This window comes from Triticum aestivum, chromosome 6D (assembly GCF_018294505.1).
Source record: "Triticum aestivum cultivar Chinese Spring chromosome 6D, IWGSC CS RefSeq v2.1, whole genome shotgun sequence".
Taxonomy (NCBI): domain Eukaryota; kingdom Viridiplantae; phylum Streptophyta; class Magnoliopsida; order Poales; family Poaceae; genus Triticum; species Triticum aestivum.
Genome location: NC_057811.1, coordinates 160,830,683 through 160,974,861, shown reverse-complemented (window position 1 = coordinate 160,974,861; position 144,179 = coordinate 160,830,683).

The window sequence follows — 144,179 nt, the reverse complement described above, 5'->3', positions numbered from 1 at the left end:
ATAACCTCTTGGAACTATTTCCAGACATAGCTCGCGAAGATCCTCTGCTAACTCCTTGGGTAACTCTGCGGTCATGAGTGCATTGACATGACTTTTGCGGCTCAAGGCATCGGCTACTACGTTAGCCTTTCCGGCATGATAATTTAATCTCATATCATAATCCTTAATGAGCTCCAACCATCTCCTCTGCCTGAGATTCAACTCCTTCTGCGTGAAGATATACTTCAAACTCTTGTGATCTGTGTATACCTCACAATGGTTTCCGATGAGAAAATGTCTCCATGTCTTCAACGCATGCACTACAGCTGCTAACTCCAAATCATGCGTAGCATAGTTTAACTCATGGGGTTTAAGCTGTCGTGAGGCATATGAAACAACTCTTCCCTCCTGCATAAGTACGGCTCCAAGTCCTCGACGTGAAGCATCGTAGTATACTTCATAATCTTTGAGTTGATCTGGCGGAATCAACACTGGTGATGTAACCAAGCGTCTCTTCAACTCCTGAAAACTGGCCTCACATTCCTCAGTCCATTTGAATATGGTGTCCTTCTTCAACAACTCCGTCATCGGCTTTGCAATCTTTGAGAAATTCTCAATGAACCTCCGGTAGTATCCTGCGAGTCAAAGAAAACTCCGGATCTCTCCAACTGACGTGGGTGACTCCCAGTTTGTCACAGTGACAACCTTGGTGGGGTCTACTGCTATTCCTTCTCCGGATATAACATGTCCAAGAAATCCAACTTCCTTCAGCCAAAATTCACATTTGCTGAACTTGGCGTATAGCTGATGTTCTCTGAGCTTCCCAAGTACCAATCGCAAATGCTCCTTATGTTCTTCTTCATTCTTTGAGTAGACCGGTATATCATCAATGAACACCACAATGAACTTATCCAAAAACTCCGTAAACACTTTGTTCATCATATTCATAAAATAGGCAGGTGCGTTAGTTAGACCAAATGACATCTCCAATATTATCAGATCTGTGGGAAAAACATGCCTACCTATGCTCAATGGCATTTGAAAACATACATGGCTTGCCATATACTCTGCTCTGGGTGAGGTTACTAGCATGGGTGTCTTAAGAACTCTAGTGGGCAACTTATACTTATCCACAAATCCCCTTGATATGTATGAATGCGATGCACCAGTATCAAAAAGAACGACTGCAGTAAATGACTTAACCAAAAACTTACGTATTACTGCATCTGGCTGAGCTTCAACCTCCTCCACGTTAACGTGGTTCACTTGTCCCCTGTTGAAAGGGTTGGGATTCTTCCCAGAGCTTCCATTTCCATTTCCATTTCCATTCTTGGCTTCAGGACATTCATTGGCGTAATGTCCGGTCTTCTGGCATTTGTAGCAAGTCACGTGGCTTAGATCCTTCTTGGCGGGTGTTGCCGGGTTGGAACGGTTCTGTCCGCTACTTCCTCCATTACCATTACCATTCTTGGGGCCACTATGATTGTGCGAACTTCCTCCATTATGAGTGTGGCCTCCATGGTTATGAACAAGTCCTCCCGAGTTCGGGATGAAACGGGGTCTCTGCTGGGCTCCAGAATTATACTTCCCTTGTCCATACTTCCTCTTGCGACTGTCAATCTGCTGCTGCTTCCCTTCAAGCATGAGAGCTCCATCCACCAGCTCCTGGTAGTTATTGAAATTTTCCACCATCAACTGCATGCTCAGCTCATCATTCAGTCCTTCCAGAAACTTCTCCTTCTTAGCTGCATCTGTAGCAACGTCATCTGGGGCATAACATGCTAGCTTACTAAATTCATCCACATACTGGCCAACAGTGCGTCCTCCTTGGCGTAAGTTGCGAAACTCACGCTTTTTCATGGCCATAGCTCCTCCTGATACATGGGCAGTATGGAAAGCCTGCTGGAACTGGTCCCATGTCACAGTGTCAATGGGGTAAGTGACTATGAAATTCTCCCACCATGATGCTGCGGGTCCATCAAGCTGGTGTGCGGCAAAACACACTCTCTCCGCATCTGTGCATCGTGCAGTAGTCAACTCCCTTTCAATCTTGCGGAGCCAATCATCTGCAACAATCGGCTCGGTGCTACTGGAGAACACCGGCGGATTCAGCCTAAGAAAACGGGCTAAGTGATCAACTGGTGGTGGTGGTGGGTTGTTGTTGTTGTTGTTCCCCTGGTTCTGATTCTGGACTAGTATCTGCATCAGGGCATTCTGTTGTTGGATCAACTGAGTGAGCTCCAGTGGGAAAGCAAATCCATTGTCGCGTCTCGGAGGCATCTGCTGGGTTTAGAAAAGATGAGAAAACAAAATAGAATGAGGTCTAGGGGAAAAACACTACCCATATGCACATGAGACAAAACACAAACATATCACTCAATCAATCAATAAAGGGCATACAATTGGTCTAGAACTATCGTTACAAAAGTGCTTGGACTATACTATATACATGGTGGAATACTACTACTGATTTGGTGGTCTACTAGAAAAATTGCTCGGTTCGAAGACTCCATGATATCTACTCCAGCTTCATGAACATAGTCATCATCGCTATCGTCGGGGTCCGAGTCAGTGTCGTCGATGATGATGTAGTTCTCCGGGCAAGTGGAATCATCATCTTCTCCTCCTGGCGCGGGATCTCCCATGAAAACTCCTAGCTTCCTTGTCAGGTCGTCATTCTTCTCCACTAGTACGACGATTTCCTCCATATAATCTTCGCGTGTGGCCTTGAGTTCTTCCTCCAGCTCCGTGATCCTTGTCATCGCTTTCTTCAAATCTGTCATGCCTGCGCACATCTGGTTCTCCTGGCATCGAATGTGCTGGTTTAACTCCTGGATGAAAGAGGCAATCGATCTATCCTTCCTGGTGCTGATCATTTCCCATTGCTCATCTCGGCGCCCACAAATCTGGTAGATAGTGTCCTTGAGATCATTGTGGTAAACTTCTCCAATGCGTCCCATGGTAATGTGAGCTGCCATACTCTTTCCTAGACTCCAGGTTGGTGCATTAAAGGAAAACTCTATGGGATCAGTGACTGGCGCGAACGTCCTTCCTGGAACTTGAACTTGAATTGTCAAGCGCTCCTCTTCTGGTAAAGTGGCATTGTAAGTCCCGGTGAAGCTTGGTATTCCAATGTTCAGGTACCTAGTAACTTCCTTCAAGTGGCGTCCAAAAGGGGTGTCTTCATCCGGTTGCGTGAACTTGATCCTTGCATCCGCCATCCTAAAGAGTAGAAAATGGAGAGGAGTCAAAAACGAGAAGAGAGTAGTGATCTAGGGCTTTAGCTTAGTAGTCGTGTCCTACAGTCAGCGTGTGCTCTGATACCATCTTTGTAGCGACCAGACCTCAAACAGTCTGATCTCTATGCATAAGTGTCATCCCTGGATCGGTAATGCTGACACACACAGTACTTGAAGGATTTATAACAGAGTAGCAATCACACACTTATTACATCGAATGTCAAAGAGAACTTATTACAATAAATATGGCTTAAGGCCATCTAATACGATAACAGCGGAAGGCTTGGAAGATAAAGTGAGTCCATCAACTCCAACGGCATCACTGAGTGAAAGATCACGACCTAAGGCTCCTTACTCGTTGTCTGAAAAGTCTGCAACATGATACGTTGCAGCCCGAAAACGGGTCAGCACATGGAATATGCTGGCAAGGTAACACAAAGGGTAATGAACGGAAAAGTGCTATCACTACATGCATATATGGCTGGTGGTGGCTGTAAGGTTAATATGTTTTGCGAAAAGCCAATTTTTCCCTACTGCAAAGGAATATATTTTATTTAACTATCATGGTGGTTGTTAAACATTGAGAATGGTAAACCCCATCTCAATCCCAATTAAAAGTAATTAATAACCCAATCAAGTTTATAATTAAGAGTGATGAGATCCACATGATAATCCAAGAACCAGATACTCAATACGTCCATGACCGGGGACACAGCTAACCATGATTAGATTGTACACTCTGCAGAGGTTTGTGCACTTTTCCTCACAAGACTCGATCTCCTCCGTTGGATTTCTCGCACTACAAAATGTTTGAGAAACGGATGACCGAGACACAGTCTTTCCGAAGAGGTCCCCTTAACCGATAGATAGGCCGATACACCTACAATCCCCTACATCTGCTAGCCCATCATGGAAAGATTTCCCACAACTTACTCAACTATCCAGAGCCCATAATGGCATGTGGCTGCACACGGAAGTTTCTAGCATGAAAAATCTTCTGATCCCTTTGAGCCTGGGTGGCAGTCCATAGGAGAATCACACGGTACCCCGGGATTTCCAAAAATACAGGCAATCACTGGAATTCCCCAGGTGCCTCAATCCACCCAGATATGTATTAAAGTTGCCACCTTAAGTTAACCATTATTTAACAATCTCACAACTGTCATGAAAACTCTCAAACCGAAACCACAATTATGAGCATAGCATAGCAATATAAGCAACGTAGAAGTAACTCCCAGGGCTTGATAATTAACAGGTGAATAGGTACTACCTCATCTACTTCCCAAACCCACAATTTAATTCAGATCCTAACCATGCAATTGTTTGAGGGTTGATCCAATGCAATAAAACTGGGTAGTAAAGAGGTATGATTAAAGTGATACTTGCCTTACTGATGATCCGCGAAACCTAGAGACTCGTAGTAGCACGCTTCGCACTCCGGGTACTCTATCGCAAACAAACAAGCATACAATAAGCAATCAAGCAAGGGCACGGGTAAAACTCAAATAAGAAATCTAACCAGAAAGTTCAACTTAGGAACACCGGCTTGCAAAAAGAATCAAATCAAACGAAGCAACAAAACTCAAACGGCGAAAGAAACAAGCTTCGTTTACTAATCTGGACTAAAGTCAAATTTTAGAGTAGCAAAATCTTGTTTAAGTTGGTTAAACAGAAAGAGGGTTTCGAGACAAAACTCTATGCGCTTGAATCGCCTGATTCCGATAAACGAGCGAAAAGTTATACTAAAACGAAAATCGGATCAGAAATCGCGATCGAAAATAATCGCAGTATGATCCGAGAAAAAGAAAAACTGACGAATAGGCTAACGAACGAACGTTCGCTGTCTGCGGCTAACGAGTGAACACCTTTCGTTAAACGAACGTACGGACGAACGTCCGCTAAATAAATAAACCGTGAAAGAAAAAAAACCGATCTATTCTAAAAAAACGAAAACTAGGGTTTTCTAAAAAAACGAATCGGTTTTAAAATAACACCGAACGACGGCGACGGCGGCGTATACCTCCGGCGAGGCTCCGGTGAGGTGGGGCGGCTCCGGCGGGGTTCGGCTGCGGTGGCGGGGCTCCGGGGCGGCGGCGAGACGGCGAGGTGCTGCGGCGACTTGGGGTCCCTAGGGGGCCCCGAGCTCGGCTTATAAGGGGGGGGGGGGGCGGAGGCGGCTTGGGCGAGGGGGCATGGCGGCGGCGAGGCATGTCCGGCTCGGACTCGCCCGGCGATGTCAGCGGCGGCACGGGGTTGGGCCGGCCGACTCGGCTGGGCTTCGGCCCAGTCGGGCGCTGACTTTTTAAAAAAAAAATAATGTTCCGCCGGAAATAAATCCTAGAAAAATAAATAAAAATCTAGAAATGCCAAAACAAATTTTCACCGTCTAAATAAAATATTTAGAACAAGATGAACATTTTCTTGGCCCTAAAATGCAATTTTGAAAACGTGCAATTTTTCTAATTCAAATAAAATTGCAATAAAATCCAAATAAAATATTTATTTGGTTTTTAATATTTTTCCTCTAATATTTCATCTATTTTGGAGAAGTCATTTTATCTCCTCTCATATATTTTTATTTTTGAAATATTAGGAAGGGAAAATAATCAAATCCAAATGATCCTCCTTTCAAAATTTGAGAAAACTCAAATATGAAAATAACAAAATCCCCAACTCTCTCTGTGGGTCCTTGAGTTGCGTAGAATTTCTAGGATCAAGCCAAAATGCAATAAATTATGATATGCAATGATGATCTAATGTATAACATTCCAAATTGAAAATTTGGGATGTTACATTGATGTAGAGCCCCTCCGTGATCAATGCCCCCTCTGTCAGAGTACCGGAGAAGGCCTCCAGATGGGATATCGTGGTTCTGGAACTTGCGGCGGCGGAAAAACTATTTCAGGTGGCTCTCTGATGTTAGGGGAATATTTGAGAATTTATAGAGGTGGAATTAGGGTTGGAGGTGCCACGCGGGGCCCACAAGCCTGGGGACGCCCCTCCTGAGGTAGTCGCTCCCTCATGGCTCGTCTGGCCTTCTCCCGAACCTTCTAGGGTCTCTTCTGGTCTAGAAAAAATTAATCCGAAGTTTTTTCTCCGTTTGGACGTCGTTTGATACTGATTTCCTGAAAAGCCAAAAACAGCAACTGGCACTGGCCACTAAGTTAATAGGTTAGTCCGAAAAATGATATATAATTGCATATAATGACATATAAAAAATTTAAGATTGATACTATAATATCATGGAACAATAAAAAATTATAGATACGATGGAGACGTATCACCCAAAAACAAGCGGTAGTGCCCGCGGCAATGGAACCGCGGATGTACCACGGAAGCGGTACTACCGCTTCCTAGAGAGGTACTACCGCTAGTGAGCTTCAAAATAGCCGAAGCAAAACTAATGGATATAAGAAAACCAGATCTGCCATAACTTCTACAAATCAGCTCTGAATACAGCAAACACAAGCTCCGAAAACAAGCTTGTTGGCTATAGTAAGAAGTGACAGGGGAGATATGCCTATGATAGAAGATGCATATGAACTCCTTTTTTGATGAAGACGAGCTTGTCATGAAGATGATCACAAGCTCCAAGACTCACATAGAGAAACACCAACCAATAACCAAGAAAGATGATGTAAGGATGCAATGGTTGATGAAAGGATGCAATGGTTTGAGATCTCTACGAACGATACGATCAAGCTATTCACTTGACAACCCTCCTTGATATTACGACAATCGATGTTGTAACCCGGTGTCAGTGGTAAAACCGGAAGACCTCGGGGTAGGGGTTCCCAAGCTGTGGATCTCGGATTGGTGATAACAAGGACAAAGGAGACAGTGCTTACCCAAGTTCGGGCCCTCTCGAGGAGGTAATACTCTATGTCCTGCTTTGATTGTATTAATGATGATGATGATGTATCGAGTACAAGATTGATCTACATCGAGATCGTAAGGAGAGACCTAACTCTAGGGCTAGATGAATGTAATTGTGATTCGGGTCCCTCTATGGCCTAAACCTTTTGGCTTATATACATGCCAGGTAGGGCATCTAGGGTTACATGGTCGGTATCCAGGGGTACGCATGGCGGCGACAGGAGATGTCTTGGAGTATACGTCGAGTCTTTGGTAGAAGCAGTCTTGATCACGTCCATGCGTGTAGCTTCCGGAGTCCACTTGATGGAGAATGAGGGCCTACAGACCCAACCCGAGGACTATGGGCCGACTAGGTTAGCACCCCCTAGTCCTGGACATCGTCAGTAGCCCCTGAACTGGTCTTCTATGTCGAGGACGGCCTCTTCAATTGTAACAACTTTGGATCCGAAGTCCTTGGCTCGACAGACGAGTTCCCCCTTTATGATAATTCGAGATTCTTTCCTTTTAAAGGTCACCATGGACCACTCCTCGAAGGAATGACGTCCCCCAAACAGGACGTAACCGAACCTGCTCAGCGTCTGAAGACGCGAGGTTACTTAGCCGTGAAGGCCTGCCGTGTAGGTGTGAACAATGTTTCTAGCCTGACAACTTTATCAAAGCAGCACCACCTATGACTGGACGGGTAGTTACTACTCACGTGAATCGTGGCCCAAGGCAATCCTCTCATTGGCACCTCCCGTCAAAACGGAGATGGTGCCCGTTTTCTAAGGGATATCATTAAGATTTTGTTTCTCCCTATACGCATGACGACATCTTTTACGGGTAGTGGCGATTTCAACGGCGCGGTAGGAGGGACTCTTGGCCTTTTTATTAGCGTATATAAGAGCAAAGGGATAGCGACGGCAAAAGTACGCCCCCATTCCTCCCTGCCTGCTACCTCTCGAGCTCCAGCGCCCAGATCCCATCCCGAATTCATTTTGCTTCCGCAGTGCTCCTCCGCCTCGACCCCTAGCCATGGCGGACGGCAAACTCAAGGGTCACTGGGACGGCTCCTCCATCACGAAGGGCACCATCCTAGAGCTACGTAGCGCAGGGTACATCCCCACTAAGGTCAACACCCGCGTGCCGGATAACTAGCAAATACCCGCTCCCAACCCTGGGGAGAGGGTATTTTTCGTCCCCCACCTCATCAGAGGTCTGGGGTTCCCGTTGCACCCTTTCGTGCACGGGATCATGTTTTATTATGGGCTAGATTTCCACCACCTAGCCCCAAATACCATTCTCCACCCGCCTCCTTCATCACGGTCTGCGAGGCCTTCCTCCACATCGAGCCGCATTTCGGATTGTGGCTGATGATCTTTGACATCAAGCCAAAGTCCAGTGGCTCTAACCTCGCGGAGTACAGGGGAGCAATGATAAGCAAGAACCAGAAGGTGGGCTAGTTCAAAGGCACCTTCGTGGATACCATCAAGGAATGGCAACACGAGTGGTTTTACATCCCCGAGCCACTCGCGGCTGGCCAGGGCGAGGTTCCGGCGTTCTCGGCTGGACCTCCGAAGAAGTTCGTGTCCTAGAAGAAGAATGGCATAGACTGGGGGAACCCCGAGGAGGCAAAGGCGCTGTTCCAGAAGATTCAGTTCTAGATAGAAAAGAAGAACCTCCAACTGGTGGACGTGGTGAACGTCATGCTCCACCGCCGTGTCCTGCCGCTCCAATCTCAGGCCACCCTGACGTGGGCGTACAAGCCCGAGGACGCGGTGCCCACCCACCACTTCTTTCGCTCCACCTTGGCCAGGATGTGGACACTGCTGCTCAAGCCGTCCCAGAATGAGTTTCTGCCGAAGGGAGGGACCTCAGCTTCGAGGCGGGCCATGATGCCCCCGAGGTAAATTTGCAATACACAACTCACACGCCATGTTTGTTTAATCCCCATAGACTTCGGCTGATCAATGAATCTCATATTTGCAGAAGTGGATCTCCAAGGCGTAGCGAATGTTGTGCTCAGCGCCGCTGCCCGGGGGGAGAGGCCCCCCTGCTCATGGCCGTCTTAATCAAGGAGCCACATGTGGTGCTTCCCAAGGAGTCAAAAACTTTGAGGGGTCGGGCAGGCCTTCGAGCACGGGAAACTTCGGTCACCCGATCCTAGGGGACCCACACCTCCTCGATGATGCAGAGGAGGACATGGGGGAAGGAAACCCTTCCCTGAGGGGAAGAGGGTGGCTTCCATGGATGTCGAGGCAGAAGCATGGCCAAAGGGCCAGAAGAGGCCGCGTAAGGCTTCCGCTGAGCCGGCCGACAAGCCCACTCTGTCGGAGAAGGCTAACTTCTCTAATGAGTCAGACGATGACCACCTCGAGTTGGGGAGGACGAAGCCAGCACCTCGGAGGTACGTCTGTTGTAACCAGATTTGGTCTTCAAAAAGCATGTTCATCAATATAAAACTTACAAAGGTTATTTCTCTAGTCCGCCGAAGGTACTCCTCAGTGGCGACACCTCAAGAAGGCTACCGACAACCAGTAGGACGCCCGAGCCCGCCACTTCCCCTCTAGCTCTCGAGGGGCTGGGGGAAGCATCATCCAGTCCGACCCTCCTAGTTAACACCATGGGGGCCGAGGTACCGGTTGTCATGGCCGAGGTCGACTCCTCGGCCAAACAAGGCCATGGGGACGCAGTCCTCAAGGTTGCCAAGGAAGGGCTAGGCCAGACATCGGCCCAGCCAAGACCATCTCCTGCTCCAACACCACAACCAGAGGCCTTTGTTCCTAGCACCTTGGTGTTGGGTTCAGAGTTTGTACCGCCTGGACCTCCCGCCCCAGGGCGGGTTACCGCGGGATAGGGCAATGAGATGAACGGAGCCTTAGCGGGCTCCTCCATAGCGGGAGAGCATTGGACGCTGATCGGCGCGGCGCTACATGGCTTCCGTGAAGGAAATATGCCCTAGAGGCAATAATAAAGTTATTATTTATTTCCTTATTTTCATGATAAATGTTTATTATTCATGCTAGAATTGTATTAACCGGAAACTTGATACATCTGTGAATACATAGACAAACAGAGTGTCACTAGTATGCCTCTACTTGACTAGCTCGTTAATCAAAGATGGTCATGTTTCCTAGCCATAGACAAAGAGTTGTCATTTGATTAACGGGATCACATCCTTAGGATAATGATGTGATTGACTTGACCCATTCCGTTAGCTTAGCACTTGATCGTTTAGTATGTTACTATTGCTTTCTTCATGACTTATACATGTTCCTATGACTATGAGATTATGCAACTCCCGTTTACCAGAGGAACACTTTGTGTGCTACCAAACATCACAACATAACTGGGTGATTATAAAGGTGCTCTACAGGTGTCTCCGAAGGTACTTGTTGGGTTGGCGTATTTCGAGATTAGGATTTGTCACTCCGATTGTCGAAGAGGTATCTCTGGGCCCACTCGGTAATGCACATCACTTAAGCCTTGCAAGCATTGCAACTAATGAGTTAGTTGCGGGATGATGTATTACGGAATGAGTAAAGAGACTTGCCGGTAACGAGATTGAACTAGGTATTGAGATATCGACGATCGAATCTCGGGCAAGTAACATACCGATGACAAAGGGAACAACGTATGTTGTTATGCGGTCTGACCAATAAAGATCTTCGTAGAATATGTGGGAGCCAATATGAGCATCCAGGTTCCGCTATTTGTTATTGACCGGAGACGTGTCTCGGTCATGTCTACATAGTTCTCGAACCCGTAGGGTCCGCACGCTTAACGTTTCGATGACAGTTATATTATGAGTTTATATGTTTTGATGTACCGAAGGTTGTTCGGAGTCCCGGATGTGATCACGGACATGATGAGGAGTCTCGAAATGGTCGAGACATGAAGATTGATATATTGGAAGCCTATATTTGGATATCGGAAGTGTTCCGGGTGAAATCGGGATTTTACCGGAGTACCGGAGGGGTTACCGGAACCCCCCGGGGGTTAATGGGCCATAGTGGGCCTTAGTGGAGAAGAGGAGAGGCGGCCAGGGCAAGGGCCGCGCGCCCCTCCCCCCTAGTCCGAATAGTATAAGGAGAGGGGGGCGGCGCCCCTTTCCTTCTTCTCCTCCACCTCTTTACCCCTCTTCTCCTAATCCAACAAGGAAAAGGGAGGGAGTCCTACTCCCGGTGGGAGTAGGACTCCTCCTGGCGCGCCCCCTCCTGGCCGTCCGCACCTCCCCCCTTGCTCCTTTATATACGGGGGCAGGGGGGCACCCTAGAGACACAACAATTGATCGTTTGATCTTTTAGCCGTGTGCGGTGCCCCCTCCACCATAGTCCACCCCGATAATACTATAGCGGTGCTTAGGCGAAGCCCTGCGTCGGTAGAACATCATCATCATCATCACCACGCCGTCGTGCTGACGAAACTCTCCCTCAACACTCGGCTGGATCGGAGTTCGAGGGACGTCATCAGTCTGAACGTGTGCTGAACTCGAAGGTGCCGTGCGTTCGGTACTTGATCGGTCGGATCGTGAAGATGTACGACTACATCAACCGCGTTGTGCTAACGCTTCCGCTTTCGGTCTACGAGGGTACGTGGACAACACTCTCCCCTCTCGTTGCTATGCATCACCATGATCTTGCGTGTGCGTAGGAATTTTTTTGAAATTACTACGTTCCCCAACAGTGGCATCCGAGCCAGGTTTTATGCGTAGATGTCATATGCACGAGTAGAACACAAGTGAGTTGTGGGCGATATAAGTCATACTTCTTACTAGCATGTCATACTTTGGTTCAGCGGTATTGTCGGATGAAGCGGCCCGGACCGACATTACGCGTACGCTTATGCGAGACTGGTTCTACAGATGTGCTTTGCACACAGGTGGCTGGCGGGTGTCAGTTTCTCCAACTTTAGTTGAACCGAGTGTGGCTACGCCCGGTCCTTGCGAAGGTTAAAACAACACCAACTTGACAAACTATCGTTGTGGTTTTGATGCGGAGGTAAGAACGGTTCTTGCTAAGCCCGTAGCAGCCACATAAAATTTGCAACAACAAAGTAGAGGACGTCTAACTTGTTTTTGCAGGGCATGTTGTGATGTGATATGGTCAAGACATGATACTACATTTTATTGTATGAGATGATCATGTTTTGTAACCGAGTTATCGGCAACTGGCAGGAGCCATATGGTTGTCGCTTTATTGTATGCAATGCAATCGCCCTGTAATGCTTTACTTTATCACTAAGAAGTAGCGATAGTCGTAGAAGCATAAGATTGGGGAGACGACAACGATGATACAATGGAGATCAAGGTGTCACGCCGGTGACAATGGTGATCATGACGGTGCTTCGGAGATGGAGATCACAAGCACAAGATGATGATGGCCATATCATATCACTTATATTGATTGCATGTGATGTTTATCTTTTATGCATCCTATCTTGCTTTGATTGACGGTAGCATTATAAGATGATCTCTCACTGAATTTCAAGATAAAAGTGTTCTCCCTGAGTATGCACCGTTGCCAAAGTTCGTCGTGCCCAGACACCACGTGATGATCGGGTGTGATAAGCTCTACGTCCATCTACAACGGGTGCAAGCCAGTTTTGCACACGCAGAATACTCAGGTTAAACTTGACGAGCCTAGCATATGCAGATATGGACTCGGAACACTAAGACCGAAAGGTCGAGCGTGAATCATATAGTAGATATGATCAACATAGTGATGTTCACCATTGAAAGCTACTCCATTTCACGTGATGATCGGTTATGGTTTAGTTGATTTGGATCACGTGATCACTTAGATGATTAGAGGGATGCCTATCTAAGTGGGAGTTCTTAAGTAATATGATTAATTGAACTTTAATTTGTCATGAACATAGTCCTGATAGTATTTTGCAAATAATGTTGTAGATCAATAGCTCGCGTTGTTGCTTCCCTATGTTTTATATATGTTCCTAGAGAAAACTGAGTTGAAAGATGATAGTAGCAATGATGCGGATTGGGTCCGTGATCTGAGGTTTATCCTCATTGCTGCATAGAAGAATTATGTCCTTGATGCACCGCTAGGTGACAGACCTACTGCAGGAGCAGATGCAGACGTTATGAACGTTTGGCTAGCTCAATATGATGACTACTTGATAGTTTAGTGCACCATGCTTAACGGCTTAGAATCGGGACTTCAAAGACGTTTTGAACGTCATGGACCATATGAGATGTTCCAGGAGTTGAAGTTAATATTTCAAGAAAATACCCGAGTTGAGAGATATAAAGTCTCCAACAAGTTCTATAGCTAAAAGATGGAGGAGAATAGCTCAAGCAGTGAGCATGTGCTCAGATTGTCTGGGCACTACAATCGCTTGAATCAAGTGGGAGTTAATCTTCCAGATAAAATAGTGATTGACAGAATTCTCTAGTCACCATCACCAAGTTAGTAGAACTTCGTGATGAACTATAATATACAAGGGATGACGGAAACGATTCCCAAGCTCTTCGTGATGCTGAAATCGACGAAGGTAGAAATCAAGAAAAGCATCAAGTGTTGATGGTTAACAAGACCACTAGTTTCAAGTAAAGGGACAAAGGTTAGAGAGGGGAACTTCAAGAAGAACGGCAAGCAAGTTGCTGCTCAAGTGAAGAAGCCCAAGTCTGGTCCTAAGCCTGAGACTAAGTGCTTCTACTACAAAGGGACTGGTCACTAGGAGCGGAACTGCCCCAAGTATTTGGTGGATAAGAAGGATGGCAAAGTGAATAAAGCTATATTTGATATACATGTTATTGATGTGTACTTTACTAGTGTTTATAGCAACCCCTCGGTATTTGATACTGGTTCAGTTGCTAAGAGTAGTAACTCGAAACGGGAGTGGCAGAATGAACAGAGACTAGTTAAGGGTGAAGTGATGATGTGTATTGGAAGTGGTTCCAAGATTGATATGATCATCATCGCACACTCCCTATACTTTTGGGATTAGTGTTGAACCTAAAATAAATGTTATTTAGTGTTTGCGTTGAGCATGAATATGATTGGATAATGTTTATTGCAATACGGTTATTCATGTAAGATTAGAGAATAATTGTTGTTCTATTTACATGAATAAAACCTTCTATGGCCATACACCCAATGAAAATGGTTTGTTGGATCTCGATCGTGGTGATACACATTTTCATAATATTGAAGCCAAAAGATGCAAAGTTAATAATGATAGTGCAACTTATATGTGGCACTGCCGTTTAGGTCATATTGGTGTAAAGCGCATGAAGAAACTCCACGCTGATGGACTTTTGGAATCACTTGATTATGAATCACTTGATGCTTTCGAACCATGCCTCATGGGCAAGATGACTAAGACTCCGTTCTCCGGAACAATGGAGCGAGCAACTGACTTATTGGAAATAATACATACTGATGTATGCGGTCCGATGAGTGTTAAGGCTCGCGGCAAGTATCGTTATTTTCTGACCTTCACAGATGATTTGAGCAGATATGGGTATATCTACTTGATGAAACACAAGTCTGAAACATTTGAAAAGTTCGAAGAATTTCAGAGTGAAGTGGAAAATCATCGTGACAAGAAAATAAAGTTTCTACGATCTGATCGCGGAGACAAATATTTGAGTTACGAGTTTGGTATTCAATTAAAACAATGTGAAATAGTTTCACAAATTCGTGCTACCAGGAACACCACAGCATAATGGTGTGTCCGAACGTCATAACCGTACTTTATTGGATATAGTGCAATCTATGATATTTCTTACCGATTTACCACTATAGTTTTGGGGTTATGCATTAGAGACAGCTGCATTCACGTTAAAAAGGGCACCATCTAAATCCGTTGAGACGACACCGTATGAATTATGGTTCAGCAAGAAAACAAAGTTGTTGTTTCTTAAAGTTTGGGTTGCGATGCTTATGTGAAAAGTTTCAACATGATAAGCTTGAACCCAAATCGGAGAAGTGCGTCTTCATAGGATACCCAAAATGTTGGGTACACCTTCTATCACAGATCCGAAGGCAAGACATTCGTTGCAAAGAATGGATCCTTTCCAAAGAAGGAGTTTCTCTCGAAAGAAGTGAGTGGGAGGAAAGTAGAACTTGATGAGGTAACTGTACCTGTGTAACGCCCACGATGCGGCTATATCTCCCACGTGTCGAGGCACGACTTAGAGGCATAACCGCATTGTGGTTTTGTCGCAAGAAGGGTCATCTTCACACAATCCCATGTAATGAACAAGAATGGGATAAAGAGTTGGCTTACAATCGCCACTTCACACAATACATAAATATAATTCATACATCATCCAAAATACACACATAGACCGACTACGGTCAAGATCCAAATGAAAATAAGATAACCCCAAATGCTAGATCCCCGATCGTCCCAACTGGGCTCCACTACTGATCATCAGGAAAAGACGCATAGTAACGACCACGTTCCTCATCGAACACCCACTTGAGATCGATCCCATCATCTGCACTAGCATCGTCGGCACCTGCAACTGTTTTGGTAGAATCTGTGAGTCACGAGGACTCAGCAATCTCACACCCGCGAGATCAAGACTATTTAAGCTTATAGGAACGGAAGGTGAAATGAGGTGGAGCTGCAGCGGAAATAAGCATATATGGTGGGTAACATACGCAAAAGAGAGCGAGAAGAGAAGCAACGGAGCGGCCGTCATCTAGCAATGACCAAGAAGTGATCCTGAACTCCTACGTACGTTAATCATAACTCAAACCGTGTTCACTTCCCGGACTCCGCCGAGAAGAGACCATCACGGCTACACACACGATTGATGTATTTTAATTGGGTCAAGTGACAAGTTCTCTACAACCGGACATTAACAAATTCCCATCTGCCTCATAACCGCGGGCACGGCTTTCGAAAGATATTACCCTGCAGGGGTGTCCCAACTTAGCCCATCATAAGCTCTCACGGTCAACGAAGGATAAACCTTCTCCCGAAAAGACCCGATCAGTCTCGGAATCCCGGTTTACAAGACATTTCGACAATGGTAAAACAAGACCAGCAAAGCCGCCCGATGCGCCGACAAATCCCGATAGGAGCTGCACATATCTCGTTCTCAGGGCACACCGGATAAGTCAAGCTACGAGTAAAACCAGTCGTCGAGTTTCCCCGTGGTGGCCCCGCAGGCTGCTCGGTTCGGACCAACACTCGAAGGAGCACTGGCCCCGGGGGGTTAAAATAAAGATGACCCTCGGGCTCGCGAAAACCCGGGGGAAAAGGCCTAGGTGCCAAATGGTAGAAACAAGGTTGGGCCTTGCTGGAGGAGTTTTATTCAAGGCGAACTGTCAATGGGGTCCCATAAATCACCCAACCGCGTAAGGAACGCAAACTCAAGGAACATAATCCCGGTATGACGGAAACTAGGGCGGCAAGAGTGGAACAAAACACCAGGCATAAGGCCGAGCCTTGCACCCTTTACCAAATATATATATAGATGCATTAATTAAATAAGAGATATTGTGATATCCCAACATATCCATGTTCCAACATGGAGCCAGCTTCAACTTCACCTGCAACTAGCAACGCTATAAGAAGGGCTGAGCAAAAGCGGTAACATAGCCAAACAACGGTTTGCTAGGAAAGGATGGTTAGGAGCTGACATGGCAATATGGGAGACATGATATAGCAAGTGATAGGTAGCGCAGCATAGCAATAGAGCGAACAACTAGCAAAGCGAAGATAGAAGTGATTTCGAGGGGTGGTCATCTTGCCTGCAAGGTTCTCAGAGTTGTCGAAAGCTTGATCCTCGTAAGCGTACTCAACAGGTTCCTCGTTCACGAACTCGTCTCCCGGCTCTACCCAAGACAAGAACACAAGCAACGGAACCACAATCAATCACGAGAAATGCACAAGCAACATGATGCAAAACATGTATGATATGCGAGATATGATATGCGATGCATATGCGTGCTCCGGAAGGAAAATGATGAACTAGGAAGTAACTTGGCAAACCAAGCATGCCACTGGAAATATGAGATGATTTCGGTCGAAATCGATATAAAGATCACCGGAAACGGATGCACGGTTTGCAAATGGCAAGCAAAACAAGAATGACACGAATCTGCGATTAACAGCATGATAGCACTTAGAATGCAACAAGTAACAATGCTACAGCACTCCAACATAGCAACAAAGCATATGACAGTAATATACAGGAGAAGCTTGACAAAAGATGAACACTGAGCTACGGTTAGTTCATAACATAACAAGCTCAAACAAGCATGGCAAAAGTGCAAAAGATAACAGGTTCACCGACTTGGTGAAATTACTGGACATGGCAGAAAACAGCATCAGGTAGCAATGTTCAGAGCACGTAATCAACATGCTACAGGAACTTAACATAGCAAAACAAGGCATGCCAGTGTTCTACTAAATGCGTATGACAAAAGTCCCTTACTGACCATAAGCCAAAAAGGACCAGAAGATATGATGGCAACCATGTAAACATAGCAAGTTTCGTTAACAGGTTCAGACTTGGCAGAAAAACAGAGAATGGCAGAAACAATAATATGAGGGCATCTTGGTGAGCTTGATGCACTCACCATAAAGTAATGCATGCAAAACAAGCATACCTACAGCAATATGGTATGTTTATGAAGCTATCCATGGCAAGAGAAAATACATAGCATGCATGGATCAACTACAATAAGCTTGGCAAAATTGAATAACACATAAACAATCTGCCAGAAATATTTATAGCAAACGTAGAGCAAGATTGAGTCATGCTACGGCACTCCATAATTGCAAACAAAGGCAGTAATGGATCAATTACAACAATATCTACAAAACATCCTTAATGAATATGTGCAAAATACGGCTTGGATCTCTCTGTAGCATCAAGTTTACATGGCAATAAAATAACAGCAGACAAAGACTTAGAGAAATAACAAGTCCCTGAAATCAGAAACATTACGGAGCCTAGTTTGCATGCTTGTGCTAGTCACTACAGAGATCACAAAAATACATGGCATACACCACTGAAAAGATGGCATGGCATACAACAAAACACATATAGAGCTCATGCCCATAAGATGCACAGATTAAATGATACAAAAATGACAAATCTCCAAGTTCTGCTAAGAACCAGCAGATAACAGCAACTAGCACTCTTGCACCAGAGATTTGGGCATCAAGATGGCCTCTAATGAAAATGGTGCAATGGAACAAAATGAAGAGCATCACGAGGCGAACAATTCGATATATTACACGCGTGAAACGGAGCTATATGCAGAGAGTTATGCCATAATGAATAAGGGTACTTATTGTAAAAATCAAAGACTTGGCAAAAATTTCGGGGGACACGGGGTCAACCTCGTTGACTGGATCGATTGGATCTGGCCGGAGGATCGGGCTCGGCCCTGCTCGCCGGCGACGGGAGAGGAGGAGGAGACGGCGGTGGAAGGCGGCGTCGGAGAGAGGAGGAGCAGGGCGCCGTGGGGACGACGAGGCGGCGGCGCACGGCGGCGCGGGGCGGCGGCGATGGCCGCCGGCGGCGGAGGCAAACAGGGCGGCGGCGAGGCGAGGCGGCGGGGCAGGCGCCGGCGGCTCGGGCGGCGATGCGGGCCGGGGGGCCCACCCGGGCGGCGGCGGGCCGGCGGCGGGCGCGGTGGAGATGGCCACGTGGCGGGCTGCCACTGGTCCGGGGGGGGGGGCGCGAAGTGTCCGGCCGACGTACGGACGTGTCAGGCGGCGGCGGGGGAAAAGCTAGGGTTTCATCTGCGAACGTTTTCGGGAGGGGATGCACATATATAGCTAGAGGGAGCTAGGAGAGTCCAAATGAGGTGCGGTTTTCGCCCACACGATCGTGCTCGAACGACCTACAGCATGGAAAAGAGTTTGGTGGGTTTTGGGCTGTTTAGAGAGGGGGTTTTTGCTGGAACACACAGAAGGCATCTGCGGTTACCCGGTTAACCGTTGAGTACCAAACGACCTCCAAATGGAACGAAACTTGACCGGTGGTCTCCGGGTGGTATACCAAGGCCACTTGACAAGCCTCGGTCCATTCCGAGAACGTTTGACGCCCGCTCACGAAAGAAAACAAGAGGGGTGCACCGGAGGAGATAGGAGCGCCGGATTGCAAAACGGACAACGGGGAAAATGCTCGGATGCATGAGACGAACACGTATGCAAATGCAATGCACATGATGACATGATATGATATGCATGACATGAACAAAATGCAAAACAACAAACAAAACCCGACCACGGAGGGAATATCATAACACATAGCCGGAAATGGCAAGAGTTGGATTTACAAATATGGAAAGTTACATGCGGGGTGTTACAACCTGCTCCCTTATTGGAAAGTAGCTCATCGCAGAAATCTGTTCCTGTGACACCTACACCAATTAGTGAGGAAGTTAATGATGATGATCATGGAACTTCAGATCAAGTTGTTACCGAACCTCGTAGGTGAACCAGAGTGAGATCCGCACCAGAGTGGTACGGTAATCCTGTTCTGGAGGTCATGTTACTTAACCATGACGAACCTACGAACTATGAGGAAGCGATGATGAGCCCGGATTCCGCGAAATGGCTTGAGGCCATGAAATATGAGATGGGATCCATGTATGAGAACAAATTATGGACTTTGATTGACTTGCCCGATGATCGGCGAGCCATTGAGATTAAATGGATCTTCAAGAGGAAGACGAACGCTGATAGTAGTGTTACTATCTACAAAGCTAGAATTGTCGCAAAAGGTTTTCGACAAGTTCAAGGTGTTGACTAAGATGAGAGTTTCTCACTTGTATCTATGCTTAAGTCTGTCCGAATCATGTTAGTAATTGCCGCATTTTATGAAATCTGGCAAATGGATAAACAAAACTGCATTCCTTAATGGATTTATTAAAGAAGAGTTGTATATGATGCAACCAGAAGGTTTTATCAATCCTAAAGGTGCTAACAAAATATGCAAGCTCCAGCGATCCATCTATGGACTGGTGCAAGCATCTCGGAGTTGGAATACACGCTTTGATAAGTTTATCAAAGCATCTAGTTTTATACAGACTTGCGGTGAAGCCTGTATTTACAAGAAAGTGAGTGGGAGCACTACAACATTTCTGATAAGTATATGTGAATGACATATTGTTGATCGGAAATAATGTAGAATTATTCTGCAAAGCATAAAGGAGTGTTTGAAAGGAGTTTTTTCAAAGAAAGACCTCGGTGAAGCTGCTTACATATTGAGCATCAAGATCTATAGAGATAGATCAAGACACTTGATAAGTTTTTTCAATGAGTACATACCTTGACAAGATTTTGAAGTAGTTCAAAATGGAACAGTCAAAGAAGGAGTTCTTGCCTGTGTTGCAAAGGTGTGAAGTTGAGTAAAGACTCACAACCCGACCACAACAGAAAATAGAAAGAGAATGAAAAGTCATTCCCTATGCCTCAGTCATAGGTTCTATAAAGTATGCTATGCTGTGTACCAGACCTATTGTGTACCTCACCAAGAGTTTGGCAAGAGGGTACAATAGTGATCTAGGAGTAGATCACTAGACAACGGTCAAAATTATCCTTAGTGGAATAAGGATATGTTTCTCGATTATGGAGGTGACAAAAGGTTCGTCATAAAGGGTTACGTCGATGCAAGTTTTGACACTGATCCAGATGACTCTAAGTATCAATCTGGATACATATTGAAAGTGGGAGCAATTAGCTAGAGTAGCTCCGTGCAGAGCATTGTTGACATAGAAATTTGCAAAATACATACGGATCTAAATGTGGCAGACACGTTGACTAAACCTCTCTCACAAGCAAAACATGATCACACCTTAGTACTCTTTGGGTGTTAATCACATAGCGATGTGAACTAGATTATTGACTCTAGTAAACCCTTTGGGTGTTGGTCACATGACGATGTGAACTATGGGTGTTAATCACATGGTGATGTGAACTATTGGTGTTAAATCACATGGCGATGTGAACTAGATTATTGACTCTAGTGCAAGTGGGAGACTGAAGGAAATATGCCCTAGAGGCAATAATAAAGTTATTATTTATTTCCTTATTTTCATGATAAATGTTTATTATTCATGCTAGAATTGTATTAACCGGAAACTTGATACATGTGTGAATACATAGACAAACAAAGTGTCACTAGTATGCCTCTACTTGACTAGCTCGTTAATCAAAGATGGTTATGTTTCCTAGCCATAGACAAAGAGTTGTCATTTGATTAACGGGATCACATCATTAGGAGAATGATGTGATTGACTTGACCCATTCCGTTAGCTTAGCACTTGATCGTTTAGTATGTTGATATTGCTTTCTTCATGACTTATACATGTTCCTATGCCTATGAGATTATGCAACTCCCGTTTACCAGAGGAACACTTTGTGTGCTACCAAACGTCACAACGTAACTGGGGGATTATAAAGGTGCTCTACAGGTGTCTCCGAAGGTACTTGTTGGGTTGGCGTATTTCGAGATTAGGATTTGTCACTCCGATTGTCGGAGAGGTATCTCTGGGCCCACTCGGTAATGCACATCACTTAAGCCTTGCAAGCATTGCAACTAATGAGTTAGTTGCGGGATGATGTATTATGGAACGAGTAAAGAGACTTGCCGGTAACAAGATTGAACTAGGTATTGAGATATCGACGATCGAATCTCGGGCAAGTAACATACCGATGACAGAGGGAACAACGTATGTTGTTATGTGGTCTGACCGATAAAGATCTTCATAGAATATGTGGGAGCCAATATGAGCATCCAGGTTCCGCTATTGGTTATTGACCGAAGGCGTGTCTCGGTCATGTCTACATAGTTCTCAAACCCATAGGGTCCGCACGCTTAACATTTTGATGACAGTTATATTATGAGTTTATATGTTTTGATGTACCGAAGGTTGTTCGGAGTCCCGGATGTGATCACGGACATGACGAGGAGTCTCGAAATGGGAGACATGAAGATTGATATATTGGAAGCCTATATTTGGATATCGGAAGTGTTCCGGGTGAAATCGGGATTTTACCGGAGTACCGGAGGGGTTACCGAAACCCCCCGGGGGTTAATGGGCCATAGTGGGCCTTAGTGGAGAAGAGGAGAGGCGGCCAGGGCAAGGGCCGTGCGCCCCTCCCCCTAGTCCGAATAGGACAAGGAGAGGGGGGTGGCGCCCCCTTTCCTTCTTCTCCTCCACCTCTTTCCCCCTCTTCTCCTAATCCAACAAGGAAAAGGGAGGGAGTCCTACTCCCGGTGGGAGTAGGACTCCTCCTGGCGCGTCCCCTCCTGGCCGGCTGCACCTCCCCCCTTGCTCCTTTATATACGGGGGCAGGGGGCACCCTAGAGACACAACAATTGATCGTTTGATCTTTTAGCCGTGTGCGGTGCCCCCTCCACCATAGTCCACCTCGATAATACTGTAGCGGTGCTTAGGCGAAGCCCTGCGTCGGTAGAACATCATCATCGTCACCACATCGTCGTGCTGACGAAACTCTCCCTCAACACTCGGCTGGATTGGAGTTCGAGGGACGTCATCGGGCTGAACGTGTGCTGAACTCGGAGGTGCCATGCGTTCGGTACTTGATCGGTCGGATCATGAAGACGTACGACTACATCAACCGCGTTGTGCTAACGCTTTTGCTTTCGGTCTACGAGGGTACGTGGACAACACTCTCCCCTCTCATTGCTATGCATCACCATGATCTTGCGTGTGCGTAGGATTTTTTTTGAAATTACTACGTTCCCCAACATTCCGGACCATAGAGGCTAGAATGCATGAGGTCTTCAAGGGCCTCGTTAAGAGCTTTGAGGTATACTTCTTTATATTTGTATTAAGGATAACCTCCATGCTTAGAATTGTTCGTAAACACGTGCTTTTGTCCGAAGAAATTTTTGCTTATATCATTGAGTAGCACTTGTAGAGCATGGCCAACTAGTTGCCCCAAGCCCAAAGCTAGTTTTAAGAAACTGGCCTTGGGGTCGAAGCAGATCATCATAAGGCAATGAGTAAGTAACCCCCAAGACTCTTGCTGGCCTTCAAAAAGGACCGACCAGGGGATTGATGTCAGAAACGGGGACTAAGGAATGGGTGTATTTTTGCAGGTATCGACCTCGGCTCTGAACTCTGCTTCCGAGGAGCTAGCGAAGATGAACTGGAAGCTCAAGAGGTCCGAGGAGGACCTCGATCTGATGCAAAAGCGGATCGAGCTATCCCAAGGTAAGATCTAGAAGTGGCAAGGTTTTCAAATTTACTTTGAGGATGCCCTTAAATTTTAGTGCAGACGCCGAACTGTTTTTCATGACAACTGCTACGACAGAGCTTGAGGCGCTCAAGGCCGAGCTGGCGAAAGCTCGGCACGAGGCCGAGCAACAAAGGGCTGCAGCCACCAAGGCCAATAGGATTTGGCCACCGAAAGGGCGGCTAGGGGCAAGGACCATGCGCGGGTCCTGGAAGTGGAGGACACCCTAAAGGGCGTGTACCAGGAGCGCAGTGCCCTTCAAGACAAGGAGAAGGAGGCGGGTGCAGAGCTCGACAAGCTGCGCCTGGTACACGCCGAGGTCCAGTCCCAGGCCCACGCCGACCGCGCAGTACTCCAGCAAGTGAGGTAGATCGCTGCTGGTAAGCCATTTTTACTTTAGTGTGTTTTTAGTCGCAAGGGGTTCATCAAACTCACCCAGCTGTGGCGATGCGCAGAGGCCTTTGCGAATCTCCCAAGGAGCACATCGGACGCGCCGCTACTTCAGCGAGCGGGAGGGCTATGCCACAGAGAGGGTGTTCTGGCAACAATTCCAGGCGCCCTCGCATTCGGAGCTACTGAATCATCAGATGAAGCGGCTGATGGAGCTCCTCCGCATGGCGAAGCCGACGCTTCAGGACCTCTACGTCAACCTTTGTCCTGTGGAGGCACCGCCGACCAACTTCTTTGGGCTACTTGCTCGGCTGCAAGAGGCCGGCTTCCAAATGACGTGCTAGAAGCATTCCACGTGCCTGGAGGGTGCTCAGCAGGCGTATGCATGCGCGAAGACGCACTATCGGTGTGTCGAAGCAGCAGTCATCGCTGTAGGGCCCCCGAAGGGAAGGACCGGACCATGGAGCAGTTCCTCAGCAAGGTGGTAGAAGGAGCCCAGATCACCAAGGCCAAGTGTCCTAAGCACACTGTATTTTTAGATAGTACTTCAGACTGCCGAAGTGTAGTTGGATGTAAAAGAGTTCCTTTTGTTTAAAATGAATGCGGCTTTATATTCTAGCATATGATTGTGTGGTTTATTTTTTGACTCCTGTGTGCCCGTGTTAAACTGAAAGTGATCAGTCGTTGGATTCAACCCCTTTGCACATAGAAACGAGGCAATCATACTATAATGGTTTTATAACTTTCACTTAGTCATAGGAGCTTGACTGTGATGGCTGATGACGAGCCCCCTGTGTATGAAGTGGTTGGCTTTGTAGCCGGGGTTTATGCTAGAAAACACTTTGGTTGATTTGATGAAAAGCCCCTCATTTAACACGGATGATCTCTAATGATACATTGCTTGACGCTGTCGTCGGATGGCCGACCATTTTACGCTTACCAAGACAGTCAGTTTTCGGCGTTCTCGGCTAAGGCGCTTTGCCATTTGAGCTGGCAGCGCAATCGCAGTGGTTCTCCCTTTACACCCTTAGCCAAATTGATCAGAAATGTAAGGGGTAAGCGCAGCAACTGGGCAACCCAACTATTGACCAAATCGAGGTTCGGAACTGATTCACATAACGCCACATCTGAGACACCGAATAGGTACTTCGGACTTGTGATTAGGGCGTGAGATTAAAAGCTAAGCCCTTGGTAATGCAAATTACGATTGTATCGTGAAAGTATACTTTTGGCTCAAAGGTAGTAGATATATGGAAATGCTTGATGACCTCAAGGGTGCACTTGCTTTATTTCATGTGGTTAAGCCTTACATGCCGAGGTTTAACAAAAGTGACCTGTAAAAGATACAATGGAAAAGAAAAAGGTAAAGGAGTAAAAACAGGGGGGATATGTTGCAGGGCTTGATTAGCCCGAGTCCCTCTCTGCCGCACATCTGCGTCTCCGTGCTGTTGACCAGCTCATCTTCGTTGATAGCAAAGTTGATATGGGCTATCTGCAACTTCGGCCATTCTTTTGCTTGATGCTTTCGCCGGTCGAGTCCTTTAAAAAGGTGTGCAGTTGTCGTGTGGATGGTTTAAGCCATGTGGACATGACACTTCTGCTTGGGCCTTTTACAGTGCCCTGCCAATGTGCAAGTCCAAAGTTTGTCATTGTTTGGTTGAGCCGATGATGACATGTCATTTGTTTTGGCTTGTCGGCCGCCCATGGAATTTTTAGTGCAAAGTTATGCACCCTAGGGATGTAACGCCCTTCCTAGGGGAGGCGAACGAGGAGCCCGTGCCCCTATTTGGGGTGAGCGGATGCCTGACCGAGGTCGGCCTATGCAACCCGTGTGCGCTTTGATGAGCTGGGCATATGTTTAGTCGCACGAGCTGCCTCCTTGGAGCCCGGTCTGCTCCTCCATTTGGAGGGGGCATTTGGTGTTGCTGATGAGTGTAATAACACCATTGAAAGCACAAGTGCTCCCTGGGTGATTTTGGTAATTAATGTCAACATATTTCTTGTTGGACTAATATCTTTATCTAGTATATTTCAGAAAGTTCAACAATGGCGTGGCATGGACAAGATGCTAAGGATAAAGATTGCCAAAAGCTCAAGACTCTTCATTTCTATTTTAGTGATCCAAGATCACATTGAGTCCATAGGAAAAGCCAATACTATTAAAAGGGGATGAGGTGTTGCTTAATGGTCTACTTGCTCAAAGTGCTTAGTGATATGCTCCAAAGCCCTCAACCACTTCTCATATCCAAATATGTCCAAAACCTAAAGTCAAACTCAGCCCTACCGATTTGATATATCCAGCGCCACCGAGTTCCTTTGACATAGCCATAGCCAGGAACCCTAATCAGTTCGGTCTCACTGATAGGGATTTCGGTCTCACCGAGATGGGATTGCAAACTCTCTATTTCCCTTCTTAACGTATCGGTCTTACCGAAATGCGCGATCGGTCCCACCGAGTTCGCAATGCAAACTCTCTGTGTCGTGGGATATCCGCGGCCACCTATGGGACCGGGTGGTCCCTTGTTGGTTCGGCGGGGGGACGTCGCGTTGCACAAAGAGCAGAACAGCGCACGACAGCACGGCAGGAAGCACACAAGCAATTTACCTAGGTTCGGGCCGCCGTGAGGCGTAAAACCCTACTCCTGCTTTGGTGGATTGATAGTGGAATGAGTGTGGTGATGCTTAGTACACTTGCTCGGCAAGGTTTGCCTCAGGGCCGCAACGTCTACTCGCGTATCGTGGCTTGGGGTTGTCAACTATCTAACCTTCTAACCCCTCCTACGAGTGCTATGGGCCTCCTTTTATAGATTAAGAGTTCACCACAGTGGCAAAGTGGTCATTATCCACTGATATGATAGAAAACAGTGCTATCATACCTAACTCTGCAGGCTGACAGGGTGCATTAAATGCACCTCTTAGTGTCACATCACCGGTTACCCGGCAAGGCCTGCCGGGCTATCTTGCCAGCTCCGCGCCTGTTCCCTTGACACATCGCAGGACGGGTGTCATATGTGGGTTTCTTCTGTAGGAAATGGCTGCCACTTAATCATCTGACAGCTTGAAACTGCACTGATTGACAACGTGAGTCGTGTTTGAGTGGTTGGCGGGGTGGTTCTGCCCCCGTGAGCCCCGGCAGGCTCTGCCGGGGAGTCTTGGTTGCTTGCTTCTGGTGGTGGCCTCGCCCCTTGCCAGGCTCGCCTGCCTGGCAAGGGAGGCCCTTCTCTTGCTGCTATCTTGCTCCTCTGGTTCGATCATGGTCCTTCTGAGCTGCATGTTGGTTCTTCAATCCCTGACTTAAGCTGGTGCTTCAACCTTGATCTTGTGCCTGTGCACAGTTGGGCAACAGACCCAGGGTTTGTTGCCCCGACAGAAGCCCCGGGCCTGCCCCGAACGCATTGCTAAGCGTCGTTGGGGTAGGGCCTAATAAGTGCACATGCAGGATCGCTGAAGGGGTTGGCCCCTTGAGCTTTCCTTTGCTGCTGCATCAGCCCTGATTTCGGTCCAGTTTCCGGTTTCCCCGCGCGTTGCATAAAGACAATAATGGTGGGGCCGCTCCAGTGATGGCCCGTGAATGACTTTAACGCACGGGGTAGAAACTGCCAATTTACTCTTCCCACAGCGCGCCCTTATCCTTAGCCACGTATGTTGCATGCATCACGCGGGGTAGGTAGCGGAGGCGCGTGGCGCGGGAGAGCATCTCGGAGAGGGCCCACCCGCCTTGAATTGGTGGAGGAGGGCGGTGGTCACCCGTTGATAGAGCAGCTGCCCCTCCCTGTCCGGTCTATAAAAGGAGGGGCGGAGGAGGGCGAAGTCATCCATCTCTGCATTCCTCTCTCTTCTTCCTTTGTTCTGTGCTTCTGCCGGCGATGCCGAAGAGAGGAGCCTGGGGCCAGCCCCCGGGCCCCTGCTTGGGGCCATTGCTGCCCCATGCTAGTGTTGGCGCTCGGGGAGTGAGCCTGGTCCTTGGCGTGGTGAATTTCTTGGTCTGTTCGAGGCTCGGCCGGGTGGCAGGGCTGGAGATCATTGGAAATCCCAGCATTGCCCCTCCCGGAGGTCTTGGGGTCGTTGTCGACGAGAGTCGTGCCTTCCTGCCCACCAAGGAGGGGTGCGGCATGCCTCGAGCCCTCCGGCAACCCTGACTGCTTGCTATTTCTTTGCTGGAGGCGTCGGACCGGAGTCTTGGTGCTTCCCGGAAGCAGTGGTGGTGAGGAGAAAGCGAGGGAAGATGGAGAAGGCGGGTGGCAGGGGGTCAGGTCGGAGTATGATGGCGTGGATGCCTTCGCCTCTGAGCGTCGACCTGCCGTCTCGTCTTTCCGCTCTTCCCCTCCCTCCCCGGCACCGTCATCACCAGCCTCTTCGGGTGGTAGCCGGGGAGGGATGTTCTCTTGGCGCCTTCTCCTCGCCTCCAGCAGCCTTCCGGCTGAGCTTTGGTGGATGACAGCTACCTCTTGAGCACTGCGTTGGTTTTCCCTTGAAGAGGAAAGGGTGATGCAGCAAAGTAGCGTAAGTATTTCCCTCAGGTTTTGAGAACCAAGGTATCAATCCAGTAGGAGGCTACGCGCGAGTCCCTCGTACCAACACAAAACAAATAAATCCTCGCAACCAACGCGATAAGGGGTTGTCAATCCCTACACGGTCACTTACGAGAGTGAGATCTGATAGATATGATAGGATAATATTTTTGGTATTCTTATGATAAAGATGCAAAGTAAAATAAAAGCAAAGTAAAAAGCAACGGAAATAACTAAGTGTTGGAAGATTAATATGATGAAGATAGACCCGGGGGCCATAGGTTTCACTAGTGGCTTCTCTCAAGAGCATAAGTATTTTATGGTGGGTGAACAAATTACTGTTGAGCAATTGACATAATTGAGCATAGTTATGAGAATATCTAGGTATGATCATGTATATAGGCATCATGTCCGAGACAAGTAGACCGACTCCTGCCTGCATCTACTACTATTACTCCACACAAGACCGCTATCCAGCATGCATCTAGAGTATTAAGTTCATAAGAACAGAGTAACGCCTTAAGCAAGATGACATGATGTAGAGGGATAAATTCATGCAATATGATAAAAACCCCATCTTGTTATCCTCGATGGCAACAATACTATACGTGCCTTGCTGCCCCTACTGTCACTGGGAAAGGACACCGCAAGATTGAACCCAAAGCTAAGCACTTCTCCCATTGCAAGAAAGATCAATCTAGTAGGCCAAACCAAACTGATAATTCGAAGAGACTTGCAAAGATAACCAATCATACATAAAAGAATTCAGAAGATTCAAATATTGTTCATAGGTAAACTTGATCATAAACCCACAATTCATCGGTCTCAACAAACACACCGCAAAAGAAGATTACATCGAATAGATCTCCACGAGAGAGGGGGAGAACATTGAATTGAGATCCAAAAAGAGAGAGAAAGCCATCTAGCTACTAACTATGGACCCGAAGGTCTGAGGTAAACTACTCACACTTCATCGGAGGGGCTATGGTGTTGATGTAGAAGCCCTCCGTGATTGATGCCCCCTCTGGCGGAGCTCCGGAACAGGCCCCAAGATGGGATCTCATGGGTACAGAAGGTTGCGGCGGTGGAATTAGGTTTTTGGCTCCGTATCTGATCGTTTGGGGGTACGTAGGTATATATAGGAGGAAGGAGTACGTCGTGGAGCAACGTGGGGCCCACGAGGGTGGAGGGCATGCCCTAGGGGGTAGGCGCGCCCCCTACCTCGTGGCTTCCTGCTTTGTTTCTTGACGTAGGGTCCAAGTCTCCTGGATCATGTTCATTCCGAAAATCACGTTCCCGAAGGTTTCATTCCGTTTGGACTCCGTTTGATATTCTTTTTCTGCGAAACTCTGAAATAGGCAAAAAAACAGCAATTCTGGGCTGGGCCTCCGGTTAATAGGTTAGTCCCAAAAATAATATAAAAGTGAATAATAAAGCCCAATAATGTCCAAAACAGAAGATAATATAGCATGGAGCAATCAAAAATTATAGATACGTTGGAGATGTATCAATGACTCCATTGGTGCTCAAGCCGGGGCTTCTTGCTGGCTCTAGAGGTGGCGACCAGAAGGCGTTGCCCCGTCCCCCGCACTCCTCCTTCGCAGCCTTGCCACTCCCGGTTTTGTCGGGCCGTGCCTGACGGGCCCTGACGAAACCGGGGTGGGCTCCTGCTTGGGTGCTCCTTTTCTTGTCTTTTCCTCCTTCTGCTGCAGTGTCTGAAGGAGGGAAAACAAATGAGGGGATCACGGGGCACTTATCTTTTTTCAATCTTAAACTTTTAGGCAATCGCCACATTTTAATTCAAATAACGTAATCTCTCGAGTCCATCCTTATGTCCTGTAATGCTTCTACTTGTGTTAGCATATGAATGAAAAAGATGAACCTTGCTGGGAGCCCGTGCATGTATATGTCCATGCAGAGGTGGAGTACCTCTTTAATGTAAATAAATGAGTTTTTCCCGGCAGGATATCCTGCCGGCACCCTCTTTGTCTACCGGAGAGCTACGTCTGCTGGGGAACAGACAGAGGGGCCAGCCCCCAACTAACTCCTTTTCATCAAAGGCTACTGCGACCATCCTGACCGAAGCAACGTTCGAGTCATAGATGGGAGCACCTAAGTTTCAAAAGAGAGGCAAGGTTTTCTCATGCAAAGTTATAGCCTTACAGAACAATAATGGACAAGAGGTAAACTTATCTGTTTTGGCTTTGCCAGGGATCGCTGTGCCGTGCAACCTTCTCATCCTTTGTCGAAGTTAAGTTCACAGCAGGGACCTGAAACTCCATGTAGATGAGAATGAATGCAGGATGCAATCCTATCTATATGCATATGCAAATGCTCATGAAATGCTTATGCAGTGATCTGGGTGTGCTCGTGCATGCATGCAGTCTTAGTTGGGGCCCCCCTACATCGCTTCTTTATTTTCCCTTGCACGGGGTCATCGCCCCGGCTTTGTACAAGGGGTTACATGCAGCTGAGGGAAGGCCTGCACAAAAGGGTGGCTGCCAGGCGGTGCCCGGCAGCCTCGCGCCTTACAGGTAGTACTTACGGAGATGCTCAATATTCCATAAGTTTTGCAACTGAGTGCCATCCCCGGTCTCCATACGGATTGCGCCAGGTCTGGTGACTCGTACCACCCGGTAAGGGCCTTCCCACTTCGGTGATAGCTTGTTTGTACCCTTGGCGGACTGAACGCACCTAAGGACAAGGTCACCTTCCTCAAAACACCGGGCATGAACCCTGTGGCTATGATAGCGATGCAAGGCTTGCTGGTAGCGTGCAGCACGCGGAGCAGCCCGGAGACGGTTCTCCTCGAGTAGCACAGCGTCGTCACTGCAGTGCTGATCTTGCGCTACTTCATTGTAGGCAAGCACTCGAGGGGACCCATAAATGAGTTCCGTGGGGATAACTGCTTCTGCCCCATAGACTAGGGAGAAGGGAGTTTGCCCGGTAGCTCGGTTAGGTGTCGTTCTGAGGGACCAGAGAACTACCGGCAGCTCCTCGATCCACTGCCTGCCGTGCTTCTGCAGCGTATCGAAAGTTCTTGTCTTGAGTCCACGAAGCACTTCAGCGTTCGCCCTCTCAGCTTGTCCATTGCTCTGGGGGTGTGCCACAGAAGCGAATGAGATCTTGCATCCGAGGGCATGAACGTATTGCATGAAGGCGTGGCTCATGAACTGGGTGCCGTTGTCAGTGATGACCCTTGCCGGAACTCCGAAACGACACACCAATTCTTTCAACAACTTGATAGCTGACTGAGCAGTCACCTTTCTCACGCCAGTCACTTCCGGCCACTTTGTAAACTTGTCGATGGCAACAAACAAGAATTCAAAGCCCCCGATTTCTCGGGGGAAGGGGCCGAGGATATCGAGCCCCCAGACCGAAAATGGCCATGATAGAGGGATTGTCTGAAGGGCTTGGGCAGGCAGGTGTGTTCTCTTGGAATGGAACTGGCAGGCTTCACATGTCGTGATGAGCTCAACTGCATCTTGGAGGGTTGTGGGCCAATAGAATCCTTGCCGGAATGCTTTCCCAACTAATGCCCTTGATCCAATGTGTGAGCCGCACATTCCTCTGTGAATCTCAGCCATCAGTTCCTTTCCATCCTCCCGGCAGACACACTTCAATTTCACACCGTTGGGCCTTCTTCTGTACAGAGTGTCATCGACAAACTGATACATACTGGCCCTCCGGGCTACTTTCTCAGCTTCATCTTGGTCGCCGGGAAGTTCTCCGGTTTGGAGGAAGCGGACGATGTGCCTTGCCCAAGTTGGAGCCCGTGGCTCAGTAACGAGGATTAGTGGCACCTCCTCTGCCACGGGAGCACTAGCCTCGTTTGCAGGGTCCATAGGCCCGGCTGGAGGGGGCGGTCCGACAGGCTGTGTGGAGTTGTTTTCGGCAGAGTCTCTGCCGGGGGCGGATGGCTCGACCGGGAGAGGCTTACCGTAGTCCAACTTTCTCCTTTTCCGGGCCATTGTGGCTGGTGATACGGAGGGCTGAGAGAGATGGAGAACAAAAGTTCCTGGTTCCACAGGAAGCTTCTGCGCAGCAAACTTTGACAGGTGATCAGCTATGCTGTTTTCCGCACGGGGCACGTGCTCTATTTGCAACCCATCAAAGTGCTCCTCCAATATCCTCACTTCCTCGACGTATGCTTCCATCAATGGACTTTGATAATCCTTGTTGACTTGTCTCACCACAAGCTGTGAATCTCCTCGAATGATCAACTTCTTAATTCCCAATTCTGCTGCAATCCTGAGCCCGGCAAGGAGCCCTTCATACTCACCTGTATTGTTGGTGGCTTCTTCCTTGGCAAAGTGCATCTGGACGACGTACTTTAAGTGCTCCCTGGAGGGGGCAATAAGAAGCACGCCAGCCCCTGCACCTTGTAGGGAAAAAGCACCATCAAAATACATAATCCATTCTTGGGGTGATTCCTTGCCAGGGAGAGATGTCTCTGTTACTTCCTCATCAGGGGTTGGCGTCCATTCTGCAATAAACTCTGCCAGTGCCCTGCTCTGAATAGTTGACGTGCTCTCAAACTTCAAACCAAAGCTGGATAACTCCAAAGCCCACTCCACTATTCTGCCGATGGCCTCAGGGTTTCAAAGTATCCCTTGCAACGGAAAACGAGTGACAACCATAATCTCATGGGCTCGGAAGTAGTGGCGCAGTTTCCTTGAGGCCATGACGAGGCCAAAGATCAACTTTTGCACGCCAGAATACCTCGATCTAGCCCCTTGTAACAAGGAGCTGACGAAGTATACTGGGCGCTGCACCACTTTCTTCTTTACCGCGTCCTTGGGGTTGCTCTCGTTGCTGTGCTCGCTGCTGCTCTGATCCTTTTCTGACTCTGTCGTGATCTGGCCACTTTCTGCCTCCTCCACCTCTCGCTGTGCTACCAAGGCTGCACTGACCACTTGGTTGGTTGCCGCCAAGTAAAGCAATAACGGCTCTTGGGGTTTGGGTGCCACCAAGGTAGGCACAGATGATAGGTAGGCCTTCAATTCTTGCAGAGCTGCATCTGCTTCCGGGGTCCACTTCATGGGCCCTGCCTTTCAAAATTTTGAAGAATGGCAGGGCACGCTCGGCAGGCATGGAAATGAATCTACTTAGCGCGGCAATGCATCCCGTCAGGCGCCTTACATCCTTAACTTTCCTTGGTGCTTGGATCTGCTCAATGGACTTGATCTTGTCGGGGTTGGCTTCAATCCCCCAATGGGACACGAAGAATCCAAGTAGCTTGCCGGAGGGAACACCGAATACACACTGCTCGGGATTAAGCTTCAAGTTGATCTTGCGCAGATTAGCAAATGTCTCCTCCAAATTCTGGATCAGGGTGGATTTATCCTTGGTTTTGACCACGATGTCATCCATATAGGCTTCTATGTTTCTGTGCAACTATGGCTCAAAACCAATCTGGACTGCTCTTGCAAAAGTGGACTCGGCACTCTTTAATCCGAAAGGCATACGGACAAAGGATTACGTACCACATGGAGTGATGAACGATGTCTTCTCCTCATCTTCTTTGGACATGAAGATCTGGTGATACCTGGAGTATGCATCCAGAAAAGAGAGCAAATCACAACCTAAAATGGAATCCACGATCTGGTCGAAGCGCGGCAATGGAAATGGGTCCTTCGGGCAAGCCTTGTTGAGATATGTGAAATCAATGCAAAGCCTCCATTTCCCATTCGCCTTCTGGACCACCACAGGGTTTGCCAACCACGTAGGGTGCAGTACTCCTCTGACCAAACCAGCTGCCTCCAGTTTCTTGATTTCCTCTGCAATGAACTGCTGTCACTCCAAGGCCTGCTTCTGGACTTTTTACTTGACGGCTCGGGCGTGTGGGAAGACAACAAGGTGGTGCTCGATTACCTCCCTGGGAACACCGGGGATATTAGATGGTTGCCAGGCAAAAACATTGATATTCGCCCGTGCAGGAAGTCAATGAGCGCGCTTTCCTATTTGTCATCAAGGGTGGCGATGATAGTGAAAGTACCATCAACGCCAGCCAGCCCTGCCGGGACCTTCTTCACTTGGGGTGCAACAACCTTGGATCTCTTGCCGTTGGAACACTCCGGCACGTCATCAACGGGTGCCGTGCACTCGGAGGGGGCACGCTTCCCGGACTCCTTGCCGGAGGCCCTACAATCCTTCTTATTTCCTTTGCTTTCCTTGGCGGGAGCTGTTGCTGCCGCAGCCTCTGCCGTGACTGCATCCCGGTACATCTTATCCACGCAGATAATTGCATCCTTCTCATCTGATGGGATAGTGTTGACTCCCAGTGGCCCAGGCATCTTCAAAGTGTTATAAGCATAGTGAGATGCTGCCATGAACTTAGCCAGGGCCGGTCGTCCCATAATCCCATTGTACGGCAGGGGGAGATCAACCACATCAAACACAATCTTCTTAGTCTGATAGTTCAGTTCTCCCCCTAACGTCACCGGCAACGTAATCTTACCCTTAGGATGGCTCCTGCCGGGATTGACTCCTTGAAACGTGCCGGTAACCTCTAGCTCTTCTTCTCCTATCTGAAGCTTGTTGATGACTGCTGGGGAAATCAGATTCAACCCAGCCCCGCCATCAACTAACATCTTTCTGACCTTGAGGTCGCGAATTGTTGGGGAGACAAACAAGGGCAAACACCCTACCGCTGTGGTACGGCCAGGGTGGTCCTCCTCATCAAAGATGATGGGCATGTGGGACCACTTGAGCGGCTTCCGGGCCTCTGGCGCTGGCTCCACAACATTGACCTCTCGCGCCCATCGCTTGAGTTGGCGATGAGAGGTGTGCAAAGATGCACCTCCATCAATGCATAGGGCGTCAGTGGCCTTCTGAAATTCCTGCTCACTGGTTTCCTCTTGATTCCCCTCATCACTCACATCATCACAGATTTCCTTCTCTTGGCCCTTGGTGGGTTTTCCTTGGTTCTGAAAGGGTTTGCCGGGGTGATTTGCTTTACCGCCTCGTCCCTTACCGCCAGCAGCATTTTGACGTTTTTCCTTATCACGCTTATCATACTCTGCCCTCTGTTTCTTAACAAGTTGCTCAACCTGATAACACTCCTGAAGGTCGTGGCCCTTGGTCTGGTGGATCTTGCAGTACGGCCCATCACCTTTCCCAACTTTTTCCGTGGCAGCGCGGCAGGCAGCGCACGCGGCAACTTCCTTGCCGGGGCCTCAACCTTGGCTTTCTTGCCGGTACTAGGTGTGCCCGATCCTTCCACAATCAGCATTGCCTTATCCCTTGGCTTCTTATTGTGCTTCTTGCCCTTTCTCTGACTGGTTGATTCATCTTCATCCTCTGAATCAACATTGATGCAATCCTCCTCTCCGGGCGACTTCCTTCCTTCCTCCATCCGAGCACACTTATCCACCAGTGTGTATAGCTCCTTCACAGTCTAGGGCAACCGCACATTCATCTTAGAACGAATGCGACTGTTGCACACATTGGACTGGAAGGCTGCTATAACAGCTGCCGGATGGATATTTGGAATATTTCTATGAACTATACTGAATCTCTGTAAATACTTACGGAGGGTTTCTCCTTCCTTCTGCTAGAGAAGCTGCAGGTCGTTGGGCCTGTCGGGCTCTTGATGGCCAGCGGTGAAGGCACCGATGAACTCGTGGCACAGGTTCGTCCATGACGAAATGGAGTTCTCCGGCAGGTGCATTAGCCAAGACCTCACATTGGACTTGAGGGCCAACAGGAAGTAGTTGGCAAACACCTTCTCGTCTCTTCCCCCGGCAGCCTGAACAATGATGGTGAAGATGCTCAAGAACTCTGCCGGGTTCAGCCTCCCGTCGTACTTTTCAGGTATCTCTGGCTTGAACGTGCGAACGGACGGCCAACGGACTTGCTGCAGCTCTCATGTAAAGGCAGGGCAGCCAACCTCGAAAGGTAGGCACCCGCAAACGCTGAGCGCAGGCTCGTCGACGTTGAGGCCGCCGCACCCATCGGTCTGGCGGAGGTCGTCGTGGCGCCGATCCATGAAGACGCACGCGTCTCCCCGCCGCCTATCCTCCGGGACTCGACGTTGGCCTGGACATGCTTGAGGGTCGGAAGAGGCCATCTAGACGTCGTCAGGGTCTTGATTCTGCTGCGCTCGCATCGGCTGCCGTGGTGGGGACTGCACCATGGGGACTGCCCCCTCCGTTCGGCCAGCAGTACGAGCGGTTGCTGTCGCTTGGGGAGGTTATGGCGGGCCAGCTCGCCGTGAGCCCCCAACCATGGCGAAAACGAGCAGGGTCTGGATAGTGGCACACCATTCATCCATCTGCTCGGCCGCTGGCGGAAACCTCAGCAGCAACTGAACTCGAGCCATGGCCTCCGTGGCAGTGCTAAGCGTAGATGTTGATGACGTTGACCGGACCGTCGCCCGGCTCCTGATGGTGCCAGCGGCGGCGACGATGAGGGTGCTGCGTCCACGTAGCTTTGGGACGACCACCTAGGCAGCGGGGTCGTGCGGCGGTGGTGCTCGAGGGTCAGCGGCTCTGTCGAGCGCAGCGGCCTGGTCGACTCGTCCGGGAGGAGGCATGGCCGCTGTCGCTCCCGCGGTGGGGACGGCCGGAGGGCGATGGTTCACCCCGGACCGAGTGCCATTGTTGTGGTTGTGCTCGTTGGTGGGGGGAGAGGGTACAGACGGAGTGACCCCCTCGCCCGCAGCTTGTGGAGCCTGACAGCCAAGGCGCTGCTGATGCTGTCCTGCTCCGGTGCTTTTAGCCCTCGCGTCGGCCCCAGGGGGAATGGTGATGGTGCCACCTGCTCCAAGCACACCCCTAGCAGCGTTCATGTCCTCGCTCGCCCCCGCATCCTCCGAGGCACCAAAGGCTGCGGGCAGTGGAGCCTTCGAGGTGGACGGATGGGCCGAAGGGCCGGACTTCTTCTTCTTAGGCGTCATGGTCGATGGCGTCGTCGAAGATGGAGATGGCGATGAAGATGACGCGCTACGCACGCTTTTAGGTTCGCGCAAGCGCTCCCCGTACCTGGCGCGCCAAAGATGTCGCGGGATATCCACGGCCACGTATGGGACCGGGTGGTCCCTTGCTGGTTCGGCAGGGGGACGTCGCGTTGCACAAAGAGCAGAACAATGCACGGCAGCACGACAGGAAGCACACAAGCAATTTACCTAGGTTCGGGCCGCCGCGAGGCGTAAAACCCTACTCCTGCTTTGGTGGATTGATGGTGGAATGAGTGTGGTGATGCGTAGTACACTTTCCCGACAAGGTTTGCCTCAGGGCCGCAGCGTCTACGGCGTATCATGGCTTGGGGTTGTCAACTTTCTAACCTTCTAACCCCTGTACGAGTGCCATGGGCCTCCTTTTATAGATTAAGGGGTCACCGCAGTGGCAAAGTGGTCATTATCCACTGAAATGATAGCAAACAGTGCGATCATACCTAACTCTGCGGGCTGACAGGGTGCATTAAATGCACCGCTTAGTGTCACATCACCGGTTGCCCAGCAAGGCCTGTTGGGCTATCTTGCCAGCTCCGCGCATGTTCCCTTGACACGTCGCAGGACCGGTGTCATCTGTGGGTTTCTTCTGTAGGAAATGGCTGCCATGTGGCGAATGGTTGCCACTTAATCACCTGGCGGCTTGACACCGCACTGATTGACGATGTGAGTCATGTTTGAGTGGTTGCGGGGTGGTTCTGCCCCAGTGAGCCCCGGCAGGCTCTGCTGGGGAGTCTTGGTTGCTTGCTTCTGGTGGTGGTCTCTCCCCTTGCCGGGCTCGCCTGCCAGGCAAGGGAGGCCCTTCTCTTGCTGCTATCTTGCTCCTGTGGTTCGATCTTGGTCCTTCTGAGTTGCATGTTGGTTCTTCAAATCTCTTGGTTCTTCAATCCCAGACTTAAGCTGGTGCTTCAACCTTGAACTTGTGCCTGTGCACAGTTGGGCAACAGACCCAGTGTTTGTTGCACCGACACTCTGTTTCCTTTTCGTAACGTTTCGGTTTTACCGAAATGAGCGGTCGGTCCCACCGAGTTTGCCTGCCCAACTCTCTGGTTTGCCTACTGCTGAAATCAGTCCCACCAAGTTCATGCAATCGGTCACACCGAGATGAGGTTTTGCCCTAACCCTAGCACATCGGTCCAACCGAGTTGATCATGTCAGTCCCACCGAGATTCCTAACACTCACATTTTGAACTAAATCGGTCTCACCGAGTTCACCTATTCGGTCTGACTGAGTTGTGTCAAATGTGTGTAACGGTTAGATTTTGTGTGGAGGCTATATATACCCCTCCACCCCCTTCTCTATTCAAGAGAGAGCCATCAGAACGTGCCTACACTTCCACTACTCATTTTCTGAGAGAGAACCACCTACTCATGTGTTGAGACCAAGACATTCCAATCCAACCACACGAATCTTGATCTTTAGCCTTCCCCAAGTTGGTTTCCACTCAAATCATCTTTCCACCATAGCCAAATCTGTGTGAGAGAGTTCAGTGTTGGGGAGACTATCATTTGTGTCGGCGTCCTGGGAAAGGGGGCACCCAGACTTGCCTGCATGCGGCCCATGGCATGGCTCCATCAATGGCCTGGTATGGCCCATCTTCAGCAGTAACCACTCAAGACCCTCGCGAGGGGCCAAGCCTCGCGAGGTGGACGACACCGAGACCTCCTGGGGGGCAGCCTCGCTAGGCTGGCTCCCGAGGAGCGGAGATATCTATGCAAAGGGCACCTCGCGAGGTTCACATGACGTGAGCCATGATGACCAAGGCCAGGCGGGCGCCAGCGGGCGCAGTGTACCAGTTTCCTCTTTTGTGCTAAAGGGGCAAGCATAGACGAGGAGTCCCGAGGCATCAGGCAAAGGTTTCCATATTAGTGCAACGAGACCAAGACCAACATGACGGCATGACGGGGGTCACCGCGGAGCCCACAGCAGCATCACCACCAGAGCCTTTGGCAGGCAAAGACCGCCTTTTGTCAGGATAGCTTGTACTAGTTGTCCCCCTTCAAACTTGGCCGTTGTGGGATCCCTTCCCGCCTAATGTTTGGGAAGAGGACCCGGGCCTCTATAAATAGGACTAGCCATCACCATAGATGGGGGGATCATTCGGACTACCGGCACACTCACCAGCTCACTGAGCTCAAGAACACCTCTCCCCAGGAAGTTGTTCATCCCTTGTACCTGTTCATCCTTAGCCTATGAGGCTATCCACCACACCACACTGGAGTAGGGTATTACACCACAATGGTGGCCCGAACCAGTATAAACCATCGTGTCTCGTGTTCTTTGGGTTCGTCGAGCTAGGCCTTGAGATCGTCGTGCGAGCGAGCTAGGAAGATAGTGTTCTTCATGCGCACCCCAGAGTTCGAACCTCAAGGTTTGCTGGAACCTAGAATCCACCATTTGGCGCGCCAGGTAGGGGTGCGCCAAAGCTTCGCCTCTCTGCCTGCTTCGTCCTGCTCGCATGTCAGGTGCCACTCCTCTGACTGGGTCGACGAGCGCGTGCGGAGGCACCGTGGGCATCCGGGCCTTCACCCGCGCCTTGCGGTAAGTGCGGTGGCCGCACTAGTTCAAGCCAGAGATGCCGCCTCGCTACGATGGCACGGCGGATCCAGCGTCCTTCCTGATGGCGTACGGGGAGGCCGTTCTCAAAGCCGGAGGCGACAACTGTCGGTGTCAAAACCGGCGGATCTCGGGTAGGGGGTCCCGAACTTTGCGTCTAAGGCGGATGGTAACAGGAGGCGGGGGACACAATGTTTACCCAGGTTCGGGCCCTCTCGATGGAGGTAATACCCTACTTCCTGCTTGATTGATCTTGATGATATGAGTATTACAAGAGTTGATCTAGCACGAGATCGTAGAGGCTAAACCCTAGAAGCTAGCCTATGGTATGATTGTTGTTGTCCTATGGACTAAACCCTCCAGTTTATATAGACACCGGAGGGGGCTAGGGTTACACAGAGTCGGTTACAAGGGAGGAGATCTACATATCCGTATTGCCAAGCTTGCCTTCCACGCCAAGGAGAGTCCCATCCGGACACGGGACGAAGTCTTCAATCTTGTATCTTCATTGTCCAACAGTCCGGCCAAAGGATATAGTCCGGCTGTCCGAGGACCCCCTAATCGAGGACTCCCTCAGTAGCCCCTGAACTAGGCTTCAATGACGATGAGTCCGGCGCGCAGATTGTCTTCGGCATTGCAAGGAGGGTTCCTCCTCCGAATACTCCATAAAAGACTTTGAACACAAGGATAGTGTCCGGCTCTGCAAAACAAATTCCACATACCACCGTAGAGAGAATAATATTCCCACAAATCTTATCTGCTGATGCATTTTGCAGCATGACATCACACCACGGCCCGGTCATTATTCGAACCGTTTTTCACAACCAGCCACTGCACATATCGCGAGGCGGTTTCCTTGGCACGTCTTGTCGAAGCAGACGTCGTGACCCCTTATCACGGGATTCTCATCAATACGGGTGTGGGTAACCCAACCACGCCATCAATTACGGCGCTTGGGGAATAAGCGATTTTACCAGGTGAGCGGGGAGGCGCATCGCCTCTCCCCCCCTTATAAAGGGACAAGGATTCACTCTTTTCACCCACGCCTTCTTCCTCCTTGCTCATCCATTCTTGCGCACTCGAGCTCCAGCGCCCAAGTTCGCGTTTTTCTCCTCAAACCACTCTAAGAATGTCCGGAGCGGGAGGCAAGTGGATGGTCTCCTCCGTCACGGAGGAGAACATCACAAAGCTACGGGGAGCCGGATATCTAGCTGCGGATATCGCACACCGGCTCCCAGATGCGGGGCAGATCATCCCTACGCCAGAGCACCATGACAGGGTGGTTTTCCTTACCCACTTCGTCCGTGGACTGGGATTTCCGCTCCACCCGTTTGTCCACGGACTCATGTTCTACTACGGGCTGGATTTCCACGATCTGGCCCCCAATTTCATCCTCAACATCTCGGCGTTTATCGTCGTGTGCGAGGCCTTCCTCCACATCAGGCCCCACTTCGGCCTATGGCTGAAGACCTTCAATGTTAAACCGAAGGTGGTGGTCGGTCAGCAAGCGGAGTGCGGAGGCGCCATGGTGGGCAAAATGCCTAACGTCACCTGGCTCGAAGGCTCCTATGTGGAGACCATAAAGGGGTGGCAATCGGGGTGGTTCTACATCACCGAGCGGCGCGACACCAACTGGGTGGCGGCCCCCGAAGTCCGATCCGGAATCCCCACGCAGCTCACCTCCTCGAAAGAGAAGGGCCTGTCCTGGGGTTCATCGGTGGAGCTGACCGGACTCCAGAAATGCATCAGAAACATGATGAGCAAGAAAATCAAGCTTGTCAACGTGGTCCAGGTCATGCTCTTCCGCCGGATCCTCCCGTGTCAACGACGGGCATTCAATTTGTGGGAGTTTGACCCGGCCGAGCACCAGACGCTGCGAGAGCTCTTCGACACGACGCACAAGGATGTCTGGAAGGTGCTGTTCAAGGGCGCCGAGGTACCTCCTCCCCTTACCGAGGACCGCGGACTCAGCGCAAAACGTCCTGCCAATCTGGTGAGTTTTTCATATCTCATAGGATGTTTATTTTCCCCAGTTTAATCATGTGCGGGATCTAAGCCTCCATGCTATTTAACATGACTGGGTAGAGACAGCGGAGCCGATCGATTGCCCAGCCCCCCTGCCTGAAGTTCCTACAGATGCTCTCCTAACGGAGATGCTGGTTCCGGCGCCTTACGAGGTGCCGGTGAAGAAGGCCAAGGGGACCCAAAAGGGTCTCCGGCACAAGGTTATATCGGACTCATCGTCCGAAAACTCCGAGGCGCACTTCTCCCACGAAAATGAGGAGGAGGAATAGGAAAGTTCTCCCCCCAGCCGGGGGGACAAGAAAAGGAAGGCCGCCCCTACCGGGGAGGCTGAAGGGTCCAAGAAGGGAAGGACCCTCCTCCCTGACTGCTCCACGACGGCCGCCTACAGCGACGACGAGTGGTTGCCCAGGGACAAGCCCCTGGCGAAGTCGTAAGTATCCGGATTCCTTAGTAATTCATGGTATGTTTTATTGCACTGCTTCTCATCACGCCGAACATGATTATGCAGTCCATCCCGAGCCCATATCAACGTATCTTCGTCGGATGGTTCTTTGGACCCGTCGGATATGAATAGCGATTCACTTCCGACCGCCTCCACCCCTCGCCCTACAGACAACGTCGAGGTGTTGTCTCAAAGGGCACCGAGCCGAGGGGAGGTAGTCCTGGAGGCGCCTCAAGGCGACGTTTCGGACCCTGGGCGCAAGGGGAGCAAGACTCCCATGGGCTTCGAATTCGGCCCCCAGCCGAACACTGCGCCGGAACCTCCAGTGGTTCCGGACTCTGTCAGGCGACCCCCTGTTAAGAGGGGCAAGCCGCCTGTGCCGGTGGCCTCTGTCCATCCAGAGGCATCGGACAACTTGCTGGAAGCGCTTCACGGCGCTTCCATTGACGAAGAACACCGCACTATCATGAGTGCAGTGGTCAAGAAGGTTCAGTCCGCCAAGAGCGGACTGACTGAAGCCTATGCCAGCCTCCTAACAGGCTTTGAGGTAAGTAAACAGATTATAAGTGAATGTTACCGCATAGAAACTAGCCCCTGATGCTCTGTTTGGCGTTTGCGAAGAAAGGCCGAATAGAGGATCAAATAATAACCGCGGGAGTCTAATTTAAATATGTCTATGTGCATATGCAGGCTTCACTGCTAGCCGCCGCCGCACGTAGTGCGGAGGTCGCCGCACTGAAGCAGGACCTTGAGCGGTCCAAGGAAGAGCTCGGCCTTGCAAAAAGGCAGCTCGAAGAGAACAAAGGTAAGTTATACCCCGTCTGTATGTTGATAAGAAAAAACAAGGGTGGTTGCTTAGATCATAGGATCGTCATGAATTTTTCCAGGGGTCCAAGCATGTCGGTTAAATCGTCGACAGTGGCTACTAAGTGGGTGGTGGGTGGGGCGTGGATTTCTTCATCGTCCGCATCCCATTCTAGCCGGACATAGTTCGGCCAAGGGTCTCCTGACAGGGAGAGAGACTTCAACGAGTTTAGCACGTCGCCAAAAGGCGACTGCTGAAAGATATCCGTGGAGGTAAACTCCACGATCGGTGCCCAATCGGATTTGATGGGTACAAACACAAGCGACTCGGAGTCTGTTGCCGGGGACGAATCCAACGGTTCCGCAACACGGGTCTCGTAGGAGGTGAGGTCAGTATTCGGCGCTATCGCCACTGAGTGTGCGGCCTCCGTGGCGGGGTCCATCCACCCGTCCACATATGGCGCAATTTGTTCCGGATTGAGGGCCGGAGTAGTTGCAGGTGTGATCTCCCAAACACAGTCCGACGGCAGAGCTAAATCATGCTCGTCGTGATTGTGCGGCGCACCTGACATGGGCTCGAATCCGTCGAAGATCAAGTCTCCACGGATGTCGGCAGTATAGTTCAAGTTTCCAAACCTGACCTGATGGCCAGGGGCGTAGCTATCGATCTGCTCTAGATGGCCAAGCGAGTTAGCCCACAGTACGAAGCCGCCGAATACGAAGATCTGCCCGGGGAGGAAAACCTCACCCTGGATCGCATCGTTGCCATCAAGTTGTCCGATGATCGAAGGAGCCATCAAGCCTTACGGTGACGGCGCAGTGGAACTCTTAGTGAAAGCACCAATGTCGGTGTCAAAACCGGCGGATCTCGGGTAGGGGTCCCGAACTGTGCGTCTAAGGTGGATGGTAACAGGAGGCGGGGGACACAATGTTTACCCAGGTTCGGGCCCTCTCGATGGAGGTAATACCCTACTTCCTGCTTGATTGATCTTGATGATATGAGTATTACAAGAGTTGATCTACCACGAGATCGTAGAGGCTAAACCCTAGAAGCTAGCCTATGGTATGATTGTTGTTGTCCTACGGACTAAACCTTCCGGTTTATATAGACACCGGAGGGGGCTAGGGTTACACAGAGTCGGTTACAATGGAGGAGATCTACATATCCATATTGCCAAGCTTGCCTTCCACGCCAAGGAGAGTCCCATCCGGACACGGGACGAAGTATTCAATCTTGTATCTTCATAGTCCAACAGTCCGGCCAAAGGATATAGTCCGGCTGTCCGAGGACCCCCTAATCCAGGACTCCCTCAACGACCAAGTCATGGCCAACTGGTTCCCCATGGCACTCGCTGGCGTGCCGCATGCTTGGCTGCTCAACCTGCCGGGGTCCTCTGTAGCCTCTTGGGAGGAACTGCGCAGCCTCTTCATCGCACGCTTCGCGACGCAGGTGCCTCCTGCCGTAGCAGCCCTCCTTGGTGGTTCACGGGCGCCACCCTCGGATCGCCACGTCAAGCAGTTCGTCCGCCAGATGGGCGCCGCCCGCGTGCAGCAGGGGGCTCCCCCGGGATGGGCGGCGCCCCAGGCCGACCTCACCTTCAGCACGGAGGACCACCCAGCGATCACTGCGGGCTCAGGTGCGTTCCCGATGCTCTGCACGCCCACCATCTGCAAAGTGGCAGTCACCAAGACCCTCATCGACGGAGGGGCCGGCCTCAACATGCTCTCCGTAGAAACCTTCAGCTTGCTCCACGTGCCGCTCGGCCGGCTCCGCCACACCAAGCCCTTCTCCGGGGTCGACAGTGGTTCCACCAGCCCGCTAGGGCAAATCCGCCTCCCCGTCACCTTCGGCACCCGAGACAACTACCACACCAAGCTCATCGACTTCGACATCGCTCGCATCAGCCTCCCATACAACACCATCCTCGGGTACCCTGACTTGGCCCAGTTCATGGCGGCAACCCATCCCGCCTACAACCTCATGAAGATGCCAGGGAGCAATGGTGTTCTCACAGTGGCCGGGGACACCAAGGAGGCCCTGGCAGCCCTCAGGCTCGCCTTTAGGGCCGCAGCAACAGCTCGCCCCGTAGACGAGGCAGTGTCCGGGGCCCAGGGGGCTGCACCAGTGAAGAAGAAGCAGCTATTTTCGCAAGATCGTGCTAAGACGAAGCAAGTACTAGTCGATCATGACGGAGCCTCAGGAGCTACCTTCACCATAGGCCAACCTCGACCCCGACCAAGAAGAGGCACTGGTGAAGTTCTTGCGAGCGAACAAAGAGGTATTCGCCTGGGAGCCCAAGCAGTTGGTGGGGGTCCCGAGGGGAGTAATCGAGCACCACTTAAGGGTGTGCCCCAATGTGTGCCCGGTGAAGCAGAAGGCCCGACGGCAGTCCACGAGGAAGCAGTCCTTCAACATCCAAGAAACCCGTAAGCTGCAGGCGGCAGGTGTCATCCGCTAAGTCCGATACCCGGAGTGGTTGGCGAACCCTGTTGTCGTGCCCAAGAAGGGCGGGAAGGAACGCATGTGTGTCGACTTCACCAACCTCAACAAGGCTTGCCCTCAGGACCCATTTCTGCTTCCGCGCATCGATCAGATCGTCAACTCCACCGCCGAGTGCGACCTGTTATGTTTCCTGGATGCCTTCTCGGGTTACCACCAGATCAAGATGGCAGTGGAAGACGTAGAAAAGACGACCTTCTTGACCCCATGCGGGGTGTACTGCTACACCTGCATGCCGTTCGGGCTGCGCAACGCTGGGGCGACCTTCCAGCGACTAATGCACATCGCCCTGGGTCAGCAGCCCAGGAGGAACGCGGAGGCCTCCGTCGATGACATTGTGGTGAAGTCTCAGGAGGCGAAGACCCTCATTCAGGACCTGGAGGATACGTTCGCCAGCCTGCGCCAGGTAGATCTGCGACTCAATCCAGAGAAGTGCATGTTCGGTGTCCCATCCGGCAAGCTGCTGGGTTTCCTTGTATCGCACAGGGGGATCCAGGCGAATCCGAAGAAGGTCAAGGCAATAGAAGACATGAGCCCGCCTCAGACCTACAAAGAAATGTAGAAGCTCGTAGGCTGTGTGACCTCGCTGGGGCGCTTTATCTCCAAGCTGGGGGAGCATGCCCTACCGTTCTTCAAGCTGATGAAGAAGAAAGGCCCGTTTGAGTGGTCCCTAGAGGTCGACCTAGCATTCCAAGACCTCAAGAGATACCTGACCAACCCACCTGTGATGGTAGCGCCTCGTCCCCTCGAGCCCCTGGTGCTTTACCTAGCCGCCACGCCTCATTCCGCCAGCGCAGCACTGGTGGCCGTCCGTGAGGAACATCAGGCCAAGAGCCAGTCGCACAACACCTCACCTTTAGTCGGGAAGGTGCGGCACGACGACGGCGCCCCTGAAGCCACGACAACGTCAGCAGATGACCAGGCTCCACAAGACGGCGCCCTCGAGACCGTGGTGGCGCCAATGGGCAGCCAAGCCCCTGAGGTCCCCCGGCCTCCGGAGGCGCCCCTAGCTCCAGAGACCTCGGACCCCATCGAGGCTCCAACCCTCGTCGAGCACCCAGTGTATTTCGTCAGCACGATGCTACGGGACTCAAGGGCACGCTATCCAATGCCACAGAAGCTTCTACTCGCGCTCCTCGTGGCCTCGCGCAAACTGCGCCGCTACTTTCAAGGCCACCCCATCAAGGTCGTCTCGGCATACCTGCTGGAGAGGATACTCTGGAGCCCCAATGCTGCAGGAAGGGTCGCGGAATGGAACATCGAGCTGCAGGCGTTTCAACTGGAGTTCAGCACCACCAGGTTCATCAAGGGAGCCGCACTCGCTAACTTCGTGGCAGAATGGACCGACACCCCAAGGCCCAGAGCGGGCAAGGACCGACCTCTCTCGCCGGGAAGTGAAGCACCAAACGACTGGGTCATGTACTTCGACGACGCTTTTGCACACCAAGGCGCGGGGGCTAGAGGTGAGCTCATCTCGCCCACCCAAGACAAGCTCTACTACGCCGTGCAGCTCTGCTTCCAGCAGGGCGAGAAGGTCTCCAACAACATCGCGGAGTACGAGGGGCTGATCGCCGGCCTCAAGGCCGCGACAGCCTTGGGGGTGAAACGCCTCACCATCCAGGGCGACTCCCAGCTCCTCGTCAACTTTTCCAACAAGGTGTACGAGCCAAAGGACGAGCAAATGGAGGCATACCTCGCGGAGGTACGCAAGATGGAAAAGCAATTTTTGGGCCTGGAGCTGCAGCATGTGCCTCACGGCACAAACAAGGAAACCGACGACATCGCCAAGAGGGTGTCCAAGCGTCAGCCACAGGAACCCGGCGTCTTCGTGGAGCGGCTCTTCAAGCCTTCTGCGGCCCCTCCGGCTGCGGAGCCGACAACGCCTCGAGAGGAGCTTCCCTCGCCACCAGCCTCAGGAGCCCCTGCCTGCGGCCCAACCTCAGGAGCGCGCCTGCTCCTCGCGCTCGAGCCTCAGGAGGGGTGCCGGACCGAAGAGTTCAGGGCATACATGGGGCAAGGAACACTGCCGGAGAAGGAGGAAGACGCGGAACGCATGGCTCGGCAGGCTACCGCATACTGCATCCGGGATGGTGAGCTATACAGAAAACGACCGAGTGATGTTTCCTTACGATGCATCTCCAGGAAGCAGGGGTGCGCGCTGCTAGCTGACATACACGGTGGAGATTTCGGGCATCACTCGTCGTCACGCACCCTGGTAGGCAAGGCGTTCCGCAGTGGGTTCTATTGGCCCACGGCACTCGACGACGCAACTGAGCTGGTGAGATCCTGCGAAGCCTGCCAGTTCCATGCCAAGCAAATCCACCAGCCGGCTCAGGGCCTCCAGACTATCCCACTCTCGTGGTCGTTCGTGGTCTGGGGGCTGGATATCCTGGGTCCATTCCCCCGAGCGCCCGGGGGCTACCGCTACCTTTACGTCGCCATTGACAAGTTCACCAAGTGGGCGGAGGTGGAGGCCGTCCGCACCATCCCAGCCGGCTCCACAGTCAAGTTCATCAAGGGCCTCATGAGCCGGTTTGGGGTCCCTAACCGCATCATCACCGACAATGGCTCGCAGTTCACTAGCAACCTCTTCAAGACATATTGTGCTAACCTTGGAACGCAGATATGCTACGCCTCAGTGGTGCACCCCAGGAGCAATGGCCAAGCTGAGCGCGCCAATGCGGAGTTCTTGAGGGGCCTCAAGACTAGGAACTTCAAGAAGAAGCTCGAGGCCTGCGGTAGGGGCTGGCACGACGAGCTCCAGTCCGCGCTATGGTCCATCCGCACCACCGCCACCAAGCCAATTGGTGAGACCCCGTTCTTCCTCGTCTACGAAGCCGAAGCGGTTCTCCCTCACGAGGTCAGGCATCGCTCCACGCGGGTCCTGGCGTTAGACGAGGTGCGTCAGGACGCCATGCAGGGGATGGACCTCGTGCCGGGGAAGGAACACCGCCGCCAAGCCTCGCTTCGGGCGGCAAGATACCAGCAGGCGCTACGACGGTATCACTGCTGCAGCATTTGCTCCAGGACGCTCAAGGTGGGCGATCTTGTCCTGAGGCGGGTGCTCTCCAGGGAAGGACTGCATAAGCTCTCACCCATGTGGGAGAGGGCCCGTTTAGGATTGCCCGCGTCTCCAGGCCTGGCGGCGCGCGCCTGGAGACGCAGGACGGGATCCCCATCCAGAACGCCTGGAACATCCAACACCTCCGGAAAATCTACCCATGAAGCAAGGCCAAGTGCCTGTGAAGGTCTCCACTCATGACACTATCAAGTAATAATGAGTGGGGCTGTACACGCCCCGGAGTCTCCGGAGAGCCGCCCTCGGGCCTCGGGGGCTCCCTCCCACGTCCTAGTGGCAACACTTAGCTCCGCGCTGGTGAGAAGACTAGATTAGGTGCCAGGTGCGGCTGTTCATTTGCTTTCTGTAGTTGGCTTGCAACCTTTTTAGTGGAATTTGAAGTTCTGGCGTTTCTCGATTGCTTGGTGGAATCCCTTCTTCTCTCTGCTTTTTTGCTCGGTTCTTTGTTTTGCGCTAGGGAGGATGGCAGTTGCCCGACGCCCTCCCTCGCACGCCTTGTGCAGGGGCTGGGTAGGTGTGTGCGTGCGCTGGGCTAACCCGGTCGCGGGCACACCTCGCCAAAGCCCTGTCGCTCCAGAGCTTCGGCTCCCCTATTTTTCGCGAGGTGCCCTCGGTTGAGCTCGTGATTGGCGCACCCTTCTAAGTCTGTGCCCCCACGGGTACCGCGACGTGGTGCGCTAGGCCATGATCAGCCCATGCCCGAGGCCTCGCGCAGGAAGGATAAGGATTTCCTAACAAATTTTTGCAGCTTTGCGATGTCTCCCGAGGTCAGCGGCTCCCGAGTCGGCAGTGGGGAAGCCTCACCAGGTGCTAGGAAGCGCGCCCTCACGAGGTGGAAACTACCTTGGATGTCTCAAGATAAGTTATCCCTCTATGCCTATATGCCGCACCACAACGCATAAATGATGAACATGACATGAGCGGCATAAAAATTACGGTTCATTACACTCCCTCGCAGGGCACCATACTTGTTTTTTTGGAATACAGGAAGAAAGGAAAGGATAAGCAAAAGCGGCGCCCGCGCCCGCAGCAGCTCATGAGGGTTGGCTCTCAACGCCCCCCAGGACTCAACCGGAGTCCTCCTCGCGCTTCACCGGGGCACGGCGGTGGGACAACCCGCCATCGTCCTCGTAGTGAGCCCGGCGATGTGGCGGTTGGTCGTAGCCACCACTGCTGGAGCTTTCGCCGGAGGAGGAGCTGCCCCGCTGGACAAGTCGCGGCCGTCGTCAAGGGCAAGCCCGCCCTCGGCGTCGTCACGGCCACCGTCAAGGCCCAGCTCGTCGTCACCGCCACTGTCCTCGGGGCAGCACCCTGCACGGCGGCCATCTTCCCCAAAAACCCTCACGTAGAGGGTCGCGACGCCGTCATACTTGAAGTGGAGGGTGCACCTCCTGCCTAGGCCGCGCGTGCGGGCAAACGTCTGCCCGCCGCGGGCCAGGACCGCATTGCCCGCGGTGGAAACCTCCACCGTGACCCACAAGGCCTTGCTACAGCAGCGTCGGCTTGCAGTCAGAAGCCGTCAAGACCTACGGTCGGTAGCTCGCCGGCGAAGGAGCGCGGGAGCTGGAGCCAAGTTCCGGCCGGCTGCTCCGACCACACGACGAACTCCGGGAGCACCTCCGCCGAATGGAAACGCGGCCGAGGAGGCCGGGCGACCACGGCGTGCCTCCCCTCGGCATAAGGGCAGCTCCACCCAGAACGGCCCCCACCATGGGAGGAGATACCGCTGCGGCCGCCAAGGGTGACGCCGGCCCCTGAAGGGGTGCGTCCGGCCCCTGAAGCGGGGGTCGTGGCGTACTTGCGGGGGCAACCACGCCCCCTCTTAGGCGGTGGCGAGCCGGGCCCCTCCTGGCGAGCCTTCCCTTTCTCCGTGGCCGAGAACCTCTTCATCAGCGCCATGGGTGATGCGGCAAGACAGTGGAGAAAGGAAGAAGAAGCAGACCGAGAGGAGAAAGAGATGAGAAACGGGGGCTCCGCCCCTTTCCTCATTTATAGCCAGAAGGAGGCCAACCGCCGGCCTCCACGATCACAAGTAATGATGGTTTTCTTCTGCATGCAGCAGGGTCTTGTCAAGTCGAATGGTTGCCGAGGCAGCGTGGGGAAGCGGAGACGCCCACGTCCCGTCCATCGCCACGCGTCATTCAAGGCCGCAGGTAGTTGCGGCCCGCGGTGCTCCACACTTGCTCTTTGGTTCGCCTCGAAGCCAAGTCCGAGCGCGCCTTGGGCCCGGGGGCTACTGTCGGCGTCCTAGGAATGGGGGTACCCAGACTTGCGTGCCTGCGGCCCATGGCGTGGCTCCATCAATGCCTGGTACGGCCCATCTTCAGCAGCAACCACTCAAGACCCTCATGAGGGGCCAAGCCTCGCGAGGTAGACGGCACCAAGACCTCCTGGAGGGCAGCCTCGCTAGGCTGGCTCCCAAGGAGCGGAGATATCTATGCAAAGGGCACCTCGCGAGGTTCATGTGACGTGAGCCATGACGACCAAGGTCAGGCAGGCGCCAGCGGGTGCAGTGTAACAGTTTCCTCTTTCGTGCTAAAGGGGCAAGCACAGACGAGGAGTACCGAGGCATCGGGCAAAGGTTTCCATATCAGTACAACGAGACCAAGACCAGCAGGACGGGGGTCATCGCGGAGACCACAACAGCATCACCACCAGAGCCTTTGGTAGGCGAAGACGACCTTTTTTCAGGATAGCTTGCACTAGTTGTCCCCCTTCAAACATGGCCGTTGTGGGATCCCTTCCCGCCTAATATTTGGGAAGAGGGCCCGGGCCTCTATAAATAGGACTAGCCATCACCATAGATGGGGGGATCATTCGGACCACCGGCACACTCACCAGCTCACTGAGCTCAAGAACACCTCCCCCAGGAGGCTGATCATCCCTTGTACCTGTTCATCCTCAGCCTATGAGGCAATCCACCACACCACACTGGAGTAGGGTATTACACCACAACGGTGGCCGAACCAGTATAAACCCTCGGGTCTCGTGTTCTTTGGGTTTGTCGAGCTAGGCCTTGAGATCTTCGTGCGAGCGATCTAGGAAGAGAGTGTTCTTTGTGCGCACCCCAGAGTTCGAACCTCAAGGTTTGCCAGAACCTAGAATCCAACAATTTGAAGCACAAGAGCAAGGAGTTCATCATCATCACACCATCTATTAACTTTTGGAGAGTGGTGTCTCCTAGATTGGTTAGGTGTCACTTGGGAGCCTCCATCAAGATTGTGGAGTTGAACCAAGGTGTTTGTAAGGGCAAGGAGATCGCCTACTTCGTGAAGATCTACCCAAGTGAGGCAAGTCCTTCGTGGATGATGGCCATGGTGGGATAGACAAGGTTGCTTCTTCGTGGACCCTTCGTGGGTGGAGCCCTCCATGGACTAGCGCAACCATTACCCTTCGTGGGTTGAAGTCTCCACCAACGTGGAGGTATGATAGCACCACCTATTAGAACCACGCCAAAAATCTCCGTGTCTTCATTGCGTTTGCACACTCCAATCCCATCCCTTTACTTTCTTGCAAATTGCATGCTTTACTCTTTCCGCTGCTCATACTCTTGTCATGCTTGCTTGAAACGTATTGTGAATGCTCAAACATGTGCTAAAACTCCACCTCAACTTAAAGAAATTTAAAAAACCGCTACTGTTGCTTGTTGAGGGTCTAATAACCCCCCCTCTAGACACCTCTTCTCGATCCTTTCAATTGGTATCAAAGCATTAGTCTCCATTGCTTTGGTTTAATCACCATTGGAGGAAGATGTATGAGTCTACCATCGGGAGTATTAGACGTAGAGTGCCTATGCTTGATGGAGAGTTCTATAGTGCTTGGAAAAATGAGATGCTTGAGATTTTCAATGAATATCACTTGAACAAGTATATTACTAGCCCTTGTGCGCCTCCTATTGATCCTTTGCATCCTACCCCCGACGAATCTCTTGACATGATCCGCAATCTTAGAACTATTAATCTTATCATTAGAGAATTGCCTAGAAATTTGATTGTATGTTTGCCTAATTTTGAATGTGCTTATACCATATGGAGATATCTTGAGGAATGTTTCCAAACTATTCCTTGAAAACCTTAAATGAGATTCTTCAAAAGTCCATTGCTTTTCATAAAATGAAACCTAGTGATCCTAAATTTGATGATTGTCTATTTGAGCTTCATGACCTTATGCGTGCCAAAGGAGATGTTGGAGTCATTAGTAGCATCATTTCTCAAGTCATTAGAATTCATAAAGATGCACATTGTCATGATCATAAATCTAATGAATCACTCTCTCTAGGTGATGATCAATCACAAGACGATGTTGAACATGTATATTATGATGAGGATGATGATAGTGACTTTGATCTTGATGAGTCAATGAGACACTTTGGTCTTATGGCTAACCTTCGTGGTTACATGGCCAGAGGAAAGGAATGGATTCTTGATAGTGGATGTACTGATCATATGACCGGAGATAAGGACATGTTCCGTGAGCTTGCTGAAAACAACGGCCCTCAAAAGTATGTCAATTTTGGTGATAACTCAAAGGGTAAGGTGGTTGGCCTTAGTAAGGTGGCCATCTCACATGACAGCTCCATCCAAAACGTTATGCTCGTTGAATCTCTTGGCTAGAATTTACTTTCCGTATCTAGACTAGCTGATTTCGGTTTTAACGTCTTATTTACTGAAGTAGATTGCCAAGTGTTTCGAAGAGATAATCATAATACGGTCTTTACCGGTATACGTAGATGTGATCTATACATTGTTGATTTCACTAAAAAGGCTCAACCTAGAACTTGCTTAATTGCTAAATCTTCTAAAGGTTGGTTGTGGCATAGAAGATTAGGTCACGTGGGCATGCGAAATCTTGATAAGCTTATTAAAGGTGATCACATCCTTGGTGTTAAAGATGTTATATTTGACAAGGAAAGACTTTGTAGTGCTTGTCAAGCATGAAAACAAGTTGGAGGAAGTCATCCCATGGAAAACACTATGACCACGAGAAGACCGCTCGAGCTACTTCATATGGATCTTTTTGGTCCCAATGCCTACAAGAGTCTCGGTTGTAACTCGTTCGGATTGGTCATTGTTGATGATTTTTCAAGATTTACGTGGGTGTTGTTTATTGATGATAAATCGCAGGTCCAAAAGATCGTCAAGAACTTCTCTAGGAAGGCCCAAAATCAATTTGAAGTGAAGATCAAGAAGGTTCGCAGCGACAATGGAACGGAGTTCAAGAATGCCAATGTGGATTCTTTTCTTGACGAAGAAGGGATTTCACATGAGTTCTCGGCTACGTACACACCTCAACAAAATGGAGTTGTTGAGAGGAAGAACTGGACACTCATCGAGATGGCGAGAACGATGCTTGATGAATACAAGACGCCAAAACACTTTTGGGCCGATGGGGTTGAGACAGCTTGTCATGCAACTAATCGACTATATCTTCATAAGCTTCTCGGCAAGACGACATACGAGCTTCTCACCGGTAACAAACCCCAAGTTGGATACTTTCGAGTATTTGGCTCAAAGTGTTACATTCTTGATAAGCATCGTCGTTCAAAATTTGCCCCTAAATCTCATGAAGGTTTCCTACTCGGTTATGTCTCAAACTCTCACTTATCGTGTCTACAACAATTTCACCCGAAAGGTTGAAGAGACGGTGGATGTGAAGTTTGATGAATCTAACGGCTCGCAAATAGAGCAATTGCCAATTGATGTAGGAGATAAAATCCCTTCAGAAGCAATTCAAGACTTGTCTATTGACAAGACTCGCCCAACGGGGGTGAAGGAGAGTACCTCGTCCGTTCAAGTGGAAGCCTCAACTTCACACCAAGGTGAACCACAAGTTGACTTGGAGGCATCCACAAGTGGAACACGTCAAGATGAAGGAAACGAGGAAATACAACAAGATGAACCTCATCGACCTCCCTCTCCACCTCCATAAGAGAACAACAATGCCAACAACAACGAACAAAGACAAGAGGAAGATCAAGAAAATGAAGAGGATGTTCCACCCCGACCCAAACAAAAGCTCTCACGAGTTAGAGCAAGAGTTTCAAGTGATCATCCGTCGAACAAATCTTTGATGATATTCAAACCGGGAGAATTACTCGCTCTAAAACTCATTTGGCTAACTTTTGTGAACATTACTCTTTCATTTCTAGCATTGAACCTATGAAGGTTGAAGATGCTCTTGATGATCCGGATTGGGTGAACACCATGCATGAAGAGCTAACAATTTTGAGAGGAACCAAGTGTGGACATTGGTAGAAAAGCCGGACACACCCAAAATGTCATTTGAACCAAATGGGTGTTTTGGAATAAGCAAGATGAAGATGGACAAGTTGTACGCTACAAGGGCCATCTCGTCGCCCAAGGCTACACTCAAGTCGAAGGTATGGACTATGGTGAGACATATGCCCCCATTGCTAGACTTGAATCCATACGCATCTTACTTGCTTATGCCAATCACCATGATATTACTTTATACCAAATGGACATCAAAAGTGCTTTTCTAAATGGTGAAATTGAGGAGGAAGTCTATGTTAAACAACCTCCCAACTTTGTTAATCCCAAGAAACCTAATCATGTGTACAAACTTCACAAAGCTCTTTATGGTCTTAAACAAGCTCCTAGAGCTTGGTATAAATGCTTGCCTAAGTTCCTTATTGAAAAAGGCTTTGAGATTGGAAAATTGATTCTACACTTTTTAGTAAATGGGATAATGGTGAATTATTTATTTGCCAAATTTATGTGGATGATATCATATTTGGTTCAACTAACCCTCATTTTAGTGAAAAGTTTGGAAGGCTAATGTCAGAGAAGTTTGAGATGTCTATGATGAGTGAACTGAAGTTCTTTCTTGGTTTGCAAATCAAGCAAACTAAAGAGGGTACCTTTCTTTCCCAAACAAAGTATACCAAGGACTTATTCAAGAAGTTCAACATGCAAGAGAGAAAAGGTATGAAAACACCCATGCCTACTAGTGGACATCTTGACTTGACTAAGGATGGCAAACTGGTTGACCAAAAGGTTTACCGCTCTATGATTGGTTCATTGTTATATCTATGTGCCTCCCATTATGCTAAGCGTGTGCATGTGTGCACGATATAAAGTGGCCCCTAAAGAGTGCCATCTTAAGGCTGTGAAAAGGATAGTGAGATACTTAATTCATACACCAAACTTTGGCATTTGGTATCCTAAGAGGTCTTCTTTTGATCTTGTTGGCTACTCCGATTCGGACTATGCCAGTGACAAAGTTGATAGAAATTCCACTTCGGTTACTTATCAATTTCTAGTTAGATCTCTTGTATCTTGATCCTCCAAGAAACAAAACTCGGCATCCTTATCTACGGCTGAAGTGGAATACATTGCCCCCGGTTCATGTTGTGCTCAATTACTTTGGATGACCCAAACTCTTAAGGATTACGGGATACATGTGAAACTTGTTCCATTGATTTGTGATAATGAAAGTGCTATTAATATTGCTTATAATCCTGTGCAACATTCTCGAACTAAGCATATTGAAGTTCGTCATCATTTCATTCGAGATCATGTTGCTAAAGGAGACATCAATCTTAAGCATGTTTGTACCGATAAGCAATTGGCGGATATATTTACCAAACCGCTTGATGAGAAAGTATTTTTCCGTGTGAGAGGTGAATTGAACATCATTGATGCCTCAAACTTGGAGTAGTAACTCCATTTGGATACATGCAAGGCATGAGCTTGTCTTTTTGATTAATCCTTGATATTTCTCTTATGATGATGATTATATGTATTGGATCTATACTTGTACCCTTGCATGTTATCTAACCCTTGTAGGTACTTGGATGAGCCCAAATCTATGAGATTGCAAATCTCTCACATCTTGAGCAATCTCTACATCACCAAGTCTCTACAATAAGGTGGTTGACGACAAGGAAGCATGAATCAACTCAACATATCCTTTGACAATCTATATATATATATCAAATTTCATTTGGTATCAAGTTTCATGATTGTCATTTTGGACACACAAGTGCTCTTACTTGCAAGACTAACCCATATAGGAAGATGAACTCAAACAACAAGTGATGCTCTCAACTCTTGATGGACTACAACAGCCTTGAGCATCCCACACAAGTTCAACTACATGATCAAGATCAACACAACCCAAGGTATGTTATTCCATCTTAGATAAGCTTTACCCCAAGACATGGGTCAAAGCAGCTCAACAAGATGTGAATACATCAAAATGCTTAAACGAAAAATGGTAACCCCATTTTGAGCTTAAACGATGAGTACGACCTACGATCAAGTGTTATCACTTGACTCCTCAGTCAATATACTCTAACATAGGTGACTTTGTCGCCAACCTCTTCTAGATGAAGTTCTCGAGTGTTTCTTTGCTTTATTTGTTGCTTGTGTTTCTTGCCTATTTGTGCCCCCTTCATCTAGATGTCATTTCTTTTTATCCGTCTTCTCTGCTTTTTCTGCATCTAATTCTTTGCAAATTCTTCAGTTAATTCCTTGCAAATCTTTGTGAGATCCTAATTGCCAAGTGAGCTGAGGTGACAATTTTTTTCCTCTGTATTGAAGTCGGCCTCACCAATTTATGCCTATCGGCTAGACCAAACTACAATGATACCTTGTAGACTGTTCATCGGTACAACCGACAAGGACTAACCCGGTCTGACCAATATGCATCATCTATGACACTACCAACTCGGTGTCACCGATGAATATGCATCGGCGCTACCGATTTCACTACTGAGAAAACTTTTTGCCATTCAAATGTCATTTCTTCTCCAGTTCCACTCAATGATTCTTATCCTCTACTCGCATCTTAAATTACATGTTGCTTTGTAATGTTACTCAAGGACCAAACCTATTTGACTCATGCTCCAGAAGATCCCTTCTTGGAAATTGATGTCAAAGGGGGAGAGATAGAGAACATCAAAGCTTATCACATGGGAGAGAAAGCACATCTTATCTTCTCCAGATGCTTTTTAACAAAATAGGAGAGAAGTCACATGTCTTTAAGAGGGGAAAGCCATGTTAATGTATGTTTTTACCATTTCTTGCTCTGATTATGTTTTTGCTCTGATTTTCTCTTACCCTATCTTCTCCCATTATCCTATATCAGATTCAGGGGGAGAAAGAGCTCATTTCTAAGGGAAGAAAATCTTTGGAATTCATTGCATATATTTATTCTTTGGGGACATGTCCATATCCAAATAGAGTACTAAGTACTCACTCATTACATGTCATCCCAGTCTTGGTACTTTTGTGGTTTTCTGAACTTGCTTTGATTAGTAGTGTCCTTGTGTTATTCAACCCTGTTTTCTCAAGTTCATCTCGACCAAAGCCAACTCAAGACCACAAGGTAAGTATATGCATCACACTCATGTGCATGATGACCTCTTGCTGCTGCACATATTGTTTGCAAGAAGTAATCATGGACATGAAGGTACACTTCTTGTATCTACATCATTTGCTCTGATGCATATAGCCAAGATACATGTAACTCATTGCTTGCTCTGACATGCTTATGCATTCACATGCTCTTACATACTATCTTTACATGATTGCATACATGTAGGGGGAGCCTATGCATGTTACATGTCTTTCCGAAGCTTTACTTGTTACTCTTCATATCTTTACCTAAAGCTTTGATGTATGTTGTCATCAATTACCAAAAAGGGGGAGACTGAAAGGACAAGTGCTCCCTAGGTGTTTTTGGTAATTAATGTCAACATATTTCTTGTTGGACTAATATCTTTATCTAGTATATTTCAGAAAGTTCAACAATGGCGTGGCATGGACAAGAGAATTTGGAACCCCTTCAAGATGCTAAGGATAAAGATTGGCAAAAGCTAAAGACTCTTCATTTCTATTTTAGTGATCCAAGATCACATTGAGTCCATAGGAAAAGCCAATACTATTAAAAGGGGTGAGGTGTTGCTTAATGGTCTACTTGCTCCAAAGTGCTTGGTGATATGCTCCAAAGCCCTCAACCACTTCTCATATCCAAATATGTCCAAAACCTAAAGTCAAACTTGGCCCTACCGATTTGATCTATCCGGCGCCACCGAGTTCCTTTGACATAGCCATAGCTAGAAACCCCAATCAGTTCGGTCTCACCGATAGGGATTTCGGTCTCACCGAGATGGGATTGCAAACTCTCTGTTTCCCTTATTAACGTTTCGGTCTTACCGAAATGAGCGATCGGTCCCATCGAGTTTGCAATGCAAACTCTCTGTTTCCTTTTCGTAACGTTTCAGTCTTACCGAAATGAGCGATCAGTCCCACCGAGTTTGCCTGACCAACTCTCTAGTTTGCTTATTGCTGAAATCGATCCCACCGAGTTCATGCAATCGGTCACACCGAGATGAGGTTTTGCCCTAACCCTAGCACATCGGTCCCACCGAGTTGATCATGTCGGTCCCACCGAGATTTCTAACGTTCACATTTTGAACTAAATCGGTCTCACCGAGTTCACCTCTCTAGTCTGACACTACTAGGAAAAAGCCTAGGAGTAGCGCGGGTATTTGCTGTATCAGTAGTGCGGGTACCCGCGCTACTGATAAGGCGCTACTGCTAACGTTTAGCAGTAGCGCGTTCTGACACGCGCTACTCCTATACCTACTTAGCAGTAGCGCTTACCATACCAGCGCTACTGCTAAGTGCTTTAGCAGTAGCATTTTCCTGTCCAGCGCTAAAGAGCGCTACTACTATGTTTTCTCATATCATTTTTTGCTACGTATTTGCGATGTTTCTGTACATGTTTCATACAGTATTCTAATCATATCATAAACATGCAATATGCTCATCATATCATACACATAATAGTCTCATCATATCATCCAACACAAATCATGTCGTCACATCATAATCACGCGATATAGCTATACAAGTTACATGACACATGTCTCATCATACATAATGTAGTACTTCTTGAGGCATCGGTTCGTATCCCTCTCTCGCACTGGCGTGAACCTAAACTAACTACTGGCTATTGCTCGGAAACCGACAATCGGTACACCTGGGCCTGACACTCCAGCCAGGCGTCGGTTCGTATCCCTCTCTTCGCCATCGATGATCTATGCACCTGCATCGTCACATGAGTCGATGATATGCAACATATATAGTTGAGCAATAGAAAGAGACATACTTGGCAAAAATAGAAGCAACATATCATAAGCATAAATAACAAAGTTCATCATACCCAAAATTCCCTAACTAGAGTGATCTTCGCTAGTCGAGGAGGACGGTTTAATTACATCACAAATAAAGTTTCGTCGTGCATAACAAAAAGTTTCGTCATACAGAAAGTATGGACTAAACGGACACATTTTCATATATCATCAATCACTCCAACATGTCGTGCCATCCACCCAAGTCAGGGAGATAGTCCCCGAGCTTAGTGAAATGCTTTAGGTCGAGACGCTGAGCGGCTACGCGTGTTCGGACGTCTTCCCGCAACATTTGCCCTTCTTCGTAGAACATCCCTGTTTTTTTGAGGACCTCCTTCATGACGATTTGGGCAAGTTCACGCTGGATGTGATAGAACTCAGCTCGAAGTCGATGATCCAGGATATCTCCTAGGTTCTTTGCCCATTGCAGAATATGGGCATCGCCGGATGTAGGTGACATGCGAAGGTTCTGCTGATCCCGTCTGTACTCCATCATTTGGTGTAGGACAAAGAATCCATCACTAAGAGTACCACTCAGTTGCTGGATGCAGCAGAAGTCGGTCTTATGGCCGAAGGCGGGCCTGCGGTTCCTTGTCTTCCTGGTCTTGATCTCTCCACCGCGTGCACTGTAGATAAAGATAGCACTGTCGAGAACATACTTAATGTGGGTGTAATCCTTTTTGTTCATGTTCTTCAACGAGTCCAAGTAAAGAGCGTGGGAGAATCGGGGGTAAAGGATGATGAGGACGGCGCGCCCGCCGCTACGCAAAATAAGTACACCTCAAATTAGCCTCCACCGTGCAAATGAATGATTGAAATTGAAGGAAGGATATCCGCGTGGATGACTTACATGGGATGATAAGGCACGAGAATCGTCTCCTTGTCCTTATTGGTGACCATGAAATCGGTGATGTAGTCCCTCGCATATTCACGGTGCTCTGGGTAGACTGCCAAGAAGCTCTCGTGCATGAAGTATGGGCCAGCGACACAGATATAATGTATCTGCTCAATCCCGATGATGTAGTTCATGTACAAGGCAAAAAGGCGGACAAACGTAAAATCTAGCCTTTTCAAGTGAAACATGTCGAAGATGTAATCGAACTGAAGGAAGAACTTCTCCGCGGGGAATGTGTCGACATACAACATTTGCCGTGGCACGTTAACCAAGTAGAGTGGGTATCCTGGATTTTCCGAGGCGATTAGGCTTTTCTCTCTCCACAGCACATCATCATGAAGTCTCCTTAGATTGCCGTATATGGCCTCAACCGCTGACCTAGGTAGGATTGGTTCACCGGGGATATGTTATTTCGCCGCACCCATGATAGGTATACGGTCTTGAACCTGAGGCTGTGGAGGCGGCTGGATCATAGAAGCAGCTTTGTTTCCTTTCCTCGCTCTCTTCCTATGCTTCTTTGCCACTCGAAGGTCGTCTATAATACGTTCAGCCTCCGGAGGCGGCAATTCAGGCACCGACTCATGACGCTCAAACCCTGAGTACTCATACTGCTGAGCCATCAATCCTCTGTCGTCATAGGCGCTAGTATTGAGATACTGTAGAGTGTCATCATCATCCTCATCCTCATTGATGCCATCGATATCATGCATTGCTTCTTCGATGGCGACGACATCATCAGCGACTAATGGAGCCTTTTCCTCACCCTGTCCGATATCACCCAACACGACAGGTGACGCTAATTGGGTAGGTGGGGTGTTGATGTTCATATCTTGCTGTGGCTACCTGGTCGTGGGTGTGCTCCCGGCCTCTTCCAGACTAAGAAGACTCTTTGTCCACAACAAGACCCACCTCTTGCAATCGCCAAGCCACCACGGGGTCTCGTCATCATCTCCCCCTAGTACTAGAGGAGCCAAATTCTCATGGCCCGGTTTAACACTGGCCACGGAAACCTTGAAGACGTCAGGGGGGATCGGCCGGCTGTGGAACAATTGTTCCTTCGGCGTCACTATTGTCACCTTCCCCATGTCCACCTTTTGGCCGCTGATGGTGTACAATATGGTGCACTGGGTTATGTCGGCCTACAAAGACATGTCTGTGATGTGAGACATCCAAAAGGCAACGGAAACGGGAGATCATACATTTATTGAAGAGGGTCGGTGTGACAGGTACCATGAGGGCGTCGAGCTCAGCCAAAGACGAAGCATCACCGAGCACGTCCGAGATGGAGGATGGGCTACTATGAGCACGTGCAGGAGCCGATGCAGGAGCAGGTGCTGGTGCAATACTAGTCGAGCTGCTCCCAAAGAAGTCGGAAAGGGGAAAGTCCGCTGCCTCTTTATTTGGATTTTGCCTGTTCCAACTGACGATAGCCGGAACCAAGACACCATACGAAGCTGTAATCTCCTGTTTTGCGGCAACTACCGTTGCTGCGACTATCTCAACTGATTTCTTCTCAACCGCAATCTCAACCTTCTTGTCGATGTTTTCTTCATTTAACATCCGTGTTTCCTTTCTTTCCTCCGTGGTCTCACGGTAGTACTTCTTCCACGTGGCGCCGTCTCCGACGCCGTGCACGCGTCCATACGACGGTCGAGTGTCCACCGAGAGTCCTTTCAATATGTTCAAGGCCCGGTTGAATGGGGTGTCCCACTTGGGCCTTGCCAATGCCTCAGACGGCGAGTCGCTTTCGGCCGCGATCCTGTGCTGCTCTCTCTGCAAAAGGAACAAGAATCGTTTACAAATATGACTAAACATGCAGTCAAATTGATCAGAAGCTAAAATTACCAGCAGTCTCATGAACTCCGTCGTGACCTCGTCCGTCTCGAAAACCTTCTTCACTGGGTCTCAATGGTACGGGGCCCTGAGGATGTCACGCTCCTGTGGGACGGTGAACTCCGCCAAGGGGTCTGGGATGCCCAGACTTTCGCGTTCCGCGTCCTCCTAGGCCCATATGGACCTCTTCCTCGCATAACCATGGTGTAAGGTCATTTCCCTACTTTGTGTTTTGGATGATGATGACAACCCTTTGTTGGTCTAATCTTGTGCTAAGTGCTTCAGGTTCTCGGTGTTTAGGCTGGAAGGAAAAGATCGAAGACGGTGTTTGTCTACGTGTTTATCTCTTTGGTCGTAGGAAACCCGTACTATTAAGAGGGAATCCACATCTCATTGCACGTACACTTCTTCCTCACCCACCTTTGCCTTCCTTGTTTTGTGTGTGAGAGAGAGAGAGCTCCCCTTCTTTTTCAACTGTTGTTGTGTACTCCCAGCGGTTTTACCGCTCGATCGAGCGGTTGTACCGCTGGCTATTGGCACCAACCCAACCACCACCCCAGGGGTGACACCCTGGGGTTGAACAGCCCAGTTATGACCAAGCGGTTGTACCGCTACCCCCGGGCGGTGGTACCGCCACCGTGCTTAAACGTGACTGCGGTGTGTCATTGGCAGTTGTACCGGTCAGGTACCGCTCAACAACCGATCCGGTTTCTGTTTTGATGCGGTACTTGGGCGGTGGTGGCCCGGTTGTTCTGGTTGTGCTCCGCACACCGGTACCACCGGTGCCCTAAGTGGTTCTACCACTTAGGACTTAGCCATCCAAGGTACCAAGGCCAGGCGGTTGCACTGGTGCAGTACCGCTCGATCACCGCCCACAGGGGTGACTCCCTATTATTTCAAAGCGGTGGTTGAGCGGTGGCTGAGCGGTTGTTCCGGTTGTTCTCCACAACCGGTACTACCGCTTGTCTGCCCGGTTGTACCGCTTGATTGGGTTTCTGGAGGTTACCCGTGAGTCCCGGTTGTACCGGGACGAGGAGCGGTTGTACCGCTGCAGTGCTGTTTTCGCAGTAACGGTTGGTTTTTAGGGTTTGCTATGTAAGGGTGATTCTTCCACCTACCACATTCACCTCTTGCCTCTCTCTCTCCACCATGAATGCCCTTCAAGATTTCTTGCCCGATCAATCTCTCTAGCCACTCAAACTTGTTGATTTGCTTGGGATTGAAGGAGGAGACCTAGATCTACACTTCCACCAAAGAATATTCGATTCCCCCATACTTTCTTGTGTTGATTTTGTTACTCTTGGGTGTTTGAGCACCCTAGACGGTTGAGGTCACCTCGGAGCCACATTCCATTGTGGTGAAGCTCCGTGGTTTCGTTCGGAGCCTCCAATTAAGTTGTGGAGATTGCCCCAACCTTGTTTGTAAAGGTTCAGTCGCTGCCTCCAAGGCCACCAATAGTGGAATCACGGCATCTCGGATTGTGTGAGGGCGTGAGGAGAATACGGCGGCCCTAGTGGCTTCTTGGGGAGCATTGTGCCTCCACACCGCTCCAATGGAGAAGTACTTCCTCTCAAAGGGAAGGAACTTCGGTAACACATCCTCGTCTCCACCGGTTCCACTCTTGGTTATCTCTTACCTTTACTTGTGCAAGCTTATTGTGTTGTATCCCTTGATTGCTTGTGTGCTTGTTGTTGTTGCATCATATAGGTTGTTCACCTAGTTGCATATCTAGACAACCTACTTTGATGCAAAGTTTAAATTGGTAAAGAAAAGCTAAAAATTGTTAGTTGCCTATACACCCCCCTCTAGTCAACTATATCGATCCTTTCAATTGGTATCAGAGCCTCGTCTCTTTATTAAGGACTTTACCGTCCGAAGAGTATTGTTGATACCGTAGACGATGGGGAGGAGCACTACGATGTGAATCTGTTCTCGTCTACAGCCGATGGGGGAACCGTGGTCTCTCGTGAGGAGTTCAATGTGGCTTTGGACACGTTGAAAACCTCCATGACGACCGAGGTTGAAATCATGTTCAACAAGTTCTTAGAAGGCCTTAAATTATCCACCGCACCAATGAAAGTGGGTGATCCCGCTAACAAGGTGACGGATGCTAACTCCGACAAGGGGGAAGCTACCAGTGACAAAGTTCCCTTATCTAGTGGTAGAAATGGAAGTGGCATCTTTGCCCATGTTGAACCTCCTCTTACTTATGGAGGACCGGTTCCCTCCACTCATTTGAATCATGTTGGTCCTCCTCCTAAGATTGTGAAAAATGAGGATTTTGACTCTTGGGTCTGTCGCGTTAAACTTCATTTAAATCATGTTAATACTAATCTTTGGAGAAACATTGAGCAAGGCTTTTATCCGCATGACCCAAGCAACTTCACCCCTAGAGAAGCCGCGGATCATCAATTCAATGAGAATGCTCTCTTCATCATCCAAGATGCAATTCCATCCGAAGACATTGCGCATCTCCGACCTTCCACAGTGGCCAAGGAAGCATGGCACCATGTTGTTTCCATTTACAAGGGAAGCGCAAGCATTCAACGCTCCAACTATGAAGTGGTGCAAGATGAAGCCGATGAGTTTGCAATGAATGAAGATGAAGAACGTCGTGAGCTTTACCAGAGATTAACCGCTCTCGCGGTCTCACTCCGAGATCATGGGAGCAAGAATACAGATGAAAATTGGATCAAGCGCAAGTTTCTCAAGGCCATGATGCCTTACCATAAGGCCATGTCCTCCATCATCCGTCAAAGGCCGGACTTCCACACCTTGTCCTCAAGTGAAGTGTTGGATGAGTTTGTGGCAATGAGGATCTTGGACAAGACCGCCGACAATGCGGTGTTGCGTTCTCAAAGAGCAAAGAAGCCCAACCTTGCCTTGAAGGCCAAGGCTAGTGTGGAAGAAGAGGATGAAGAGGAGGAAGAGGAGAGTAACCCCGAAGATACAAAATATGCTTATCATGAGCACATGGCTCTCGCTTCAAGGCAATTTTGGAGCAAGAAGAACTCAAGGCCCAACTTCAACAAGAGCAACTCAAGTGGCGCCAAGGGCAAGCAACGTGTGAGGACTTTCTATAATTGTGGCAATGTGAGCCACTTTGTTGCGGAGTGCCCATATGAGAAGAGGGAAGACAATGGTGGCAAGCTCATCCGAAAGGACAAGGCCAAGTCCTTCCCCAACAAGAACAACTTCACCAAGAAGACTCCTCCCAAGGGGTTGGTGGCACAAGAAGAGTACAATGAGGATGATGATGATGAATACGGTGAGTCGGTTGCCATGGTCTCTGTTGCCATTGCGACAACTCCACGGGTGTCCCTCTTCGACTCACCCAATGAGAACATCACCGCCACGTGCCTCATGGCTAAAGCCACCAACAAGGTAACCTCCAACATCAAAACTACCATCACTACTAATCCTTCTTTGACGGATTGGATTGATGAAAGTGAGGGGTCAAATGAGGAAGAAAATGAATTTGAGTCTTTTATGAGTAATCTCAAAGGTAAATCCAAGAAGCACTTTGTTGCTCTCTTGGAACAACTTGGTGAAGCCAATGACATGATAGAGGCTCACGAAGACACCATCTCTAAGATGGAGGGGCATAGTCGTGACTATGCCGATGAGATATCAGATCTCTCTAATGCTCTTGAGGAAGAGCGTGGTCATCGTTTGGCTCTTGAGGAGTCACACAACGATGATCATGCTAAATTAAAGAAAGATCTTGATCATGCTCTTGTTGTATCTCGTGTGCTCAATTCCGAGAAGGCAAACTTGGGGTTGATCTTGCTAGACTCAAGGAGGAGTTTGATATACTTGACAAGGCTCACAAGGCCTTGAAGGGTGCTCATGCTAGCCTCAAAGAGTCTCATGATCAACTCCAAGTGAAGCTAACCAAGGAGAAAGCCACTTTTCCTCATATGGTTTAATTGATAATGCAAATGCTACTAACCCGTGTTGTGAGCATGTGCATCTTGTGGAGGAGAATGCAAAGTTGAAGGAGCAACTTGAGAAAGGCCTTGTGTCTTGCATACAAGGTGAGAAGAACCTCAACGACCTTTTGAGCAATCAAAAGGAAGTTGTGGGCAAGGAGGGAATTGGGTTTGCACCCAAGTCCAAGAACAAGAAGAAGAATGACAAGGCCAAACGACCTCCTCCTCTCAAGCAAACTTTTGTGAAGGAGGGAGAGGGTGCTCCTAAGGAGAAGAAGAACAATGTGAAGGGTGGTGGTGTCAAGAAGGGCAATGCCACTCCTTCCAACAAAGCCGGCGACTTTAACCCTTCTTATGTGTTATGTCGTGCTAGTGATGGGCATGTTTATGCTAAATTTGTTGGTTCTCCTTATGAGTACATTGAATGGTCTATTTGGGTTCCTAAGACCCTTGTTACTAACATCAAAGGACCCATTACAAAATGGGTACCTAAAACCAAGCATTGATCTCTTGTAGGTGTTTGCTTCCGGTGGGGGATCATGGTTGCTCGATAGTGGAGCCACAAATCATATGACCGGAAGCAAGGACTTGGTGGTGGACGTGCACAAGATTCCATCTATGCCCACCAATGTCGAGTGGGGTGATGCCTCGTCTTCTAAGGTATTGGGTCTTGGCAAGGTTGTCATTTCTCATGATCTCACGATCGAGAAAGTCATGCTTGTTGAGTCCCTTGCATACAATTTACTTTCCGTTCGTCAACTTGCACTCATGGGCTTTGCCACTTTCTTTGATATTGATACCGTGGCCCTCTTGTGGAGCAAGACTCTTAAAGTAGCCTTTGTTGGGCATGTCGAGAATGGTCTTTATGTGATTAACTTTTCGGAGCGACCCACTAAGACCGCGACATGCCTAATGGCTAAAGTTGACGTGGGATGGCTTTGGCATCGCCGTTTAGCCCATGTCAATATGAGATCTTTGCAAAGTCTTCTCAAGGGGGACCATGTCCGTGGACTAACAAATGTTAGTTTTGCCAAAGATCGTGCTTGCAGTGCTTGTATTGAAGGAAAGCTACATGAGAAGGCTCACCCTCCCACGACTATCATCTACTCGAAGAGGCCCTTGGAGCTCCTTCACTTGGATCTCTTTGGGCCTCCATCCTTTGATAGTCTTGGGGGTAGAAAGTATTGCTTGGTGATTGTGGATGATTATTCAAGATACACTGGGGTATACTTCTTCAAGAGGAAGAGTGAGACCCAACAAACCGTCATTGACTTTGCAAATGAAGCTCAACGCCAACACAATGCAAAGATCTTGACGATAAGAAGTGACAACGGCACCGAGTTCAAGAACTACACCTTGGATGAGTTTCTTAGTGATGAGGGGATCAAGCATCAATATTCCGCACCTTACACCCCTCAACAAAATGGTGTAGCGGAGAGGAAGAACCGACGTTGATGGATGCGGCAAGGACCATGATGGCGGAGTTCAAGTCTCCATACAACTTTTGGGCCGAAGCCATCAACACCACTTGTCATGCATCCAATCGGCTCTATCTCCGCAAGGGCTTGAACAACACTCCATATGAGATACTCACCGGTAACAAGCCCAACCTCAAGTACTTCCGGGTGTTCGGGTGTAAGTGTTTCATTCTCAAGAAAGGTGTTCGTTTGTCTAAATTTGAGGCTAGAGCTCATGAGGGCATATTTGTTGGTTATGCTACAAACTCTCATGCTTACCGTGTCCTCAATAAGTCCACGGGACTCATTGAGGAGACGTGTAACGTGGAGTTTGATGAGAATAACGGCTCCCAAGTGGAGCAAAGTGGTACTTGTGATGTAGGTGATGAAATTCCTCCCCAAGCCATAAGAAGAATGGGTGTTGGTCATATCCTACCCATTGAGGAACCCCTTGTGGCCAAAGGAGAAGGACAATGTTCCACTCAAGTGGAACCATCACCAACCCAAGACCCACACGCTTCCGAAGAACAAAGTGAAGGCCCTCAACCAAATGAACAAGATCAAGGGCAAGATCAACCACAAGATGGTGGTGAACCACCAAGTGATGCCCAAGGTCAAGTTCTCACCACCGAGCAAGTTCAAGATCAAGAGCAAGCTCAAGATCAAGAACAAGCTCAAGACGACGCTCAAGATGATCAAGTTTCCTCTCCTCAACTCACTCCTGAGGAGGAATTGGAGCATCGTGCCGCTAAGTTTGCATCCAAGCTCACTACCAAAGACCATCTCATGAAGAATGTGCTTGGAAGCTTAAGAAAGGGGGTAAGCCCTCGTAGACAATTAGCAAACTATTGTGAACATCACACATTTGTTTCTTGTGTTGAACCCCAAAAGGTCTATGAGGCGCTCGAGGATCTGGATTGGCTTAATGCCATGCATGAAGAACTCAATAACTTTGAGCACAACAAGGTGTGGAGATTGGTGCCAAGGCCAACGGGGAACCATAATGTCTTTGGAACTAAGTGGATATCAAGAACAAGCAAGATGCTCATGGAATTATCGTGCGCAACAAGGCTCGTTTGGTAGCACAAGGCTACTCCCAAGTCGAGGGTATCGACTACGGTAAAACCTTTGCTCTCGTTGCTCGCCTTGAATCTATTTGTTTGTTGATTACTTATGATTCTCATCATAACTTCAACTTGCAACAGATGGATGTGAAGAGTGCTTTTCTTAATGGTCCTATTAATGAGTTGGTGTATGTCAAACAACCCCGGGGGTTCGAGGATCCCTATTTCCCCGATCATGTGTACCAACTCGATAAGGCACTCTATGGCCTTAAAAAAACCACGTGCGTGGTATGACCACCTTACCGAGTTGTTGCAAGATCGTGGGTTTGAAATTGGGAAAATCGACCCCACTCTTTTTACTAAGAAGGTCAAAGGGGAGTTGTTTGTGTGCCAACTATATGTTGATGATATTATCTTTGGTTCCCCTAACAAAGCTTTCAATGAGGAATTTGCCGCTCTCATGACCTCAAAGTTCAAGATGTCCATGATGGGACAGTTGAAGTTCTTTCTCGGGTTCGAAGTCAAGCAAAGAAGAGAAGGAACCTTCATCAACCAAGCCAAATGCACTCAAGACATGCTCAAGAGATTCAAGCTAAGTGATGTCAAGCCGGCTTCCACTCCAATGCTCGTCAAATTCCAACTTGACATAGATCCTGATGGTAAAGCGGTGGATCAAAAGCTATATCGCTCCATGATTGGCTCCTTGCTTTACCTTTGTGCATCTAGACCGGATATCATGTTGAGTGTGGGAATTTGTGCACGGTTTCAAGCCGCACCTAAGAAAAGCCACTTTGTGGCGGTCAAGCAAATCTTTCGATATTTGGCTCATACCCCAAACTTTGGCTTATGGTACCCAAGAGGAGCTAACTTCAACCTTGTGGGCTTTTTGGACTCGGATTAGGCGAGAGACAAGTGGATAGGAAGTCAACTTCCGGAGGGTGCCAATTCCTTGGTTGCTCTGTTGGTCTTCTAAGAAGCAAAGTTGTGTCTCTCTCTCGTCCACCGAAGCGGAGTATATGGCTGCCAATAGTTGTTGTGCACAACTTCTATGGGTGAGGCAAACTTTAAAGGATTACGGTGTCATTTGTGACAAAGTGCCTCTTTGGGGTGAGAATGGAAGTGCCATAAAGATTTCTCTCAACCCGTGTGCAACACTTCAAGATGAAGCATATTGAGATTCGATATCACTTCATCCGGGATCACATTAGGTGAGGGGAGATCGAGCTCAACTATGTCAACACTCATGATAACCTTGCATATATCTTCACGCAGCCCTTGGATGAAGCAAGATTTCGCGAGTTAAGGCATGAGCTAAATATCATTGATTCGAGCAATGTGGCTTGAACCCTTGCACACCCCACCACACTCATCTTGATGTCTTGTTTAGGTGTAGGCATGGACATGGGTGGAGTATTGTTCTCTCAATGAACTCTTCCTCCCCCCATTATGCATAAATTGATCAAGTCTTTCACATTAGCCATTTTTTATGGTACTTGTGCTTCAAAGATGAGTTTTTGTCATGGGCCCAAGGTTAAAATCTTCGCGGTGCCATACCTCTACACTCAAACAGAGGTCGCCTCGGCCACCGCCCTCCCTTTTTGAAGGGAGTTGGAGTTGGTTTTTCTTGGGTCTTTTTTGCTCTTGCGTAGTCTTGTGTTAGGTCCTAGGTGTTGTGATCTCCAAGTTGGGGTTTTCTCGTTGGTTGTTTCTTGCTCTCTTGGAGATCTTCACACCATATTCCAGTGTCGTGCTCCATCCCAAGCGCTTCTCCCTATCCTTAAAACGTCCAATATTGATCTTGGTTCGGGCAATGCCGACTGGGCGGTACAACCGGTGGTCCGAGCGGTTCAACCGTTGGTGCACTCGCTTTGTACCATCCCAGGAGGACTCCCAGGGGTGTCTGAGCGGTTCCACTGCTCGACCCCAGGATGTGCTTCTGGCCGGTACTACCGGTCGGTTACAGGCGGTACTACCGCTACCTTCCAGGCAACGGAAGTACCGCCCGCAACCTCTGGCACGTACCAGGAAGCGGTACAACCGCTCCTTGGAGCGGTACAACCGCTTCGCGTCTGCGGGCATATAAATAGGGTCGGGGCTGAAGGGTTTTATTTTCCCTTCATCCCCTTTCCTCCTCCATCTCCTGCCCTAGCCGCCAGTCGCCATTGCTCCTGCCGTGGAGTTCTCGTCGCGCTCCGGATCCGACGACTTTTCGTGGATCCGCTCCATGGAGGCCCCCTCCTTCTCGATCTCTTCCCATGGATGCTGGTAATGCCCCATTTAATTCTTTCTAGGGTTTCCTTCCCTTCTTCTAGGGCATTACTTGACATTCCGCGTTTATTGTTCAAACTATTGGGTGGAAGAGATCTATATATGCCTCTTGCTTTGTTTGCATTTCTTAGAAGTTAGAATATTGTTAGGTTGATTCAAATCTTGTGGATAGTCTTTCTACAACTGGTAGTGCGACTGTCCAAGCAGTTCTACCGCCCCAAGGGGCGGTAGGGGCAGTAGAACCGCTGGAGCGGTACTACCAGTAGTAGAACCGGTACAACCACGATGTCTGAACCACGTAGCATTGTTCTGTCTTCTCTGTTTTGCATTCAAATCTATTCCTCTGCTTGTGTGTGCAATCCTCTCATCTTTGCTGGGTTTCTTGTGTTCTTCCTGTGTGTGTGTGTGTGTGTGTGTGCAGGAGGCTCTAGTTCTTGTTCTACTCCTCATAGCAAGACCAAGAAGAGGGCTAGGAAATGCAAGCGCCCGACTGAGACTGATGAAGAAGAAGAGGTAGTGATTCCCACCAAACCCACTTGCCGTGAGAAGTCTGCCGCTGCCAAGCAACGTGTGGTTATGCCCCTACATCGGTGGAAAGCCAAGGATTGGGAAGCTTTCCGGACAAAGAATCCATACGAGGTTCCCATTGCTCCTCGTTGGAGCACCGTTCAGTTCTGGAATGAGATGCAAGTGAGGATTGTTCATGAACTTTTTGAGCACAACAAGAATAGGTATGCCAAGCAGTGGACCATTGACCTTGATCATTGGAGGAGCAACTTGGAGTATTTTGGTGAGGCTTTGGCTCTTTGTGAGGAGTTTGATTTGGTCAAGCTCATGTCTGTCAACTGTGACTTTGATGTTCAGCTCATTCATCAGTCTTATGCCATTGTTCACTTTGGAGATGATTATGCTCGCACTCTCTCGTTCATGTGCCGTGACGAGCTCTTTCAAGTGCCCTGGAGGGCTTTCTGCAATGCCATTGGGTATGAGGATACCAGCCTCGAAGGGAATGGTGGGATTCATCCTCACGACCATCCCCATTCTATGCCTATGGAGAAACTTGCTCCTCTATACATTCGTGGACGAGGCATTATTCGAGAGTCCAAGTATCTTCAGAAGGTCTATGATATCATGCATTGAGTGTTCCGCAAAGTGCTTTTGCCCAAAGTTGGAAATCAGGATGAAGTCTATGGGTACCTTGTTGACTTACTTGTTGCTATGAAGACCAAGGTGGGCTCTGGTGCTACTTTTGATGTGTCCAACTGGATGTGGCACGAGATGTACAACATGGTCATCTACAGAAAGGTCCCCATTTATGCTCCTTTTGTCATGTGTTTTCTGAACTCGGTGTGGGCTGTTCGCCGCCCAGGAGAGTGTCTCACCTCCCCAGATAACCTCACAGTGCATGAGGTCAAGCAGCTCAAGAAGAAGAAGCATGCCGAGCCTCGCTTTAGTACCAATGATCCCGAGGATGTCTATGCTACTTCAGATGATGAGGACTTTGAGCTGGATCCAAGGGCCAAGCCCTCTTGGGTGACCAAGCTCACTGCTAAAGTGAAGAGGACCTTCTGCCTTCAGACGGACATTCAGAAGAAGATGTATGAGGCTCATGTCAATGAGAAGCTTGCCAGGCGTCGTCATATTGCTATGATGAAGCACCTCAACATGCCTGTTGATACGTCTCCAACGTATCTATAATTTTTGATTGTTCCATGTTATATTATATTCTGTTTTGGACCTTAATGGGCTTTATTATACACTTCTATATTATTTTGGGACTAACCTATTAACCGGAGGCCCAGCCCAGAATTGCTGTTTTTTGCCTATTTTAGAGTTTCGCAGAAAAAGAATATCAAACGGAGTCCAAACGGAATGAAACCTTCGGGAACGTGATTTTCGGAACGAACGTGATCCAGAGGACTTGGACCCTATGTCAAGACATCAACCAGGAGGGCACGAGGTAGGGGGCGCGCCTACCCCCCTGGGCGCACCCTCCACCCTCGTGGGCCCCACGTTGCTCCACCGACGTACCTCTTCCTCCTATATATACCTACGTACATCCAAACTACCAGATACGGAGCCAAAAACCTAATTCCACCGCCGCAACCTTCTGTACCCGTGAGATCCCATCTTGGGGCCTTTTCCGGAGCTCCGCCGGAGGGGGCATCGATCACGGAGGGCTTCTACATCAACACCATAGCCTCTCCGATGATGTGTGAGTAGTTTACCTCAGACCTTCGGGTCCATAGTTATTAGCTAGATGGCTTCTTCTCTCTTTTTGGATCTCAATACAATGTTCTACCCCTCTCTTGTGGAGATCTATTCGATGTAATCTTCTTTTGCGGTGTGTTTGTTGAGACCGATGAATTGTGGGTTTATGATCAAGTTTATCTATGAACAATATTTGAATCTTCTCTGAATTCTTTTATGTATGATTGGTCATCTTTGCAAGTCTCTTCGAATTATCAGTTTGGTTTGGCCTACTAGATTGATCTTTCTTGCAATGGGAGAAGTGCTTAGCTTTGGGTTCAATCTTGCGGTGTCCTTTTCCAGTGACAGTAGGGGCAGCAAGGCACGTATTGTATTGTTGCCATCGAGGATAACAAGATGGGGTTTATATCATATTGCATGAGTTTACCCTCTACATCATGTCATCTTACTTAAAGCGTTACCCAGTTCTTATGAACTTAATACTCTAGATGCATGCTGGACAGCGGTCGATGTGTGGAGTAATAGTAGTAGATGCAGGCAGGAGTCGGTCTACTTGTCTCGGACGTGATGCCTATATACATGATCATACCTAGATATTCTCATAACTATGCTCAATTATGTCAATTGCTCAGAAGTAATTTGTTCACCCACCGTAATACTTATGCTCTTGAGAGAAGCCACTAGTGAAACCTATGGCCCGGGGTCTATTTTCCATCATATTAGTCTCCCGTCAACAAGTTATTTCAGGCATCGTCTTTATTTTGCTTTCTTTACTTTGCATCTTTATCATAAAAATACCAAAAATATTATCTTATCATATCTATCAGATCTCACTCTCGTAAGTGACCGTGAAGGGATTGACAACCCCTTTATTGCGTTGGTTGCGAGGATTTATTTGTTTGTGTAGGTGCGAGGGATTCGTGCGTGGCCTCCTACTGGATTGATACCTTGGTTCTCAAAAATTGAGGGAAATACTTACGCTACTTTGCTGTATCACCCTATCCTCTTCAAGGGAAAACCAACGCAGTGCTCAAGAGGTAGCACCTGTCCAGAGTGGTTCTGAGAAGAGCATCACCCCTGAGGAACGGTGGATCTCTGCGCACAACACCTGGTCTGATAATGAGGCTCCACGCCAGCCCTCTACCTCCTTCGCTGCTGATGATGATATCATGGAGGACGCTGCTAAGGACGATGATGATGAGTCTGATGATGCTGAGGATCCAGATGCGACCGAGGAGTCAGAGGAGGACTACTGAGCTCTGGGGCGCTAGCTTCGATCTTTTCCTTTTTGGTGTCTTGATGCCAAAGGGGGAGAGAGTTCTATTGGGTCTCGAGATTTGCATGGGATTTGCTTGGGTTTGTGTTTGTTCTTTCATGCCTTGTGTTGAACTTTAGTTAGTGGACCTTGTTGCTTATCTCGACTTGCATGGTGTGAGACATGCACTCCTCTATTTATCATTATTGCCATTAATGTAATTTATCCGTTAAAGCCTCTACTCTCTTATTATGCGCTTATTGCTTATCTTCACATGTCTAGTAAGAGTGGTTGGTCTTTAAAATCTAGGGGGGTCTTTCTCCTAATGTGTGCCTTTGCATTCCAAAAGCAAATTCAAATTAGGGCACACATCTAGGGGGAGTCCCGTCTATATTTTCTGCACCTCTCTCTTGCAAATTGTGTTGTTGTCATCATCCACCAAAAAGGGGGAGATTGTAAGGTCATTTACCTACTTTGTGTTTTGGATGATGATGACAACCCTTTGTTGGTCTAATCTTGTGCTAAGTGCTTCAAGTTCTCGGTGTTTGTGCTTGAATTGATTAGCGATTCTCTCTGGAAGGAAAAGATCAAAGACGGTGTTTGTCTACGTGTTTATCTCTTTGGTCGTAGGAAACCCGTACTATTAAGAGGGAATCCACATCGGAAGGAGTTGGGTGAATCATTGCACGTACACTTCTTCCTCACCCACCTTTGCCTTCCTTGTTTTGTGTGAGAGAGAGCTCCCCTTCTTTTTCAACTGTTGCTGTGTACTCCCAGCGGTTGTACCGCTCGATCGAGCGGTTGTACCGCTGGCTCTTGGCACCAACCCAACCACCACCCAAGGGTGGTACCCTGGGGTTGAACAGGCCAGTCATGACCAAGCGGTTGTACCGCTGCCCCCGGGCGGTGGTACTGCCACCATGCTTAAACATGACTGCGGTGTGTCATTGGCGGTTGTACCGGCCAGGTACCGCTCAACAACCGGTCCGGTTTCTGTTTTGATGCGGTACTTGGGCGGTGGTGGCCCGGTTGTTCCGGTTGTGCTCCGCACACTGGTACCACCGGTGCCCCAAGCGGTTCTACCGCTTAGGACTTAGCCATCCAGGGTACCAAGGCCAGGCGGTTCCATAGGTGTAGTACCGCTCGATCACTGCCCACAGGGGTGACTCCCTACTGTTTCAAAGTGGTGGTTGAGTGGTGGCTGAGTGGTTGTTCCGGTTGTTCTCCACAACCGGTACTACCGCTTTGTCGGTGTTCTGGGAACAGGGGTCCCCAGACTTGCCTGCCTGCGGCCCACGGCGTGGCTCCTCTAGCGGCCTGTTACGGCCCATCTTCACCAGCAAACACTCAAGACCCTCGCGAGGCGGACGACACAAGACCTCCTCAGGGGCAGCCTCACTAGGATGGCTCGCGTGGAGCGGAGGGATAAAGGTGAGGGGCACCTCGATCGTGAGGTTTTCCCGTGACGTGAGCCATGACGACCAAGGCCAGGCGGGCGCTAGTGGGCGCAGAGTACTGGTTTCCTCTTCGGTGTTAAAGGAGCAGGCGCAGGCGAGGAGTCCAAAGGTGTCAGGCAAAGGTTTCCATATCGGTACAACGAGACCAAGACCAGCAGGACGGAGGTCATCGCGGAGCCCACGACGGCATCATTATCGGAGCCTTTGGCACGCGAAGACCACCTTTTGTCAGGATAACTTGTACTAGCTGTCCCCCTTCAAATTGGCCGTTGTGGGATCCCTTCCCGCCTAACATTTGGGAAGAGGACCAGGACCTCTATAAATAGGACTAGCCACCACCATAGGAGGGGGACGAACCTTGGATCAGATCCATTCCAGCCTCACACGCTCAAGAACAACTCTCCTCAGGAGGCTGTTCTTCCCTTGTACTTGTTCATCTTCAGCCTACGAGGCAATCCACCACACCACACTGGAGTAGGGTATTACACCACATCGGTGGCCCGAACCAGTATAAACTCTTGTGTCCCTTATTCTTCGAGTTCGACGAGCTGAGCTTTGAGATCGTGGTGAGTGGGTGAGCTAGGGGGAGAGAGAGATCTTCATGCGCACCCCAGAGTTCGAACCTTAAGGGTTTTGCCGGATCCCGGAATCCAACATTTGGTGCACCAGGTAGAGGTGCGCTGAAGCTTTCCTTTCGTCGATCCACGCTCCACCGCTCCACCACGTGCATGAAAGACGCGCGTCGAGCGCCGGGCCACCCTGGCCGCCCGTGTCGCTCAGATAGCCCCTGTCGGCGGGCCTCCCCGCCGTTCTCCAACACCCGCCGCCAACGCCGCCACCGGCCCGGCGGGAAACGAGCAGCAAGCATCTTCGCTGCACCCCTCGGTGCGGCGGGACGGCTGCACCGCCACCCCGTCGCTGACTCCGGCGGGCTCATCATCCCACGCTCATCGCGCGCCCACGGATGCGCAGGCCGCGCTGCTCATGGCACGTGAGCTCCTGCGCTACCGCCCGGTCGATGACCTCTACGAGGACTGGCTGGACCGCATCGCCGAGCTCGTCAGCACTGCTGGGGGCTCACCCATACCGTCTCTCTCGCTACCTCACCCTCCTCCAGCCGCGGGTGACGTAGCCCATGGAGCATCTCCGCACCAAGACGGTGCCCTGGCACCAAGACGCGCGGCCCCTCGGCGCGACCCGCCGCGCCGGGCGCCCGCGCTCGAAGAACGAAGCTGCCAAGAAGTTCCCCTGCCGCAAGAAAACTCTCCTGCGCTCCCGGCGCCACCACGTCAAGACCGCGTGCTGCCTGCGGTGGCGGTGCGCGGGTATCAAGAGCAGGCTCCGCCTCTACAAAGGGCCCCGGTGGCTACGGCAGGCTGCCGTGCCTTCACCCCGGAGCTGCGTAGCGTCGTTTGGCTAGGCAAGTTCAAGCCAGACCCGCCTCTGTGTTACGACGGCACCCCCGACCCTGCGGAGTTCTTGCAGCTCTATGAGCTGAGCATCAAGGCGGCCAACGGCAACGAGAAAGTCATGGCGAACTGGTTTCCCATGCCTCTCAAAGATGGTGCTCGCTCGTGGCTCCTGAACCTGCCCCCAGGTTCGATCTCCTCCTGGGGTGAGATGCGCGACCGCTTCGTCGCCAACTTCCAGGGCACTCGCGACCGCCCGTCGGCCGCGGGTGACCTATGCCGCATCAAGCAGCATCCATGGGAGACCCTGCAGAAGTACATCCAGCGCTTCAACAACGTTCGCCTCAAGATCCCCAAGGTGACAGACGAGGCCATCATTTCAGCGTTCTCCTATGGTGTCCGCGACGTCAAGATGAAGGACGAGCTCGCCATCCACGAGGAGCTATGCACCGCTCTGGAGATGTTCAACATGGCGACCAAGTGTGCAAGAGCTGAGGAGGGGCGCCTTTCCCTCCTCGAGCTCCCTACTGCCGACCTAGAAGATAAGAAAGCCAAGGGCAAGGACGTGAAGCGAAAGGGGGTAGCCGTGCTCGCGGCAGAGCCGGATACTAAGCGTGGCTGGGACCACCCCGAGTCATCCAAGGGCAGCCGTCCGTTCTGCGCCTTCCACAACGTACACAACCACAACACCAATGACTGCCAAGAGCTCAGGGCCATTCGAGATGGACGCTTCGGTCGACGCCCCGAGCGCAACGAACGGGGCTACGACCGAGGAGGAGGACGAAGTGGAGGGCGCTAGGACGACCGCGGCTCCCGTCACGAGTGGCGCGACCGGCCTCGTGAGGACCACTGGCAGGACCAGCCTCGTGAGGGCACCTGGAGGGACCAGCCTCATGAGGACCATCCTTAGGGCAATCCTGGCCTCCCTCTGCTGCCGCCACCACCAAGAAGGAACGACGACCGCCATTAGGACGAGGGGGCTGGGGGCTTCCAGGAGCCACGCGCTATCGCTTGCATCTTGGGTGGTGCTCAGGCCCCAGCTTCCCAGCGCGTCTTCAAGCAGTTAGCTCGCGAGGTGAACGCGGCCCTTCCCAAGCTCGAGACCACGCGCCCGCTCAGGTGGTCCAAGTGCGCCATCACCTTCAGCTCGTCGGACCAGCTCAAGTGCGCGGCCACTTCTGGCGCCCTCCCGATGCTTTGCTCACCCGTCATCAGCAATGTCCAAGTCACCAAGACCCTCATCGACGGCGGCGCAGGGCTCAATGTCCTGTCCATCGAGACGTTCGATAGTCTCCAAGTGCCGTACGATCAGCTATAGCCTACCAAGCCTTTCTCCGGAGTGACCGATGGCTCCACCACCCTGATAGGGCAGGTCCGCCTCCCTGTCACCTTCGGCCAGCGCGACAACTACCGCACCGAGCTCATTGACTTCGACATCGCCCACATCCATCTGCCGTACAACGCCATCCTTGGGTATCCAGTGTTGGCCAAGTTCATGGCGGTGACCCACCATGGCTACAACGTCCTCAAGATGTCGGGGAGTGGCGGCATCATCACGGTTCTGTGTGAAGAAAGAGATGCGGTGTGCTCCCTTGAGCGCGCCTTCCAAGCCGCAGCGATCGAAGACCCCGACAACCGAGGCACCATGTACCCTCTTGAGGCCATCCCCAAGAAGAAGAAGCAGCTACTCCACCCAGCGCCTCAGGGAAGCGGTGTCTCCAGTGGCACCACCTCAGGATCTGCGCCCGTGGCCGAGGCGCCTCCCTCCCTCACATAGGAAGGCGCGCCCGGCGCCCTCCTCAGGCTGGGTTCGGGGGCTCTCTTCTGGAGGGCCTCAAACCTACCCAATGTCACGAGGGAGGCGCTCGGGCACCACGTGGAGGCGTGCTTCGCTGCTCGCTTCCCTCAAGAGGGCAAAAGGCGAGGGGCGCCTAGTGCTCGGGAGTTCATCACCAAGGCAATCCAGGAGCTTCAGGAAGCAAGGACCATACATGGCGACCGCCGCCCACCACCGGGCGCAACCCCCCATCCCGGTGAGGACGGTGGGCTGTGCGTCTACGTCGACATTCCAGGGCTCAACAGGGCCGCATCTCAGGAGTGCTTCTGGCCTTCGCGCGCTGGACGGTGTGAGGGTCCACCTCACAGCTATGTTCGCATGCCGTTTGTCCTGCCGAACGCGGCTGTCACCTACCAGCGTCATCTATGAAGCATCCTGGCGGCTCAGGAGGCCAGGCATCACTCAGCCCTGGCAGAGATGGCGACGGTCCTCAAGGAACCACCCGAGCCCCCGGAGCCTCCTGAGGCTCAGGGCCCTGGTGGCTCGTGAGGAGCGGCCTCTCCAGCGCGCACCTTCAGCTACCTCAACACCCCTTCGACGACGGAACCAGGTGACATTTTCCGGTTTACTGAGCTGGGAGTGCCCCTCGGGCTGCATCATTCCCAGGTCACACGGGCCCGCCCTCGCGACATGTATCTTTTTGCATCTTTAGCTTACTCTGTTGGGGGCGCCCCTCGGGCAGCATCATCCCCAGGCCGCTCGGGTTCGTCCCAGTGGCATGTATCGTTCTTACATCTATCCTAAGCTAGCATGTCTCCTCGCATAAGTTATCTATGGCTATCACTTGCTTATCTGGTACATCGATACCCCATCCGCGACCACCCTCATTACCACGGGAGCCGCGCGCCAGTTGTTTTCCCTTAGGATTACTCGCATGAGTAGGCTCGGCACGGTGTCTCTGCTCGGGTCCGTCCTGTTGGGTAACGTAGCAATAATTCAAAATTTTCCTATGTGTCACCAAGATTAATCTAGGAGATGCTAGCAACGAGAGAGAGGGAGTGAATCTTCATACCCTTGAAGATTGCTAAGCGGAAGCGTTACAAGAACGCGGTTGATGGAGTCGTACTCGCGGCGATTCAAATCGCGGAAGATCCGATCTAGCGCCGAACGGACGACGCCTCCGTGTTCAACACACATACAGCCCGGGGACGTCTCCTCCTTCTTGATCCAGCAAGGGGAGAGGAGAAGTTGAGGGAGAACTCCAGCAGCACGACGGCGTGGTGGCGATGGAGCTCGTGGTTCTCCGGCAGAGCTTCGCTAAGCACGACGGAGGAGGAGGAGGAGTTGGAGGAGGAGAGGGCTGCGCCAGGCAAGGGGTGCGGCTGCCCTCTCTCTCCCTCACTATATATAGGGGGAAGGGGGGATGGAGGAGGCGCCCTAGGGTTCCCTAGGGGAGGGGCGGCGGCCACAGGGGAAACCCTAGATGTGTTTGGGCGCCCCACCCCTAGGAAACTTGCCCCGAAGCCGGGAGGGGTGGCTGCCCTAGCGGAGGTGCCCCCACCTCTCCACGTTACGTGAGAGGGGCTGGGAGGGGCGCACAGCCCCTTAGTGGGCTGGTGTGCCGCCTCCCCTTGGCCCATAAGGCCCCCAACGCTTGCCGGGGCCTCCGAAACACCTTTCGGTCACGCTGGTCGTCACCCGGTACTCATAGAACAATTCCGGACTCCAATACCCTTCGTCCAATATATCGATCTTCACCTCCGAACCACTCCGGAGTTCCTCGTCACGTCCGGGATCTCATCTGGGACTCCGAACAACCTTCGGGAACCACATACTATTTCCCATAACAACTCTAGCGTCACCGAACCTTAAGTGTGTAGACCCTACGGGTTCGGGAACCATGCAGACATGACCGAGACACCTCTCCGGCCAATAACCAATAGTGGGATCTGGATACCCATATTGGCTCCCACATGTTCCACGATGATCTCATCGGATGATCCACGATGCCGGGGATTAAATCAATCCCGTATACAATTCCCTTTGTCTATCGGTACGTTACTTGCCCGAGATTCGATCATCGGTGTCCCAATACCTCGTTCAATCTCGTTACCGGCAAGTCTCTTTACTCGTTCCGTAACACATGATCCCGTGGCTAACTCATTAGTCACATTGAGCTCATTATGATGATGCATTACCGAGTGGGCCCAGAGATACCTCTCCGTCACACGGAGTGACAAATCCCAGTCTCGAGTCGTGCCAACCCAACAGACACTTTCGGAGATACCTGTAGTGCACCTTTATAGCCACCGAGTTACGTTGTGACGTTTGGTACACCCAAAGCATTCCTACGGTATCCGGGAGTTGCACAATCTCATGGTCTAAGGAAACGATACCTGACATTAGAAAAGCTCTTAGCAAACAAACTACACGATCTTGTGCTATGCTACCATCACATCATTCTCTTAATGATGTGATCCCGTTATCAATGACATCCAATGTCCATGGTCAGGAAACCATAACCATCTATTGACCAACGAGCTAGTCAACTAGAGGCTTACTAGGGACATGTTGTGGTCTATGTATTCACACATGTATTACGGTTTCCAGTTAATACAATTATAGCATGAACAATAGACAATTATCATGAACAAGGAAATACAATAATAACCATTTTATTATTGCCTCTAGGGCATATTTCCAACAGTCTCCCACTTGCACTAGAGTCAATAATCTAGTTCACATCACTATGTGATTGTAATGAATCCAACACCCATGGGGTTTGTTCATATCTCGCTTGTGAGAGAGGTTTTTAGTCAACGGGTCTAAACCTTCCAGATCCGTGTGTGCTTTACAAATCTCTATGTCATCTTGTAGATGCAGCTACCACGCGCTACTTGGAGCTATTCCAAATAACTGCTCTACTATACAAATCCGGTTTACTACTCAGAGTCATCTGGATTAGTGTCAAAGTTTGCATCGACGTAACCCTTTACGACGAACTCTTTTTCCACCTCCATAATCGAGAAAATTCCTTAGTCCACTAGATACTAAGGATAAGTTCAACCGCTGTCATCTGATCCATTCCTGGATCACTCTTGTACCCCTTGACTGACTCATGGCAAGGCACACTTCAGGTGCGGTACACAGCATAACATACTGTAGAGCCTACGTCTAAAGCATAGGGGACAACCTTCTTCCTTTCTCTCTCTTCTGCCGTGGTCATGTTTTGAGTCTTACTCATTACTCACACCTTGTAACACAGCCAAGAACTCCTTCTTTGCTGATCTATTTTGAACTCCTTCAAAATCTTCTCACGGTATGTATTCATTTGAAAGTACTATTAAGCATTTTTTATCTATCCTTATAGATCTTGATGCTCAATGTTCAAGTAGCTTAATCCAGGTTTCCATTGAAAAACACTTTTGAAATAACCCTGTATGCTTTCTAGAAATTCTACATCATTTCTGATCAACAATATGTTAACAACATATACTCATCAAAAATTCTATAGTGCTCCCACTCACTTCTTTGGAAATACAAGTTTCTCATAAACTTTGTAAAAACCCAAAATCTTTGATCATCTTATCAAAGCGTACATTCCAACTCCAAGATGCTTACTCCAGTCCTTAGAAGGATTGCTGGAGCTTTGCATACTTGTTAGCATCTTTAAGGATTGACAAAACCTTATGGTTGTATCACATACAACCTTTCCTCAAGAAAATCGTCGAGGAAATAATGTTTTTGACATCCTATCTGCAAGATTTCATAAATAATGCAGTAACTGCTAATATAATTCCAACAGACTCTTAGCATTGCTACGAGTGAGAAAATCTCATCGTAGTCAACTCCTTGAACTTGTCGGAAAACATCTTAACGACAAGTCAAGCTTTCTTAATGGTGACACTTACCATCATTGTCCGTCTTCCTTTTAAAATCCATCTGCACCCAACAGCCTTACGACCATCAAGTAGTTCTTCCAAAGTCTATACTTTGTTTTTATACATGGATCCTCTCTCGGATTTTATTGCCTCGAGCCATTCGTTGGAATCTGGGCCCACCATCGCTTCTCCATAGCTCGTAGGTTCATTGTTGTCTAGCAACATGACTTCCAAGACAGGATTACGTACCACTCTGAAGTAGTACGCATCCTTGTCGTCCTACGAGGTTTGGTAGTGACTTGATCCGAAGTTATATGATCACTATCATAAGCTTCCACTTCAATTGGTGTAGGTGCCACAGGAACAACTTCTTGTGCCCTGCTACACACTAGTTAAAGTGACGGTTCAATAACCTCATCAAGTCTCCACCATCCTCCCACTAGATTCTTTCGAGACAAACTTTTCCTCGAGAAAGGACCCGTTTCTAGAAACAATCACTTTTGCTTCCAGATCTGAAATAGGAGGTATACCCAACTATTTTGGGTATTCTATGAAGATGCATTTATCCGCTTTGGGTTCGAGCTTATCAGCCTGAAACTTTTTCACATAAGCGTCGCACCCCCAAACTTTTAAGAAACGACAGCTTAGGTTTCTCTAAACCATAGTTCATACGGTGTCGTCTCAACGGAATTGTGTGGTGCCCTATTTAAAGTGAATGCGGTTGTCTCTAATGCCTAACCCATACACGATAGTGGTAATTCGATAAGACACATCATGGTATGCACCATATCCAATAGGGTGCAGTTATGATGTTCGGACACACGATCACACTATGGTGTTCCAGGCAGTATTAGTTGTGAAACAATTTCCACAATGTCTTAATTGTGTGCCAAACTCGTAACTCAGATATTCATCTCTATGATCATATCATGGACATTTTATCCTCTTGTCACGACGATCTTCAACTTCACTTTGAAATTACTTAAACCTTTCAATAATTCAGACTTGTGTTTCATCAAGTAAATATACTCAACATCTACTCAAATCATCTGTGAAGTAAGAACATAACGATATCCACTGCGTGCCTCAACACTCATTGGACTGCACACATCAAAATGTATTACTTCCAACAAGTTGCTTTCTTGTTCCATCTTACTGAAAACGAGGCCTTTCAGTCATCTTGCCCATGTGGTATGATTTGCATGTCCCAAGTGATTCAAAATCAAGTGAGTCCAAACGATCCATCTGTATGGAGTTTCTTCATGCATATCTACCAATAGACATGGTTCGTATGTCTTAATCTTTTCAAAAACGAGTGAGTCCAAAGATCCATCAACATGGAGCTTCTTCATGCGTTTTATACCAATATGACTCAAATGGCAGTGCCACAAGTATGTGGTACTATCATTAGTATCTTATATCTTTTGGCATGAACATGTGTATCACTACGATCGAGATTCAATAAACCATTCATTTTAGGTGCAAGACCATTGAAGGTATTATTCAAATAAACAGAGTAACCATTATTCTCCTTAAATGAATAACCGTATTGCGATAAACATAATCCAATCATGTCTATGCTCAACGCAAACACCAAGTAACAATTATTTAGGTTTAACACTAATCCCGATGGTAGAGGGAGCGTGCGATGTTTGATCACATCAAGCTTGGAAACATTTCCAACACATATCGTCATTTCACCTTTAGCTAGTCTCCGTTTATTCTGTAGCCTTTTATTTCGAGTTACCAACACTTAGCAACCGAACCGGTATCTAATACCCTGGTGCTACTAGGAGTACTAGTAAAGTACACATTAATATAATGTATATCCAATATACTTCTGTCGACCTTGCCTGCGTTCTCATCTACCAAGTACCTAGGGTAGTTCTGCTTCAGTGACCGTTCTCCTCATTACAGAAGCACTTAGTCTCGGGTTTGGGTTCAACATTGGGTTTCTTCACTAGAGCAGCAACTGATTTTCCGTTTCATGAAGTATCCCTTCTTTCCCTTGCCCTTCTTGAAACTAGTGGTTTTACTAACCATCAACAATTGATGCTCCTACTTGATTTCTACTTTCACGGTGTCAAACATCGCGAGTTGCTCAAGGATCATCATGTCTATCCCTGATATGTTATAGTTCATTAGGAAGCTCTAATAGCTTGGTGGCAGTGACTATGGAGAACCATCACTATCTCATCTGGAAGATTAACTCCCACTCGATTCAAGCGATTGTAGTACTCAGACAATCTGAGCACATGCTCAACGATTGAGCTTTTCTCCCTTAGTTTGCAGGCTTAAGAAACTTGTTAGAGGTCTCATACCTCTTGACGTGGGCACTAGTCTGAAATCCCAACTTCAGTCTTTGGAACATCTCATATGTTCTGCGACGTTTCAAAAACGTCTTTGGCGCCTCAATTCTAAACCATTAGCATTACGCACTCAACTATCACGTAGTCATCAAAACGTGTATGTCAGATGTTCGCAACATTCACAGACGACGCTCGAGGTTCAGCACACCGAGCGGTGCATTAAGGACATAAGCCTTCCGCGTAGCAATGGGGATAATCCTCAGTTTACGGACCCAGTCCGCATAATTTCTACTATCAACTTTCAACTAAATTTTCTCTAGGAACATATCTTAAATAGTAGAACCAAAGTGTAAGCTATGACATAATTTGCAAAAACCTTTTGACTATGTTCATGATAATTAAGTTCATCTGATTATTTAATGAACTCCCACTTAGATAGACATCCCTCTAGTCATCTAAGTGATACATGATCCGAATCGACTAGACCGTATCCGATCATCACGTGAGACGGACTAGTCATCAACGGTGAACATCTCCATGTTGATCGTATCTACTATACGACTCATGTTCGACCTTTCGGTCTCTTGTGTTCCGAGGCCATGTCTGTACATGCTAGGCTCGCCAAGTCAACCTAAGTGTTTCGCATGTGTAAATCTGGCTTACACCCGTTGTATGCGAACGTTAGAATCTATCACACCCGATCATCACGTGGTGCTTCGAAACAACGAACCTTCGCAACGGTGCACAATTAGGGGGAACACATCTCTTGAAATTTTAGTGAGGGATCATCTTATTTATGCTACCGTCGTTCTAAGCAAATAAGATGTAAACATGACAAACATCACATGCAAATCATAAAGTGACATGATATGGCCAATATCATCTTCCGCCTTTGATCTCCATCTTCGAGGCGCGGCATGATCACCTTCGTCACCGGCATGACACCATGATCTCCATCATCGTGTCTTCATGAAGTTGTCTCGCCAACTATTACTTCTACTACTATGGCTAACGGTTAGACATAAAGTAAAGTAATTACATGGCGTTTTTCATTGACACGCAGGTCATACAATAAATTAAGACAACTCCTATGGCTCCTGCCGGTTGTCATACTCATCGACATGCAAGTCGTGATTCCTATTACAAGAACATGATCAGTCTCATACATCACATATATATAATTCATCACATCCTTTTGGCCATATCACATCAAATAGCATGCCCTGCAAAAACAACTTAGACGTCCTCTAATTGTTGTTGCATGTTTTACGTGGCTGCTATGGGTGTCTAGCAAGAACGTTTCTTACCTACGCAAAATCCACAACGGTGATATGCCAATTTCTATTTACCCTTCATAAGGACCCTCTTCATCGAATCCGATCCGACTAAAGTGGGAGAGACAGACACCCGCTAGCCACCTTATGCATTAAGTGCATGTCAGTCGGTGGAACCTGTCTCACATAAGAGTATGTGTAAGGTCGGTCCGGGCCGCTTCATCCCACAACTACTTTGTGTTCTACTCGTGCATAGAATCTACGCATAGACCTAGCTCTGATACCACTGTTGGGTAACGTAGCAATGATTCAAAATTTTCCTACGTACCACCAAGATCAATCTAGGAGATGCTAGCAACGAGAGAGAGGGAGTGCATCTTCATACCCTTGAAGACCGCTAAGCGGAAGCGTTACAAGAACGCGGTTGATGGAGTCGTACTCGCGGCGATTCAAATCACGGAAGATCCGATCTAGCGCCGAACGGACGGCGCTTCCGCGTTCAACACACGTACAGCCCGGGGACGTCTCCTCCTTCTTGATCCAGCAAGGGGAGAGGAGAAGTTGAGGGAGAACTCCAGCAGCACGTCGGTGTGGTGGCGATGGAGCTCGTGGTTCTCCGGCAGAGCTTCGCTAAGCACTACGGAGGAGGAGGAGGAGTTGGAGGAGGAGAGGGCTGCGCCAGGCAAGGGGTGCGGCTGCCCTCTCTCTCCCTCACTATATATAGGGGGAAGGGGGGATGGAGGAGGTGCCCTAGGGTTCCCTAGGGGAGGGGCGGTGGCCAGATGGGAAACCCTAGATGGGTTTGGGTGCCCCACCCCTGGGAAACTTGCCCCCCAAGCTGGGAGGGGTGGCTGTCCTAGGGGAGGCGCCCCCACCTCTCCACGTTACGTGAGAGGGGCTGGGAGGGGCCCACAGCCCCTTAGTGGGCTGGTGTGCCCCTCCCCTTGGCCCATAAGGCCCCGCAACGCTTGCCGCGGCCTCCGAAACACCTTTCGGTCACGCTGGTCGTCACCCGGTACTCCCAGAACAATTCCGGACTCCAATACCCTTCGTCCAATATATCGATCTTCACCTTTGGACCACTCCGGAGTTCCTCGTCACGTCCGGGATCTCATCCGAGACTCCGAACAACCTTCGGGAACCACATACTATTTCCCATAACAACTCTAGTGTCACCGAACCTTAAGTGTGTAGACCCTACGGGTTCGGGAACCATGCAGACATGACCGAGACACCTCTCCGGCAAATAACCAATAGCGGGATCTGGATACCCATATTGGCTCCCACATGTTCCACGATGATCTCATCGGATGAACCACGATGTCGGGGATTCAATCAATCCCGTATACAATTCCCTTTGTCTATCGGTACGTTACTTTCCCGAGATTCGATCGTCGGTATCCCAATACCTCGTTCAATCTCGTTACCGGCAAGTCTCTTTACTCGTTCCGTAACACATGATCCCGTGGCTAACTCATTAGTCACATTGAGCTCATTATGATGATGCATTACCGAGTGGGCCCAGAGATACCTCTCCGTCATACGGAGTGACAAATCCCAGTCTCGATTCGTGCCAACCCAACAGACACTTTCAGAGATACCTGTAGTGCACCTTTTCTAGCCACCCAGTTACGTTGTGACGTTTGGTACACCCAAAGCATTCCTACGGTATCCGGGAGTTGCACAATCTCATGGTCTAAGGAAACGATACTTGACATTAGAAAAGCTCTTAGCAAACGAACTACACAATCTTGTGCTATGCTTAGGATTGGGTCTTGTCCATCACATCATTCTCCTAATGATGTGATCCCGTTATCAATGATATCCAATGTCCATGGTCAGGAAACCATAACCATCTATTGATCAACAAGCTAGTCAACTAGAGGCTTACTAGGGACATGTTGTGGTCTATGTATTCACACATGTATTACGGTTTCCAGTTAATACAATTATAGCATGAACAATAGACAATTATCATGAACAAGGAAATACAATAATAACCATTTTATTATTGCCTCTAGGGCATATTTCCAACACGTCCGTGCAGCGTGAATAAACCCAACGACTGAGCTCTGTCTGGCGGGCCGGCCCCGTTCATGTCACCTCCTCGGGTCGTTGGTGTCTCGCCTTCTCATGGGATCGCCTCAGGAAATTCGTCCGGCGCTGGTTACCTAACCATCTCGCAGGATCACTGAAGCTATCAAGAACCAAGACCAGGCACAACCCGCCTTGAGGTAGGGCCTCGTGAGTCCCGCGCTGGCTCACGAGTGCCTAGACACACCTCATCTAGCCCTACCGTGCAAGCCACGTGTCAGGGCGGGGCTGTACACGCCCTGGGGACTCCACTCAGAGGGAGCCCTCACTCACGCACCAGTGGAAGTACCATGCTCCGCGCTGGCAGTCGACACGGTCGAGGAGCGGCTATGCCCGTGCAAGTGCGGAAGCGCTACGCTCCGCGCTGGTGATAAACAACTGAGGGTGGCCCACGGCCGTATCAACCTCTGGGAGCCACCCGGCTCAGTGTCCAGCCACACCGCAACACTCTCCCCTCAGGAGAGTCGCACGAGGGGGCTGGGCATGGGGGCTATGCTTAGGCCCTGCCTAGCGTACGCCGCCCTGCCAGGTCCCTCGAACCTGGTCGTCGCGCGCCACTCCCGAGTGGGACCTCGGCGAGCACAGGTATGAAGGCCTGTTTGAGCGTCAAGGGGGACTCCTGAGCATCGCGACTCAGGAGCCTAACTGGCCACATAGCCCCTCACCCCTTGGTCCGTCCTGGTGATCCGGACGGCCCAACAACGGCTGAGGTATGCGCGGGGTCGGGCCATGCCGACGTAGAACCCTAAGACCTACTTTAGCGGTTTCTTCCCGCGGGCCGTTTGCGCATCAAGGGGGACTCCTGAGCATCGCGACTCAGGAGCCTAACTAGCCACGTAGCCCATCACCCCTTTGACCGTCCTGGTGATCCGGACGGCCCGACGGCGGCTGAGGTATGCGCGGGGTCGGGCCCTGCCGACGTAGAACACCAGGCAAACGGGAAAAAAATCGCGGAATCTCAAACAAATATTACAAAATATACTGTTCTTCAAATACCAAACACAAGTTTAAACGCCTCCAGGAGGCTTGGTGCATGTTGCAGAGGCAAAGCAGGAAAAGGAGCCGCCAGCAAGCCATCCCGTCATCCTTGGACACCGCCGTCACTTGCAAGGGGTGCCCCTTCGACGGCGACGTTGCCCTCACCTGTGTCGCCCACAGGAGTCAGAGATTCAGTAGCACCACCAGTCGAGGGCGCAGGGTTGAAGGCGCGGTACTTCTTCAGCAAGGCCTCCACCCAGCTCTCCACGACTTCTGCAGCGGCTGCGCAATGCTCGTCATCCACGGGCTCGAGTAGCTCGTCAAGGTCGGCGTAAGGATCGCGAAGATAGAGGTGGCTGAAGACGCGCGTCAGTGCAGATGAGGAAAGCGCACGGGCTTCCCCCTCCACCAAGGGGCCGATCCCGTCGACAACATCCTCGAGCGCCGCGACAAGATGAGGGAGCAGCTGGGTGGGGCCCTCGTCGTCTGTCGCCAGCGGCTCCTCCAAGCCCTTCTCATAGAGTGCCCGCAGCGCCACGCGGGACCTCTCCTCAAGGGACGTGAAGGCCACGCGGTCCTCAGCCAGGACCTTCACCTTGGCTTCCAGCTCGGCCTTCTCTGCCTTCATCTCCTACTCCAGCTCCTCCAGCCGGCTGCGCTCTGCGGCCTATGCCCTTGCCAACTGCTCCAGCTCGGCGTCGCGACCTCTGACGGCGTCCTCTCGGGCCTTCATCTTCTCCTCCTCCACCTTGCGGTCTCGAGCCTCGGTCGCGCGCTCGTTGCGCATGGTCTCCAGCTCGGCCTCTAGCGATCAGCAGCGATCCTGGGCGGCCCTAGCGTCCTTCATCGCCGCCTCAGGGGTAGCCTTGGCTTGGGCAGCGGCCTGCTTGTCCTTCTTGGAAGCCGCCACGGCCTGGCTCAGCGCCTCCCGGATGGATGCATCAGAGTGCAACCAGCCAGAGATCAGCTCCAGGCGCCCGGCCACTAGGCGACGGTCGGCGCCTTGAAGATCACCCCGCAGCCAGGTCAGCGCAGAAAGGGCGTGGTCCAGGGCATCAGGCAAGGCAGAAGGATCCCGGACTGGCAGTGGGGAGGAAGGAGAAGGCAGCATCATCGCCAAGACCTGCAGGTTAACGGCGGCGGAAGAAGAAGCCAGGTGCTCCGGAGCCTGCGGGGCCTCGGCCAGCGAGTTGGGGACAAGCGCCTCGGGAGTCGACATAGCATCAGGGGCCGCTGTCCCCTGGAGACACTCCTCCGAGCCTCGCGAGGAAGCCCGGGCCGGAGAGGGGCGAGCGCCATCACCGCCCTTCTGTGCTGGAGGAGGCGCGGCCGTGCCAGGCTGCTGGGTGCTCGAGGATGTGGTCGCCCCTTCCTTCTTCTTCTTCGATGACGACTTCGGCCTAGAAGCTCAAGGAGGAAGCATCAGGAAGCCGCGGCGGAAGCAGGAGCAAGGGCAAGGTCAGGGCAAGATTCTCACCGGTCCATGGCGGTGTATTCTCGGCGCCTCTTCGGAAGTGCGGAGCTTAGGGGCCTCGCAGCCTGGGGCGCGGGCGCGCGGGTCCCAGGAGTCTACGAGGCCGCGCGGCTCCGGGCGGCGGTGAGGCAGGGGCGTCACCCTGAGAGATCAGCGACGATTTGCTCTTCGTCAGGACACTGGATGGTGGCCTCCCCGAGGGGAGACCCTGGACCTCGTAGTGACCGGGCAGGACTTCCCTCGCTGGGTGGTCGCCGGCAGCGTCGCCGTCAGGCAAGGCGCGGAGGAGGTCGGCCTTGTGCGGAGGGGAGGTCTCCCCAGACCCATCCGGGGTGGCCGCCGAGTTCTGCTCCTCCTCCTCGCTGGAATCATCGGAGGACACCACCACCAGAACCGTCACCACCGGGGCCTCAGAGGGCACCGGTGGCACAAGACCACGCCCATCAAAGACAGGCATGGCGGCGGCGATCTTTGCCCCATCTGGGCGGCGGTACAAAGGGAACGAAGCTGTCCGGCGAGTACCCTTGGTTGTCCCCAACCAAGGAGCGGAGGGCCGTGCCTAGCTCCTCGTCAGGCAGGGCCTCCGGACGCAGGCGGAGGTCGTCCCCTTCATCCCCGAGCTTCCACGAGGGGCGTGCGTGCCTGGAGGGGAGCCACGCGCTGCGCCATGAACTCCTTGACGATCATGGCCTCCATCAGCTTCGCCGCCCTTGGGTCATCAGGCTTCAGGTCGGCGGTCATCCTCTGCAGCACCAACTCTGCCCGAGGGTCGGTGAGCTTCGCGCGGAACCACCCGTCGTGAGACACGGGCATCTCCATCGGCCGCACCAGCCGAGGGTGGGAGCACTTGGCATCCATCAGGACCCACTTGCCCCTGAAGTCCTCAGCCTTCTTCCTGGCCTTCGAGATTGCATTGGTCTTGTTGGCCACGACGAAGTTGACGCACCCCGAGCAGGGGCCGTCCTTGACCTGAAAATAGAAGAAGTGGCGCTGCAGCGCCACGGACGGCATCACCCCAACGTACGCCTCGCAATAGAAGGTGAAGATCGACAGAAGGAGGATGGAGTTGGGATGAAGATGGAGGGCGTGAATCTTGTAATGGCCGAGGACGGAATAGAAGAAGTCGGAAAAGGGAGGAACCAACCCCGCCACGGTGCTGCTCATGAAGAAGGGATAGAAGGTGCTGCCCGAGGCCTCTGGCTTGGCGGAGCCGGCACGGAGTATAGTCTTCCTCTTCTCATCGCCCTCCGCCGTCATCAGGAGCGTGGAGGCGAGGTTCTTCTCCGAGTCGCTTGGCGCATTTAGCGCAGGCTCGTACCAGGATGGCAGAGGGACGGCCCGAGCTTTGTTGGGTGCCATTGGCGGCAGGCTCAGAGGAGGATTTGGGCGGATCTGGAGTCTTTGGGAACAAGGAGCAAGAAAGGGGATCTGGAGCAAGACGAAGGGAAGCAGTGAAGGCAGCACGGCCCACACCAGCCTTTTGTTAGTCGGGCAGTTGCCGAGGTAGCATGGGGAAGCGGAGATGCCCATGTCCTGTCAGTCGCCACGCGTCAATCAAGGCCGCAGGCGGTTGGGGCCCGCGGCACTCCGCACTTTTCCCTTGGCTTCTCCTTGAAGCCAAGTTCGAGCGCGCCTTGGGCCCGGGGGATACTGTCGGTGTTCTGGGAATGGGGGTCCCCAGACTTGCCTGCCTGCGGCCCACGGCGTGGCTCTTCTAGCGGCCTGGTATGGCCCATCTTCACCAGCAAACACTCAAGACCCTCGCAAGGCAGACGACACAAGACCTCCTCAGGGGCAGCCTCACTAGGCTGGCTCGCGAGGAGCGGAGAGATCAAGGCGAGGGGCACCTCATGAGGTACCCGTGACGTGAGCCATGACGACCAAGGCCAGGCAGGCGCCAGCGGGCGCAGAGTACTGGTTTCCTCTTCGGTGTTAAAGGAGCGGGCGCAGGCGAGGAGTCCCGAGGTGTCAGGCAAAGGTTTCCATATCGGTACAACGAGACCAAGACCAGCAGGACGGCAGGACGGAGGTCATCGCGGAGCCCACGACAACGTCACAATCGGAGCCTTTGGCAGGCGAAGACCACCTTTTGTCAGGATAACTTGTACTAGCTATCCCCCTTCAAATTGGCCGTTGTGGGATCCCTTCCCGCCTAACATTTGGGAAGAGGACCGGAGCCTCTATAAATAGGACTAGCCACAACCATAGGAGGGGGACGGACCTTGGATCAGATCCATTCCAGCCTCACACGCACAAGCTCACTGAGCTCAAGAACACCTCTCCTCAGGAGGCTGTTCTTCCCTTGTACTTGTTCATCCTCAGCCTACAAGGTAATCCACCACACCACAGTAGAGTAGGGTATTACACCACATCGGTGGCCCGAACCAGTATAAACTCTTGTGTCCCTTGTTCTTCGACTTCGACGAGCTGAGCTTTGAGATCGTGGTGAGTGGGTGAGCTAGGGGGAGAGAGAGATCTTCGTGCGCACCCCAGAGTTCGAACATTAAGGGTTTTGCCGGAACCCCCAATCCGACACGCTTGTCTACCCAGTTTTACCGCTTGATAGGGTTTCTGCAGGTTACCCGTGAGTCCCGGTTGTGCCGGGACGAGGAGCGGTTGTACGGCTGCAGTGCTGTTTTCGCAGTAACGGTTGGTTTTTAGGGTTGCTATATAAGGGTGGTTCTTCCACCTACCACATTCACCTCTTGCCTCTCTCTCCACCATTAATTCCCTTCAAGCTTTCTTGCCCGATCTCTCTCTCTAGCCACTCAAACTTGTTGATTTGCTAGGGATTGAAGGAGGAGACCTAGATCTACACTTCCACCAAAGAATATTTGATTCCCCCATACTTTCTTGTGTGGATTTTTTTACTCTTGGGTGTTTGAGCACCCTAGACAGTTGAGGTCACCATGGAGCCACATTCCATTGTGGTGAAGCTCTGTGGTTTCGTTGGGAGCCTCCAATTAAGTTGTGGAGATTGCCCCAATCTTGTTTGTAAAGGTTCGGTTGCCGCCTCCAAGGGCACCAATAGTGGAATCATGACATCTTGCATTGTGTGAGGGCATGAGGAGAATACGGTGGCCCTAGTGGCTTCTTGGGGAGCATTGTGCTTCCACACCGCTCCAACGGAGACGTACTTCCTCTCAAAGGGAAGGAACTTCAGTAACACATCCTCTTCTCCACCGGTTCCACTCTTGGTTATCTCTTACCTTTACTTGTGCAAGCTTATTGTGTTGTACCCTTTGCTTGCTTGTGTGTTTGTTGTTGTTGCATCATATAGGTTGTTCACCTAGTTGCATATCTAGAAAACCTACTTTGATGCAAAGTTTAAATTGGTAAATAAAAGCTAAAAATTGTTAGTTACCTATTCACCCCCTCTAGTCAACTATATCGATCCTTTCACACGGCTTCCAAGGTGGTGGCACCCCATGTTCCTCTCTTGAAGCCCCTTCATGTACTTCGACTTTTCTTTGGCAGCTTCAAACAGCGCTTCCGTAATTGTCGGATTATCCTTTACAATCTCGGAGTAGGGTTCCTTTTTCTCGATGATCCTGGCTTTCATCCTTACTTTCCAGGCGGCCAACGAGTCGCTAAACTTGCTCATGGCGCATTTGTTTATCTTCTTCATTGTTGGGTATTTATCTGGATCAGTATATTTCTTTTCATCCCGGCCCGGGAACAAGAATACCTGGTGCATCTTCATTAGGAGGGAGTGCTTCATATTTTCTATCTTCTTTAGTTTCTCATCGTTGATGGTGGCGGTTGTCCGTATGATGCAGCCTATTTGATTGTTGTAGCACGCTCGCGCTTCCGCAGGCGCTTTTGGCTCAAAATTGCCATCGTCCACATCTGTGACCACCAGTCTAGTAGTGATGAGCTGGTTTGGGCATCGACGTCTCCTCTTCGGTTTCGGTTCTATACCGGTTTTGCCAGTCTCGGTGTCGGGCTAGGTCTCAATGCCAGTCTCGGTGTCGGGCTGGGTCTCAACGTCAGTCTCGGTGTCGGTCTCGATGTCAGTCTCGGATGTGACAGGTGGGCCCTGCAACAACCGTTGCTCGACGAGAAGGTTCAAATAATCGTTTGCCACCATGTAAACGTTGCAATCACCAGAATCCTGTCCTTCATCGTTGCCAGCCATGTTTCCTATAATTAAATCTAGTCAATTAATTCCAGACCTAATAAAATGAATAATGACATAAAAAGGCCTATGTTTTGCAGGAATGTTGATTCCTCCCCGGTGCGGCAAATCCCGGGCACTTGATATGTCCTAGTTTGTAGCACATGTCATGCCGAAATTCACGGAAAATTTAGGCATGACCTTTGCTAAAAAGTGGACAAATCGAGCACCTAAAATTTGCCGGAACGGAAATGAACCAACATTCCGGCAAAACATAGGCCACCCGGCTTCATTCCCTGGAAACAACAAAAGGCCACTTGGACACAATCGAACCACTTCAATGTTGCATATACATGAGCAAACACTATTGAGGAATTTGCACATAATATGACCACTTCAATGAAAAGATATAAACAACAATAATGGAATATGCAAATGAACATCAATGACATATATCGTATAACATCAATCTTGTTTTTCGTTTACATAGCAACAATTACTTTAACCAAGTTTTTGAAAAGAAAAACAATTCTATTTTTTGTTTATAGCAAAATGCCATAGCTACTGTTTTTCTTTATAGCTAAATACTTTTTTTGTACAAAGCTAAAAGTATTGGAAGGGATCATCTTTAAAATAAAACTTGCCTAAATTCTTTTCCTTGAAAAATAGTGGTCTTCTCAAAACCAAAAACCTTTGCAAAATGACCTCACTAAACACTTCTCTGCCTAGGACAGAACCCAAATTCTGTTCTAGTTATTCCTCTCTCTCTCACACACACACACACATTATTTTCTTTTCATCCAAACTGTTTTAGGGCAAATATTCCAACAATACTTGACCTTATTAGAAATTGCAAAGGAACTGCATTTTCTCTAACCCTTCTGACCTCACCAAAATTTCCACATCAAGACCTTAGTACCTACACCCAATTTCTTCAAAAATATTCAGGTCCATAGTCCAAATAATCCAAATTTCATTCGAATGAAATTTGTACCAGATTCATGCCCATAGTCCAAATAATTTTTTATAGCTAAATGCTACTGTTTTTTGTTTATAGCCTCTATTAATTTAAAAGCTAAATGCTACTATAATTGATATACCCTCTATTAATTTAAAGCTAAATGGAATTACTGTTTAGACATTTTCATCAAAATTTGCCCTAGCTATTTTACTAAAAAAATTGCTAATCTTTTTTCCTAAATGCTAAAAAATGCCTACTGCCCTAAAAAAATCTAGGGTTTATATGAACACCTAGGGTTCATATGAACATCATCATAGTAGCGCTCTATGAAATTTGCCCTAGCTAGAAGAGAGAGAGAGATAGATAGAGAGAGAGAGAGGAGGGCAGGGGAGAGGAGAGGGAGAGGCTTACGGTCCGCGGTGAGGTCGGGCTCGGGCGGCGAAGGTGCAGGAAGGCTCGGGCGACGGTGGCGAGGTCGAGTCCGGTGGTGGTGAGGCCGAGGGCGGGCTCAGGCGATGGCCGGCGTCTCAGGCGTGCTCGGGCGCAGGGCGATTGACGGCGGCGACAAATCGAGTGGGGTAGAAGGGGAGAGGGGGGTAAAGGACTTAGCAAAATTTTGAGCCCGGTGGTTAAGTCAAACTAGCAGTAGCGCTGGTAGGAAAACGTGCTATAGCTAAGTTAGCTATAGCGCTTTCCACCAAAACACGCTACTGCTACAGGAAGTAGCTATTTATTTTCCTTTGTCTTTTCCTTTTATCTAAGGAACTCAGCTATAGTGCGGGAACCCGAACAGCGCTACTGCTAATGTAGCTACAACGCTTTGTGAGAACAAGAGCTACTGCTATGCCTTTCTCCTCTATTTTCCTTTTTCTTTTTTTCATTTCTCCTTTTTCTATTTCTTTCATTTTAATTTACTTTTCTATTTATTTTTCTACTTATTTTCTTTTTCTTAGTAGTAGCACTTTACAACAGAAACGCGCTTCTACAAGGCACTTAGCAATAGCGTGTTTTCCCCAGGCTCGCTACTACTATTCCTAGCCAACCGGCACCAATGTGGGAATTATAGTAGTAACGCTTTTTTGTGCAGATGCACTGGTGCTACAACTATAGTTGTAGCGAGCTTTTTTGAGACGCGCTACTACTAAGTAGCAGTAGCGCTTTGTTTTGACCAGCGCTACTGCTATACCTCTGTGTATAAGGTTTTCCCTAGTAGTGTGACCGAGTTGGGTCAAATGTGTGTAACGGTTAGATTTTGTGTGGAGGCTATATATACCCCTCCACCCCTTCTCTATTCAAGTGAGAGCCATCAGAACGTGCCTACGCTTCCACTACTCATTTTCTAAGAGAGAACCACCTACTCATGTGTTGAGACCAAGACATTCCAATCCAACCACAAGAATCTTGATCTCTAGCCTTCCCCAAGTTGCTTTCCACTCAAATCATCTTTCTACCATAGCCAAATCTGTGTGAGAGAGTTGAGTGTTGGGAAGACTATCATTTGAAGCACAAGAGCAAGGAGTTCATCATCATCACACCATCTATTACCTTTTGGAGAGTGGTGTCTCCTAGATGGGTTAGGTGTCACTTGGGAGCCTCCATCAAGATTGTGGAGTTGAACCAAGGAGTTTGTAAGGGCAAGGAGATCGCCTACTTCGTGAAGATCTACCCAAGTGAGGCAACTCCTTCGTGGACGATGGCCATGGTGGGATAGACAAGGTTGCTTCTTCGTGGACCCTTCATGGGTGGAGCCCTCCGTGGACTCACGCAACCTTTACCCTTCGTGGGTTGAAGTTTCTGCCAACGTGGACGCAAGATAGCACCACCTATCGGAACCACGCCAAAAATCTCTGTGTCTTCATTGCGTTTGCACACTCCAATCCCATCCCTTTACTTTCTTGCAAATTTCATGCTTTACTCTTTCCGCTACTTATACTCTTGTCATGCTTGCTTGAAACGTATTGTGAATGCTCAAACTTGTGCTAAAACTCCACCTCAACTTAAAGAAATTAAAAAACTGCTACTTTTGCTTGTTGAGGGTCTAATAACCCCCCCTCTAGACACCTCTTCTCGATCCTTTCAACCATTTAGTCCTGACATTTTTAGCTTTAAGTATGCATAATGCGGGACTGCGTTAAAGCGCGCAAATGCTGTGCGCTGATACATCTCCATCGTGTCTACTTTTCCTAACGCTTTTGCTTTTGTTTTGGACTCTAATTTGCATGATTTGAATGACACTAGCCCGGACTGACGCTGTTTTCAGAAGAACGACCATGGTGTTGTTTTTGTGCAGAAATAGAAGTTCTCGGATCTGGACAAACTTTTTGGGCAATTATTTTGGAATAAATAAAAAATGCTGGAACCAAGACCCACTGGTGGGGGCCCCCAGCTGCCCACAAGGAACCAGGGCGCGCCACTCCCCTCTAGTGCGCCCTGATGGTAGTGGGGCCCACGAGGCTCCGCTGACCCTAATTCGAACTCTGTAAAATCCTAATTTTGGAGAAAAAATAGGAGAGGAAGTTTCATCGTTTTACAATATAGAGCCGCCGCCACCTCCTGTTCTTCGTCAGGAGGCCAGATCTGGAGCCCGTTCGGGGCTCCGGAGAGGGGGCTCTTTAGTCTTCGTCATCATCAACCATCCTCCATCATCAATTTCATGATGCTCACCGCCGGGAGTGAGTAATTCCTACGTAGGCTTGCTGGACGGTGGTGGGTTGGATGAGATTCATCATGTAATCGAGTTAGTTTTGTCAGGGCTTGATCCCTAGTATCCACCATGTTCTGAGATTGATTTTTCTATGACTTTGCTATGCTTAATGCTTGTCACTAGGGCCCGAGTGCCATGATTTCAGATCTGAACCATTTATGTTTTCACCATTATATCTATGTTCGTGATCCGATCTTGCAAGTTATATGCACCTATTACGTGTTATGATCCGTAAACCCCAAGGTGACAATAATTGGGATACTTTCCGATGATGACCGTAGTTTGAGGAGTTCATGTATTCACTATGTGCTAATGCTTTGTTCCGGTTCTCTATTAAAAGGAGGCTTTAATATCCCTTAGTTTCCTTATGGACCCCGCTGCCACGGGAGGGTAGGACAAAAGATGGCATGCAAGATCTTTTCCATAAGCACGTATGACTATTTACGGAATACATGCCTACATTATATTTATGAACCGGAGCTAGTTCTGTGTCGCCCTAGGTTATGATTATTACATGATGAATATTACCCAACATTATCACTGATCCAATGCCTACGAGCTTTTCACATATTGTTCTTGCTGTGTTACTATTACTATTGCTACTGTTACAACTGCTACAAAACTGTTACTGCTGTTACCGTTACCACTGCTATTGTTACTACTACTATCAAACTATCATACTACTGTGCTACTGATCACTTTCCTACAGATATTTAATCTCCAGGTGTGGTTGAATTGACAACTCAAATGCTAATACTTACAAATATTCTTTGGCTCCCCTTGTGCCGAATCAATAAATTTGGATTGAATACTCTACCCTCGAAAACTGTTGCGATCCCCTATACTTGTGGGTTATCAAGAACTTTTTCTGGCGCCATTGCCGGGGAGCATAGCAACACCACCACATGCTATTAATCCTGTTTGTCGCAAGTTATTGATGATGTTACTTCTTCTATGAATGATGCTTATTATGATGATGCTAGTACTCTGCTTGATAAGAATGTCCCACTAGGAGAATTTCTTGATGGACAACTTACTAGAGCTAAAGAAATTGAGCATGTTGAAACTAATGAAATTACTGAAACGGATGTAGTCTTTGAAACAAAGAATTATGGAACACCTATTAGACCTTGCTCTCCTAGATATGAATTGCCTGATATAGTTGAGGGTTATATTATGGATTGAGAGGTAGCTAGAGACTTTCTTGCTTGTAAGTATAGAGATGATCTTAAGAAATTACTAGTCAAGTTGAAAGCAAAACCTTTGAATGCTCGAATGAAATGTGATCCTAAGTTTGGTACTTCACCTATCTTTGTTACTGATGAGGATCATGAATTCGCAGTCGACCCAGAGTTAATTACTTTGGTTGAATCTGATCCTTTCGATGGCTATGAAACTGAAACTGTTGTGGCACATCTTACTAAATTAAATGATATAGCCACCCTATTTGCTCATGATGAGAAAATTCACTACTACTATATTCTTAAGTTATTTCCGTTCTCATTAAAGGGTGATGCTAAGATATGGTACAATACTCTTGCTCCTGGTTGCATGCGTAGTCCCCAGGATATGATTTATTACTTCTCTGAAAATATTTTCCTGCTCATAAGAAACAAGATGCCTTACAGGAAATATTTAACTTTGTGCAAATTGAACAAGAGAGTCCCCCACAAGCTTGGGGGAAGCTTCTCTAATTATTTAATGCTTTGCCTGATCATCCTCTCAAGAAAAATGAAATACTTGATATCTTTTATAATGGACTAACTGATGCTTCTAGGGACTTCCTAGATAGCTGTGGTGGTTGTGTTTTTAGGGAACGAATTGTTGAACAAGCTGAGGAGTTATTGAATAATATATGAAGAATGATAACCCGCAAGTATAGGGGGTCGCAATAGTTTTCGAGGGTAGAGTATTCAACCCAAATTTATTGATTCGACACAAGGGGAGCCAAAGAATATTTTCAAGTGTTAGCAGCTGAGTTTTCAATTCAACCACACCTGAAAGACTTAATATCTTCAACAAAATATTTAGTAGCGAAATAGTATGGAAGTAACTGTAACGGTGGCAAAAGTAACAGTGGCAGTTTTGTAGCAATCGTAACAGTGGCAATGGAAAAGTAACGGAGCAAAGAACAATATGAAACGAACTCGTAGGCAATGGATCAATGATGGATAATTATGTCGGATGGCATTCAACATGCACCAGTTATAACAAAGGGTGGCACAGAACTAGCTCCAATTCATCAATATAATGTAGGCATGTATTCCGAATATAGTCATACCTGCTTATGGAAAAGAACTTGCATGACATCTTTTGTCCTACCCTCCCGTGGCAGCGGGGTCCTATTGGAAACGAAGGGATATTAAGGCCTCCTTTTAATAGAGTACCAGACCAAAGCATTTGCACTTAGTGAATACATGAACTCCTCAAACTACGGTCATCACCAGGAAGTGTCCCGACTATTGTCACTCCGGGGTTGCCGGATCATAACACATAGTAAGTGACTATAACTTGCAAGATAGGATCAAGAACGCAATTATATTCATGAAAACATAATAGGTTTAGATCTGAAATCATGGCACTCGGGCCCTAGTGAAAAGCATTAGGCATAGCAAAGTCATAGCAACATCAATCTTAGAACATAGTGGATACTAGGGATCAAACCCTAACAAAACTAACTCGATTACATGGTAAATCTCATCCAACCCATCACCGACCAGCAAGCCACTACTAGGGAAAAGCCTAGCAGCAGCGCGGTTTCTAGGTACATTAGTAGCGTGGGGACAGGCGCTACTAATAAGGCGCTACAGCTAACCCGTAGCAGCAGCGCGTGCACACCCGCGCTACTGCTATACAAGTGTAGCAGCAGCGTGCTTCGTGGAAGCTCGCTACTGCTAATAGCTCTAGCGCGCATTGCCTGGACGCGCTACTGCTACTGTGATGCTGCTGCTAACTTTTCTCCACTCGCTACTGCTAATTTTAGTAGTTTTTGTTTTTTTCTTCATATATTTTTTGTATTTGAACAGGCTTTATACAAGAATCTTTAGCAGATACAAATGTCATCATGATACACATACAAATGGCTACGAGACCACAAATGTAATCATAGCATGTACATACAAATAGTCTCATCATAATCATCATCCAACACAAAGTGGTATTTCGTATCATCTCGAAAATAGCGATACATGCAAGTCTCGATTACTTGCAACTACATCGTCATCCATCTAAACAATGATATACGCGAGAAGAGCTATCGCTTTGAGTGAGAGCGGAACTATGCAGTACATGAGTTCGTATCCCTCTCTCGCAATAGCGTGAACCTAAACTAACTACTGCCTGTCGCTCGGAAACTGGAAACCGGTACACCTGGGCCTGACACTCCGGCCACTCGTCGTATATATACTCCTGGCGTAGCACTTCTTCGCCATCGATGATCTATGCACCTGCATCGTCACATGAGTCGATGATATGCAACATATACAGTTGAGCAACAGAAAGAGACAAACTTGGCAAAAATAGAAGCAACATATCATAAGCATAAATAACAAAGTTGATCGTACCCAAAATGCCCTAACTAGAGTGATCGTCGCTTGTCGAGGAGGATGGTTTAATTACATCACAAATAAAGTGTCGTCGTGCATAACTCAAAGTTTCGTCATACAGAAAGTATGGACTAAACGGACACATTGTCCTATATCGACAATCACTCCAACATGTCGTGCCATCCATCCAAGTCAGGGAGATAGTCCCCGAGCCTAGTGAAAGGCTTCAGGTCGAGACGCTGAGAGGCTACCCGTGTTCGGACGTCTTCCCGCGACATTTGTCCTTCTTCATAGAACATCCCTATTTTTCCGACGACCTCCTTCATGATGATTTGGGCAAGTTCGCGCTTGATGTGATAGAACTCAGCTCGAAGTCGATGATCGTCGATATCTCCAACGTTCTTTGCCCATTGCAGAATATGGGCATCACCGGATGTAGGTGACATGCGAAGGTCCTGGTGATCCCGTCTGTACTCCAGCATGTGGTGTAGGACATAGAATCCATCATTAAGAGAATCACTCGGTCGCTGGATGCAGCAGAAGTCGGTCTTATGGCCGAAGGCGAGCCTGCCGCCCCTTCTCTTCTTGTCCTTGACCTCTCCACCCCGTGCTTCGTAGTAAAACATAGCACTATCGAGAACATCCTTGATGTGGGTGTAATCCTTTTTGTTAATGTTCTTCGACGAGTCCAAGTAAAGAGCGTGGGAGTATCGGGGGTAGAGGATGACGAGGACAGCGCGCCCGCCGCTGCGCAAAATAAGTACACCTCAAATTAATTAGCGTCCACCGTGCAAATGAATGATTGAAATCAAAGGAAGGATATTTGTGCGGATGACTTACAGGGGATGATAAGGCATGAGAATCGCCTCCTTGTACTTATTGGCAAGCATGAAATTGACGATGTATTCCCTTGCGTATTCACGGTGCTTTGCGCAGACTCCCAAGAAGCCCTCATGCATGAAGTACGGGTCAGCAACACAGATATGAGGTATCTGCTCAACCCCGATCATGTAGTTCATGTGCAAGGCATAAAGGCGGACAAACGTAAAATCCAGCTTCTTCACGTGAAACATGTCGAATATGTAATCGAATCGAAGGAAGAACTTATCCGCGGGGAAGAAGTCGACGTACGACAATTGCCGCGGAACGTTAACCATGTAGAGTGGGTATCCTGGATCTTTCGAGGCGATGCGGCCTTTCTCTATCCGCAACACATCGTCATGAAGTCTCCTCAGATCGCCGAATCTGGCCCCTAGCACTGCTGCAGGTAGGATTGGTTGACCGGGGATATGCCATTTATCCGCACCGGGGATATCTATACGGTCTTGAACCCGAGGTTGCTGAGGCGGCTGGATCATAGAATCAGGTTTTTTGCCTTTCCTCGATCTCTTCCTAGACTTCTTTACTACCGGAAGGTCGTCCATAATACGTTCAGCCTCCGGAGACGGCAATTCAGGCACCAACTCATGACGCTCAAACCCTAAGTAGGCGCCAGTATAGACATACTGTTGAGTGCCATCGTCATCCTCATCCTCATCCATGGCGATGTCATCAGCGACTAATGGAGCCTCTTCCTTACCCCATCCGCTATCACGCAACCCGACACCCGACGCTAATTGGGTAGGTGGGGTGTTGATGTTCATACCTTGCTGAGGCTGCGTGCTCGTGGGTGTGCTCCCGGCCGCCTCCAGACGAAGCAGACTCTTTGGCCACAACAGGACCCACCCATTGCAACAATCACCAAGCCGCCGCGGGGTCTCATCGTCATCCCCCACTAGTACCAGAGGAGGCAAATTCTCGTGTCCCGGTTTGACACTGGCCACGGAAACCTTGAAGACGTTCGGGGGGATCGGCCGGCTGTGGAACAATGGTTCCTTCGGCTTCATTATCGTCGCCTTCCCCACGTCCACCTTCTGGTTGCCGATGGTGTACAATATGGTGCACGGGGTTTCGTCGGCCTGCAGAGAAAAGTCTGCGACGTGAGACAACCGAAAGGCAATGAAAACGGGAGATTATACATTTATTGAAGGGGGGCGGTGTGACAGATACCGTGAGGGCGTCGAGCTCAGCCAAAGACGAAGCACCGCCGAGCACGTCCGGTGCGGGAGCCGGTGCGGGAGCCGGTGCGGGAGCCGGTGTGGGAGCTGGTGCGGGAGTAGGTGCTGGTGCAACGCTAGTCGAGCTGCTCCCCAAGAAGTCAGCAAGGGGTAAGTCCGCTGCATTTTTTTCTGGATTTTGCCTGGTCCAATTGAAAACGGCTGGAACCAAGGAAGTAGACATATCTACAACCACCTGCTTTGCGGCAGCTACCGCTGTTGCGACTATCTGAGATGATTTCTTCTCAACCACAATCTCAACCTTCTTGTCGATGTTTTCTTCAGTTAACCTCCGTCTTTCCTTTCTCTCCTCCGTGGTCTCACGGTAGTACTTCTTCCACGTGGCGCCGTCTCCGACACCGTGCACGCGTCCATACGACGGTCGAGTCTCCACCGGGAGTCGTTTCAATATGTTTAACGCCCGGTTGAATGGAGTGTCCCACTTGGGCCTCGCCAACGCCTCAGACAGCGAGTCGCTTTCGGCCGCAATCCTGTGCTGCTCTCTCTGCAAAAGGCACAAGGATCGTTTACAAATATGACTAACGTGCAGTTGAATTGATCAGATACTAAAATTACCAACAGTCTTATGAACTCCTCGTGACCGTGTTCGTCTCGAAAACCTTCTTCACTGGGTCCCAACGGTGCCGGGCCCTGAGGACGTCACGCTCCTGCGGGACGATGAACTCCGCCAAGGGGTCTGGGATGCCCAGACTCGCGGCTTCCGCGTCCTCCTAGGCCCATTTGGACCTCTTCCCGCCGTAACCACGGCTTCCGAGGTGGTGGCTCCCAATGTTCCTCTCTTGAAGCCCCTTCATGTACTTAGACTTTTTTTGGCAGCTTCGGCCTCGCAAGCCGCCTTGAATATTTTAAACTGCTCTTCCATGATCGTCGGATTATCCTTTACAATATCGGAGTAGGGTTCCTTCTTGTCGATGATCCTTGCTTTCACCCTTGTTTTCCAGGCGGCCAACGCGTCGCTAAACTTGGTCATGGCGTGTTTGTTTATCTTCTTCATTGCCGGGTCCTTATCTGGATCTTTATAATCCTTTTCATTCCGGCCCGGGAACAAGAATATCTGGTGAAACTTCTTTAGGAGGGAGGGCCTCATATTATCTATCTTCTGTAGTTTCTCATCATTGATGGTGGCGGTTGTTCGTACGATGCAGCCTATTTGATTGCCGTAGCATGCACCTGGGGCGCTTTTGGCTCAAAATTGCCATCGTCCACCTCCGTGACCACCAGTCTAGTAGTCCTGAGCTTGTTAGGAAGCCGTTGCCTCTACACCGGCTCCGCTAGTCTCGGCGACGGTCTCAGTCTGAGCGCCGGTCTCGATGCCGGTCTCAGTCTCAGCGCCGGTCTCAGTCTGAGCGCCGGTCTCGATGCCGGTCTCAGTCTCAACGCCGGTCTAATTCTCAGCACCGGTCTCAGTCTCAGCACCGGTCTGCGTGTTGGTCTCAGTACCCGATGCCACCGGTGGGCCCAACAACAACATCGGTTGATCGTCGGCAAGGCTCAAAAATTCGTCTGCCGCCCGGTAGACGTCGTCGCAATCACCAGAACCCTGTCCTTCGTCGTTGCTAGCCATGTTTCCTACGATTAAATCTAGTCAATTAATTCTAGACCTAATAAAATGAATAATGACATAAAAAAGGCCTATTGTTTTGCAGGAACGTTGACTCCTTCCCGGTGCGGCAAATCCCGGGCACTCGATATGTCCTAGTTTGTAGCACAAGTCATGCCGAAATTCACAGAAAATTTTGGCATGACCTTTGCTAAAAAGTGGACAAATCAAGAACCTGAAATTTGCCGGAACGGAGATGAATCAACATTCCGGCAAAACATAGGCCACTCGGCTTCATTCCGTGGAAACAACAAAAGGCCACTTGGGCACAATCGAAACATGTGCAAAGACAATTGAGGAATTTGCATATATCCTGACCACTTCAAATTTGCATGTCCTAGCGTTTGACACTACAAGAAAATCTACACAAATCTCATGCTCTCTCAAACTCAATTCGAAATATAGATTATATTTAGTTAACTACTGAACTAAACTTTACTCTAAACTAAACCCTACTGCCCTAATTAACATCTAGTTAAACAAACTCAATTCAAAAACTAAACCCTACTGAACTAATTAACATCAACATTATCTACTAATTTACATCTATTATTACCCTAACTAAAAACATCAACATTATCTACTACTTAACATTAACATCTATTAACTAAAACAGACTCCAGATCTGCCCCCCCCCCGAGGAAGAACAGGAGGCGGCAGCGGCTCCTTATCGTAAAACGCGATAAATCCTTCTCTTTGATTTTTTCTCCCCGGACGTGAATATATGGAGTTGGAGTTGAGATCGGTGGTGGTCTGTGGGACCCACAAGACCAGAAGGCGCGCCCCAGGGGGTTGGCACGCCCTCCACCCTTGTGGACAGGGTGTGGGTCCCCTTCGGTTGATTCTTTCTCCAATATCTTTTTATTTATTCCAAATATAATCTCCGTGAAGTTTCAGGTCATTCCGAGAACCTTCATTTTTGCACAAAATAACCCCATGGCAATTCTGCTGAAAACAGCGTCAGTCCGGGTTCGTTCCCTTCAAATCATGCAAATTAGAGTCCAAAACAAGGGCAAAAGAGTTTGGGAAAGTAGATACGATGGAGACGTATCAACTCCCCCAAGCTTAACCCATTGCTTGTCCTCAAGCAATTCAGTTGGCAAACTGAAAGTGATAAAGGAAAACTTCTACAAACTCTGTTTGATCTTGTTGTTGCAAATATGTAAAGCCAGCATTCAAGTTTTCAGCAAAGATTATGAACTAACCATATTCACAGTAACACTTAGGTCTCACATTTACTCATATCAATGGCATAATCAACTAGCGGGCAATAATAATAAACCTCGGATGACAACACTTTTTCCAAACAATCATGATATGATATAACAAGATGGTATCTCACTAGCCCTTTCTGCGACCGCAAAACAGCAGAGCACCCCTGGAGATCAAGGACTAACTAGACATTGTAATTGATGGCAAAAGAGATCCAATCACGGTCATACTCAATATAAATTAATAACAATGCATACAAATGATAGTGGTGCTCTCTAACTGGTGCTTTATATAAGAGGATGATGACTCAGCAATAAAACTAAATAGATAGGCCCTTCGCAGAGGGAAGCGGGGATTTGCAGAGGTGCCAGAGCTCGGGTTTTTAAAACAGAGATGAATAATATTTTGAGCGGCATGCTTTCATTGTCAACATAACAACCAAGAGATCTCGGTATCTTCCATACTAGATACATTATAGGCGGTTCCCAAATAGAATGGTAAAGTTTATACTCCCCCACCACCAACAAGCACATTCCACGGCTGGTCCGAAACAACGGGTACCGTCCAACTAACAACAATCCTGGGGGAGTTTTGTTTGCAATTATAATTTGATTTGATTTTAGCATGGGACTGGGCATCCCGGTTACCAGCCATTTTCTCGTGAATGACGAGCGGAGTCCACTCATCGTGAGAATAACCCACCTAGCATGGAAGATACTGACAGCCCCCAGTCGCCACATGAGCGATTCGGGCATACAAAATAGATTATCATTTGAAGGTTTAGAGTTTGGCACATGCAAATTTACTTGGAACAATAGGTGAATACCGCATATATGAAGGTATGGTGGACTCATATGGAACAACTTTGGGTTTATGGAAGTGGATGCACAAGCAGTATTCCCGCTTAGTACAAGTGAAGGCTAGAAAGAGACTGGGGAGCAACCAACTAGAGAGAAACAACAGTCATAAACATGCCTTGAGATTAACCAACATTGAATGCAAGCATGAGTAGGATATAAATCACCATGAAGCTAAATATCGTGGAGGCTATGTTGATTTTGTTTCAATTACATGTGTGAACATGTGCCAAGTCAAGCCACTCGAATCATTCAAAGAAGGATACCATCCTATCATACTCCATCACAACCATTTTAATTTGCATGGTGGCATGCAAGGTAAACCATTATAAACTCCTAGCTAATTAAGCATGGCATGAGTAACTATAATCTCTAATTGTCATTGCAAACATGTTTCATTCATGATGGGCTGAATCAAGAATGATGAACTAATCATATTTACAAAAACAAGATAGGCCGAGTTCATACCAGCTTTTCCTCATCTCAATCATTTCATCATATATCGTCATTATTGCCTTTCACTTGCACGACTGAACGGTGCGGATAATAATAATAGTGCACGTGCATTGGACTAAGCTGGAATCTGCAAATATTTATTCAAAGGAGGAGACAAGGTAATATGGGCTCTTTGTTAGATCAACAATAATGCATATGAGAGCTACTCAACATTTTCATCGAGGTCTTCTCCTCTCGACCCCCAAAGAAAAGAAAGATTTCAAAGAAACACACGGAAATGTTTTTGGATTTTTTGTTTTTCTGAAGAAAGTAAAACAAGAACGAGAAAAACTATTTACACGGGAAAGCTCCCAACAAGCAAAAGAAGAACGAGAAATCTTTTTGGATTTTCTTTTAATACTACTACTAAGTGAGCATGGAAAGTAAACTAAACTACAACTAAATTTTTTTGGTTTTTCTCAAAGTTTTTCAAACACACAAAAAGAAAGCGAGAAAAAGAAATAGACTAACATGGATAATACAATGAAAAAGTAGGAACACCGACAACTGAAATGAGTGTGTGAACATGAGTGTAATGTCGGTGAGAAATACGTACTCCCCCAAGCTTAGGCTTTTGGCCTAAGTTGGTCTAGGGCCACCACTGGCCCGGATGATATCCGAAATGATAGTTGGGATCGTATTGTGCTGCGGAAACTACCACTTGGTGCGCTGCCTCCTGGAGGCGAGCTGCCTCCGTTGTTCTCTCATACTCGTTTGCCTCCTCTCTCAGTTATAAACATCTCCCATTTTCTTGAAAGTTAAAGAAGGCAGGAGCAGGAAGGGTAATATGGAGGGCACGCCGTCTGTCAAAGATTAATCGGTACTGGAGGGACTGTTCGTTCCTCTCAAGAAACTGGTAGCGTACCATAGCATTATAATCTAGAAAAGCAGGTGGCAACTCAATGTCATTCCCCCTTATGTATACAACAAGATAATTAGCTAAACGAGTTGCATAAATCCCACCAAATAAATCTCCCTCTTTAGCATTAAGATGTAACCTTCTCGCAATAATAGCCCCCAAGTTATATCGCTTATCACCTAATACCACACACTTGAGGATACTAAGATCTGGAACGCAAAGGTGGCAGTGATCATGTTTACCATTAATGCATCTACCTATAAAGAGAGCAAAATAATGTATGGCAGGAAAGTGAATGCTCCCTATGGTGGCTTGTGTGATATTTCTAGTTTCTCCGCGGTGATGCTAGCAAGGAAATCATTGTATTCAGATTTGTGAGGCTCACTAAGAATACCCCATTGTGGAATATTGCATGCCTCACTAAAATCTTCTAAGTCCATGGTATAAGATTTATCATAGAGATCAAACAGGACAGTATGAGTATTGCACATAGATGAAAATACAAACCTCCGCACAAAGGAATCGGTGAGGTAATAGTATTGTCGGCACTTATCTAAAACGAAGTCCTCAAGACCAGCATTCCGTACATACATATCAGATTCATCCTTGAAGCCTGCATGAACCATAAATTCATCCGATGGCCATTCACAAGGCCGCACTTGAGCTTCCCTTGGTGGTTCGAGGTCCGGCTCACGTATCGCGAGTCTCGGTGCTTGCTTCCTTGAAGAACCACCTTGGTACATTTTCCTAGACATTTTTCTTCCTCTGAAAAATTTCTGAAATTTTTAGTGACACAAAATAAAAGTGAACCAAACTCAGCAAAATTGATAGCAACTACTCCTACAAGTGCCTAGAGGCTATATCATGCATCAAACCTAATTTGGACCATATAAATTTCACATGCAAGCTCAAGAACAAGGTCACCACAACAGCAAAAATTTGCAATAAATAAAGCACTAGAACAAAAACTAATTGGACCATTGGAGGAGTCACATACCGAAGAACAATCCCCCAAAGCAGTTTTGTGAATGGAGCTTTGAGCAAGGAGATCAAAAATGGCATCAAAATGAGCAAGAACATGGGTTTGAGCTACGGGATGATTTTTTCTGGAGGAAGACGAAGTGCATGGGTGCTGGAATAAGTCGAGGAGACCCACGTGGGACCCACAAGGTAGGGGGCGCGCCCTCCACCCTTGTGGACAGGTGGTGGGTCCCCCTGGTGTGTTCTTAGTGCCAGAAATTCTCAAATATTCAATAAAAAATCATACTAAATTTTCAGGGCATTTGGAGAACTTTTATTTTCGGTACATTTTTTCATTTCACAGATAATTCAGAAAATAGACAGAAAATACTATTTTTGCTTTATTTATTCTAAATAACAGAAAGTAAAAGGTAGGTACACAGAGTTGTGCCTTCTAAATTGATCCATCTCATGCTCATCAAAAGGAATCCCTTAACAAGGTTGATCAAGTCTTATTAACAAACTTCTTCCGAATGACATGAAACAGGAGAACTTTCGAATAACACTAGGCTACCTCGACGGGGATATGCATGTCCCCAACAATAAGAATATCATATTTATTTTTGACAGTAGGAAGAGGGAATTCAAAACCTCCAATTGTAATAGTTGAAAGTTTTCCAATAGAATTGATACTATGGACTCGAGGTTGTTTCTTAGGAAAGTGTACCATGTGCTCATTACCATTAACATGAAAAGTGACATTTCCTTTGTTGCAATCAATAACAGCCCCTGCAGTATTAAAAAAAGGTCTACCAAGGATGATCGACATACTGTCGTCCTAGGGAATATCAAGAATAACAAAGTCTATTAAGATAGTAACGTTTGCAACCACAACAGGCACATCCTCAAAAATACTGATTGGTATGGCTGTTGATTTATCAACCATTTGCAAAGAAATTTCAGTAGGTGTCAACTTATTCAATTCAAGTCTACGATATAAAGAGAAAGGCATAACACTAACACCGGCTCCAAGATCACATAAAGCAGTTTTAACATAATTTCTTTTAATGGAGCATGGTATAGTTGGTACTCCTGGATCTCATAGTTTCTTTGGTATTCCACCCTTAAAAGTATAATTAGCAAGCATGGTGGAAATTTCAGCTTCCGGTATCTTTCTTTTATTTGTAACAATATCTTTCATATACTTATCATAAGGAGGCATTTTAAGCATATCAGTCAAACGCATACGCAAAAAGATAGGTCTAATCATTTCAGCAAAGCGCTCAAAATCCTCATCATCCTTTTTCTTGGATGGTTTAGGAGGAAAGGGCATGGGTTTCTGAACACATGGTTCTCTTTCTTTACCATGTTTCCTAGCAATGAACTCTCTCTTATCATAACGTTGATTCTTTGATTGTGGGTTATCAAGATCAACAAGAGGTTCAATCTATACATCATTATCATTACTAGGTTGAGCATCAACATGAACATCATTATTAACATTATCACTAGGTTCATGTTCATCACCAGATTGTGTCTCAGCATTAGAAATAGAAATATCATTGGGATTCTTAGGTGTATCTATAACAGGTTCAATAGAAGCATGCAAAGTCCTATCTGTTTTCTTTTTCTTTTTCTTTTTATTACTAGGACTAGGTGCATCATTATTAGTTCTTTGAGAATCTTTCTCAACTCTCTTAGGATGGCCCTCCGGATACAAAGGTTGCTGGGTTATCTTAGCACCTCTTGTCATAACCCTAACAACATTATCATTGTTCTTACTATTCAACTCATTAAGCAAATCATCCTGTGCCTTAAGTACTTGTTCTACTTGAGTTGTAACCATGGAAGCATGTTTACTAATGAGCTTAAGATCATTAACAGTTCTACTCATATAATCACCCAAGTAGTCAAGCATATAAGCATTACGTTTCAATTGTCTACTAACATAAGCATTGAAGTTTTCTTGTTTAACAATGAAATTATCAAACTCATCCAAGCATTGACTAACAGACTTATTATGAGGAATATCACCTTCATCAAATCTATGGAGAGAGTTTACCTCTACTACCTGTGTCAGGTTATCAAGACCATGTATTTCTTCAATAGGTGGTAGATTCTTAATATCTTCAGCTTTAATACCTTTTTCTTTCATAGATTTCTTTGACTCTTGCATATCTTCAGGACTGAGAAATAGAATACCCCTTTTCTTCGGAGTTGGCTTAGGAGTTGGTTCAGGAAGTGTCCAATCATTATCATTAATCAATATATTATTGAATATCAATTCAGCTTGCTCAACAGTTCATTCCCTGAAAACACAACCCGACAACTATCTAGGTGGTCTCTGGAAGCATCAGTTAGTCCATTATAAAAGATATCAAGTATTTCATTTTTCTTGAGAGGAAGATCAGGCAAAGCATTAAGTAATTAGAGAAGCCTCCCCCGAGCTTGTGGGAGACTCTCTTCTTCAATTTGCACAAAGTTAAATATTTTCGTTTGAGCAGCTTGTTTCTTATGAGCGGGGAAATATTTTTCAGAGAAGTAGTAAATCATATCCTGGGGACTACGCACACAACCAGGAGCAAGAGAATTAAACCATAACTTAGCATCACCCATTAACGAGAAAGGAAACAACTTAAGAATATAGTAATAGCGATTTTTTCCTCACTATCAAATAGGGTGGCTATATCATTCAATTTAGTAAGATGTGCCACAACAGTTTCAGAATCATAACCATAGGAAGGATCAGATTCTACCAAAGTAATTAACTCAGGATCGACCAGAAATTCATAATCCTTATCAGTAACAAAGATAGGTGAAGTAGCAAACATAGGGTCATATTGCATTCTAGCATTCAAAGACTTCTCTTTCAGCTTAGCTAACAGTTTCTTAAGATCATCTCTATCATTTCAAGCAAGAAAGTCTCTATTAGTTTCATTATCCATAACATAACCCTCAGGTACAATAGGCAATTCATATCTAGGGGGAGAATCATAATCTTCAGTTTCAATAATATCATCAGTTTTAGTAATTTCATTCTCTCTAACCCTAGCAAGTTGTTCATCAAGAAATTCACCTAGTGGCATAGTATTATCAAGTAAAGAAGTACTTTTCTCATACGCATCATGCATAGAAGAAGTGGCATCATCAATAACATGCGACATATCGGAATCAATAGCAGGTGTATGTGTCACAAGTTTACTCAAAACAGAAGGTGAATCAAGTGCAGAGCTAGATGGCAGTTCCTTACCTCCCCTCATAGTTGAGGGAAAAATCTTGGTTCTTTGATCTTTCATATCCCTCATAGTGATCAACAGATATAAATCCTAGGTGACTCAGAGAATAGAGCTATGCTCCCCGGCAACGGCGCGAGAAAAAGGTCTTGATAACCCACAAGTATAGGGGATCGCAACAGTTTTTGAGGGTAGAGTATTCAACCCAAATTTATTGATTCGACACAAGGGGAGCCAAAGAATATTTTCAAGTGTTAGGAGCTGAGTTGTCAATTCAACCACACCTGAAAGACTTAATATCTTCAGCAAAATATTTAGTAGCAAAATAGAATGGAAGTAACTGTAACGGTGGCAAAAGTAACAGTAGCAGTTTTGTAGCAATCGTAACAGTGGCAACGGAAAAGTAACGGAGCAAAGATCAATATGAAACAAACTTGTAGGCAATGGATCAATGATGGATAATTATGTCAGATGGCATTCATCTTGCAACAGTTATAACATGGGGTGACACAAAACTGCTCCGATTCATCAATATAATGTAGGCATGTATTCTGAATATAGTCATACGGGCTTATGGAAAAGAACTTGCATGACATCTTTTGTCCTACCCTCCCGTGGCAGTGGGGTCCTATTGGAAACTAAGGGATATTAAGGCCTCCTTTTAATAGAGTACCATACCAAAGCATTAGCACTTAGTGAATACATGAACTCCTCAAACTACGGTCATCACCGGGAAGTGTCCCGACTATTGTCACTCCGGGGTTGCCGGATCATAACACATAAATGTGACTATAACTTGCATGATAGGATCAAGAACATAAATATATTCATGAAAACATAATAGGTTCTGATCTGAAATCATGGCACTCGGGCCCTAGTGACAAGCATTAGGCATAGCAAAGTCATAGCAACATCAATCTTAGAACATAGTGGATACTAGGGATCAAACCCTAACAAAACTAACTCGATTACATGGTAAATCTCATCCAACCCATCACCGACCAGTAAGCCTATGATGGAATTACTCACGCACGACGGTGAGCATCATGAAATTGGTGATGGAGGATGGTCGATGATGATGATGGCGACGATTTCCCCTCTCCGGAGCTCAAAACGGACCCCAGATCTGCCCTCCCGAGGAAGAACAGGAGGCGGTGGCGGCTCCGTATCGTAAAACGTGATGAATCATTCCCTCTGATTTTTTCTCCCCGAACATGAGTATATGGAGTTGGAGTTGAGGTCGGTTGAGGTCTATGGGACTCACAAGACCAGAGGGCGCGCCCCGGGGGGGTGGGCACGCTCTCCACCCTTGTGGACAGGGTGTGGGTGATAATCCCCAAGTGCAGAGAATCATCGTAGCAATCCCCAATGGTGGAAGTGATAAGTATGGAGTGTTGAACCCACAAGGAGCTAAAGTTAAGATTAATATTCTCTCAAGTCCTATATGCCACTGATACGACTCTAGGTACACCGAGTGTTTGCTTGCAACTAGAAAGGAGAAATAAAACTACGTTGTGGGTATGAAGCGGATAACTTTGCATGATATCGGAGAGCTAAAATATAAAAGTAGGTTCTATTATCATAAAGTTAGAATATATTAGTAAATATTATAAGTAGCGAGTGTGGAATAATGATGACCGGTGTGCGGAATCATCCTAGGCAATTTTTAACAAGATCGGTAATCACTATTGCAATTTCATATGAGGGAGAGGCATAATCTAACATACTTTCTCGTCTTGGATCATATGGACTTATGATTGGAACTCTAGCAAGCATCCGCAACTACTAAAGATCATTAAGGTAAAACCCAACCATAGTATTAAAGCATCAAGTCCCCTTTATCCCATGCGCCGTGACCAACTTATCCGTGTTTATGCTTTTGTCACTCAAGCAACACAGACAATAAGTAAACCATGGACATATTGCAACACCCTATAGCGGGAATCCCTCATGCTTGCGCGACACGGAGGGCACCATAGGACATCACCAAAATAAAACATTCAACTAGAACCAATCTAGATCATGAATCAACCCAAAGACAAAGGATATCTACTCAAAACATCATAGGATGGCAACACATCATTGGATCATAATATGTGGCATAAAGCACCATGCTCAAGTAGGGATTACAGCAGGGTGCGGGAGAGTGGACCGCGTAAAATAGATGAGGATGGTGATGATGATGGTGATGTTGACGATCACCGCGGCGATGATTCCCCTCCCGATGACACTCCGGCGCCACCGAGAGAGAGGAGGAGAGGTTCTCCCCTTGTGCTTCCTCCTCCATGGCCTCCCCCTGGATGGGGAGAGGTTCTCCCTCTGGTCCTTGGCCTTCATGGCGATGATGGCCCCTCCGGGATCCTCCTCCATTGGCTCCGGTGATGATGGCCCCCTCCGGCAGGGTGCCAGAGAGGGCCTAGATACATTTCTCGTGGCTACAGAGGCTTGCGGTGACGGAACTTCCGATCTAGGTTAATTTCTGGAGGTTTCTGTATTTATAGGAGAGGTTGGCGTCGAGAACAAGTCAGGGGGTGTGACGCCCCCGATTCGACCGTACACTAATCATGCACGCAAATGTGTATGATCAAGATCAGGGACTAACGGGAAGATATCACAACACAACTCTACAACATAAATAAGTCATACAAGCATCATAATACAAGCCAGGGGCCTCGAGGGCTCGAATACAAGTGCTCGATCATAGACGAGTCTGCGGAAGCAACAATATCTGAGTACAGACATAAGTTAAACAAGTTTGCCTTAAGAAGGCTAGCACAAAAGTAGCAACGATCGAAAAGGCAAGGTCTCCTGCCTGGGACCTCCTAACTACTCCTCGAAGCCGAACTCCACGTAGAATCATCCTCGGGATCTCTAGCTCCTGGACTCCATCATCTGGTTGCGACAACCAGGTATAAGGAAAGGGGAAAAGAGGGAGAAAAGCAACCGTGAGTACTCATCCAAAGTACTCGCAAGCAAGGAGCTACACTACATATGCATGGGTATATGTGTAAAGGGCCATATCGGTGGACTGAACTGCAGAATGCCAGAATAAGAGGGGGATAGCTAATCCTGTCGAAGACTACGCTGCTGGCCACCTCCATCTTGCAGCATGTAGAAGAGAGTAGATGGTAAGTTCACCAAGTAGCATCGCATAGCATAATCCTACCCGGCGATCTCCTCCTCGTCGCCCTGTTAGAGAGTGATCACCGGGTTATATCTGGCACTTGGAAGGGTGTGTTTTATTAAGTATCCGAGTTCTAGTTGTCATAAGGTCAAGGTACAACTCCGGGTCGTCCTTTTACCGAGGGACACGGCTATTCGAATAGATAAACTTCCCTGCAGGGGTGCACCACATAACCCAACACGCTCGATCCCATTTGGCCGGACACACTTTTCCTGGGTCATGCCCGGCCGCGGAAGATCAACACGTCGCAGCCCCACCTAGGCTCAACAGAGAGGTCAGCACGCCGGTCTAAATCCTATGCGCGCAGGGGTCTGGGCCCATCGCCCATTGCACACCTGCACGTTGCGTACGCGGCCGGAAGCAGACCTAGCCTAGCAGGCGTTCCAGTCCAATCTGGCGCGCGCCGCTCCGTCGCTGACGTCAAGAAGAGCTTCGGCTGATACCACGACGTCGAGTGCCCATAACTGTTCCCGCGTAGTTGGTTAGTGCGTATAGACCAAATGGCCAGACTCAGATCAAATACCAAGATCTCGTTAAGCGTGTTAAGTATCCGCGAACGCCGACCAGGGCCAGGCCCACCTCTCTCCTAGGTGGTCTCAACCTGCCCTGTCGCTCCGCCATAAAGTAACAGTCGGGGGCCGTCAGGAACCCAGGCCCACCTCTACCGGGATGGAGCCACCTGTCCTTTCAGCCCCCTCATCAGAATCACTTGCGGGTACTCAACGAGCCGACCCGACTTTAGTCACCACATGTGTCATGTATATAAAGTATATAGTATATACCCGTGATCACCTCCCGAAGTGATCACGGCCCAGTAGTATAGCATGGCAGACGGACAAGAGTGTAGGGCCACTGATGGAACACTAGCATCCTATACTAAGCAGTAGGATAGCAGGTAAGGGTAACAACTGTAGCAACAATGACAGGCTATGCATCAGTATAGGATTAACCGAAAGCAGTAACAGGCTACACTACTCTAATGCAAGCAGTATAGAGACGGAATAGGTGATATCTGGTGATCAAGGGGGTGGGGGGCTTGCCTGGTTCATCTGGCAAGAGACGGGTTTGTCGTCGATGTAGTCGATCACAGGGGTACCGGCAGCGGTCTCGGGGTCTACCGGAAAGAAGTAACGGGGGGGACACAATAAATAATAGAGCAATCAAATCATCACAAAGCATAACAAGGCAATACACGGTGCTAGGTATGCCATAACGCGGTAGTAGGTGATACCGGCGAAGAGGGAAAACATCCGGGAAAGTATTCCCGGTGTTTGACGTTTTCAGACAGACGGACCGGAGGGGAAAAGTTCCATGTTCTCTATGCTAGGGACGTGTGGGTGACAAACGGACTACGTATTCGGATTCGTCTCGTCGTTCTGAGCAACTTTCATGTACAAAGTATTTTCATCCGAGCTACGGATTATTTTATATTAATTTTTAAATATTTAATTCTTTTCTGAATTAACAGAATTAATTTAATTAGAAAATGCAATTATGACGTCAGCATGATGTCAGGGTGATGTCAGCAGTCAACTAGTTAGTTGACCTAGTCAAACTAACATGTGGGTCCCACTGTCACTGTCTAAGACTAACTAAGCAGGTTTAATTAGTTTAGTTAATTGATTAGGTTAATTAAACTCAATTAATGAAGTTATTTAATTTAGATAATTAATTAATTAATATTTTTATTTATTTATTTTATATCTTTTTTTTCATTTTCGTTCTTAGGGCGTGGGCCCCGTTTGTCATTCGCCCAGAGGCCATACAGGGCGCGGGCGTGGGCGCGGGCGGCCACGGCGGGGCACGGCGCCGGCCAGGGATGGGCGCAGGGGTGCAACCCGCCCAGTGCGGGGAGGAGGTTGCCGGTGACGGGGGAGGCCGTGGCAAGGCGGGCAGTCGCCGGTGGGGGACACCGGGGCCCTAGCCGTGGAGGGCGCGCCTGCGGGGAATACGGTCGCCGCGGGCGAGCGGCTTGGCGAAGGCCAGCGCTGGCAGAGGGCAGCGCGCGTGGGCCGCCGTCAAGCAGGGGTGCGCGGTTGCGGGCGCGAGCGTGCGGGAGGGAAGGAGAGGGCAGGGCACGGGGTGGCAAGTGTGGCCCAAAGCGCGAGCTCTGCCACACGGGCTCGGCGATGTGGGTGCGGCTGTGGCCGCGCGAGGGCGCGCGTGTGAGGGTGAGGTAGGGCGTGGGCCAGCGGCGGACGGCTCCGCGAGGAGGGAGAAGAGGTCGGGGCGCGGTGAACGGCTACGGGTGCGCTGCGTCGGTGGGCGGAGGCGCGGTCGAAGCCGCCGGGTGGGGCGACGGCGTGGCCGACGCTGTGGTGTGCGTGCGCGCGATCGACCTCGAGCAGAGGCAAGGAAGGGGGAGGACGAGGCCTCACCGCGGGAGCGCAGGGTCAGGGGCAGTGGGGCGCGGGGAGCGACTTGGGGAGAAGGACGAGGACGACGGGGACGGAGAGGAGGCAGCGGTGAGGTTGCTCCGGCGACGTCGTCGTGCGGCGAGGGCGAGGCGGCGTCGGTGTTCGGGCGGCGAGCGGCGGCCTCCTTCTCTCGATCCCGATCCAATCGGGGGAGAGGGGGGAGATATTTTCGGGGGAGTGTGGGGTGTCGGTGGGGTTGACCAGTGGAGTGGGGGGGATTATGGAGAAGGAGTGGGGCGCCGGTTGGGCCGGCCTGGCTAGCCAAGTGGCCAGCTGGGCCGAGGCCCAGTCGGCCAGGGGGCCTTTTCTCGTTTTATTTTTTTGTTTTCTGTTTTGTATTTTCCTTTTATTTATTTATTTTCTTTTCTATTTATTTCAATTTAAAATATTTACGCATTTTCTAAACATGTGTTTTCTTCTCCGTAATTAACTATGTAATATTTGGCACAAACCGAACATTTTTGTTTTAATGTTTGAAAACTTTTATCGTTCGACTTAAACTTCAAATTTGAATTTGAATTGGTTTTGAACTACGCGAGATTAACAACAGTAACTGGGGTGACGTGGCATCGTTAACGTGGGATTACTGTAGCCTAATTATCCGGGCGTCACAATTCTCCTCCACTACAAGAAATCTCGTCCCGATATTTTAAGAGGTGGAGTAAGGGGAAAAGTTGTGGTTGCGAAATTCTAACGGATCTTCTCAGTCTTGATTGCTCTTCCCGAAGTATTCGATCCTTTTTGTTGATGTCTTCAGTTCTCTGTTTCAGGGCATCGTGACAAAGTTGTCATTCTTCCTTGATGATCTTCATCGTACTTACGGAAAAAATAAGAGGGGTATTCCGGGAGAACGGACCCTTGCAAGGTTGACTATCTGGTAGATAACATCGGGGAAGGTGGCGGAAAGTAACTCTCGAATTGAAACCTTAGAAAATATCGAGAGCAAGGTAAGAAGGTCTCATGAGAAGTTTCGAGCGGGCAGGCAATCGTTCGTTACCTGAAACAGAGTGTGAAAGGGTTTCAGAGCGACGGGAATAAGTATTGCATCTGATACCAGAACAGATCACAAGAAGGTGGCTCGTGAATTACATACGAAGCCAAGCATGAGGAACAATTTTGGGAGACAGGGATGTACAGGAGAGTCAGGTTTTGATCCTATGGAATTGTGGGTTATGGGCCCACCATGTGGGTTAAAAGTAGGAAGGGCGGTGACATCTTGCACGATCATGATAGCAAGGCATGTGAGAGGGTAGCCTGTTAGTTATATGTCAGCAACATGGTCGGTACCAAGGGCGAGGGACGAAGAGAACCATTTTCCTGCTCGTTGAAATGAGGCGGACCAATAGGCAAAGTTCTCGTCCATCGGTGGCTACCGGAATGTCACCAACAATAGTAACAGGGTCTTACTGATAGAATTGTACACCGAGGTGTATACATAAGCAGGAGAATACTACTGCTTAGATCATATAGATCACCAGAAAGGTTAAACCAAACAATGGAAAGGAAAATATGATTATCAGATTAAACAGAACAATGGAAAGGAAAATGTGTTTAAACACATATTTCAAGGGTATATCCTTCGCAAGGACAAGCAGAGCATGATATCCATGACAGGATATAATGTAGAAAACTCTTTTCGTTACGGGAGAGAATTTTCATGATATTACCCATACAGCGGTGTTTGGATAATTGAGCAGGAAACATTTAGCATTGGGCTTCAAATGTTCCTGTTGAAAATCGGAGTACCATAGACATGCTTCGAGATAGCATTGACATGGTCAACAGGTGAAGATCAGACTTTGGAAACATAGAGGATCCATCAGGAACAACCTATAGAATAAGTCTTACAATTTCCTCACGGAAGAATGACTAACCTTGCCAAAAAGGAAACTATAACAATAGGTCCTCCGGCCAGGTGTGCTAGGCATGACATCACCTTACCGGGTCATATAAAGACCAATGTTATAACTCTTGGAAATATGTTCCAACCATCATATCTGACCGAGATTCAGTTCTGATTGGTGTCAGGATACCTCAGACTTAGGATGCCTGAGAAGAAAAGGTGCGGCACAATTTGACGAGATGACATTGTAAGATTATCGGGAAATGAACTATGGAAGCGAGTTCCGAAACAAGATTCCATCAGTAGACCAACGAGAGGATGAGGAGGTGGCTGATGGAATCAGCGACAATTCATCGAGATTAACAAAAGATGGATTTCCACAACTATGTGAACAAGGAGATAACACTTGTCAGATCAAATGGTATAATGATGTATGCTCGAGGAAAACATACACAATTAAACATTGGTTGAAAGGTGCACCCGAAATAGGGGGTTAGGTAGCATGATCAATGTTAGAATGGTGGTTTAGCAACCGATAGCCTAAGAATGAATTATCGACCATTAACTTCAAAGCAATAGGGTTGCTAGAAGTGCAGAATCCAAACAACACCGTTCACTTGTGGGTACCCCGGTTGGAATCAACACTAGGACCAAGAAATAATGGTGATGGTGAGAAGTATCATTATAGCAAGAATTCTTAAGAGGTGGAGCAATCCTCACAACATTCTTGACATCAGAGATGGTAATACTCCGCGGTAGAACTTAAATAAGTTGGATAGCAAGGAAATCAATGTACAACACAAAACACGAACAAGTTTGTGTTGAATGGAAGGCAATAAAATGGTCGATGATAAAACAAATCATCGAGGGCAAGGATGGTATTTCTCATCCAGAATTCGATAGATATCTTGGAAGAGCTCAGAATGTTGATGATGTTCACGACACATTTGTAGCGAGAATTTATGAAGAGGTAATCGATCGGCGATGACATCAAGTCAAAGGAAGGATGGAGCGAAAGGTTATTGGAACCAGGGGTACGACACAAACTCGAAATCAAGCTTGTTGTTCAAGGCTAAATGATACGACGAGGAAAATCGACATAAGCTTAGCTCATCATCGGAAGTGGTGCTCCGGGAATAAGGACCAGGTAGCATAGTTAAAATCATCACGATAATAGACAAACAGGCTATGAATGACGTGATCGGCTTAAAACCCATAAGTAAAGAAGATTTCTAAAAGTTGTTGAACCATAGTGCGGACTCGGTTCACTATTTGGTGTTCTCAGTTGACAACAACCCAGAACCCAGGAAAATTGGAATCGAAACAGTTGGTGAAGAACCCATAAGGAGTTATGCAGTTCCATGATATTCTCGAGATGCCATAGTGTAATACTCGACGGTAGAGCAGAGTAGAGGGTGGACACGTGAAATGATCTGCAGAAGACAAGTACTTAAACTTGCCCGAGAAATGGGATCAAAGAAGACCATATGGTCGGAACCACAATTGCAAAGGATCAATTCACCGATACCAATGGATATTATATCAAGGAAATAGTTGTTATTACACGAAGCTTCCATGATAGGATCTACATCGTGTCCATGGGCATGAACACAAAGGTTCAAGGTCGACTCCCACTTCTTCAATGCATAACCTTCCATTCGCCTCTCGTATTTTGATAATGACATTAGTTGTCGAAAGTTTTACCTGGTGCAATACCAGATAAGTATGTCCCGCGAAATCTTTCGGGTTCACACAGATTAAGGAAGGCATAGGTTCAACCCATCGGGGCATCGTAGAAAGATATACCACAAACTTCAGGAGTAAATAACACAAGCTCAAAAGTAGAGCATGGTTGACAAAGCAGAGGATACAATTTACCAAAGGCATTATGTATCCGAGGAAAGGGTCACAGGCTTACTGAATATGAAGGACGCTGTCAGATAAAATCCAACAAAGGATCTGGTGGTCCACAAGGGATCTGACGTGAGCAACGGTACTCCACTAGAGGAAGAAGAATGCAAGGAGATCAGATTATAGAAACAACTGACTAACTCAAAGCTCAAAGGCAAAGGAATTATGATTTCCAAATCAAGGGATCCGAAGTAATGCTCTGATTAGGGATGGATAAGTTGAATAGCCTTAGGGATACAATCGACAGTAATTTGATTAGTCGAGAACCAGCTCCTGTTCAAATGACATCTGAGCCGGAAGGATGAATTCTAGGATTCGACTGAGGAATGCGAGCATCGCAACATATTGAATCAACAAACTCAAATGATAATGACAAAGGATGCCAATAAGATTACCAGACTTATGGGATTAATCATAATTAAAGCAAGCAAGAAATTCCAGAGCAATAGGTTGCTGAGGGTTTTCGGAAGATCGAATGGTATTTCGAAGACTTTGTGAAATACAAGAATCATTTGGGGATGAGCGGATACTCGATAAGTGCGAGAAATTATTCGTAGGGGTATTTAGGTGGCAAAGAACTGCAAGGCAGTAGGCACAAAGTATTCTCGGGGTATTTTGTAATAACAAGATCGACTAGGAATAAAAGTAAGAATGACAGGTGTAAGTATTTATCCATAGGGATATTTTGGTGGTAGGGAATTGCAAAAGCAACGGGCACAAGGTCTCGAGAGAATATCGGAGAGTATCTTCGAAATCTTCTGGTGCAGTCGGCGATCATCTGGACTGAAGGGGCTCTCCGGGAGAAAGTATTTTCGAGAACCTAATGTTAGATTTAGCAAAATTCATTTAACCCGAATAGAAGAGAGATCAGAGTCCCAGAGTATAGACAAGGAGTAAAAGATCCTAATACCACCCAATGGCGAAGTGGGCCCGTAAGCCACACAGCCATGTTAGTAAAAGTTTTGCAATGACTAGACTCAACTTCGGCCAAGGAGTGTGGAAGGGGGATTCCTACAGGCAGTCGGCTCTGATACCAACTTGTATAAAGGGCCATATCAGTGGACTGAACTGCAGAATGCCAGAATAAGAGGGGGATAGCTATCCTGTCGAAGACTATGCTTCTTGCCACCTCCATCTTGCAGCATGTAGAAGAGAGTAGATGGTAAGTTCACCAAGTAGCATCGCATAGCATAATCCTACCCGGTGATCCCCTCCTCGTCGCCCTGTTAGAGAGCGATCACCGGGTTATATCTGGCACTTGAAAGGGTGTGTTTTATTAAGTATTCAGTTCTACATGTCATAAGGTCAAGGTACAACTCCTGGTCGTCCTTTTACCGAGGGACACGGCTATTCGAATAGATAAACTTCCCTGCAGGGGTGCACCACATAACCCAACACGCTCGATCCCATTTGGCCGGACACACTTTCCTGGGTCATGCCCGGCCGCGGAAGATCAACACGTCGCAGCCCCACCTAGGCACAACAGAAAGGTCAGCACGCCGGTCTAAATCCTATACGCGCAGTGGTCTGGGCCCATCGCCCATTGCACACCTGCACGTTGCGTACGCGGCCGGAAGCAGACCTAGCTTAGTGGCGTTCCAGTCCAATCCGGCGCGCGCCGCTCGGTCGCTGACGTCAAGAAGAGCTTCGGCTAATACCACGACGTCGAGTGCCCATAACTGTTCCCGCGTAGTTGGTTAGTGCGTATAGACCAAATGGCCAGACTCAGATCAAATACCAAGATCTCGTTAAGCGTGTTAAGTATCCGCGAACGCCGACCAAGGCCAGGCCCACCTCTCTCCTAGGTGGTCTCAACCTGCCCTGTCGCTCCGCCACAAAGTAACAGTCGGGGGCCATCAGGAACCTAGGCCCACCTCTACCGGGATGGAGCCACCTGTCCTTTCAGCCCCCTCATCAGAATCACTTGCGGGTACTCAACGAGCCGACCCGATTTTAGTCACCACATGTGTCATGTATATAAAGTATATAGTATATACCCGTGATCACCTCCCGAAGTGATCACGGCCCAGTAGTATAGCATGGCAGACGGACAAGAGTGTAGGGCCACTGATGGAACACTAGCATCCTATACTAAGCAGTAGGATAGCAGGTAAGGGTAACAACTGTAGCAACAATGACAGGCTATGCATCAGTATAGGATTAACCGAAAGCAGTAACAGGCTACACTACTCTAATGCAAGCAGTATAGAGAAGGAATAGGCGATATCTGGTGATCAAGGGGGGGGCTTGCCTGGTTCATCTGGCAAGAGAAGGGTTCGTCGTCGATGTAGTCGATCACAGGGGTACCGGCAGCTGTCTCGGGGTCTACCGGAAAGAAGTAACGCGGGGGGACACAATAAATAACAGAGCAATCAAAGCATCACAAAGCATAACGAGGCAATACACGGTGCTAGGTATGCCCTAACGCGGTAGTAGGTGATACCGGCGAAGAGGGAAAACATCCGGGAAAGTATTCCCGATGTTTGACATTTTCGGACAGACGGACCGGAGGGGAAAAGTTCCATGTTCGCTATGCTAGGGACGTGTGGGTGACAAACGGACTACGCATTCGGATTCGTCTTGTCGTTCTGAGGAACTTTCATGTACAAAGTATTTTCATCCGAGCTACGGATTATTTTATATTAATTTTTAAATATTTAATTCATTTTTTGAATTAACAGAATTAATTTAATTAGAAAATGCAATTATGACGTCAGCATGATGTCAGGGTGATGTCAGCAGTCAACTAGTCAGTTGACCTAGTCAAACTAACATGTGGGTCCCACTGTCATTGTCTAAGACTAACTAAGCAGGTTTAATTAGTTTAGTTAATTGATTAGGTTAATTAAACTCAATTAATTAAGTTATTTAATTAATTAATTAATATATTTTTTAATTTTTTTATTTATTTTATATCTTTTTTTCATTTTCGTTCTCAGGGCGTGGGCCCCGTTTGTCATTGGCCCAGAGGCCATACAGGGCGCGGGCGACGGGTTACGGGCGCGCCCCGTTCGGGCGCACGCCCAGGGGCACGCGGGCGTGGGCGCTGGCGGCCACGGCGGGGCACGGCGCCGGCCAGTGATGGGCGCAGGGGCGCTACCCGCCCAGTGCGGGGGGGAGGTTGCCGGTGATGGGGGAGGCCGTGGCGAGGCGGGCAGTCGCCGGGGCCCTAGCCATGGAGGGCGCGCCGGCGGGGAATGCGGTCGCCGCGGGCGAGCGGCTTGGCAAAGGCCAGCGCTGGCCAGGGGGCAGCGCGCGTGGGCCGCCGTCAAGCAGGGGTGCGCGTTTGCGGGAGCGAGCGTGCGCGAGGGAAGGAGAGGGCAAGGCACGGGGTGGCAAGTGCGGCCCGAAGCGCGAGCTCTGCCACACGGGCTCGGCGATGTGGGTGCGGCTGTGGCCGCGCGAGGGAGCGCGTGTGAGGGCGAGGTAGGGCGCGGGCCAGCGGTGGACGGCGCCGCGAGGAGGGAGAAGAGGTCGGGGCGCGGTGAACGGCTACGGGTGCGCTGCGTCGGTGGGCGGAGGCGCGGTCGAAGCCGCCGGGTGGGGCGACGGCGTGGCCGACGCTGTGGTGTGCGTGCGCGCGGTCGACCTCTAGCAGAGGCAAGGAAGGGGGAGGACGAGGCCTCACCGCGGGAGCGTAGGGTCAGGGGCAGTGGGGCGCGGGGAGCGACTTGGGGAGAAGGACGAGGACGACGGGGACGGAGAGGAGGCAGCGGCGAGGTTGCTCTGGCGACGTCGTCGTGCGGCGAGGGCGAGGTGGCGTCGGGCGGCGTAGGTGTTCGGGCGGCGAGCGGCGGCCTCCTCCTTGCGATCCCGATCCAATCGGGGGAGAGGGGGAGATATTTTCTGGGGAGTGTGGGGTGTCGGTGGGGTTGACCAGTGGAGTGGGGGGATTATGGAGAAGGAGTGGGGCGCCGGTTGGGCCGGCCTGGCTAGCCAAGTGGCCAGCTGGGCCGAGGCCCAGTCGGCCAGGGGGCCTTTTCTCGTTTTATTTTTTTGTTTTCAGTTTTGTACTTTCCTTTTCTTTTATTTATTTTCTTTTCTATTTATTTCAATTTAAAATATTTACGTATTTTCTAAACATGTGTTTTCTTCTCCATAGTTAACTATGTAATATTTTGCACAAACCGAACATTTTTGTTTTAATGTTTGAAAACTTTTATCGTTCGACTTAAACTTCAAATTTGAATTTGAATTGGTTTTGAACTATGCGAGATTAACAACAGTAACCGGGGTGATGTGGCATTGTTAACGTGGGATTACTGTAGCCTAATTATCCGGGCGTCACAGGGGGCCCCACGGGTTGTCCACGAGGCCCTCGTGGAGCCCCCGGGACTCCCCTCCGGTAGATTTTTGTTCTGGTATTTTTTATATTTTCCAAGAAATTCTCCGTTGATTTTCAGCGCATTCCAAGAACTTTTATTTTTGCACAAAAACAACACCACGGTAGTTCTGCTGAAAACAACGTCAGTTCGGATTAGTTCTAATCAGATAATACCAAGATCATATAAAACAATAGTGGCATGAATAGTTCATAAATTATCGATACGTTGGAGACATATCAGCATCCCCAAGCTTAATTCCTGCTCGTCTTCGAGTAGGTAAATGATAAAAGAAATAATTTATGAAGTGTGAATGCTAGCAAGTGCACAAGTTTGATCAATGATAATTTCAATCACCTTTTCTAGCATCATTATATGTCATAACAGTAGCTCATCTCATAAAACTATTCATGATCAAGTAACAAGCTATTCACATGTTAAAGTATAGATCATAAAATTTCTTGAAACTACCAAACTATATTGTTAGTCATCAAATAATTGCAAATCATCTTATTTTCAGGAAGGGTCTATGTCAGAGCTTTGATTCAGCAAATTCCACATACTCAACTATCATTTAATCTTTCACAATTGCTAACACTCACATGATATTTAAGGGTTCAAAGTTTTAATCGGACACAGAGAAAGATAGGGGCTTATACATGCGCCTCCCAACCTTTTACCTCAAGGGTAAAGTCAACAATAATAGTTCATGATAACTGACATCCAATTGGATATATATATATATATCAGGATCTTTCCAACACAATGTGCTTGCCAAAGGATAAAATGTAAAAAGGAAAGGTGAAGATCACCATGACCCTTGTATAAGGTATAAAACAAGAATAAAAGATAGGCCCTTCGCAGAGGGAAGTAGAGGTTGTCATGTGCTTTTAAGGTTGGATGCACAAAATCTTAATGCAAAAGAACGTCACTTTATATTGCCTCTTGTGATAGAGACCTTTATTATGCAGTTCGTTGCTTTTATTTCTACCCTATCACAAGTTCGTATAAAGCTTATTTTCTTCGCACTAAGATATCATACATATTTAGAGAGCAATTTTTATTGCATGCACCGATGACAACTTACTTGAAGGATCTTACTCAATCCATAGGTAGGTATGGTGGACTCTCATGGCAAAACTAGTTTAAGGGATATTCAGAAGCACAAGTAGTATCTCTACTTGGTGCAAAGAATTTGGCTAGCATGAGAGGGCAAGGCAAGTTCAGCTTGTTGGATGATCCATGACAATATACTTTATTTCAGATATAAGAAAACATAACCATTACGTTGTCTTCCTTGTCCAACATCAACCTTTTAGTATGTCATATTTTAATGAGTGATCACAATTACAAGAGATGTCCAAGATAGTGTATTTATATGTGAAATCTCTCTTCCTTCAATATTCTTTCATGAATTGTTCAAGTGACCAAATCTGTGTTTGCTAACTTTCAATAAGTTTACTACCTATACTTATTATGTGTGAAGTCATTAATCCCCATGTTATAATCATATGAAACATATATAAATTCAGATTTATATTATTCAATTCATTCAACCATTTACTCATAGGATATACATGAAGCACGTGAGTAAATGACAAACTACTCCAAAAGACATAAGTGGAGGACACTGAGTAGTCAAATAATTAACTAGCCATGGGAGGATTCCTTTTCATTCAAGATTTCAGATCCAATGATTTTATTCAAACATAAAGTAAAATTGATAATACGCTCCAAGCAAAACACATATCATGTGACGAATAAAAATATAGCTCCGAGTAAGGGATACCGATAGTTTTGAAGACGAAAGAGGGGATGCCTTCTGGTGCATCCGCAAGCTTAGGTGCTTGAGTCTTCCTTGAATATTACCTTGGGGTGCCTAGGGCATCCCCAAGCTTAGGTTCTTTCCACTCCTTATTCTCCTCATATCGATATCTCACCCAAAGCTTGAAAACTTCAACCACGCAAAACTTAACGGAACTTCGTGAGATAGGTTAGTATGATAAAGAGTAAACCATTCACTTTGGTACTATCAAATAAAAGGTTCACACTTGTTTTCACACAATGCCTACTGTACCATATCATTTCTACAATTTATATTGAGAAATATAAGCCATAGAAACTATAAAACAAGCAAACTATGCAATGAAAACAGAATCTGTCAGAAACAGAAGAGTCTGTAATGATCTGAACAGCAACCATAATTATGCTACTCCAAAAATTATGAAATAAATTGGTTGAGGTGAGGAATTTGTCTAATAATCTTCTGAAAAAAGAATCAACTCAAAATCACTATTCTGTAAAAAATGGTAGCTAATCCCGTGAGCGCAAAGTTTCTGTTTTTTACAGCAAGATCACATTAACTTTCACCCAAGTCTTCCCAAAGGTCTTACTTGGAACTTTATTGAAAAAAGCTATAAAACATGATTACTACAGTATATTAATCATGTAAACACACAAAAACAGTAAGGGTAGATATTGAGTTGTCTCCCAACAAGCGCTTTTCTTTAATGCCTTCTTGCTAGGCATGATGATTTCAATGATGCTCACATAAAAGATAAGAATTGAAACATAAAGAGAGCATCATGAAGAATATGACTTGCATATTTAAATCTAACCCACTTCCTATGCCTAGGTATTTTGTGAGAACATAATTTATAGGAACAAGAATCAACTAGCATAGGAAGGCAAAACAAGTATAACTTCAAAATTTTAAGCACATAGAGAGGAAACTTGGTATTATTGCAACTCCTACAAGCATATATTCCTCCCTCATAATAATTTTCAGTAGCATCATGAAAGAACTCAACAATATAACCATCATATAAAGCACTCTTTTCATGATCTACAAGCATAGAAATTTTTCTACTCTCCACATAAGCAAAATTCTTCTCATTCGAATAGTGGGATCACTAATTCCTAAAGTTGACACTTTTCCAAAACCCGCTTTAGATGATAGTATTACTCATACTCCAAAATATATAAGTTAAGTTCATGGAGCATTCTACAATTAATATAGAATAACCAATATCCAAGCTCAAAATATGTAAGTGAAGCACACGAAGCATTCTATAAAACCATACTCAAAAGATTTAAGTGAAGCACAAAGAGCAATTCTATAAAATCATACGTAAAAGATATAAGTGAAGCACATGAATTATTATATAAATCAATGAAGGTATATCTCATACTAGCATGGTTCTTAAAGTAAAAACAAAAAAAAACACAAAGGACACGAATCATGTGAACAAAACAAAAACCGAGGTATATACCGATATTTGTTGAAGAAGAAAGATGGGATGCCAACCGGGGAATCCCCAAGCTTAGATCCTTGAGTATCCTTTGAAATATTTACTTGGGGTGCCTTGGGTATCCCCAAGCTTGAACTCTTGCCTCTCTTTATTCTTCTCATATTGATAGCTCCTCGATCTTCGAACACTTCATCCACACAAAACTTTAACAAAAACTTTGTGAGATCTGTTAGTGTAATAAAGCAAACTACCACTTTAAGGTACTGTAATGAACTCATTCTTTATTTATATTGGTGTTAAACCTACTGTATTCCAACTTCTCTATGGTTCATACCCCCCGATACTAGCCATAGATTCATCAAAATAAGCAAGCAACACGCGAAAAACAGAATCTGTCAAAAACAGGACAATCTGTAGTAATCTGGAAGTTTAGTAAACTTCTGTAACTCCAACAATTATTAAATAAATTTTAAAATTTGAAAATTTTGTATAAAAGTAATGTGCAAACAGTTTCAGACCCATTTGACCTTCCAGTAAAAAATGTAAAATCACGCGCTACAGCCAAAGTTTCTGTTTTTGTTCTGCACAAAGTAAACAAGCAATCTAATCATCCTAAAACCAAAGCTTGGCACATTATTTTTATAATACAATGGATATACACAAGGGGATAATTATTTAATGAGAAACTTCCAAGAAAAATTCTACATTGTTTCCGTGAGCATGAACACAAGTGCTCAAGGTCGACCCTCACTTCTTCAATGCATAACTTTCCAATCACTTCTCTTTTTTGAAAAACTTTTTAGGCATGAAAGGCAACTATTTTTTTTTGTATTTTCATTATTTTAAACTTTTTTGTATGTTTCACCGACAACTAAACAGAAACAAAAGGGAAAAACAAAATCTACTTAGTGAAGAAAGCAAACAAGCAAACACGAGAATATCAACCCCACGCTATTGCTCCCCAGCAACGGCGCTAGAAAAGAGCTTGATAATCCCCAAGTGCAGGAATCATCGTAGCAATTCCCAATGGTGGAAGTGATAAGTATGGAGTGTCGAACCCACAAGGAGCTAAAGGTAAGATCAATATTCTCTCAAGTCCTATCTACCACTGATACGACTCTACGTACACCGAGCGTTTGCTTCCAACTAGAAATGAGAAATAAAACTACGTTGTGGGTATGAAGAGGATAACTTTGCATGATATCGGAGAGCTAAAATATAAAAGTAGATTTATCATAAAGTTAGAATATATTACTAAATATTATCACAAAAATAACACCATGGCATCACCCTTTAACGAGAAAGGAAACAACTTAAGAATATAGTAATAGCGATTTTTTCCTCATTATCAAATAGGGTGGCTATATCATTCAATTTAGTAAGATGTGCCACAACAGTTTCAGAATCATAACCATAGGAAGGATCAGATTCTACCAAATTAATTAACTCAGCATCGATAGGAAATTCATAATCCTTATCAGTAACAAAGATAGATGAAGTAGCAAACATAGGGTCATATTACATTCTAGCATTCAAAGACTTTTCTTTCAGCTTAGCTAACAGTTTCTTAAGATCATCTCTATCATTACAAGCAAGAAAGTCTCTAGCAGTTTCCTCATCCATGATATAACCCTCAGGTACAATAGGCAATTCATATCTATGGGGAGAATCATAATCTTCAGTTTCAATAATATCATCAGTTTCAGTAATTTCATTCTCTCTAACCCTAGCAACTTGTTCATCAAGAAATTCACCTAGTGGCACAGTATTATCAAGCAAAGAAGTACTTTTCTCATAAGCATCATGCATAGCAGAAGTGGCATCATCAATAACATGCGACATATTGGAATCAATAGCAGGTGTAGGTGTCACAAGTTTACTCAAAACAGAAGGTGAATCAAGTGCAGAGCTAGATGGCAGTTCCTTACCTCCCCTCATAGTTGAGGGAAAAATCTTGGTTCTTTGATCTTTCAAATCCCTCATAGTGATCAACAGATATAAATCCCAGGTGACTCAGAGAATAGAGCTATGCTCCCCGGCAACGGAGCCAAAAAAAGGTCTTGATAAACCACAAGTATAGGGGATCGCAACAGTTTTCGAGGGTAGAGTATTCAACCCAAATTTATTGATTCGACACAAGGGGAGCCAAAGAATATTCTCAAGTGTTAGCAGTTGAGTTATCAATTCAACCACACCTGAAAGACTTAATATCTGCAGCAAAACATTTAGTAGCAAAATAGTATGGAAGTAACTGTAATGGTGGCAAAAGTAACAGTAGCAATTTTGTAGCAATCGTAACAGTGGCAACAAAAAAGTAACGGAGCAAAGATCAATATGAAACAAACTCGTAGGCAATGGATCAATGCTGGATAATTATGTCAGATGGCATTCATCTTGCAACAGTTATAAGATAGGGTGACACAAAACTAGCTCCGATTCATCAATATAATGTAGGCATGTATTCTGAATATAGTCATACGTGCTTATGAAAAAGAACTTGCATGACATCTTTTTTCCTACCCTCCCGTGGCAGCGGGGTCCTATTAGAAAATAAGGGATATTAAGGCCTCCTTTTAATAGAGTACCAGACCAAAGCATTTGCACTTAGTGAATACATGAACTCCTCAAACTACGGTCATCACCGGGAAGTGTCCCGACTATTGTCACTCCGGGGTTGCCGGATCATAACACATAGTAAGTGACTATAACTTGCAAGATAGGATCAAGAACACAAATATATTCATGAAAACATAATAGGTTCAGATCTGAAATCATGGCACTCGGGCCCTAGTGACAAGCATTAGGCATAGCAAAGTCATAGCAACATACATCTTAGAACATAGTGGATACTAGGGACCAAACCCTAACAAAACTAACTCGATTACATGGTAAATCTCATCCAACCCATCACCAACCAGCAAGACTACGATGGAATTACTCATGCACGACGGTGAGCATCATGAAATTGGTGATGGAATATGGTCGATGATGATGATGGCAACGATTTCCCCTCTCCGAAGCTCAAAACGGACCCCAGATCTTCCCTCCCGAGGAAGAACAGGAGGCGGCGGCGGCTCCGTATCGTAAAACGTGATGAATCCTTCTCTCTGTTTTTTTCTCCCCGAACATGAATATATGGAGTTGGAGTTGAGGTCGGTGGAGGTCTGTGAGACCCACAAGACCAGAGGGCGCACCCAGGGGGTGGGCACGTTCTCCAACCTTGTGGACAGGGTGTGGGTGATAATCCCCAAGTGCAGGGAATCATCGTAGCAATTCCCAATGGTGGAAGTGATAAGTATGGAGTGTCGAACCCACAAGGAGCTAAAGGTAAGATCAATATTCTCTCAAGTCCTATCTGCCACTGATACGACTCTACGTACACCGAGCGTTTGCTTCCAACTAGAATCGAGAAATAAAACTACGTTGTGCGTATGAAGAGGATAACTTTGCATGATATCGGAGAGCTAAAATATAAAAGTAGGTGCTGTTATCATAAAGTTAGAATATATTACTAAATATTATAAACAGCGAGTGTGGAATAATGATGGATCGGTGTGCAGAATCATCCTAGGCAATTGTTAACAAGATCGGTAATCACTATTGCAATTTCATATGAGGGAGAGGCATAAGCTAACATACTTTCTCGTCTTGGCATATGCACTTATGATTGGAACTCTAGCAAGCATCCGCAACTACTAAAGATCATTAAGGTAAAACCCAACCATAGCATTAAAGAATCAAGTCCCCTTTATCCCATACGCCGTGACCCACTTATCCGTGTTTATGCTTCTATCACTCAAGCAACGCAGACAATAAGTAAACCATGGACATATTGCAACACCCTACAGCAGGAATCCCTCACGCTTGCGCGACACGGAGGGCACCATAGGACAGCACCAAAATAAAACATACAACTCAAACCAATCTAGATCATCAATCAACCCAAAGACAAAGGATATCTACTCAAAACATCATAGGATGGGAACACATCATTGGATCATAATATGTGGCATAAAGCACCATGTTCAAGTAGGGATTACAGCGGGGTGCGGGAGAGTGGACCGCGTAAAATAGATGAGGATGGTGATGTTGATGAAGACGATCACCGCGGTGATGATTCCCCTCCCGATGGCACTCCAGCACCACCGAGAGAGAGGAGGAGAGGTTCTCCCCCTTGTACTTCCTCCTCCATGGCCTCCCCCTGGATGGGGAGAGGTTCTCCCTCTGGTCCTTGGCCTTCATGGCGATGATGGCCCCTCCGGGATCCTCCTCCATAGCCTCCGGTGACGATGGCCCCCTCCGGCAGGATGCCAGAGAGGGCCTAGATTGATTTCTCGTGGCTACAGAGGCTTGCGGCGGCGGAACTTCCGATCTAGGTTAATTTCTAGGGGTTTCTGTATTTATAGGAGAGGTTAGCGTCGAGAACAAGTCAGGGGGCCCCACGGGTAGTCCAAGAGGCACAGGGGTGCGCCCAGGGGGGTGGGCGCGCCCCCTGCCCTCATGGGGTCCCCGGGACTCCTCTCCGGTAGATTTTTGTTCCAGTATTTTTTATATTTTCCAGAAAAATTCTCCGTTGATTTTCAGCGCATTCCGAGAACTTTTATTTCTGCACAAAAACAACACCATGGTAGTTCTGCTGAAAACAGCGTCAGTCCGGGTTAGTTCTAATCAAATAATACCAAGATCATATAAAACAAAGTAAACGTGGCATGAATACTTCATAAATTATCGATATGTTGGAGACGTATCAGCATCCCCAAGCTTAATTCCTGCTCGTCCTCGAGTAGGTAAATGATAAAAGAAATAATTTATGAAGTGTGAATGCTAGCAAGTGCACAAGTTTGATCAATGATAATTTCAATCACCTTTTCTAGCATCATTATATGTCATAACAGTAGCTCATCTCATAAAACTTTTCATGATCAAGTAACAAGCTATTCACATGTTAAAGTATAGATCATAAATTTCTTGAAACTAATAAACTATATTCTCAGTCATCAAACAATTGCAATTCATCTTATTTTCAGGAAGGGTCTATGTCAGAGCTTTGATTCAGCAAACTCCACATACTCAATTATCATTTAATCTTTCACAATTGCTAACACTCACGTGATATTTACGGGTTCAAAGTTTTAATCGGACACAGAGAAAGATAGGGGCTTATAGATTCGCCTCCCAAGCTTTTACCTCAAGGGTAAAGTCAACAATAATAGTTCATGATAACTTACATCCAATTGGATATATATATATATATATATATATATATATATATATATATATATATATATATATATATATCAGGATCTTTCCAACACAATGTGCTTGCCAAAGGATAAAATGTAAAAAGGAAAGGTGAAGATCACCATGACTCTTGTATAAGGTATAAAACAAGAATAAAAGATAGGCCCTTCGCAGAGGGAAGCAGAGGTTGTCATGTGCTTTTAAGGTTGGATGCACAAAATCTTAATGCAAAAGAGCGTCACTTTATATTGCCTATTGTGATAGAGACCTTTATTATGCAGTCCGTCGCTTTTATTTCTTCCCTATCACAAGTTCGTATAAAGCTTATTTTCTTCGCACTAATAGATCATACATATTTAGAGAGCAATTTTTATTGCATGCACCGATGACAACTTACTTGAAGGATCTTACTCAATCCATAGGTAGGTATGGTGGACTCTCATGGCAAAACTAGTTTAAGGGATATTCGGAAGCACAAGTAGAATCTCTACTTGGTGCAAAGAATTTGGCTAGCATGAGAGGGAAAGGCAAGCTCAGCATGTTAGATGATCCATGACAATATACTTTATTTCGGATATAAGAAAACATAACCATTACGTTATCTTCCTTGTCCAAAGTCAACCATTTAGCATGTCATATTTTAATGAGTGCTCACAATTACAAAAGATTTCCAAGATAGTATATTTATATGTGAAATCTCTCTTCCTTCAATATTCTTTCATCAATTGTTCAAGTGACCAATTCTGCGTTTGCTAACTTTCAATAAGTTTACTACCTATACTTATTATGTGTGAAGTCATTACTCCCCATGTTATAAGAATATGAAACATATATAAATTCAGATTTATATTATTCAATTCATTCAACCATTTACTCATAGGATATACGTGAAGCACGTGAGTAAATGACAAACTACTCCAAAAGACATAAGTGGAGGACACTGAGTAGTCAAATAATTAACTAGCCATGGGAGGATTACTTTTCATTCAAGATTTCATATCCAATGATTTTATTCAAACATAAAGTAAAATTTAAAATATGCTCCAAGAAAAACACATATCATGTGACGAATAAAAATATAGCTCCGAGTAAGGTATACCGAAAGTTTTGAAGACGAAAGAGGGGATGCCTTCCGGGGCATCCCCAAGCTTAGGCGCTTGAGTCTTCCTTGAATTTTACCTTGGGGTTCCTTGGGAATCCCCAAGCTTAGGGTCTTTCCACTCATTATTCTCCTCATATCGATATCTCACCCAAACCTTGAAAACTTCAACCACACAAAACTTAACGGAACTTCGTGAGATAGGTTAGTATGATAAAGAGTAGAACATTCACTTTTGTACTGTCAAAGAAAAGTTTCATAGTTGTTTTCACACAATGCCTACTCTACCATATCATTTCTACAATTTATATTGAGAAATATAAGCCATAGAAACTAGAAAACAAGCAAACTATGCAATGAAAACAGAATCTGTCAGAAACAGAACAGTCTGTAATGATCTGAACAGCAACCATACTTATTCTACTCCAAAGTTTATGAAATAAATTGGTGGACGTGAGGAATTTGTCTATTAATCTTCTGCAAAAAGAATCAACTCAAAAGCACTCTTCTGTAAAAAATGGTAGCTAATCCCATGAGCGAAAAGTTTCTGTTTTTTACAGCAAGATCACATTAACTTTCACCCAAGTCTTCCCAAAGGTCTTACTTGGAACTTTATTGAAACAAAAGCTATAAAACATGATTACTACAGTATCTTAATCATGTAAACACAAAAAATAGTAACGGTAGATATTGAGTTGTCTCCCAACAAGCGCTTTTCTTTAATGCCTTCTTGCTAGGCATAATGATTTCAATGATGCTCACATAAAAGATAAGAATTGAAACATAAAGAGAGAATCATGAAGAATATGACTTGCATATTTAAATCTAACCCACTTCCTATGCCTAGGTATTTTGTGAGAACATAATTTATAGGAACAAGAATCAACTAGCATAGGAAGGCAAAACAAGTATAACTTCAAAATTTTAAGCACATAGAGAGGAAACTTGGTATTATTGCAACTCCTACAAGCATATATTCCTCCCTCATAATAATTTTCAGTAGCATCATGAAAGAATTCAACAATATAACCATCACCTAAAGCATTCTTTACATGATCTACAATCATAGAAAATTTTCTACTCTCCACATAAGCAAAATTCTTCTCATTCGGAATATTGGGATCACTAATTCCTAAAGTTGACACTTTTCCAAAACCCGCTTTAGATGATAGTATTACTCATACTCCAAAAGATATAAGTCAGGTTCATGGAGAATTCTAATTTTAATATAGACTAACCGATATCCAGGCTCAAAATATGTAAGTGAAGCACACGAAGCATTCTATAAAACCATACTCAAAAGATATAAGTGAAGCACAAAGAGCAATTCTATAAAATCATACTTAAAAGATATAAGTGAAGCACATGAAGTATTCTATAAGTAAATGAAGGGCTATCTCATACTAGCATGGTTCTTAAAGTAAAAACAAAAAAACACAAAGGACACAAATCATGTGAACAAAACAATAACCGAGGTATACCGATATTTGTTGAAGAAGAAAGATGGGATGCCAACCGGGGCATCCCCAAGCTTAGATGCTTGAGTAACCTTTGAAATAATAACTTGGGGTGCCTTGGGTATCCCCAATCTTGAACTCTTGCCTCTCTTTATTCTTCTCATATTGATAACTCCTCGATCTTCGAACACTTCATCCACACAAAACTTTAACAAAAACTTTGTGAGATCCGTTATTGTAATAAAGCAAACTACCACTTTAAGGTACTGTAATGAACTCATTCTTTATTTATATTGGTGTTAAACCTAATGTACTCCAACTTCTCTATGGTTCATACCCCCCGATACTAGCCATAGATTCATCAAAATAAGCAAACAACACGCGAAAATAGAATCTGTCAAAAACAGGACAGTCTGTAGTAATCTGGAAGTTTAGTAAACTTCTGTAACTCCAACAATTATGAAATACATTTTAAAATTTGAAAAATTTGTATATAAGTAATGTGCAAAAAGTTTCAGACCCATTTGACCTTCCAGTAAAAAATGTAAAATCACGCGCTACAGCCAAAGTTTTTGTTTTTGTTCTGCACATAGTAAACAAGCAATCTAATCATCCTAAAACCAAAGCTTGGCACATTATTTTTGTAACACAATGGATATACACAAGGGGATAATTATTTACAGAGAAACTTCCATGAAAAATTCTACATTGTTTCCGTGAGCATGAACACAAGTGCTCAAGGTCAACCCTCACTTTTTCAATGCATAACTTTCCAATCACTTCTCTTTTTTGAAAAAGTTTTTAGGCATGAAAGGCAACTAATTTTTTTGTATTTTCATTCTTTTAATTTTTTTGTATGTTTCACCCACAACTAAACATAAACAAAAGGGAAAAACAAAATCTACTTAGTGAAGAAAGCAAACAAGCACACACGAGAATATCAACCCCACGCTATTGCTCCCCGGCAACGGCGCCAGAAAAGAGCTTGATAATCCCCAAGTGCAGGGAATCATCGTAGCAATTCCCAATAGTGGAAGTGATAAGTATGGAGTGTCGAACCCACAAGGAGATAAAGGTAAGATCAATATTCTCTCAAGTCCTATCTGCCACTGATACGACTCTACGTACACTGAGCGTTTGCTTCCAACTAGAAACGAGAAATAAAACTACGTTGTGGGTATGAAGAGGATAACTTTGCATGATATCGGACAGCTAAAATATAAAAGTAGGTGCTGTTATCATAAAGTTAGAATATATTACTCAATATTATAAATAGCGCGTGTGGAATATTGATGGATCGGTGTGCGGAATCATCCTAGGAAATTGTTAACAAGATCGGTAATCACTATTGCAATTTCATATGAGGGAGAGGCATAAGCTAACATACTTTCTCGTCTTGGATCATATGCAATTATGATTTGAACTCTAGAAAGCATCCGCAACTTCTAAAGATCATGAAGGTAAAACCCAACCATAGCATTAAAGCATCAAGTCCCCTTTATCCCATACGCCGTGACCCACTTATCCGTGTTTATGCTTCTGTACTCAAGCAACGCAGACAATAAGTAAACCATGGACATATTGCAACACCCTACAACGGGAATCCCTCGCGCTTGCGCGACACGGAGGGCACCATAGGACAGCACCAAAATAAAACATACAACTCAAACCAATCTAGATCATCAATCAACCCAAAGACAAAGGATATCTACTCAAAACATCATAGGATGGCAACACATCATTGGATCATAATATGTGGCATAAAGCACCATGTTCAAGTAGGGATTACAGCGGGGTGCAGGAGAGTGGACCGCGTAAAATAGATGAGGATGGTGATGATGATGGTGATGTTGATGAAGACGATCACCGCGGCGATGATTCCCCTCCCGATGGCACTCCGGCGCCATCGAGAGAGAGGAGGAGAGGTTCTCCCCTTGTGCTTCCTCCTCCATGGCCTCCCCCTGGATGGGGACAGGTTCTCCCCCTGGTCCTTGGCCTTCATGGCGATGATGGCCCCTCCGGGATCCTCCTCCATGGCCTCCGATGATGATGGCCCCCTCCAGTAGGGTGCCAGAGAGGGCCTAGATTGATTTCTCGTGGCTACAGAGGCTTGCGGCGGTGAACTTCCAATCTTGGCTAATTTCTGGAGGTTTCTGTATTTATAGGAGAGGTTGGCGTAGAGAACAAGTTAGGGGGCCCCACAGTAGTCCATGAGGCACTGGGGCACGCCCAGGGGGGTGGGCGCGCCCCCCACCCTCGTGGGGCCCTCGGGACTCCCCTCCGGTAGATTTTTGTTCCGGTATTTTTTATATTTTCCAGAAAAATTCCAAAAAAACAACACCACGGTAGTTCTGCTGAAAACAGCGTTAGTCCGGGTTAGTTCTAATCAAATCATACCAAGATCATATAAAACAATAGTAAACATGGCATGAATACTTCATAAATTATCGATGCGCTGGAGACGTATCAGTGGGTCCCCTTCGGTTGATTATTTAGCCACTATTTTTTATTTATTCCAAAAATAATCTCCGTGAAGTTTCAGGTCATTCCAAGAACTTTTATTTCCGCACAAAAATAACACCATGGCAATTCTGCTGAAAACAGCGTCAGTCCGGGTTAGTTCCCTTCAAATCTTGCAAATTAGAGTCCAAAACAAGGGCAAAAGAGTTTGGAAAAGTAGATACGATGGAGACATATCAAAGAACTATGATGATTGGACACTTCTCGAACCACCACCTAAACCCACTCCATGGAAGAGGGGTATTTTATTTCTTGGTCCTGAAGATATGCAAGAGGCAAAGAAATGTATGAAGGAAAAAGGTATTAAAGCTTAAGATGTTAAGAATTTACCCCCTAAGAAGTACATGGTCTTGACACACCACCACAGGTGGTGGAGGTAAATTCTCTTTAAAAGTTTGATGAAGGTGATATCCCTTATAATAAACCTCCTAGTCAATGCTTGTATGAATTTGATAACTATATCATGAAGCAAGATCACTTGAATGCTTATGTTATGAAGCAGTTAAAACAAAATTCTAATATGGTAGCTTGCTTGAGTGACTTGTTATTTAGAATCACTAATGATGTTAGAGGAGTAGGAAAACATGCTTCTATGGTTCAAACTCAGCTAAAACAATTTGCTAAATCTCAAAGTGAGCTACTCAATTAAATGATAATAATATGAATGATCATGTTGTTATAGTAATGACTAGAGGAGGTACAATGACTCAGGAGCCACTTTATCCTGAAGGTCACCATAAAATAATTGAACAAGACTCTCAAAGAATTAATACTGATGCACCTAGTCCTTCTAAAAAGAAAAAGTTGCATGTCTCTAGTGAACCTGAAATAGAAAAACCTTCAGAAGATAACAATGGTGCCTCTATCTCAGATGCTGAAACTCAATCTGGTAATGAACATTCACCTACTGATAATGAAAATGAAAATGATGATGTATGTGAAGATGCTCAAAAAGACAATGAAAAGGAACCAGATAATGATGTTGAGATAGAACATGTTGTTGATCTTGATAACCCACAACCTAAAAATAAATGTTATGATAAAAAAGACTTTGTTGCTAGAAAACATGGTAAGGAAAGAGAACCATGGGTTCAGAAACCCATGCCCTTTCAACCTAAACCATCTAAGAAAAAGGATGATGAAGAATTTGAACGCTTTGCTGAAATGCTTAGGCCAGTCTTTTTGCGTACTCATTTGACTGATATTTTAGAGATGGCCCCTTATGCTAAATACATGAAAGATATTGTCACTAATAAAAGGAAAATACTTGAAGTTGAAATCTCCACTATGCTTGCCAATTATTCTTTTAAGGATGGAGTACCTAAGAAATTAGGAGATCCAGGAATACCAACTATACCATGCTCCATTAAAAGAATTTATGTCAAAACTACTTTATGTGATTTGGAAGCCGGTATTAGTGTTATGCCTTTCTCTTTATACAAAAGACTTGATTTGAATTAACTCACACCTACTGAAATATCATTGCAAATGTTTGACAAATCAACTGCCATACATATCGGTATTTGTGAGGATGTGCTCATTGTTGTTGCAAATGTTACTATCTTAACAGAATTTTTTATACTTGAGATGCCCGAGATGACAACATGTCGATTATCCTTGGTAGACCCTTTTTAAACACTGCAGGGGCTGTTATTGATTGCAATAAAAGCAAAGTCACTTTTCATATCAATGGTAATGAGCATATGGTGCACTTTCCGAAGAAACAATTCCAAGTGAATGGTATTAATGTTATTGAAAAATATCCGACAATTACTATTGGAAGTTTTCAACTCCCTCTACCTACTGTCAAAAAGAAATATGAAATACTTATTCTTGGGGATATGCAAATCCCCATTGAGGTAACTTAGTGTTTTACAAAGATTCTTTGGGTTCATGCTAATCGAAAGTGGTTGTTAATAAGACTTCATCAACCTTATTAATGGATTATTCTCGAGAGGCATGTGGACGTTTAATTTAGTAGACACAACCTTCTGTCCCTACCTTTTGTATTCTGTTACTTTTTAGTTAAATACAATAAAATGCCATGTTTTCCTTGTTTTCTTAATTTTCCGTGCAATAAAAACTGCCCAAAAATAGAAGTGCTGAGAATGACCTGAATTTCGACACGATTTTTTCTGATTATTTAAGAATTTTTGGTACAATTAACATCACAGGGGGTGCCCCTAGTGCCCATTAGGCACCAGGGCGCGCCAGCTACCCCAGGCGCGCCATGGTGAGTAGTGGGCCCCACAAGGCCCCCTCACTTACCTCTTTAGCTCACTTCGTCACCTACCTCCCAAAAAAATCACACTAGCTCTCTCTCTCTCTCGTGTTCTTGCTAACAAACCCGCATATTTAGATCCCTTTGCTCGAGGCTCCATTTCCAAAACTGTTTTGGGGGATTGCTACTTGGTATGTGACTCCATTGCTCCAATTAGTTTTTGTTCTAGTGGTTTATATTTTGAGTAATTAGCTACTCTTCGTGCTGCTGTAAATGAGCCTGCATGTCGAATTCTTTGAGGTCCAAGTAGTTTGACTGCTTGATATAGCCTCTAGACATCCATATGATTAGTTGCTATTAATCTTGTGAAGTTTTGTTGACAAAATTTTGTGGGTCAAAAATTTCAGAAATTTGTTCTTAGGAAGATGGACCTTTTTCGAAGGAGTTCATCTAAGAAGAATGCGAAGGGAGTCACCGGTGAATCATCAGCTGGTGACATCAACACTCCGCGATGGACGGAGGTCCGACCGTGCGAATGGCCGCACATTGCCTTCATGGAAGAAGTCGGTTTCCACCAAGAGTTCATGCAATTCATTGCAAATGTTGGACTTACCAACTTCCTCACAGATTAGTGTGACCAACACCACACCCTCACGAACTCCTTTGTGCAAAAAATTTAGTTCTTGAATAGGCATGAACCTCCTATGGTGCAGTTTAATTTATACTCTGAAACCCGTCAGATACTGCTCATTGGATTTTGCAAGATATGTCTAATTCCCTCTGA